Raw genomic sequence first — 144179 nt, 5'->3', positions numbered from 1 at the left:
GTGTGGTATGAAAATTACAGCATATGTCGTAAACTAACAAAGCAACTCCTCGCTAAAGACCAGTATCTGGACCGTAAGCAGGTGGATCTTAGCTTAAACAAGCGACCCGAAGAATTCTGGCACTTTGTGACGAAGCATACCAGGAGGGAGTCAAACTGTATAACGCTACATAATGAGTCTGGTATTCATACGTCACCTAAGTCTGTCTGTGAGCTGTTTTCAGAAAACTTGAAGTCGTGTTTTTCTAATCTCACCACTACTTCTTCTGTGACATCGGATTCTGATGACTATTTACCTTTAACGAGTATTAAGGTTGATGAGGTGGTTTCGCCTATCGGTAAACTAAATTCTAAGCTATCGACAGGTTCCGATTGTATTCCAAACTTTATTGTGAAGGGCTGTTGTGAAGTGTTTGCTCCCCTTCTCGAAAAGGTGTTTAACATGTCGCTCCAGAAGGGTGCCTTTCCAAACACCTGGAAATGCTCAATTGTTGTGCCAATTTTCAAATCTGGTAATTGTGGCGACATTACTAATTATCGTCCTGTATCTCTTTTAAATGCATTCTCAAAAGTGTTCGAGAAGGTGATGTACAGCCGTTTGTATAACTATTTAAAAAAAGATTGTTCCCGTTCAGCATGTTTTTTTAGCAGGAAGATCTGTGGAAACAAACTTATGCACATTTCTTGATTACTCTATGCCAATTGTCCAGAGTCGAGAACAGGTAGATGCAGTATATCTGGATATGTCGAAAGCCTTTGACAGGGTTAATCATGAATTGTTATTGCTGAAACTCAAGAACTACGAGCTTCGCCCTGAATACATTACCTGGTTCAGGAGTTATTTACATGAAAGACAAAACTGTGTTAGAGTTTCTGGCTACCTGTCGCGTCCTTTCATATCTAATTCGAGTGTGCCTCAGGGCTCCAATCTTGGTCCTTTGTTGTTTAACATTTTTGTAAATGATCTCATATCCTCCGTGAAGCACTCGCAGGTACTCATTTTTGCAGACGATGTTAAACTGTTTCGGCAAGTAGGCTGTATCGCCGACTGTACTTTGCTGCAAGAGGATGTCTCGTCAGTACAGAAATGGTGCATTTCAAACAATTTACTTTTGAACCCCCATAAAACCTAAGTAACGTCTTTGTCAGAAGGCGTAACACGTTATCATATGACTATACTATGGAAATTGAGCCTATAAGTAGGACCAAACTAGTAAGAGATCTAGGGGTTTTTGTGGATCACCACCTTTCTTTTAATTCACATATTAATTCCATCGTCGTCAGTCCATGCCGGCGTTGGGAATAATGGCTCGTTTAAACTAAAACATTCAGCAGTCATCACTGTCTGTTGCGACTCTACAGCACCCATGTACGCTCTAAACTTGAATTTGCATCTTTCGTTTGGAATAATATATCTAGCTCAGCAAGCGAAAGTATTGAACATATACAAAGGCGGTTTGTACGTATAATCTACGATAGATAATTTGGTCGCAAATTTTTTTTTTAATACAATCTGATTTTAACTAGACTAGGATTGTGCTCTTTATGTAACAGAAGGTCTATCCGGGATGTTAAGTTTTTGCATAAGTTGGTTCACGGATCAATAGACAGTTCTACTTTGCTTGCTTCTTTACATTTTCGCATTCCTGTTAACACAAGTTCTAGAAACCGTAGAGTGTTTTATCCAGACCACCTTAACTTGTTACCTGTATCACAAATTCAACATGTCCTTAACACGAAGTATTGCGGCATTGATATTTGTTTGTACAACTTTGCCCCATATGTTTTACACGTGTGTGTGATTTTAAAATCGGTTTGATTAAGGATGTATTTTTTGTAACGCAAATGTAAGTCTTACATTGTGCTTTACCGCAAAGGCCAACGGGCTGTTGGTAAGCACGCAAAATAAATATTGTATTGCATTGTATTGTTATGATAGTAAATATTATGAAAACATACAGGTATGATAATGTTCTTCTAGACGAAATCCTATCAAGGTTAAATTTTATTCGTAACGAAGTAATGCAAGAGTCTCGTGAGCAATCCGGAAATAGAAATCTCATTGCGCAATTCTGAAGGGAAGCTATACAGTATTGCGGAATGTGCACACCCATTCCATTCCAATTCCATTCCGGGAAATTAGAGATTTCGATAATTCAATTCGTTTCAACTCCTAGGAATGGGGACACTGGGCCCATTCCCACTCCTGGAATGGCTGAATTGTTCCATTCCATTCGCCTAATTCCTAAACGTAAAAATAGGCACTTGACAGCTACATTGTGTTGCCCGCATAAGCACCATAAAGCTGACATTATGAAACGCATAAACAATTGCAAATAACATGCGAAATACCTCAAACAAGCACTGACAGGGTGTCTAGAAAATTCTTATTTTGAAATTCCCTGACTTTTCCAGCTTTTCTCTGACAATTTCAGGTGAAATTCCGTGACCACTGTGTTGGCGGTTAAATATTACAATACAACTCATTGAGCATTGAGCACAGTGAGGATCATTTTACACAGGCTTAATCCAACTTGCATATTCTGAAGTATTCCAGTTCCAGTCCGGATTAAACGAGCACTTTCTTGCCGCCGGCATAGTCAGTGAAGAGGCCACTTCCGGAAACACAATGAAGGACGACGCTCAACCACAGACGTTCATAACCGAATGGCACCATGGCCGCCAGATGCATACTTTCGGATACGTTTGGCTTAAGGCTTGATCGGGGTCCTGCGGCTTTCCGATTTGTAACTAAATTTAGTAGCTCAAGATGGATCTAGCCTAGTGTCGTGCCCTCAATCCAATCCAATCCAAGGCTTGGACTGGATTTTTCGGCTGTCTCTTTTGCATCGGATAGTAGGCTCTACACCGGGTGAGCGAAGCCCGCGGTCCGCTCTAAGCAGAATTTATTGCCTTTTTTTCTGCCCCCAAGTCCTTAAGCCTTTGCTCAGGGCACTCGATGGCGTTTCCAGCTCATTTTCCCTGACTGGGCTCGCTTTTCGACAATATCCCTGACAATTCTCTGATTTTTCCCGGTAATTAATATTTCCCTTACCATTCCCGGCTTTCCCGGTCGCTAGAGACCCTGCACTGATTTTACTAAGGTGAGCGCTGGTGGCACAAAGTGTTTGTTTACATCGTACTGCAAACATTGAGAAAGCCCCTTGATATACCGATGCTTGTTTAAGACGTCGGTTTCACGACCACGTGGGTCGCAACATGCAGCAAAACTGAAATCCACTCATTTTCTTTTTCAAACATTTTGCATTTGACTTTTAGGACAGACGCGACCAGCGCGACCAGACCATAAAATTATCCAGTTCGTGCGTGGCGCAGAAATAAAGCTATATGTCAAACCCACTTAGAACGAACGCGATAGTTCCGCGAAAAGCGGTCGTTTTATCAGTAGTTCGTTATACCTGGACTTACTTTTAAAATACGCTATAAACAAGGGTAATGAAGCTGGTATTGGTAGTTTCACTCTGCCAGCTCTTTATTTAAAGAAACTGTTTGGACGATTCTAACCCGCCCCCAATTCTAACGTGCAGGCAGATTTAGCTTTCCGATAATCACAAAGTAAATTGCTGCCGATTCTACCTCGTAGGTAAAATAATGAAAATTGACCACATACCTCACGGAACAGATTTTATGAAACGCGCGCCAACAGAAAAATAAATGTTGTGCACTAGTCCGGCGATGGTTCTTTGCTGTCCACAGAGGTAATTAACACTTGCTTTGGTCTAAAGCGTTCTAAGTGCCGCGCTTTTTGCGCATGTATGAGTGCGCGGCCGTCGCCTCTGGCAGGGTCGTCTTTCAAACACTTTGCGAGCTCGTCAGGTGGTTGCGATTGCAAGGCCACGCAGTGCTGCTCCGTTGTTAAAATTTTCACCCAGCGTGATGCCCTTTCGTTTAAATAAAGGCTTCTAGAAGTATTTTTCCCCATCTTAAAACGACAGACACGAGTCCGTAGACACGAGAGAATTTGCACGATACGGATACAAATGGCGAACGTAAACAAACGGTCACGATGGCGATGAGGTTGAGTTTTGAGTATGCAAACATAGAACGAACGAACGCAGCACGGCGCGAGTTTCGACGTCGTCCTCCTTCTCCTCCTCTTCTCCTTTACGCACACCAACTGCGCGCACGCACAATCAGCGGACTACACGACTCGAGAGGGCGTTTTTACTTTTTTAGTTTTGTTTCCTCCCCGTGGAAGTATGCTGCGATGCCGTGGAAATGACCTAGAGCGTCTCCCGGAGCGCCACGCCCGAATAGTAGCGCTTTAAATATATATATATATTTTTTTTTTTTTTTTTTTTTGCACGCGGAAGTTTTTTTTTTTTAGGAGGATGGCGATTATGCCCTGCTCGGTCGCCGCCTCTCCGGACCTCACAACGGAACTGTCGCCGCGAATTATGGTTTGCGACTCATCTTAAGGCCCCTTCACACTCTTGCGACCGAGTTAGACCGAGAGAGACCAACCGGTTTTTAAGCCTCTTGCGATCTCTTAGGACCAGCTCCGCTGTAGAGCATCCGGTCCTAAGAGGTCGCAAGAAGCTTAAAAACCGGTCTGGTCTGTCTCGGTCGTACTCGGTTGCAAGAGTGTGAACGGGCCTTGAAGGCGGGCGCTCAAAATTTTATTCAGCGTGGCAGAAGATTCCCCCTCTATTCTTTTTTCCTCCTCCCCTTTCGTCCTCCATTTTCCTCCTCGCTTTTTCCGGCCTTCTCGCACGAGTGCTAATGGGCTTACCGGCCCCCCGACAAAATCTCTGTAACTCTTCAAGGTTCTCTGCTTCAATCCCAAACACCAGGGATTAGTTAGGCAGGCTGGATATGAGCTCGGAAGGGTTCGGGCTGGCTCGCTTTTCTTTTTTTTTTGCTCTTTTTCTGCAGCTCTAAAACGCACTCAGATAGTCAACACCAACGACCCAGCAACGAGTTCTTTTACATTCATACACTTCCGCATGCAGCCACATGCAGCCACATACGCTACAACACCGCATATTTATCTCGAGTGGACGGAGCTTGAACGTCATAGCAGAAGGAAAAAAGATGGGTATTTTTATCTGAACTTTGAGTTCTACACAGAGAGTTAAAAATTGGTCGTTCTAACAACGGCACACTGAAGAGTGATTGTGTCATTATTGTGTTTTTTTTTTTTTTTATACAAAGTAATAATTACGAGTAATTACAAGTCAAATATATTGCAGTCAGAGGGACGCAGTCTGATCATTTCTGGGGCATAATATATAGGTTCGTACTACAGATGTTTTCTAGAGTGACGGCCGCCTCGTTGAAGCTACTAATAAGAGAAAAACAAACTTCCATAAAAAGTGAAACGGTTTATGGTATATTTCATGTATCTTCAATTTTTGAAAAAAAAAAAATTCTTCGTTGCCGAACGTGCATTTAGTTTCTGTCAACAAATGTAACTGAAAACTCGACAGCCGACAAATGTCTTGAGTATCAACAAAGAGAACGGGAACACGGCGATTGAACCGAAAAATCACAATTTTCTTCGCGTAAAATAGTGCAACTAGCAATAGTAGCATATTATGCCATTTATTAAACGACAGCAGGTATTACGAAGTTTTTATTCTCTTCTGTTCCCATTTGTCTGGTGATTAAGAAATGGAATGCCCAGATAGCCTCTGCAGCCCTTGCATCATAATTGTTCGGGGCTCTGTCATGGTGGGCGAAGGCCAACGTTAATCTCCAAAAAAAACCCTGGAGTTCGGAAGGTGTACTACCGCAATTTTTGGCGCTGCTTGGCTAATTTAGGCGTCTGGCATTCCCCGCCAACTTAGAAAAGAAGCGGAACAGCGGCCAGCTCAACGTCGTCACCAAGTGGGAAATCATGCCGAAATGTGTCCTTGAACACGTACGAGATCTTTACCCGAACCCAGCCGGGATTCGCCACAATTCCTAATTAATCTATGAGAAAAAACTATAAAAAGGGGTAGGCTTAAACGATTTGCCAATTTTTGAATATAGTCATGCGGACTAACCGTCCACAAGTACAGAAAGAAATGCAGTAGAAATGCAGAGCTCTATTGTGTTCTTTATGTCCATACTTGTTTTCCGCGCTGTATGCCAATTAATATAAATTCTGCAATATATGTAGATTATGCTTGGTTATGTTGTCTCTAAAAGAAAAGTAATCAAGGAAGTTCGGTATCGTGCCACCAATTTGTGCAAATACAATTTTATGTGGAATTCAATGTCAAAACAGTACTTCCGCGCGAAATAAAGCATCCGTCGTTCTTCGTCTTCCTGAAGCTATGAACTACCGTTACGAGACGGCTCGCTTGGGCCCCTCGGTAACAAATTGCCACCGCGATTGACACTTCAATCGCGGCGCAAGACTAATGGGAACAAAATCCCTCCTGGCCACAATTTTTTATCATTCCGGCCCAACTTTATTTAATTACTTATTTATTTATTTACCATTCTGATTCGGTCCTAATTCGGCTTAACATTAGGTTTGTACAACAGGGCTCCTGGGTGGTGCTTGGCGCTGGTGTGTTTTGTGACGGCCCATTTAAGGAAGACCTCTGAAGACTATCTCAAGAATCAAGTGGGACTCTGCCCAACTTCAACTTAGAAGAAGCGCATTTCACCGGCCGCTCGGCTCGGCCGGGGGGGCTTCTTCGTGCGGCTTGCGTGGCACGGCGGCGCGCATTGGCGGCGCGACACTGACCCTTTTCTACCTTCATCTTTACTCCCCTTCCCCTACCCCAAAACAAAGGTGACATATTGAGCTTCCGGCTCAGCAACACTTCCTTTGATTTCCTCCTCCCAATACTCTAACTAACTAACCGATCTCGGCTACAGGACTTTTGGCTCCACAAAATATTACGCTCAGTAGAAAATTCGCTTTTTCTACCAAAAATACTGGAAATTATTTATTTTTCAAAGAGGTCGGGCGGTGATGCGTGTTTGAGTGTATAGGACCGTTGACTGGGCACTGGTTTGCGCCAAGAGTGCATGCAGTGCTCCCTTCCAAGCTGCCTGCGACGAGTGTTGAAATTTGAATATACTAGAAATAAAATCAACTGGCACACGTAGAATTATTTTAAACTTGCGCGTTCTTCAGGCATTAAGATTTTGATTGTACCTTTTATTCATTGTCGTCTTCGATGAGGGTAGAACTTGCCGGGGAGGCCGCGCTGTCCGCGTACGCGGCTTGGCAGATAAGGTCGCGAATGCTTTTCAGGATACTTTAAAGACCAAGCAAAAAATGAAAGACGCTTACAAATCTTTGTAACGCGAAATTAGAGCGCAGACACTTTACGCCAATGAAACCAACTTTATGTTTTGGGCAGACGTCTTGCGAGAGTTGCAGTATTTTTAATTATGCCTAATAAATTAAATGTTTAGGACTAAGTACCAAACTTTTTTAAATGTATTAAGAACCGAAATATCAATGGGAAAGTTCTAGAGCTTCTTGAGAATTGCCAGAATTAGCTGTTCGCAACGTGATACGGCTCGCGTGGCTTCCTTCTGACTAGTAATAAGGCTTATGAAACATGTCAAAATACCCCGTGATAAAGCGCCCGCCCCATCATAAACTCAATTTCGAATGTCCCGGGATTTGTTTTTATAGGCCGGAAAAAAAAAACAAAAAAACAAGAGATGCATGCAAGACGCGTGCCCCACGCTTTATTTAGGTCAGAAAAGAACTGACCTCTGTTTTATATACAACGTTGTTGTTTTTTTGTTTATCATTTTTCACCTACTAGATATTAGAAAAAACGTGCAAATTAACGTTTTGTGGATGTGAGCTATACGGCCAGGCGAAGATTTGGTTCAAGAAAGAACGCAACAAAAACCGACTGACTACCTAACATTTGTTAATTAACTTTTTGATTATAAAAGAAAACGGGATAGTAGATATATAAAGTTGTTGGGCATAATTGAAAGCCACCAAATTGTCCAGTGAAAATTAGCGCCATTGCGGTTTGTGTAGGTGAGCTATACGGCCAGGCGAGGATTAGATTCAAGAAAGAACGCAACTAAAAGCGACCGATTGCCTAAAATTCGCTAATTAACCATTTAATCGGAAAAGAAAATGGCATCGTGTATTTAGAAAGTTGTTGGCCATAATCGCAAGCCACTAAACCGTCCATTCTTAAAAATATGTAACGCGCGCACACTATTATACGGCGTCCTGATACGGCGTCCTCCTAATTTGGGCGCGAAAATATAGTTCTGATTTTATGTGGCCTCCATCTCCGCGTGGCACAGCCCAACGCCATGAAGCCAAAGCGACAAATCATGCGCATCGCTGTGACAACGCCACTGTAGAAGGGGCGAGGAGTGCGGCGGCCGAAAACATTGCGGTAACACGATTTGCGTCCAAATTAGGCTTTTTAGGACGCCGTGAACCACTTCACGTGCACTACATCTCTTTAAAAATGAAAGATTTGGTGTTTTTGATGACTACAAATAAGACACAAACCGCAATTGCGTAACTCTGACGTCTTTTTTGAAAAAAATGTCTAGTCGTTAAAAAACAAAATCGCCCTGTATAAGCACGATTGTAAGGCAGTTCTTTACGTCCGGCGACATCATCACGCCATGGAAGGAGACGTTGACCACAGATCATACGCTGTGTATGATCTGTGGTCACTTTTTTTTTTCATACGAGAATGAGCAAACATTTGATACCAAATCAAATAGATTTAGCATTCACTAAATTCGGCTTGTTTACTTGATTCAAATCTATATTTGATTTGATTACACTTATTTTGTACCTGCACATGCCAACTTTATTCCCTAATGAGTTACAAGTGATAATTACATTGTTTTTCTTATGTCGTGCGAGGTCATAACAATTTATTATTAACAATCGGAGCTATGCGATTACGCGGAGGAGGCGCATTTGAAGATATTCAAAATTGTTCTGAATACACAAACAACTTCAAACGTCTTGCTGTTGGGGTCCTTTCCTACAGGCATGACCAATAATGAAGCCAAAACCTTATAGAGGAGACTATCTCTATCAACTCAACGCGCAAACACGATGTGAAGCCCGTCTGCGTGCGTTGGAAAAGAGATACCGGCGAGGAAACCATGGCGTCGAATGTCCATGCATCAAAATGTCCGTGCACCAATATATCCGCGCACCGAAAACTCCCACACCGAAAAGTCTTTGCAGCAAAAAGTCCGTACACTGAAATGTCTGTGCACCAAAAGTCCGCACCGAAATGCCCTACAGCAGAACGCTCTACACGGAAAAGTGCTAGACCCACTACGGATGGGATCCCCCGTCACCTCTGCCGGTTTACGAACCATAATGATTCAGAACCACTGGTCTATGGAGCGCCATCCCTGATATACAGAAAACGCCGCTCGTACTTCCCGTTGTCGCCATGAATCCGCCTAAACAACGAAAGATGCCAAATCAGATATTTATATTAAAACTGATACTTCAATGACTACTTCTTTGAGCAGAACAAGGCATTTGTGCTCTCACAACAGCAAGAATCGTCCTCCAAACCAATGCTAAAAAAGAGCCTATGCAACTCGTTGGGATGAGCAAGTGCCAAGCTCGCTCAAAACAGCTACTCGGTTGGTTCAGCTCCTTGTCGCAGGTGTGCCGGCTGGCTTCTGGATAATCTTTTCAAATCCTTGAAGCTTTCATTTCCTTCACCCCAAACTTGTCAAAAAAAAACAGGCAGCCGGTAAAAAAAAAAAAAAAATATCGGAAAATGGCGAGGAGGAAACGAGAGGCGATTTCCCCCTTTCACAGTGGCGAGAAGGAAAGTGAGGGTCGGGTTCCTTCTCTCTGCTTGCGGGCCGGCCTTTAAGCGCCGCTCAGACCCTTGCCACCGAGTAAGACCAAGAGCGACCAGACCGTTTTTCAAGCCTTTGCGACTTAGGACCGGATTCGAAGCAGCTGAGCTGGTCCTAAGAAGTCGCAAGAGGCTTAAAAACCGGTCTGGTCTCTCTTGATCTAACTCGGTCGCAAAAGTGTGAACGGGCCTTAAGCCTCTTGCGATCTCTTAGGACCGGCTCCACTGCTGCGCATCCGGTCCTAAGAAGTCGCAAAAGGCTTAAAAACCTGTCTGATCTCTCTCGGTCTTACTCGGTCGCAAGAGTGTGAACGGCGCTTAACAGTATGATGCTTTGAAAAACGGTCGTTTTATCTGCACCAATTGTAATGGGTAGGGTCTTGAATTCCGATATTTTCTGAGGGGTGGTCGTGATGTGTAGGATCGCTTAAGTGGGTTTGATTCAGGCTTGTACAAGATACTCACTAAAAGTATTGAAGTTAAGTTACTGAGTACCACGAAAAATAGTAACTGAGTAGAGTACTAAATACTGAAATTTGTAAAGTAATTGAGTAAAGTACAAAATACTCCAATAAACTTACTCGTTACTTTCAAGATACTCTCAAGTTACATTTTTCTCTGCAATTCATTCTCAAGCACAACCGAAGTCAGAAAAAATTTCTTCCTCCCAGCTATATGGAATCTCCTGGAAATTTCTTAGCTAGACTTTGGCTGCCATTCAGGCTTCTAGGAGGTTCCGAGTAACTACGAATGAAACAAAAATAAAAATGTTTTTTTCTTTTATACCCTTGCTATGGCGAGGACGTAGGCGAGGGCAGCGCGGGGCCCGTTCGCCTGCGGAGGGAGTTTCTACACAGAGGCTCGCCTCCGACGCTCCCCTTGTGTCAGGTGTTCATTTCCGCTTCCCCCGTCAGTGCACTGGCGGTGCCGTGCAGTCGGGGATCGGGGAGTCCAGGCCAGGGGAGAGCGGGCGCCACCCTGGTGGGCGCCGGCGATCGTTCGTGCTACCGAAGAAAATAGCGAGTTTTAGTTGTGTGGTTGACGTAGGCGTAACCAATGCACGGTCTAGGTTTCTCTGCGGTTTGGTGGTGATCGGTAAAATGTAGCGAAATGCTGTGTATTATACATAATGTGGCGCAACGGCCTCCCCTCCCTCCCCTCCCCCTTCTGCTCTTTGCTTTGAGGCTTGTCTTTTGTATTGCATTTTTTTGCGTATAAGTCTGTTAGGACTCCACGCCGGCTACCAGTTTCCCGCTCAATTTATTTTTGAACAACTGACTCGCTGACTGGCTTAATTTAGTTAACCGTAGACCCCCCCAAAAAATAAAAAAAAGAACCGGGCCCATTTCATTCCCATTTCATTCTGGGCAAAAGGCATATAATTCCATTCCCATTCCATTCCCTCAACGTTGCCGCCATTCCATTCCATCCCATTATGGGGTCGCGAAAATGAGGAAGGATTCCGGAATCATTCCAACTCCGGATTGACAACTCCGCAACACTGCAGCTATGTGTGTTATCCCTGACGTTGCCATGGTACCAGATGGATGACGCGTACTCAAGTTGTGATCTTACAGGTTTAGTGTAGGCTAGTTGTCTTACTGGTGATGGTGTTAGTTTTGAATTCCATCTAAGATAGCCAAGAGAGCGGTTAGCGTTAGACAGGATGTGTGGTGCCTGTCTGTTCAATGAGAGGTGGCCAAATAAGTGAATGCCAAGGTACTTGTAAGATGAACACTCGCTAATTACCTGGACTGCACATCGTGTGAGTAAAATGTAAAGTACTAAGAGCACGCGTGGAGAAAACAAGCTGTGTTTTCGAAGAGTTTATCGTCATGTTGCCCTTTTTACACCAGTCGGCTATTAGGTTAAGGTCGGCTTGTAGGATCATGTCGTCATCCAGGTTACATACAGGCCGGTAAATTAGGAAATCGTCAGCAAATAGTCGAATACAGGATGTTATGTGATGAGGGAGGTCATTTACAAATATTGAAAAACAGAGGGCCAAGAACACTGCCCTGGAGGACTCCTGATGATACAGGATGATGTGATGACGAATAGTTAATTGCAGTATGCTATGATTGGTCAAAAATTGTCCGGCACATGATGTCACAAATGAATAAATGAAAAGATGACTTAGTTTGAACATGAGTAAACTATAGGATACCTTATCGAATGATTTAGAAAAATCAATGAATATGGCGTCAGTCTGTATGGTATAATTGATTTTGGTGCGTATTTCATGAACAAGCATGACTCGATGTGTTTAGCAAAGAAATGATTGTCTGAACCAGTGCTGGTTTGAAGAAAGGATGTGGTTATTTTCGAGATGCCTCATGACATTTGAATATATTATATGCTCAAGAAGCTTGCAGGGGACGGTAGTTAAATATACAGGACATGGTTTGGTGGTTAAGTTCGATAGCCCGATTTGTGCATAGGGACAACTCTGCCAATTTTTCAGTCTGTAGAGAGCTCGCCAAAAGAAAAGGTGCTGGGAGATAATTAACAGGAGACGGGTAGAATGTGACTTCATGTTTTCAGTGCGTAAGAGTTAAGTATGTGGTCCCCAGAGCTGAAATGAAGATGAAACATCTCTATTAGCTTATGACACCCGCGTAAGCTATTTTAATTGCAGGAAAGGGGAGGGTGATGGAAGATGTTAAGATGAGGTATGCTACTCTGGTCAAAACAACTCATAGGGTCCCTCATCAAAGTATTATAATAAAACTTTACAAATTTAAAATCGAGCCCGCTTTCTTCAAATGGATGTCCGAATTTTTTACTAACAGCATTTAGTACACCACAATTAATTATTCTATATCCTCCTCGTGCGCGGCAACGTCAGGTGTACCTAAGAGAAGTGCACTCGGGCCTTTATTTTATTTCATCTACATCAATGACAACCATGTGCACATCTCGTCATCAGTTCGCTTGTTTGCAGATGATCGCTACAGGCCCATTCCCTCGCCCGACGATCACCATATCTTGAAAACAGATATTAAACAAATCATTCAGTGGTGCCGTAAATGGTAGATGGCCCTCAATTTTGACTAATGCCAATTCCTTTCGGTATTACATTGTGCTCTTCTTAAGCCTTGCTCTCGCTATCTCGACGCCCTCCCCTGCCACCGTGTTCAGTTGATATAAATATTTCGGACTTCATTTAACATCTCACCTTCATGGACATCTCACATGAATATAGTAGCAAACGCAAACCGTTCCTTCGTTTTTTTGCGCCGAAACCTGAAACCCGCAACAACAGAGATAAAACAACTCGCATACTTAACCTTAGCTCGGTCTAAGCTTGAATTCGCTTTTTCTCTATGGTACCCTTGGCAATTTTACCTAGTTGTAAAAGTCGAATCCATTCAAAACAGAGGTCGGCTTTTTATTTTGTCTGATTACTCACCATTCCCAAGCATATCTGGATTGCGCGGAACTGCTAACCTTCCTACCTTTCATTACGGCGCCGAGTGTCCCGTGTCTCTCTCCTTCACCATGTATTTTACCATAACATGCCTCTTAGGGAATCCCTGCTATAGCCCCGTGGCAGATCCCCCCCCCCCCCCTTTGACTACTGTAATTTGTGGCCAATTTTTTTGCCAACTGCTTCATACAGCAATTCAGCTTTACCCTTGGCCATCAACGATTGGAACATACTACCAAACGACGTTGTTACCACATCTGACAAACATTAATTTCTTGCCTCTGTAACCACTTTTATTTCTGCTTCATCCGTTTAAACATTCCTTCTACTGCGTAAAAACTGCGTCCAAAAATGTTTGGTTAAAAAAACATGTACCGCTCTCTCGTGGAACGCTCGTTAGGGCCTTCAAGGATAATAAGTGATGACGGCGATGATGATCTGTCGCAAAGACTGAGGTAAAATGATGGATAAGACTAATGGCGCTTTGTTCGTCTGATATTGGCAACTTATAATCACTTATTATTGTACACATTTAGACGTTTTTGGATCAGTTACTTCCCAGAAAGTTTTAGGGTATTTCGAAGAATGCTTACTAAGTCGATGTTCAAAAATGTCGCCTTCTTCTTTCTAATGGACTTCTTATATATACTAATAATCGCATTGTGCTGTTCCCAGGCGAGATCGAAGGTCAGTTGTTAAGCCCGGCTAAACTGTATTTTCTTTTTTTATATTAAGTCGATGAGGCGCTTTGGTAAAGCGGGGATTCGATTTTTCACGTGTTATTTTAACTGCCGGGATGTAAGTGTGAGCAAGGTGTGTGAGTTTATTTCTGAAGACAATTCAGTTCTCATTGACTGTTCTGATTTTATAGCCACACTGAAAATTCTACAAAAATATATCAAGGCCATTGAGAATGGCGGAGTAATTCGCTTTATTACTGTCTTTAATTGTTTTAAAATATGGTGATTTCTGCCAAGCCTCTAATCCGACGTTCAACTGAATTACGTCATGATCACAAATAGGTTAGTAGTATGTTATGTTTTGTTTTACAAATGTCGTGTTAATGGTGATCAGGCAGAGATCTAGAGTATGACTTGTTCTATGGGTTGATCTTGTAGGTTGGATAATCACCTGTGATAAAAAGGATCTAAGGCAGCTAGGTGTCTACAAGTCCGCCTAATGTGGGATTCAAGCACGAGAGAGAATGCCAAATTATTTCACGACAATTTAAGTCGCCTAAGATAATGCACGATGCGTTTAGGGATTGGTCGAAAATGAAGAAAAGTGCATCGCGACGCCTTTTAGAGGTGCCATTAACGACGTTAGGTGTTCTATAGCACACTCCAAGAAAGATACACGCAGAGTGGAGACGCAGCCGTAACCGTACCATTTCAAGACAAGTAGAAATTTGAAAAGAAACAAAAAAACTACAATATGATTTCGCACAGCAGTTAGTACTCCACCACTACATCTAAACTCCGAATCACGGGTATAAATCTCGTAAATAAAAGAAGAGAGAAACACTTCAGAGACCTTTATGTCTTGTATTAGCCAGGTCATCGTTAGGAAGGTAAGTCGCCCACATAAGACTCAGTTAACAAACGAAGGTCTCTACGTTTTGGCAGTGCACTTCTTATCTTAGTAGGAAGTACGGAATAATACGAGCGTTTTTTTTTTCAGTTAGAGGACACAGAGATGAGTCTTTACTGCACAGATACTATGGTTGAGAATCTTCCACAAATTTCTCGCTCTCAGGATCATAAACTTTCCACAATTTTCTCGCTTTCAGGATCATAGCAGCGTGTCCACGAATAATCAGGTGCAGTCTATCATGCTAATTCCAACTACTTCAAATGAAGTTCAAAGGATAATTAGAAACTTAAAAAATGATGTTGCCGCTGGAGATCATGGAATAAAATCTTTACCTATAAAGCAGACCGCAAGCATTATAAGTCCCATTTTGTCCCATATAATAAATATGATGCTAGAGTCTGGTGATTTTCCTGAAGAATTAAAAATAGCCAAAGTAACCCCTGTGTATAAGGGAGGAGGAGATGCAAATATAAATAATTATAGGCCGATCTCGGTTCTTCCAGTATTTTCAAAGATTTTTCAGCGCATTATCAATGACTGGCTAACGAGTTTTTTTTCAGAAGCACCAAATAATAACGCAGGCTCAATACGGTTTTCAGAAAAATAGGTCTGCGGAACAATTTGTGTATAGCTAGAACGAGAGGGACAAACACAGCCAGGGAGAAACAGAGACATACACACCGCTGACTATCAACTAAGACTTTAGATTTCGTCTTCATCACTTCGACCCACAGATTCACACCTAAAGTAAATGAATGATCCTAAATCCTTACAGTACACTACATTGGGCAGACGGGACGCTGCGTTAACAACAGAGTCAGGGAGCACGCGGCGTCGGTGCAAGGCACGGGAGCTGGGCACCTTGCTGCCCATTGCCGCACGTGCGGGTGCAGGCCACGGTTTAGTAGCGTCTCCATTATTAACAGACACAGGAATGCTTTTGCGCGCGAGATCCTCGAGGCCCTGGCCATTGAGCAAACCGGCGAGGAGTGCGTGAGCATGCCCTCCATCACGGTCAGCAAGAAAAAAAGGCAGTTTTTGCAGTGTGGCACGGCGCCGTGAAAGGGACTAGGAGGGATATGTTTCGGCAGTGGTCTGTGGGTTGGACCAAACTTAATAATTAATAGTTTAATGTAATTATTTAGTTTCAATTTTAATTTCATATTATTTAATCAGTATTTTGATTTAGTAGTGTACTGTAAGGATTTAGGATCATTCATTTACTTTAGGTGTGAATCTGTGGGTCGAAGTGATGAAGAAGAAATCTAAAGTCTTAGTTGATAGTCAGCGGTGTGTATGTTTCTGTTTCTCCCTGTCTGTGTTTGTCCCTCTCGTTCTAGCTGACCGTTTACCTAAATTATGTACCAACTAGCTCAACTTCAGCCAGTTATTCTGCGGAACAAGCACTAATTGATATAAAGGATAAAATTGTTGAGAATATTGAAAACAAATTATTGACTTCTGGAGTTTTTCTGGACTTGCAAAAAGCGTTTGATACTGTGCAGCACAATATTCTATTGAAAAAAACTTGAAATCTACGGTGTACGAGGAGTTGCGCTAACGCTAATAAAAATGTATCTTTCAGATCGTTATCAATATGTATCTATAAACGCCCATTCATCTAATAAATTAAAAATACGACATGGTGTTCCTCAAGGCTCCATTTTATGCCCTCTATCATTCCTCGTGTATATTAATGACATTACGGCAATACCAGGTTCCCCTGAACTAATAATGTATGCAGACGACACAAATATATTTTTTGCTGGTGCGACGAAAAAGTGCGTCGATAAGTTGGCTAATGAATATCTTTCGAAATTATCAATATGGTTGCAAATAAATCGTCTACAATTAAATACAAAAAAACTAAGTATATCATTTTTAAACCAGCAAATAAGCAAGACTATGGTTCAATTAAAGTAAAATACGAGGGCAGAACGTTGGAGCAGGTAGCAGAACAAATATTTTTGGGCGTCTGGTTTGCTGAGGATCTATCATGGAATTGCCATGTAAACAAACTAAAGGCTGATTTATCCCGGGTAACAGGATGCATTTATAGAATACAAAATTTGATACCGACCTGTTTGAAACACACATTGTATTATTCTTCATTCTACTCTAAAATGCGTTATGGTATTCTGGTCTGGGGAACGACAACGGCGGCGAATTTTAATAAAATTTTCCTTTTGCAAAAACAAATCTTACGAATGTGTGAAAATTATAACGGGGATGCCCAGAAATTTAAGAACACAACTACTCTTCGTCAAATATAATATGCTTAAGGCAAATCAAATATATTACTTCGCACTTTTACTATCGATACATAAAAATAGACTTTACACCACATTAGTGAACAGCCTAAGTGCATATCCGATCAGAAATTCAAAGCGAAGGATGCCGGCCATAAGAACCAACTATGGTCAACAAACCTTAATTTTTCAAACAACTAAAACTCTATATAGAACGGAGTTCTACATTCACTTTAACAACACGTGTCCTGGTTTTAAAAGGGATTGTAGAAGTTTCCTGGTTGGCAGTGAAATCGCATTTTCATTTGATTAGTGTGTTTCACCAAGAATACAATCACTAGGTATAGCTAATTTCAAAGATTTATGTTTTCATTGTATTCCTTCATGTGAACTTGCTTGTGATGCTGATATGTCGGAGGAACACAAGATTGCATTCTAGATTATTCTTTTTGTTACTGTTTGTTGTTACTGTTTTCGGTTTCTCACGACCAACACTCGCTTATAGTGTTTTGTTTAGCAAATGAATAGTGTCTATTTTTCTTGTTTCTTCGACTTCTTTCTCTTGTTTTATTTTAACTGTAGAATGTTTTATAGAATGTGTTATTATGTAACTACTTTGAGCTGCTGGACTTTAGGGGGCAGAGGCTTTGTCAGGCACCACGCCTTTATCTGTCTCCCCTACCGGGCAACCCTACAAAAAAAAAAAAAGAAAAAAAATTGCGTTCCGATCAAAAATCTGTAAAATTTTAGTCTAGTTTTTTTTTTTTTTTGTGGTCTGGCCAATTTGAGGAGTTAACGGCGTGCTTTACTCACGGTAGGAGATACAAAAATCTCGTCTTACTGCAAAGGTGGTACTTTCTAACTTGAGAGCTTCCCCCAGCATTAGGTCCTTTTGCTTTTCTTAGCAAAATTTTACAATGAAAGGGCGTTTCTTACAAGGACTGAAACGACGGGTCCCGTGGGCGCGTTCAATGCTGCGTAGACTAAGTTTCACAGAGCAGATATCGAAAGCAAGTTTTCTTTAACTGAGCCCAGGTGTCTCCCTTTCTGTCTGATAAGCCATAAAAAAGCAAGTTGGAGCGCCGCCTGCCTGTTCTCATTATCCTTGCAACGCGTCGTCAGAGCGGCAACTCACGCCTGAAGTTTCACAGTGCTTGATTGGCTTCAGCGTTACAACTGTCGGGTGCGTCTCAAGGGCTGCTTCCCAAGCTGTCAATGAGGCAATGGCAGCATCACTTTTGTTTGGGTATTTCCGCAATTGTTTCATGCTGTCAGGCACGTCGGCTTGACCCTTCTCCAGCCTTTAAATACTGAACACTACAGATTCTAGCTCCTCCTCGTGCTTTTTGTCATTGGGCCAGAAGTTTCCTAGATGTCCCTGGAGAGTAGTAGTAGTAACGTTCTAATCATCTGACAAAGTAACGGACACAAACCATAAACATGTATGGTCGGGTCAGGCACGACACCGCAATCAATAGTCGGGTCATTCACAGACACCAGTTTCACTTACTACTACGGCAGCGTCCTTTGAGTGGCTATCGTCAAAATACAGAGATTACAAACGCGGAGCATTTCTTTCTGAGTAACCCTCGTATAATGTTGCTGTGCGTGCCGCTTAAAGGGGAACTTCGCCGATTTTTTTGGTAGATCTCGATTTAGCTGGAAACTTGCAGACCGCATCAATAACCCTTTCTCAATTGATAACCAAAATATTTTATAAAAATAAAATTTTTTCGTGAAGTTATTGAATTTTCAAGTTACACCGGCCGCGAGGGCTCCAGGAGGCGACTTTCTACTGGCAACAATGAAAAATCCCCACTTTTCCCTACCCGCGTACGTCACGGATGTGCAGGCGGACGAGCGACTCGGGCAGCCGCGAAGTGGCTTTCCGGACGCCTGCGATCGAGATAATTTTTTCGCAGCTTCAAGGTTGAAAGTTCCTTTGCAATGGGTAGCAATCTGTGCTCCGCGATAGATTGCGGAAACAGTGGCGGGAGAAAGCTTCTTTTTGGCCCTTCTTTTCGTGGGAGAAAAAAAAAAAAAGCGTTCCCTGGCAGCAATGGAGGCCAGCCACGTCAAGTTGCTTTTGCGCGAGCTGTGTGCCGAGAGAACTACAGGTTTTCCCGCTCATTTTAATCCAAGCGACCACCAATTTAATCCCGGAGTCACTCAATTTAATCCAAGCGCCATACAATTTAATTCAAGCGCCACACAATTTAATCCCGGGGTCAGTCAATTTAATCCACAATATATATCAGTGTGTCGAACCGAAAAAAATACGGGTTCGGTTACGGTTCAGGTTCAGGTAAATTTATTTTGTTCCGGTTCAGTTCCGGTTCGATTAATTCGATCCGCGAACCGGTTCGGGGCGCTGAACCGGTTCGCGAACCGGTTCGTAAATTATAAATGACAAGTTGCAACATCATAATAAGTTACAAATAAAACATCTGAAATCAGCAGATACGAAACGGGATACATCGTAGTGTAAGGCTCAGGGATTTCTACCAGGAATGGTTTCTTTATGTGCACTCGAAGGTTACTTCACCGACGTTTACGCATTCGGACTTCATCTAATTGGGTCCGACGCATTAGCCGTTAAATCCGCGACCTCGTTACAAACCCACTTACAAGTAGAACTCGCTAACTATCCCGCCACCTCGGCGTGTAAGCAATTGAAGGAACAGTGGGGAGAAAATACAGCTTTCTTTATTTGAACTAGCCTCTGGTAACTCAAATTAGACCCTTAAAGAAGTTTTCATTAAACAAGATACGGAATATGAAAAACACTTCACCGAACGCAACGCCAGAGGGACGTAATAGGATAAATATTAAAATAGAAGAGTTCGCTGTCTCACAAATATGTTAGCTTCTAAGTGCCTATACGAAACCGGATGCATTATTATCAAACTCCACAGCCTTTTCTTTTCTCATTCCGATGGAAGCAAGCTTCAAGAACTCGCGCCTTCTAGAAACGTGTTATGAAATGAGCACACAGCAGCATTTAGGATTTACGAGATTGTAGGCAAATGAAATCCCGTGACACGATTTTTTTTTTTTTGCACAGCCTTCCAATTCTTTTTCTTCCGTGCAAGCCGCGACCAGCGCAATACTGGTTCCTATGTCAAGATTCATGGATGCAGCGTTTGTCAAGGTTCATGGATGCAGCGTTTATATTCCTAAGACTGAGTGGAGAAGAAAATATGTAAGCGAGGTGTGTGTCAGTTGACGGCACTTAAAAAACAAATGGCATTGATAGCACATTCATTGTCAACAGCGCGTGGCCGAACCGTTTTCACATGAGCCGGTAACCGTTATTTTTTTTCCGGTTCAGTTCCGGTTCGGGTTTATCGCGATAACAGTATAACGGTTCGGGTTCGGGTTCAGTTCCAGAAAAAATACCGGTTCGGTTCCGGTTTTCGGTTCGGTCCGGTTCCGGTTCGACACCCTGGTATATATATATGCACTTATTGTGTTCAGTGGTCGTGTTTCGCTTACACATTTGGTAACTTAGAACAACTGTTTATACAAATTTGAAATTTTGGGGGGCAATTGAGAATTTGATCACTAATGTGATTACTTGGAGTTACTAGTCCCACTATTGACGAGGCTTAATTGATATGTTGGTTACTCTTTTTAGAGCGCAGCTCTTAGGCACCCGTTTCCGGCTGAAGCGGCGTCGGCGTCGCCGTCGCCATCGGCGTAACCACGCGGTGAATGATGGGTGAATTCCCCCGCTAAATCTAACGGAAAACAGCTAGATTTAGCGAAAAATTTGCCCCCGCAGAGTCTAGTGGACAATTTTCCCCGCTAAGTCTAGCGGGAAATTTTCCCCGCTAAATGTAGTGTAAAATTTTTCCCGCTAAATTTAGCAGAAATTTTTCCCGCTAGACCTAGCGGAAAGTTTTTCCCGCTAAATCTAGCGGAATATTTCCCAGCTAGATTTAGCAAAAGATTTGCCCCGCAAAGCCTAGCGGAAAAGTTTCCCCGCTAAATCTAGCGGAAAATTTTCCCCACTGAATATAGCTTAAAATTTTCCCCACTAAATCTAGAGGAATATTTTACCCGCTAAATTTATCGGAAAAATTGTGGGGTTCAGGAAAGACGTCCGTCGATGCAAATTAACAAGCTGATCTTTATAACCGCAATAAAATTTAAAAAGATTATCAAAAGGGGGCTCTGCTGAGACCGCCCTGCTGCACCGTCGAACGCTGCCAGTCTCGTGCTGTTCTGTTCGAGCCCGGAGCTCGGTCCCGTCGGTGCTGCTCGTGCCGCACACTTAAAACGTCAATAGAAGGTTTTCGTAAGCCGCGTTTTCCCCTCCGCTAAGCCCTCCACAACGGAAAAGCCGCTACTGCGCCGCCGCGCCGATGGCCTTGACTGTAGAGTTCCGGCTAGCGTAGCTGGTTGCGGAGGGCCATTGCGGGACTGCAGAAACGATCTACGAAAATACCCTATTAGCTCCAGACGTTGCGTGAGCCACCACAATAAGTGTCGCGCTTTGGCACTACAAATTTTCTCCGCTAAATCTAGCGTGAAATTTTTCCGCTAAATTTAGCGGGTAAAAGTTTATGCTAGATATAGCGGGGAAAATTTTCCGCTAAGCTTAGCGGGTCAAATTATCCGCTAAATCTAGCTGGGAAGATTTTCCGCTATATATAGCGGGGGAAATTTTCCGCTAAATTTAGCGCGACAAATGTTCTGCTAGATTTAGCAGGGAAAACATTCCGCTAGACTTAGCAGAAAAATTTTCCGCTAGATTTAGCGGGGAAGCTTTTCCGCTAGACTTTGCGGCGCAAATTTTCCGATAAATCTAGCTGGGAAAGCATTCCGCCAGATTTAGCAGGGGAAATTTTCCGCTAAATGTAGCGGGGAATATTTTCCGCTAGACAGAGCGGGAAAAATTTTTCCGCTAAATTTAGCGGGGAAAATGTTCCGCTAGATTTAGCAGGGAATATTTTCCGCTAAATTTAGCGGGAAAAATTTTCCGCTAGATTTAGCGGGGAAGCTTTTCCGCTAGACTTTGCGGGGCAAATTTTCCGATAAATCTAGCTGGGAAAATATTCCGATAGATTTAGCGGGGAAAATTTTCCGCTGAATATAGCGGTGAACATTTTCCACTATATTTAGGGGGGGAAATTTTCCGCTAGACTTAGCGGGACAAATTTTCCGCTAAATCCAGCTGGGAAGATTTTTCGCTAAATTTAGCGGGGGAAATTTTCCGCTAAATATAGCGGGGAAAATGTTCCGCTAGATTTAGCGGGAAACATTTTCTGTTAAATTTAGCGGGGAAATTGTTCCGCTATATTTAGCAGTCAAAACGTTCCGCTAGATTTAGCAGAGAAAATTTTCCGCTAGATTTAGCGGGGAAATTTTCTGCTAAATTTAGCGGGGGAATTCGCCCATCATGCATTGCATGGTTACGCCGGCGGCGTCGGCGACGCTGACGCCGCTTAAGCCGGAAATGGGTGCCTAAGAGCTGCGCTGTAAAAGGAGTAACCAACATATCAATTAAGAATCGTCAATAGCGGCACTAGTAACTCAAAGTAATCACATTAGTGAACAAATTGTCAATTGCTCCCCAAAAATTCAAATTGTATAAACAATTATTCTAAGTTACCAAATGTGTAAGCAAAACACGACCACTGAACACAATAAGTGCATATATCTATTGCGGATTAAATTGACTGACCCCGGGATTAAATTGTATGGCGCTTGGATTAAATTGAGTGACCCCGGGATTAAATTGGTCGTCGCTTGGATTAAAATGAGCAGGAAAACCTGTAGTTCACGTGAAACAATTTTAGTTTTGCTCGGAATACTTTTTAGCCGCCCGCTGCGGGTTGAGTATCCTTCAGCAGCTGGAACAGCTTCAAGAGCGGCAAGCGCAAACAAACTCAAGCCGGCTGTGACCATTACGACATCCGTCCAAAGAAGAGTGCTAATAATATCGAGAAATATAGTACAGAATCTAGCACTATAATCGACATTTTTCACAGTCATATTTTTTATTCACAATTAATTCAGTGATTTTTTTTTTTTTTTTTTTTATAAACACTTTTTTTGTTTTGGACGTCGAATATAGCTCGGACTACTCCCGGAGTTTCACTCACGCGACGGATATGTTGAAGACGAGATATAAAACGTCTAAACAAAGTTAAAGTCTGAATATAGACATGACTTTCGACATATTGGTATTTCTGTCTGCTATTACAGAGGTTTATGGATTAGGTGTTGTGCTCCATTAATATACGATAGAGCCTTGCCTGGTTTGTCAAATGGTAGGCGTGCAATAGTCTCTGCAGAAGAAGTGATGAAAACGTCTTTAATTTTTATATTGCGGAGAGAATTTATATAGGGCTGGAAAGCTTTTTTAAACCATGAAAATAATAATGTCGTTGAGGGATGGCATAAAAGCTTACTACTGATAGAAACTATCTTAAACCAACTTAATTAAAAAAATATCTTATATAGAATTACCCCCTTCCCATGTGCTCTCGTGGATGGGTGTTTGAACGCGTTGCATTCTACACCGAAAATAAAAAAAAAATAAAAAATGCGGGTACACATTTATTTAGTAACTTTTGTTAACTCATTTTAAATTAAAAGATTTATAATGTCTTTCTGTGCCTCACGGACTACTGTATCTTCAAGCAAATATTCTTTATTTGGAGATGAACAGTGTATTTGTGTATTTTATACGCATTCCATTGCACCTTGATGTTTGGCTTGGTGGTTGCGAAGTTCTTTTAATCGTCATTTTAACACGATCTCCATGACCAGTAACCTGCCATCTGATCTACATGAATGCAGCTTATTCCATTTTATACATTTCATTGTTCACGAGAATCACAGCCTACATGTCTTAGGTCCCAGCCCAGAACGCTCATGTTCATCGCTTTGGAAGGCGAGCAATGTACGCGCCACACGCACGAACGCTGAAAATGCCATCGACCAGAAGCGCTTTTCAGAAATGGTCTACAGATCTTTTGCTAAATTACTAAAGTCCCAAGGAGCACATTCAGGCCACAACAGTAGTTACACGTGCTGACGCCTGCAACAGTAGCGTTTCAAAAGAAAATCTAAAACAAATGGCACGTTCCTTCAGGTAATACGAGCGTGTGGGGCATTTCTACATACATTCCGAGCATTTTCTGCGGTGCTTTGGCAATTCATCAAAAAATGTATTGCGTGACTCTTCGACCTTTCTTCTCCAGCCATCTAATAAAAAGAGAACTATCGATATCAAGGAAATAGCGAGCGGCGGCTTGAGCGTAGCTAGTTGCAAAAACGGTTTTATAAAAATTCCAATTTCTCCCTTTTATTTTTACTTTTCTATAGTTTAGCACGTAGGCCAAGGTCATATTTTGTGCAAATATGGATAATTATCAACATCAAATAGCGCTGACGCTCAAGTTTTCTCGCTGTTAGACGCGAGAAAGGCGGGCGGCGAGCGTTCCCAATTCCCGGCCGCGCGCCTCGCTGCACACAGGTGACGTCACGCTTGGGTGGCGGGGAAAAGTGGGGAAAATCAAGGGAGAGCGATGTTTCGGTCTCGTCAGGAAACAAAATATCATTTTTTTTAATTAACTAGAGTGAATCTGAGAGAAGGAGATAGCATTTCGGAATCAGGAAGCCACCCCCATTCAGATTATGCTTTGGATTAGGTAGCTCGAAAAATCGGCGGAGTTCCCCTTTAAACGTCATTCGTCATATTGGCCGTCCTCTCCCATGCAGGGATGTCACTTCAAGCAACTTCGAGATTTTAGAATCGAAGAGCCTGCACAAACACTAATGGCTGGTATATTTATTTCTTCGATTGCGTTATGGGTGTCAACCAGCAGAACACCATGAGTTCCCCTTGACCGAATGGAAGCTCGTAGACACTCCAGGTTTTATACTCCCACACTCAACACCAACTATTTGGCGTCCATAGAGAGCAGTGACTTTTTCAACAACACCCGAATCTTTTATTTTCAACATACATCAATGGAACAAAACAAGGCCGTCGGTGCAGGCAGTCTTCCTGTATATGCTCTGCACCCGTCCCCACCTCTCCTCCAAAGCTGGTGAGTTCAAAACCACCTTAACTGATGAAAAAATGTTACATATTGATTTGTTTTAAAGATCCACTGTATGCATTGGAGAGTGGTAATTGGAAACTATAGATACAGGATAATGACATGATACCACACTCGCGTACATGAGCAGAGTTCTCAAGAACAGCCCCTGAAGAAGAAATATTGCACTCGTCTGCAGGAGCCACGCCGACCAAGCACCTCCTGAAGACCCGCACAATGAGTCCCTTTGAAACAAGCTAGCAGAACTCACCTTGTGAAAGTCATTCCCTCATACTCAAAAAAGCTTTGCAGCCTCCTTCCTCTCAAAATGGGTGCTGAAATCAAACACGCAAAATTCCGATGTGTCACGTCCTGAAACTATATAGGAAGTGACTATACTTAACTCAGAAGTCGCTGGTGGTATCGCATTATTTTGACAGATGAAGGAATACCGCTATTGCAACAATGAACGAGTAAATGAACTACTTGAATTGTACTCCTGGCTCTGCTCTTTCTGTGCGTGTGTGTGTGTGTGTCGGGAATACAGCATTTTTAAACGACAGTGATCTCATATTATGCAAAAACATTGCGGTGGCTTAGCTCGGCTATGCCAGGATATACGCAACGTAAGCTTATGCGCTCAAAATCTGAGTCGCTATTAAGCGGCTCCGGTGCAGCGCCAGACATGGCTACTACGCAACGGAGGCGCACAGCTGGTAACGCGGCGGTGCCAATGCGTCTGCCGCGGCTGTGATGTCGCTCCTCTGGAATGCGCAAACCGGCGAGGCGGGCGCGGCGGCGGCAAAGCGCGGCAGCTGTACGCCGTGTGACGTCCCTACTCCACGTCCGTGCCCAGCACGGAGCACGGCTCATTATGCGAGCCACGCGAAACTGCTCCACCTCGGCAAGCGTAGCTCACGGTACAAAACAGACTCCGATCAGCGTTTGAGCTGCTTGTCCACTCTATATTAAGACTTATCACATACGCTCAACGGCGCACTAGAGGTTCGTCTTTCATATTGCTTAAGTGGAGTATTTGATATTATTTCAGTTGAACGAGTTGAACGAACGAGTACCGCCAGTCCTGTCGTCTTTGTGCCTTTATTATCCTTGTTTTGTTTGCGCTTTTTAACCTTTTAAATGAACGAATTCGAATGCCTTAAACAACGCGGCTAAGTTGATGTGGTCGCCTGTTGTAATTGGAGATGTTCAATGTGATTCAACTTTCTGCTGGCGATCCACTGCCGAATACACTCGATGACCCAGACGATGCATGTTCCAAAGGACATCGCAGCCAGCAGAACATACAGGCTCTCGTACGACTGGCTGCGGTCTCGGTAGTGGCCTGAAACGACGGACGTTGTTTTAGCGTGGAATACATGACAGCATGGACTGTGTAAGAAGAACCCAAAGCAAAAAGCGGCATGTAAGTGGCGTCATTAGCGTCACGTAAACACGTTACGCGGTAAAGGTGATCACAACACCTGGTAACGTGACCATACTCCGCCAAACTTTGCGGACGATTTCTTTTCAACCAAATGCCTTGAGTTTCGTCGACTTGTCGTATATTTGACTTCAGTTACCACTTCAGCAGCATTACCGCCACATTAGGGCTGCCTGGCGGGTGGCGTCTCATTCCCATTTGCTGGCTTAAAGGCGGACGACCAGACACGAGATTCTGCAAGACAGAAGATCCTCCTCACCCTGGGGGAGGAGGAAACAGGCAACGGTGGACAGAGTAGAAAACGGGAGAGGAGGAAGCGGGGGAAAAGTGGAAAGCGCGAACTGGTTGTCGGTCTTTAAGCGAGCAAGTGATTGTAGCGTAAATCCAAGCCATTATTGCCGGAAGTTGCAGTACGAGTCTCACTACGCAAATTATTGCACCGGTATTTAGCTATCCAGAAACGTTATCACATGCATGACGATTTCGTGATGCATGAGCAAAGTAGCGTCGGAAATATTTTGTTCAATTTGATTAAACAAGCTTCCCGCTTGTGCTGACCTGTGCGCCAGAACGGCACTGCAGTGGCAGGGGGTCCGGAGAGGCTCAGAGTGAAAACGTTCAAAGGGATGCCCACTTACATGCGCACGGAGACTTGACAGTTAATATGGGATCTCAAAAATGCGTTTCGCAGTCGTGAATAAGCTTATAACCATATTCACACCCGCCCAAAGTTGAGCTGGCGGGTGAATTCAATACCTATACATCCAGTGCCCATGGTCACGCAATGTCTACAGATAGTTCACGAGCAGCATTTCCTGAGAGTGAAAACTCAACATGCGAGAGCATCACTTGACTCTCAAGGAAATTTAACTTTTCGGGCTGAGGAGTAGCATATTTTGTATGCGTTTATTACTTCTTGTTGACTAATGAAAGAGTAAGATGAAGAATAGACTTCAATCGTAATATTGTTCAATATGGCCCATCATTATTCAAGTGGCCACGTCATACGAATGGCCGAAATCTTCCTCAACTGCTGGCATGAATGACTTGCCGTCGGCCTGGTCTCCTACACGTGCATATCTGTCGCATCTAAGAAAGGAAAGCACAGCCCGAAGGATGAATGTTGTGGCGGTTTCTTCGTAGAATAATTCGTGCCTTTTAGTGCACAGATGGAATCTAACAGTGCAATCTCGATTTCAGGGGAGGATGAACTAGCGCTATTCAAAACTCCGTTTCACACTGAGTCTGAGTGCAGCCGACGATTCGATGCGGTGGAGCAAATCCCGCAGCGTCAATGATGCACTGTCATGTCGCTCGGTGACTTTGTTCGTTTGGAATCACCGGCTAAACAAATCAGGCAGAGACGAATTCGGCGAATCACGACGCATTCACTAGGCGTGATTGATTTAGGCAGTGATAGCGTGATAGCAACCGCACGTTGACGACGAGCGTCGTGAAGATGCAATTTAGACGCTGCCTGATTGGCTACATAGGATTATAGCGTCGGCTGGTTTTGGACATATAGCGCGACACTAAATATAGTTCCCGATGGTAACGGTTAAGGGAACCAGAGTATCACGATTATAAGAAGAGCGCGTCACCGTACGAAAGGCTGATTTTACAGCTAAATTAGTTAGTGATCCTTCGGGAGAACTTCGGTGAGATTCCTACGCAAAAGCACGTCATCGCGAGAAGAGTGATTTTAAGCGGCAGGCTTGCACTCTTGCCATCGCCATCGCCCGTCGAGTTTGCCTTGTTCGTTCGTTGGCGTTGAAAATATTTGGAAGTCAGCGGCGTTGCCCTCTCACAATCTCTCTCTCGTCTTCCCCCCCCCCCCACCCCCCCCCGTTTCTCACCGCCGCCACTTCGGGATTCTGGAACATGCTCGGTGCCTCTACGCAGCCCATGCTCACACATCTCCATTCCCCCCCCCCCCTTTCTACGCCCCCAGACTTACCAGGCCATGCAACTATTGTGGGAATTACTAATTATGAACCACTGAGCAGATTCAACTGAATGCCGCCATGGCAGGAGACAGCAAAGGGCGCAGGGCGCCTACCATTACACACAAGATGCACCGCGTAAGCGCCTTTCACATATCTTTCAAAGTACACCTACGACAATTGTTATACGACTATCAAAGCTATTACAGCAAATATTCTGAGGCACAGCACCACAAGAGCTTCCTCTGTCAATCGAATCACACTTTGTGTGGTCGTTTGCAACTTTTTTTTCTCATAAAACATCGTGCTCACAGAACGTGTTTCTGGCACGAGTGCCGCAGTGCCATGCGTACATGTGAATCGTGGTATTCCAGTAAATAATCATAATGTTCGTGGCAAACGAATATGGGTGAACTTTCCTTTAGTCAATGATCAAGAATAACCCAAAATATTTTTTTTTTTTATCAAAAAGCTTCGGCTACAGGGCGTCAGATCTTTGAGGATGACAGTAGTTCCTGTCAGTTTAAGAAACACAAGTCGTGGCAAAGTTCGTAGTATTTTATTATCACTACGCATTCGATAAGGTTGCGGTATTAGCCAATAAGAGTGACAAAGAACAAATCCTGAAGCGAATCCCGAAGCACGCCCTGCGTTTCACGGGCTGTCAGTACCTATTCCGCGAGCAAGTGTACCAAAATCCGTCTTTCATGCATCGGAACGCCAGTAGGAGCATGCCAATCAGACCGAGGACAACGTAGAGAACCCTTAGGAACCGCGCGGTGACGAGGCAGCCACGTGCACGCCGTCATTGGTTAAGGTCGCGAGAAAACAAAATTCGGCAGATGCACTTAAGACTGCTTACCTGCAGGAATGCAAAAGTATTCCTACATGATGTGCATTCCTACAAGGCGCGCGCCACGTCTTCCTTTTTCACATGGCGCTCCGGCGGTGACATCACGCTCCCTCAATGCTCAGGCGCGCCGACCCCGTGACGAAGCATCGCGGTCCTGTGCTTTTCTTTGTGTTTTATTTCTGAGGCGCGTCCGCTTTGACTTTGAGCGCTACGAAGGCTTCCAAGACGAAGCTTCTGCGTTTCTGCGCTTTTGGCCAACTCGAATTCAGGTGCCGTTTCGCCCAGCCAATGGGAATTTAGATGTCGTTTTTTGCTGCTACAGACAACGGCGGCAGTCAACGCCGGCTTCGCTCCCAGGAACCAGTTAATGCTTTCGCATTAAAAGCACATGGATCGTTTGGGGGGTAAGCAAACGCACGAGGTGTGCAAAGAGCAGACGAATTGCAGCCGCATAGAGGATAAGAACGTCTGCGTATCGTACCTATGAGTAGCGGCCTGGGAAGGGTAGCCAGTCCAATGACCAAAGAGATGAAGCCGATGGTCATAGGCAGTTTCTCTAGGCCAAAGTACTCGACGAGCAGAACCGTGAACAGGATAATGATGCTGCCACTGGCCATGCCGAATACGAGGCTTGTCGTACCAAGCATCACCAGAGACCGCGAGTACACCAGGGCAACGAAGGACGCAGACAGGACTAAGAAAGAGGCTGCCATCACGTCTCTCCTGCATGGGTGGGGTAAAAATAAGGCGTCATGTCAAACTGCGAGAAAATCTCATCAAAAAAATATCCTTTTTTTTAATTTTATCATGGGTAGGAAGGAGTCTTAAGAACTACTTATCCGGTAAAAACGTAGTAAATGTTTTCCCTTTATATCCTTCTACACCGAACAGAGTAGGAAAAACGCTTAGAGTTGAATGCATCCGGACTGTGTGCCTATGTTCAGAGGCCACGTCGTGACAGCCCATGTTTCGAGCTCGCAAATAAACGCTTGAAGCTTGGCAGAAAAACGGGACCATCTTTAAGGCGCTTTAGAACCGCGAGTAACTATGTGAGCATTCGTATTCTAATTCTGCGCATTTTCTAGCGAACTTCAGAAAACTGTAAGTTTTATAAAGTGAACAACCTGGACAATCTTCCTTGACCCACGCCCGTACAGCACTAAAGGACATTTTGTGCGCTTCCCAAAGCTTGCCAAGAATGATGTACCATAGGATATGTTATTGAGTTCGGAAAAGAGCAACTCGGTTATTTTCAGCCTAAGCTCGTTGACCAACAACTGGCAAGGGGTAATGATAAACTACCTGACGATGCCCTGAAGTAAAGCCCTCAACACAAATAATTGTCTTCGCTCTATCCATCCAAACATTTAAGATGGATAACTATATCAGACCATGTATTAATGCAGAAGTGCATTAATACCCTTAAGCTTAAGCTTAAATCAACGAGGCCCGTAGGCCTCGTTAACTTAAGCTTAATCAGATTTCTCGAGCGCCCGTTCCGCGCCGTAACCTTTAACATAGCCCAGTAGGAGCTAGGAATTTTGGCAGAGCTGGCCAGCTGCCAAACTCTTGCGTCGCGAACGAACTGCGTGTATTAGCGCGCGTCGCGTGTAGACGAAATGTACTGCCCCCCCACACGATGCTCTCTTGTCTCAGTGTGTGCTTTCCCCGTGTCATCGCAAGAAAGTAGTGGAAACAAAGAACGACGAGGCGACGTTTGAAAAAGATCATGTTCAAGGTAAACGGGCATTGAACATGAGCTTATGCTGCGTATCTCATGAGATGCAAGTCGGCATATTGCCGTTTGATCGATAGATCAAAACCAGCCAAAAATGTTTTTAAAGATATATCTTTACTTGCAGATTGATCCTAGCGAGCGCTGCACACTGTCTTAGCAATCATATGTTGCCGCGTTTTTTTTTTTTTTAACAAATGGAGTAAATCAACTGCAGTGGATGCAGTATTTAGTTGCGGTATCAGGGTCTGATTAATAAATGGCTCGAAATTGTCTACGCTATACTTTCAACTTTGTGTGTTTATGCGTAACTCCGTCAACTCTAGGCCGTTTTAGTATGAAAATCTTGACAGCAAATCAGTATGAGCGCCCCATACTACCGAGCAGCGATTTCGGCATCACTGTTAATGAGACAACTGACCTAGCAATATGCGGCCGATAGTTTAGGCTATTTGAGGGACTGGTAAATCTGCCCGCGCTGGTATATATTCGAAAATCTAATATCGATGCAAGTACAGACAACAATATTGATCCATATGTACGAAGTAAAAAAGGTGAAAGCCGTTTACAACTCCCTGTAACGCCAAATTGGAGCGCAGCTCTTGAGGAGGAGGAGGGAAGGGTACTGAGGGGAGGGTAGACCCCTCCTTGTCCTCCTCCTCCTCATTCTCCTCTTCCTCCCCTCATTCTTTATATGCTCCGGGGGTCACCTGACCTCGGGGGAAGGGGTCAAGTGACCTCGGGGGAGGGGGTCAAGTGACCTCGGGGGGGTGTCACGTGATTTGGGGGAGGGAGGTCACGTGACCTCGAGGGGGGGCCACATGACCTTGGGGGGTCACGTGGGGTCACGTGACCTTGAGGCGACCCGTGACCTTGGAGTGACCTTAGGAGGGGTCACGCGACCTCGGGGGTCACGTGACCTCGGGGCTTACGTGTCCTTGGGGGGTCACTTGACCTGGGGGTCACCTGACCTTGGGGTGACCTTGGGGGTCACGTGACCTTGGGGTGACCTTGGCGGGTCACGTGACCTCGGGGGCTCCTGACCTGGGGGTCACGTGACCTTGGGATGACCTCGGGAGGGGTCACGTGACCTCGGGGGTTTCTGACCTGGGGGTCACGTGACCTTGGGGTGACATTGGGAGGGGTCACGTGACCTTGGGACTCACATGACCTTGGGGTGACCTTGGGGGTCACGTGACCTTGGTTAACGCCGCTCAAGCCGGAAACGGGCGCCTAAGAGCTGCGCTCTAAAATTTGATTGATATTGGTCACACGACAATTTGTTCTGTTGTGGTAAATATAAGTGAACGTGCCTCTACGCATGAAAAAAAATTAATAAGCCAACACCCGTACCTCTGAAGTATCTTGCGGTCCGACAGTTGACCCGACAAGATGCGGCCCAGTAGGTCCCCGGTGCCATATGAGGGTAAGAGCAGCGCAGCTTCCCATTTGCTGAAACCTCTTCCGATGGCAAAGTCCACAATGGTGACATTAAAGACATTTAAATTGTACGTGTACACAATGCTCGTTGCTACTACAACGAAATACATGGCATTCCTGAGAAAGGACAGCTCCTCCCGCATGGGTATTAATGCTCCCTTTGACTTCGCAGCTCTATCGTGACCACCAGAACCTTGGTTTGTGTTCAGGGGTTCCTCTACCGGGCTCTTGGGGCGTGGTCGATCATTTGGTTTTTTGGCAAGGAGGCAGCCGGCGGTGACATGAAGGCTGCAGGCCGAAAGGATCAGGAGAGTTCCTCGCAACCCGTAGGCCTCGTGCAAGTGCAGGAGAAGCGGAGGAAACATTAATGACACCAGGGTGCCTCCGGCGTAGCAGATGCCCATGCCCGAAGCACGAAACCTATCGAAATATAAAAGTAATCATTAAATTCTTGTAGAACAAACTTTTTCTTTCTTTTTTTACGCAGGGGCAGAGATAAAGGCATAATGCCTGGTAGTGCCCCTGCCTCTATAAAACAAAGCAGGATACAATATATAACAGGGACAATATATATTACACAGGGTGCTTCAGCTAGCTTGCGTCAAGACCTTAAAAAACGCGGCAGCACGCAATGCGTGTCAAATCAACGCAGTATTGTCCAAAGTCCTTTTGAGCAAGTCAGAATAAGTTTTGAGATGTGCCAAGCTGGCTAATTGAACAGAACGTAATTAGCTAACGTTTAAAAAAAATAATGTCTCCGCAAAACAGACCAAAACACGAGATTTGTAGTATGAGAGACATTTCATCTTGTCAATTGCAGCGAAATATCCTTCATGCTTCTTTGCATAAAGGTGCATGCGAGTTTTTATTTTTTTTAAGTTCATTTTGACTAAAGGCCCGTTCACACTCTTGCGACCGAGTACGACTGAGAGAGACGAGATCTCTTAAAACTTCTTAAATGTTTTTAGAATGAGGGAACATACTGGCATTGTGGCGCCATCTATGCGGTGACCCTGGAACTGCATTTCACAAGAGCGAAGGTTTTGCGGGATTTCCGAGGTCAAATGTGCGTAATACCCCTAGAAAGGCTCGTTTATAACATTGACAAAAGCTTTTTCGAGCCAAGAAAGAAAAGATAATGCGCGAGAAATAAAAAAATATGCCAGACCACCGAGTTTACACTGCTTCCCAATAGATGGCACCAGTGTGTTCTCTGGTTTAAGAAGTTTTAAGGAACCCAGGTTTAAGAGGTCGCAAGAGTGTGAACGGGCCTTAAGGGCACGAGCTTTGCAAGTTCACGAGTTTTAAGTCACATGGAACTTTCTAAAATCCCACGCCCTTTCTTTAAAGCTAATAAAAATTAGACACAGATGCTACGTTCATAAAAACGATACAGTGGGATACTCCTGAACAAACTCTAGTTCAGTGTAAACAAAGTTTTCGCACATAATAATATTTTAAAAATTATCAACTTAATCGGTGTTAGTCAGCCGGTTTGGCACATTGCAAGAAATATATTGAACGCTCCGAAGGATTGTGAACAGTTTCATACGATAAGCGTTCATCATCTCTTAATAATTGGCACAAGTCGGCTGAATAACCATGTATTCTATAAACGCCAAAGCAAAAGAAGGGAAATCAATGACGAAACATAAGCGAAGAGCTGGAATAAGGGCCGTGCAATAACGTCAGCAAATATAAATCGCGTAAGGTTGTGCAAATATATGGAAAAAATACAAATCTCACATTTCGCAAAAAAAAAAATTAAAACCAGAAAAGATATAATCAATTTAACTTTGCATTGTAAATCAAAAGGACTGGGCGTTATGTTACTAACACCGCATGGCGGTGCTACTTAGGTTTCAAATTACTTAACAAACATATTAATTATATTTTGTTCATACGTATTATACCTGGATCGAATGAACTACGGGTCACCTCTCAAGGTTACCAACGAATCGCAAATCAAAATTCTTTACACTTGGGTACAATGGGGCTGCAATCCCTCTATCTACAATTACCTAACGGCTCAAATAATAGGGAAAGGTACATCTCATACGCTCAATGGCGTCAGATCTGGAAATATAAACAACTGCTATACCTCAAACGGTCATCATAAAGCGCAGTAACAAAATTCTCTCTTCATTAAGATTTTCTACGCTTTTTCGTGAATGCAGTGAGATAAAATGAGTCAGGGTGACTTCAACTATTTCCGTCAAAAGCCACTCTGTCACTTTCTATGGTCATCAACAGCTTCAAGGGATACCAAAACCCCGAAAATTTTTCTTTTTTTCATAGGTAATTTAGTACGGTGTCAGGGGAATACCCCATCAATATCTTTCAGCAAAGTCACGTCTACTTCTAATAAACCCAAAAACTCAACTGCTCGAAACCAAAACCGAAACACGAGCACGAAAGCTCATGGCCGAAAGTCACGAAGCTACACCTGACCGCGTTTTGTTTTTCTTGTTTGTTTTTCTCCGTTTTTTTTTTTTTTTTTTTTTTTTTTTTGGTGCGTGAAGCAGACGACGAAGTTGCGTGCATCGTTTGTCGTGCGATAGTTTCGCACTTATATCCCTTCCGCTCAACGTTCTGCACTTGAAGATCGATTGACAAGTAGCACGAACGACAGTTTTGAAGTAACGGCCCCACGTTCATCGCAACGTTGGTTTTTCATGCGCCGATATCACGTCATCCAGCCCGCGGTATGCCTGCGCTACGTCGCCATATTGAGAATGATGTGGACATGTACTTCCTGTGACCTATGCAACAATACTGTTTGTTTAGATCAACGTACGTATTTGCAGTTTCTTGGAGGGCACAAAAATAGGGGTCGTATTCTTTTCTATTTTTAATATCGAATGTGTGCCTTATATGACCCACGTCTTTGAATATGTTACGCACACATAGTCTGAACGCCGCGTGACCATGGAAACAAGAGTGAGCGCGACTGAAACCGGCCAATTCCCGACCGGCAGTTTTCATGCGGAAAGATAACAATTTTGAGCCCCAAACTGTGTTCTGGGTAGTTAAGCCCTCATTTATCATCTACAAATAAAAACCTTGGCTAGAATAAATAACCCGTCAATGCTCCTTTAAGGAACGAGGGGCGTGGCTTGACCCGCGCATCTTAATATGACTGTTTTCGATCATTAAGAAGGCGGCATCAACCGATACGCGTCTCGAAGAACGATTTACGAAGAAAGAAGCGTGAACCTAATAACGATTCACGAGAAAGACGCTTGAACCTAACAAACCGTAATCTACGTTCTTATTTTTGGTATTGTTTTTGTTTTTTTAGCTATGATTGAATATAATTGATGATAAACATTTACGCTTTATGGGAGTAATTTGAGCTTCATCAGCAAAACGAGACACTTACCGTTTGAAATACGTGTTGAGAACAACCAAAAGAGAAGGAAACATCAGGCCATGTCCGAGAGCTGCCAAGCAGAAAATGTGCATTATTTATTATAAACAATTTATTTTTGTATTTTGAAATAAAAATATATCAATTACGATATTGCCTCAAGTGCACCGTGCTCCATCGTCTAAACGTATGCATCGCCCTACATGCATGTTTTTCATTTGGTTATAACGTTGCTCAGGGTCGACATGATTATAGTCAACGTCAACTTAAAGGGACCATGAAATTACCTTTTTACTTTTGCCAAATAACTTTTACATTAAACGTTCAATGTTCGCTGAATGCCGAACAGGCATCCAATTTCTTTTCGGTTTATTATCTTCTACGCAAAAAGTTAATGAAATATCGACTTTTTCTTTCCCTTTAACTGACCGCAAAACAAGCTGCGGCGTAATTTTGACGGCCGTGACGTACTCTGGCACAGGAACCGGAAGTTCTCTCGGCAGTAGGAGAATGGGAGGTGTTAGCGGCGGCGAGTTGTGGGTGTGCCGGTAGGTTTTACTGCGCCGATGACGCCGACGTATTTTCTGAATCGGCGCCTCTCATCGCCGCGATAGCCACAGATACATCGCAGCTGAGCGAAATTCAATTAGATATGTTGCGGTTGTGCGTGCCCACAACCGCAACCCACAACCGCAAATATCGGGACGGCTTTCAAGGAAGCCGTCCGCATATTGTGCAGAAAGCCGGCGCTTCTTTAACTTATTCATTGACTTCGGAGACACTCGAGTGAAGGCGACTTCCACAGTTGGCGTTTCGGGCATAGACGCCGGGGTGGTCGTCGTACACTGGTAAAGCACAAGAAGCCAATGGTCTCCTTTCCCCCTTTGTTCCGAAATTGTTTGACCTGCTATGTTTAGGCGAGCTTCCGAGTATATCCCATAAGGTAATTATGTGACCATCTCTCCCCTCATTCGTTTCGGAGTGAAAAATAAACCAAAACGTTCACTGACGCGGGCCGATGACAATTTTGAAAAAACGGCATTGCAAATAAATTATGCGTCTCAAATAGAGAAACGGCAAATGACGCAAAAAACACCTTTAAATTTTTGTAATTTCTCAGTTTACCTTTCTTCTCACTATAGTGTAACAAATAAAATAATATTGTTTTGGTTTGTGATTCCTTGAGTCCAATTTTTGTACTGTAACGAGAAAGTAACGGCGTTATTGTTTATTCAGTAACAGTAGCTGTAACACGTTACTTTTTGAAACCGGTAACTGTAACTGCAAAGGAGTTACTTTTCCCCTCCAGGTAACTGTAACTGTAACACTGCTACTTTTTACTGGTAACCGGCCCATGACTAGTTATGAACCATGGTTAAACGCGCTAAAAAGACGAACACAACAGAGAAGACAAACGTGGGCGCTTAGCATTGCGAAGAACGGGAAGAATACAAAAACAATGAGCCCATTGCGCCCGCACTTGTCTTCTCTCTTGTGTTCGTCTTTTTAGCGCTTTTAACCATGGTTCAAAATCTCCCTCCTCCTCGGTACACACCGTCCACGTGTCGCGGCCATGAGCTTCCGTGCTCAGGTTTCAATTTCGGTTTCAAGCAGTCGACTTCTTTTTTTTACTTTATTCAAAATATACGTGACAGTAGCAAGATATTGACTAGGTAGCCTACTGACACCATAATAAATCGCCTGTCAAATAATGAAAAATAAAGTTTGGGGGATGTCAGTGCCCCTTTAAGACCAGACGCAGTCGACACTACGAGCTCATGGAACTAATCAGAAAGCGTCAAAAGCGCACTATCATGGTGTTCGTTATGTTTCGGTACTTGTTCTATTATCGTTGAACCAATCATAAATCAAAGAGACCGAGTGACTTGCGCGTTTCACTCTGCTTGACTGCTCCCATTACCCAGTGTTGGAAAGTACTTCAAGTACATTGTACTTAAAGTATTATTTCAAGTAGGTTTAGGAAACTAGTACTTTACTTCAAGTACATTCACCGAATATGTGCTTGTACTTCAAGTCTTTTCTTTGGTACTTTCCGAGGAAAGTACAATTCCCGACTTCAAAGTACATTCCCCAAGTTCGGTTTCGTTAAATTTGTATCACGAAATGATGCTTTGTCAACTCCGAAGAAATACTGGGAGAGATATTCTACTCTGATCAGAAACGTGAGCAGACGACGCACCGCTCCCTTTTTGTTCTGGGGGCGGCTTTCCCGTAGCTTTTCGAACTCTTGCTACCTCTCATTCGGTCAGCGCGAGGGAGGAGGTTTAAAATATGAGGAGAGAAAAATTAATCATAATGTATCACCTGAGACTGAGGTGCGGAAAAACTAAATTTTTAAGTTGAAGTAAAAGACAACAGAGGAGAACGTTACAATGTTTTAAGATATTCTCTTTTGTTTTTTCCTTCTATTTGAAAGTTCTTTAATTTTTTTCGCATCCCGATCTCGGGTGTCACATTATGATTAATTATCACCAGCTCGCGTGCACACTCACTGTTTTTTTTTTGTTTTTTTTTTTTCATTAAGGAGAGAACATTCCTCTATGAGAGGATTGCTTGCGGAAGCTACCGGGCTGAGGGCGCATGCTCTCTCAGTACATTTAACCCCCTTGGGTGCAACAATCCAGTGCAAGGGGCGCCGAATTCAGAAGAGGGACTTCTGAATTTGGTTGCATTCCTGAAAATAACTACTCTGTGGTTACTTAACTTTATCCAATATTCGCCACTGTTTTTGAAAATAGATTATGCACCCTAGTACCCCTGACCAATGCATACCAGTTAAAGATGAAAGGGCATCATTAAAGATTGTGTTAAAACACTTCTACTTTACTTTGAAAGTACATTGTATTTATAGTACTTTACTTTAAGTACATTGCATCCAGCGTACTTAATACTTCACTTAAAGTTCATCACGTCTCATTTACTTTGTACTTTACTTGAAGTACCTTTTAGATGAACTTTACCCAACACTGCCATTACCTCGCAGCGTCGGCGGTTCAGAGTTGAGGCTCTAACGAAGTATAAGCGTCTACGCGTGCACCCGTTTTTCACAGAGAACGCACTGGGCCAGTGTGCGAGATTGACGCATTCACCGAATGAAGACGTAAAGAAACAAATTGCTGAGGGAAATGGTGTGTCACGGGACGTATATTTTCTGGCTAAATTTAGCGGAGAAACTGAATGGTTGTATAGGTCCCGTGACGTCAGGCCATGTGGCGTCAATTTCCCCGCTAAAATCGGGGAAACTGGATTGGCGTCTACGTCACAAGACGCCAATTTTCCCGTTAAATTTAGCGGGTAACGGAATTCATGTATAGGCCACGTCCCGTCAATTTCCCCAATGTGTATAAGTCAGACGTCACGTAACGCCACTTTGTCGCCAAATTTAGCGGAGAAACTGAATTGGTGCCTAAGTCATACGACGTCAATTCGTTTTTAGATAAATTTAGCGGAAAAACTTAAATGGTTTCTTTATGCCCCGTGACGTCGTGTCACGTGACATCAGCTCTCCAGCTATTTTTAGCTGAGAAATGAACGGACGGACGGACAAGATTTTGGAAATGGGGGGTGGCGTTGAAAAGCATTCCATGCTTTAAAACGACTTGAGTAGAAAACACGATAGGCTCAGGAACAATTAAACTTTTCTCGCAAGATTTAGCAAAACGTTTTGCCGTCAACTGTAGCCGAACGTTTCCCGACAAATTTAGCATAAATAATTCCCGACAAGTTTAGTGGAACATTTTCTGGTAAATTCAGCGGGTCGAAAGGGTCACAGCCACATGTGACGTCACGTGACACGGGACGTCAGATTACCTGACAGTACAAACTAGACCACGCACACACTCTTGCACGCCTTGGGAACGAGCGCGGGTTTATATGAGAAGGTTTTGCGAACGGGGCCCAATAACGCTGTCGCATTCCACCCTTAAAGATGAAGCTTAAGCGTCTCCCAATTTTTTTTTTATCCTCGACATTTATGTTATTCGCTATAAATTAGTAGTTACACAGTACTACCAAAACAGCACGATAAGAAAACATATTTCATATTCAAAGAAAAAAAAACTTGTTTGGTGTTTACATAATGCACCGAAAAAACGGGTTCGAAATAAAAACAAACCGTGGAGAATTAAAAAAAGTAATAAAGACGTAAAACGAAGCACTCTAGCTATAGCCACTGAGAGCTCAATAAGCATGGGGCGTGGCGAGTGTCAACCATCTCATTATCATTCCGCACCTAATTAGATTATGACTTGGGCCAATACCAACGTTGAAGAACAAATTTCGAAGCAAGAAACGTGAGCGTAATAAACCACGCCATGTGCTCTTAAGCTCTCATTTACTACGCTTGAACTTTCACTCTTTTGTATGCCGGGTGTTTCTTGTAAACTTAACATATTCGTTAAAAAAAAAAAGTCCCGTGAAACCTAGACTAATGCGATCTATGCAGGCGAGTTATTCGACCATGGGGACATAGTATTGGGGGCTAATCGTCGCGAGAAGCCAAATAATTAACTAAAGTAGACGTATGATCCCAATCAGAAACTTGCTGAACGTCGTCCAAAACCATTATGTTAGTTATTTTCACAAAGATTTTAAGCGCCTGGGAAGAGCGATGTAAAACTAACCACTGGTGCAACGGGCTTAAGGTTCAGGGTGAGAAAACGCGGATGATAAGATAGGGAAAACCGCGAGGCCGCGCGTTATAGCAGCGGTAGTCTCGCTCCTGCTGCGCGTGATAACTTTAGTGCCCCACCGTGCTTACCATGTGCTCCAAGTCTTTCTAATATCGACGTGTTCTTTCAATGACGCTCAGCAAGTTTCTAAATAGTCTTGTTTATTTCCAATTTTTAAAACTCTAATTAACATATTGCAGTTAATTAGCCGACTTGTCGTTACGATTAGACCCCTATGCTATGTCTTCCTGGCCGTATAATGGCTCGTCTACATAGCTGCGCCGACCGCGTTGCTATGCGTTGCGTCGTGAAGCACAGCGCGTTCCCTGGCTGTGACTCGTCATAAGTGTCGCCATAGCAAAAGCTCGTTGCAAGCCATCTTCACAAGGTGCAAGTGGCTGCAGCCGCACTCAAATGCAACTGTGTGAACGAGCCTTAACTTAACTTATATATATATATATATCGATGGCTTCTGCAGCAAATCTGCTAGGAATGCTCCAGTTTGTTGATTACATCATCAGAGCCGGCTCGTTACGATTATTACAGCGCACAGTAAAGATTAATGAAGCAAAAAAAAAAAACATCACGGTACCTGTGATGACGCCCAGTCCAATAATCATGGCCGTTACATTGTAGAACACGACACAGAACAGAATTCCCGAAGCCGCCAGCACGCTTCCTGCGACGGCAACGGTCCGCACCGGGAAACACTTGACCAGAGCGCCCCAGACGAGCCCTGTGGAAGAAGGCGACTCACAAGTGTGATTTGGGTGTTCTTCTGATAGCTTTGCGATCAAGCAACCTATACAGGGTGTGCGGAGGTAAACAAAAACAGATAATGGCCGAACTTCCGTGTGGAGTATGTTAGTTCCGTCTGGTTACTGTTTATGCTAGTGTTTGAGGACACTCATTGAGTAGCGCGTACTTTAAAAGTCTCACCGCCAATGACTAACTAGGTACCAAACTTGTGCAAGTTACTCGAAAAATGTGATGGGTTACAATTACAAATTACCGAGCCTCAAATGTAATGGATAATCCTTACGAATTACTTTCGCTGAAAAGTAGCCGATTATTTTACTCGTTACGTTACATATTACATTCACGTTACTTTTCCCGTACAGGCTTCAAGAAAACATTTGAAACAATTTTCATGTTTCAGAAATGTTCCGCAAAAGTACTTTTAATTTTTTATACTCCCGCATTTTAGTAGTTCTTTTAACAATAAAAAAAAAAGTTGTATTGAAGAGAAAGAAGCTGCCAAGGCAGAGAAAGCTGCAATCTCACCCGCCATCCCGTTAGCTTACGTTGACAAAATGATCCCTGGCATTCTGCAGACAAAGCTAGCGGTGCGCATGCTCAGTAGCAGCGACTACCTCCCGCTACGAGATCAAGAAGACAACGCCAAGTAGGCGTTGTCTTCTTGATCTTTGTTTTTCGCTTATTTGTATATGCCTTGCCCGTTTTTCAAGTGGTTCTAGTGACCGGTCATATAAAGAATCGTGTTTTGTGTTTCGGTCATTTTCCTTCTCACGATGTTTTCTATTTTGTTGCACTTGTTATTTTGATGCTGCTGAATTGCCTGCTCATATCGCTCCAGTGTTTGTATTATGTCCGTCTTTTTAGAAAGTAACGAGTACTTAAAGTAATCCGTTAACAATATTTCGTAACGAAATGGTGTTTTTGTTACAAAGTTATCTCGCCAGGACTGAAACTTTTTTCAGAATACAGTAAGTGTTCCATGAGCAGCCGAGGGTAAGGGATATGGGAGAAAGAAGTAATTTTTGGAATGTAAATAGCCCTTCCTTCAAATGCAATGAAGGCGCGATGGCACTTGGCGGGGTTTGTAACGAGCATTACTTGCTATCAGAATACTAGGCAGGTGCCTAAAAATTGTGAATGCATAAAGGACTGCGTTTCTTCCTTGTTCATGTACCTCTTCTTTCGGGGTATAGCATCATATTATCTAAAATTAGTGGCGTAAATCGCGGGGAGATCAGGAGAGTCCCCTCCCCTGTGTTTAGAGGGGGGTGGGCTTCTTGCAAGTGTTCCCCCCTGAGACTTTGCATTAGAACAGCCTTTATTTTGACCTGCTTCATATTTGATGTCAACAGGCGCCATTCAGAAATCAACTCGAAATTCCAACTCCTCAAAGAACTAACGAACAAAAAATAATAGCAATTAGACATGAGGAAGAAACATAGAAAGGGGGGACGGACAACGAAGACGGACAACGAAGGAAGTCTTCGTTGTCCGTCCCCCCTTTCTATGTTTCTTCCTCATGTCTAATTACCGTTACCAACACGTTCGTTTTGTACTTAAAAAGAATAGCATCTATTCGATCGGTTCGAACAGATCACTACAGCCTCGAGGTTATCAAGAATAAGCGATAAGGCACGCGATTCATAATGCCTCGTCACCTTCACTGTGTTTTCAAAAGGGGAGGCGACGTATCTTTCTGGCCTTGACGAGAGCCCCGTGACCTTTGGGTGCCACTTGAGTTCTTACCGGGCGGCCTCACTTTTTTCTCGGCTTTTCTCTCCAGTGTCTTGTCTTTGTCGCCTTTGGACTCTCTCGTACGCCCGTACCCCCCCCCCCCCCCCCCCCCCCGCTCCCCTCCCTCTCTTGTTCCTGCCTTCTCGCTCTCCCACTTTTCTTTTCTGAATCTTATTAGCTAAAGGCCCGTTTATACTCTTGCAACCGAGTACGACCGAGAGAGACCAGACCGGTTTTTAAGCCTTTCGCGACTTCTTAGGACAGGATGCGCAGCAGCAGAGCTGGTCCTAAGAGATCGCAAGAGGCTTAAAAACCGGTCTGGTCTCTCTCGGTCGTACTCGGTCGCAAGAGTGTGAACGGGCCTTTACTCTTTTAGAGCCGCCGTCTTTCTGGAGACTAAGATGAGTCGCAAACCATCTTTGCGGCGACAGCTCCGCCGTGAGGTCCGGAGAGGCGGCGACCAGGTTGGGCATAATCGCCATCATCCTAATACCGGCACTTGAACTGAGCCCAGCGTGTATGGATTATGGAATGAATGATCAAGGCCATGGTAGGTAGTAAAAACTTCGTTCCTCGTTTGCTGAGCCTTTCCGGCTCTGGGGACACCGATGAAACCGAGCATGGTACGCGGCGGAGTCGAAGGCACTCACGACAAAAAACGAAGGCGCCACAGGGTCTGTCGGGTTTCGACTTAAACCGCTAAAAGAGAATTCACCTATCCGCGGTATCTGTATGGCGGTGAATGTTTGGCTACAGACAGGCTTTCCCAATGACATGCAGCCTGTCCCACCCTCGCTCCTTTTAAATGCTCATAGGCGTCCACGTTTTTTTCTGCTTCTTTTTTGTGCCTTATCTTAGCAGTGCACACGACCAACAGTATGGTACTCAATAGTTCACCCTTCCGTCTGTTTCCACTGCAAGGAGAGGCGCACGTAATGATCGTCTTTCCCTGCCTTTGGATTCATCCGTGCTGTTTCAAGTTTCGGTTTCCGGCACCGTTTTAGTCAGGTCATACCAAACAAGTTGGCCCTACAGTTTGTTTACCTACACGTTTGTGACGAAATTCTGAGCACGAACGTTCATACGAAGACGCCTATCCTCCTGCTTGAGCAATTTCGTCCACCCTCATCGATCATTTCGCACCTGCACGCATCTATGGAAATGCCGCCAACACTGCATAGTAACCAGCCGAGCAACCTTTTTGTTTTATTGTGCCTGTGACTTTTAAATGGATTCGGAAGATGCCGCGAAAGCGACAAAGTTCGCTGAGGTCCTTTCTGCCAAGCTCCAAGCGACCTACTTTGGAAGATTCCGCAAAAGACATTGTTAAGTTTAACTTTGAATGTAACTTCTCAGTGATTAAGGTTTGTTTTTCGGGTGACAGCGGTGCAACAGACAGGGGCCTTTACCTTAATAAGAAAAGGGAGTGACTATATGTTTCTTAATATCCGCAAGCCAAATCGGCTTGCACTTATAAAGGTTTTAGATAGGTGAATAACCGCCACAAAATTATGAAAAGCTAACAAAAATCTACAAACTGACTTTTACATCAATGGTTTTGTGGGCTACGTGGTAATTTCAGGTTCAAAGGGAGCCATTATTAAGTGCTAACCCACTTTACAGGCGCTATGCAGATCACGTCACATCGCAAGGGGCGCTAGCATCGGCCGCCGCGGGAGCCATGTTTGCGGTCTCGTTTCCACCTGCGTAGCGTGCTGCCTGCCGTCTGCCCGCCTTTCTAAGCTGGGTTTGTCAAGAGTTTTTCGCATTTATCGGGTTTCTTCAGCAGTATTCAGTGCTATGTTTCTACTTTGGCACAGAGGGGTCATCTTCTGTTATGTGTTTTGTGGTTAGCCCGCGTATTTCGTTACGGTTGTTCGGCTAGCTTTGCGCTCCGTATCGCGCAGCTTGCCCTGCTTCAAAATGCGACTGCAGTGTCATGTGGCTAAGTAAATATGCGGCTCAACTTTTTGGGCGAGTGAGTGATCGCTATTTAAGTAAAGCGGTGCCGTGGAAAGACACAGCACGTCCACAACGTGCTTGGTGAAAAGTGAGGGATTGTTCTCCAGCGCCGGCCAAGGGTTATGTCGAACGCACAAGGACGCCGTATACCAGCACAGCAGCCGCCAATCGACTTTGTTCTGTCACCAAATCAGCACACAGACTGGAAAGCAGCAGGAAGTGGCGAGCCGCTGTATGAAGATAATTTTTCAGGTGTCGTAAGTACCTCCTGCGCCGGGGTTTGTCATTTCTAGGTCATTCAGACAAAGAAGGAAACTTATACCAGTATCTCATGTCACGCGAAGAAGACAATCAAGAGTCGACCCCCTCGGTGAAGCGAAACCCAAAGTACACGTCTCCACTGCTTCAAAGCGAAATAATTAGTCGCTTTGGGAAGGCTGTCAAAAAAAAAAAAAAAAAAAAAACATAGCCAGCGCCATTCCAACAACAAACTACGCCATCATCGTAAATGGCACGCGGGATATGGCTGGTGTTGAGCAGGGTAGCATATGCGTGCACTATGTGAACGACAACCTCAGACCAGTTGAAGGTTTTTCTAGGGCTCTGTGTCCCGCCGAAAACAAAGGGAGCCACGATTGCAGAAGCCGTGGTGGATTTCTTGACTAGAGTTGGGCTTCCACTCTCTGGTTGCCGGGCGCAGACTTATGACAGGGCTGCCAACATGAGCCGGGAATTTAATGGATGCCAAGCGATTTTAAAATCTCAAAACCCACTTGCTATTCACTTTCACTGCGGGGCCCACAGCTTCGACCTTGTAGTTGCTGGCGTCTCAAAACTGCTGTCCAGAACTTCGAGATGCGCTCATGGCCGTTAGGGAAGGGGGGCACTCTCAGCACGTTCTGAGAAGTTCAAGCAGCTTTTTTTGCGAAAAAAAGCAGGGTAAAACCATCAAACCCCTATGCCCAAAGCGATATCTTCCGCGCTGGAGGAGCAAGAGGCCATAATTGCTAAGCAATTATGGTCTCTTGCTTTTGAGATAGGAGATATTCGACGCGCCATGGAATCGGGAAACACGCGCCTTTTGTTGGAAATTGATTTGAGGGTGTTTTGAGTGCTTGAGGAGCTATAAACATATACCTACACTGATGTTCATCCACAGTTAAGGGAATGCTGCAGGCGGTGCAGTCTGCCAAGCGCCAGTTACGTCATTTTCGGTCTGAAGAAGTGTTCGCTGAACTTTTCGAACAGGTTGCCAAAGCTTCTGAGGATGGCAGTGTACATGCAGTGGAACCGCCGAGATCCAGATGGTGCCCCGCCAAGTACGAGAAAGGGAGCACCAGTGACTTTCGAGTTGAAGCAAGATCCTATTTTCGGCGTGTATTTTTTTTTCAATAGTTGATGCAGCACTGTCGGGTATAGAGAGACGCTTTAACTCCGATTCGGAAGAAATCTTGGCATATAAGGCGCTGGAAAATTTTCTTTGGAACGCGCAATCGGAAGCAGATGTGAACGCAATTCGACGATACAAAGACATTGATTCAGGATATCATGTCTCCCGTGCACCTGTTGCACGAAAAGCACTCCAATCTAAGATCTATCGAAGATGTGGCAGCTACAAATTTGGAATATGCATTAGTCGACAGTCCAGTACTTCAAAGATGTAGAGAGTGTCCTCAGGGTTATCATGGTGATGCCAGTCTCCTTCTGTAAGGCGGAACGATTGTTCAGTGCCCTGAGAAGGTTAAAAACATGGCTGCGGAGTACATGGGGGAGACACGCCTAAGCTGCGTGGCACTGGCACATGTTCATAAAGACGTTGAAGACCGCATGGGGTTGTCGCAGCTGATGGGCAGTTTTGTTAGCGCATGCAAGAACCGCGCTCTCGATTTTCGTCATTCCCTAAGGTTCTAAACCGGGAAACTTAGGGACCTATTACGAATCCAGATTTTAGAGTCCTCAGTTGCCATATTACGCGAGTGACTCGCAAGCAATAGTAACTAGAAACTTTCAGTTAACGCACTGCTGTTTTGTGATGATTCTGTACTGGTTTTGTATACATTTTTATTTTGGAGCGAAATCGTGTTACTCCTCTTGTGTTTTATGTTTTGCTACTGTTGCTGCCAAAAGGATGGCATGGCCCTGTCAGGCATTTCTGCCGTTATCCAAGTCACCTGAGACATTTCTGTAGAGTTGTCTCAAATAAAGATATAAACAAACAAATTTAACAAACAAGTTTCTTTTCTCTTTCTTACATCGCTTTTCTACGTTCGTCTTGTGACTGATGTGTAGACTTCATTGGTTCTTTTTTTATATATAATTTGAGTTTGGAACGTTGTTCGAGCAGATTAATTCGTTGTGCACTGTAAACCGTTAAAAATATTATAATAACGCTAGATATGAACATGTGTGCACGTTGTTTTTTTTGTTTGTTGTTGTTTTAGTGTACAGTTTTGATATGTGTGTAAATTAAAATTCATATTTTGAATAATCAAGATGGCTGCCATGGCAAAGTTCGTGACTCCCCCTGACATTTTCCTGGATTTACTCCACTGCCTAAAATGCCAACTCAAATAGAATTTGTTAGCGAAATGCCTCTGCACCTGTTACATTATTCTACAAACACGCAGTCTCTACCCAACTTCCTACGAAGCCAAGGGGGAACAGGAAAGGATGGGGGTGTTAGCACACCGCCTATCTTCCTTCCTTCCGAGCGGCGCTCCAACATTGGTCTCGCTCGTCATAACATCCAGCCGATTCGGCCTCGTTCTGTTGCTTACACTCGCTCTCACGGCCTTTCTTTGGTGCGATCAAAACTAGCACGAGCAAGCAAGATTCGTGTACGCTTAACACATAAAGCTATCGCTTTCAAAGACGTCCTGGGGACGCGCTCGTATGGACGTCGGGCGGACGTCTTTGAGGCGTTAGCCCCACACCTTCACCGGGATGTTCAGGGATATGAATATACAGTAACCCTGCCCGTAGCTAAAATGGGAGAATAGGCGAAATGACATAAGAAGGAGGTTCGTGTACCTACGAGCTGTGACACAGTTCCCAGAAGACTGAAGGGCCACGACGCCAGCTCCCGCGAAGCACCCATCTCGGAGATCATGGTTATGAAGACGATTCCTCCGCAGCGGTTGATGATGAGTGTCCAGAAAAAGCACCAGCTACAGACCAGGGCCATGATCCAGCTCCATCGCGAGTCTTGGTAAGGGAGCGACTGTTCATTCCTTTTGTCGGCACCCATCACTGCTCAGCACTCAGCGCCGTACGTGCACTTTGGGCTCATCGCAACGAGCCTTTGATAGCCTGTTAAAAGCATTCAGCATATTTTGCATTTTAGACATTATTTTTGCTAATTTTATGTTTAGTTCTATTTGTTTGTTTAAATTATTTTCTTTATTCAGTGATGCTCATTAAGAGCAACATGCCTTCCGGTGGTACATCATAACACAGACGAAAAAAGAAAACAAATTAACATACACATAAATCACTGACGTTATGCAAAAAAGAAGCCAAGCCAAAAATAAATATAGTAAGTAAACAAGAAGATATCGTGGTAACTGCAGGTCATACAATGTCTCTCAGTTTAATTTTAGTGATGAAAACACTGCACCCTTGGATTGGGGAAGGGGAGGGGAGTGTATTAAAACATATTGATCGTTCGATGCCTTACACATTTGTCTGTCTCCGTTAATCCTGATCCGACTTTGAAGCGGGTTCCTTCTAAAACAACAGATCATATGCACCGTTTTTATCGGTATTATTGATAACAATTTACTATATCTAACATTTGGTTGCAGGCCTGTTCACACAGCAGCTTTTCATTGTACATACATTTCGCTGCATCTGAGCTTCTTAAGGTCGAGGTACGACTGTGTTTTACTCGTAGCTTTGCGACCAAGTGCGCGTCGTGATTAAACACAAGGAATAAAAGATGTAAGGTACGTTGTTGGGCTAGTTGGTTCATCTTAGTAAAACATATAAAATAGCGCAACAGAAAGACAAGGACAAGATGTATACTAGATGTAGGCGCTATACATATAGCGCCAGGACAGGCGCTATATGTATAGCGCCCGCCCTGTATACATCTTGTCCTTGTCTTTCTGCTGCGCGATTTTATATGTTTTAATAAAAGATGCGTTTGGCTTTACTTTACGTACTGACTTCTAGAACACCGGGCGTAAAAACGCAAAATGCCCTTTATACGAAAACTATATGCATCGCGGCCGCTGCACTAGGGTGGAACTTTCCAAGAAGGCAACATGGTCTGGTGTTTCCACTACGACTAAGCTAGCGTCGCATAAAAAATGTCCCGCTCTTCAAGGTAGAACAAGAGTTATGGCTGTGTAATAACCAGAGGAATTATTACAAGAAAAAAAAAAAAAGAACTACTGAAAGGCCATCAAAGCTACGTTAAGTAATACAAGGACTCCCGACAGAAATTGTTTCGCCGAAATTGCCGCAGCATTACAGCAGAAGCTTCTCCTATGAGCACCTGTCCAGGTCGCTGCCAATTTAGGCCAATTAAATTATCAACATACTACACAAAAGGTACAGTCGGGAGCAAAAGCTTGCGGGGCACGGCAGCGCGTGCCGAAATGCATCGCCGCGCCGTGCAACGGCGCGCCGCCGGATTAAAAAGCCGCGCTTGGCGCATGCGCGCCCTTCGTGCTGGCAGTCATGTCTCTTTCGCTCATTTCTGACCGACTCACTCCTGATAACCGGAGTCGGCGCCAGGAGCGCAAGTTGCCGTTTCGCTGGCTGTCATGCCTCGCGTCCTCTTCAGCTGCCTCAGCAGCCGCGCTGGGTGACTGAGCGCCTGGCTACTCCCCCCTCCCCCCGCGAGTTACGTGACAAAGCGCGGCGGCTTGAGGCGGCTGCAGCAGACGCGCAGCATCACAGCGAAGCGCTAACTCGAGCCCCTGGCGCCAACTCCTGTTATCAGGAGCGCGTCGGAAAGACACGAGCGAAAGAGACATGGTTGTGAGCACCAAAGGCGCGCACGCGCAAAGCGCGTCTTCTTAATGCGACGGTGCGCCGTCGGACCGCGCGGCGAGTCATTTCGGCACGCGCTCCCGTGCCCCGCAAACTTTTGCTCCCGACTGTACTTGCAATATATCAGAATTGTCACAAAAGATGTACTGGAATCAAAACAGCTCCATCGCTGGCACTACGGCCTTTGTCTCTGCAGCAGCGATGAACTGTCCAAAATGTCTATCAGGGTTATCAGACTAGCCCACATAACGCTAAATAGCAGCAACCGCAACGAAAGCTTCTTTATTGCTTACTGTCTGCATTCGACAGAGCTTCAATCGGAAATCGTGAACACATAATACGCAACCAAAAATGCAGCTTTAGCAACATAACACACCATACATGGCAGCAACGGAACCAAACCCGAATGTCTGAAGTATTTCATTTGGCAAGCTTAAAGAAACCTACTGTTGTGTTGAAGAAACAAAATGACCACTACATCTTACGTTTTTATTTTTATTTTTGTGGCTTTATTAAGCCCTAAACATTAAATAACTTCATTATGGTATCAGAGATGCGAAGATATCTAACAATTAGGCAAAGTTACGAACGGTAATGTTGCTCACCTTAGCTTGCGGTAGCCAACGTCTGAGATCTCCCGCGTATTGCGCCTGAAAGTACACAAAACTACGCATTTCAAGCGCCCTGCGATTTTCTGGAAAACCGTTTTCTACCAGGCCCCCTTCCATGCAACCAATTTCGGACTCATTGATAGGCAGGTAACCTACCAAATGGTACGCTGCGTACTTCGTAGCTTACTTTTCTTAGCGGACGGAGGGCCTTATCCGTGTCTGTGTACGGCTCGTGTATTCCAATCTAACCTTGAGCTGGCGAACTTCTTATGATAACGAGCGTTCTTTGATGCAGATTAGCAATCTGCCGAGCGGGAGAGAAAAGAAAACAACCGGCATTTGTGCAACTGGGAGAACACGGTAAACGCGGGATGATTCTCTTCTACTCCAGTCCCAGGTTAATTCAACGTAGAGAAAACTAGTTTTGTGAAAGTTGTAAACACTGAAAGCTTAAGAAAAGCAGGGCCAACTTAATATTTAAGACATGAAGAATAAAAAACCCGGTTACGTTTACAGAAACCACAGTCTTTCAGCTAGCAACGACGGATGTTTATTTTCGAGCACGACAAATTTCCGCGTCGGCCAGGGTCCAGATAAAGGGTGGGGAAGGACACAACGGAAGGCTTATAATCGGGAAGGCAGATAAAGAATGAGCCTCCGTATCGTGACCGTTCATGTTTATAATTATTTGTACTAATGGCCTGATAAAATCCATTTCACGTCTTGTCAGAGTTAATAATGCAGATAAGACGTTCTTTTTTTCTTCTTTTTTATGAATAAGCTTTTGATAATTTCAAGTCGAAATCGATGACCATGTCTTCCTAGAGACACGAAACGACGAATGTTTATTGTCGTGCCCGAAAATAAACGTTCCTCGTTTTAAATAAACTTTCTGAACGTTTTAAGGTTTTAAAAATAAATATTTGTCACATCGTACCATGATTGTCTATGTTCATAATTTTTTGAGTTCCCCCTAGCCTGATCAAATCCATTTCACGTCTTATCAGAGTTAAGGATGCAGACTAGTCGTTATTTCTTTGCTTTTTCGGTGAAGAACGTTTCGATGACTTCAAGTGCAAATCGCTGACGATCTCTTCCTAGGAAGACGGAACGAGGAATGTTTATCTTCGTGCCCGGTAGTTTATTGTGGTCTGTCGACGTCCTCCGTGTTTTTACTCGTTCTTTTTTAAGTATTCAATATTGTAACACTCTCGCTTTAACCCGCATTACGTCAGAGATTTTTTTTTACTTCGGGATTTGTTTTAGGTTTGTCTTATTGGTTAATACCGCATTCTTATTGGCTGTGAACCGATAGTATTACATGCCCTGTACCTAGCCACGCCCTTCATATTTTAAGCTTCCATTGACTATACATCATTAGGGGAGAGAATAAAGCTGCACTATATTTTATCTTAGGCCCGCGGCGATGCATTAGTTTGTAAAGCGCGTAGCGTTCACTCCGGTAAACCTTAAAGCGGGACGTGCTGAAATATTCTTCCACCTAGCGGAAAGTCCTCCTCGCCCTCGTTTTCGCCCTTTCCCTCTTGTCTAGCAGCATGGCGAGGTGGGAGGGGGGGGGGGGGGGAAGGTCCCCTTTTGTACAGGCTTCTTCTGAGACGATAAGCCTAGAAAAGCCCAGATTGACCAGCAGGCTTTTTAGCCCCACGCGAACCCTAGCCCTCCCAGTGAAAGTTCACGGAGCTGAAAGGCTGCATCCTGGCAGTCATCCACTTTAGGTGTCGAAGTTGTTGAGCTGCAGTCTGCGGAAAAGTAAACGCTTAAGGCCCTGTCACACTGAGGCAACACGACGGAAACGGCAAGACAACACGCTGTCCAATAGTCGGGCAACTTGTTGCTCGCTCCCCATGTTGTCCGAAAAACCTGTCACATCGCGGCAACAGCAGCACAGCATGGACGACAACTAAACTGTTGCCTCGGTATGACAGCTTTAGGCAAAAAAAACAGCAGCAACTTGTGCTGGACAACGTGTGTCGCCCTGACCGCTGGCTGAGCGAATTTCGGGCCGGCAACACGACAACTCAGATGACTTCGACGGCAGAGCCAGTTCCCCATCAATAACATATTACTCAAACAAAGGCTTGGAAAACGTTATTTAACAATAATTAAGGCTGGCATGCAGCTAAAATATTTTATGAATTTTTTTAAAGCGTAATTAAGGAAAGCGATTGTCGAAATGGCCACAGCCAGGAATTCGTGAACGTTGAGACTGGTGTTGAAATTAAAACCGCCGAGAGACCAGCTCACATAACTGCTAGTAAAATAAAATGGCATGCCTACTCACCCGCTGATAAACTATAATAAAAATAATCCAAGAAATAAAATATTAGAAATCGAAGCATTAAAACGACCACTCTGATCATGATTGTTTGTGCTTGAAAATTAGAAACAGCCGCCACCAGACACCTGATTTGTTTAAAAAATACCCAGAACGTTTGGGGGAATGAAGCGATCGCATAGGCTGGCGGCAGGCAAATAGACAGCATTGAAAAGTGTTATTCCACCGATTGGTACGAAGGCCGATCGTGTCGGCGTCGCAGTTTTGAAACACTGTCAGTTCATCTCAACACCACAAAAGTCACTTCGGAGCATTGCCAGTGCCTACTCAATTTTACAGTAGAAATAGAATTGCATGAGGGTAAGAACCGAACAGAAAGGCTTCACACGGTGGCGTAAATCCCGAACATACAGGGTGATTCAAGGAGACGCCAGGCTCTTTAAATCGACCGCAAAATTCGGTTTCTTAACGTATCGCGCTACGACTTTGTGCAGCGTTGCCCACAGATGGTGCATTTTTTTTTTTTTTTGTAAAGTTTGCAACGCGTGAACTTACCTGAGGAAAAAGTAAAGAAAGAAAAAGTCTGAGCTTCTATGGAAACGCAGCGACGCCGCCGGTCTTCAAGCAACACGGCGCCGTTTCGCACGGGAGACACGAGATGGCGCAACGAACGCCGCCAACGAACGAGCATACGGCGCCGAGAGCCGGCGTCTTAAAGGGGTACGGAAACAAAAATTGAAATATTCAGATTTCGTTCGTAAATGAGTCAAGCATGACGGATAATAACCGTAAATGGTAATCGCACGTTTGTATTTTGAACGATTGGCTATATTTTTCGTTCCAAACGGTGCACTCGAGCAAGCGCTCGAAGAGAAGCGAACGGAGAGCGCCATGCGTTATGGGATATCCGGCGCAAACAAAAACAGAAAGAAAAGATACCCCGCGTTCGTGACGTAGCAAGGCTGGCGTGATTATGAGCTTAGCCCTTGGTGGCGTTGTCAGCGTTGCGGTGGTGTCAACAGCGTCAGCGCGTTACAACCTAGACGTTCGAAGTACCCGTGGGGTGACGAGCGTGTGGCTGGCCCCAGGAGCACGTAGCTTCCACAACACTGTCAGCTTAGTGCTGAACGAGGTGGAGAAAGCAACTTTTGTTCGAGTTTTGAGCGACGGGCTAATCTTCTAGGGGGAGAATGGCTGTTTTCGGTTGCACGAACGAGGGTGCGAGAAAGAGGGGAGTCCTTCCGTTCCGTCTTCTTGGACCGCTTGGTACAATGCGCGATTTGTGAGTTCAGGAGGAAAGCTAAGAAGGAAAACGTTGAAATGCCAAAGAGCGGCGCTGCTCCGAAGGAATCTGCTACGTCACGACTACGTAGCAGATTCCACAACGTTGCTAGACTACCTCCCAAATATGCTCCGCATGCATCCACCAGGTGCACATTGAAGATCGTTTATTTAGCTTTAAAATTAGTTTTCTTGTGCTTTTCAACGAAAGACTGGTGTTTTTGAGGTTAGGGTGCAACAGGCAACACATTAAAGCTAGAAAATGATCGCTGAAATTTCGTTTCCCTACCCCTTTAAGCAGACGATCTTTTCGACTCGAAAGCGGCGCGCGTTCCGCAGGCGGCGACAGTCGCAGAAACAAAAACAGGCGCGGTAAAAACAAGGAACTGCAGTTCCTTGTCTCCTAAAGACGCCGGCTCTCGGCGTCGTATGCTCGTTTGTTAGAGGCAGTTGGCGTCGCGACCGCTTGCGCCATCTCTTGTCTCCCGTGCGAAGCGGTTCCGTGTTGTTTGAAGACCGGTGGCGTCGCTGCGTTTCCATATGAGCTAAGCCTTTTTTCTTTATTTACTTTTTCCTCAGGTAAGTTCGCTCCTTGCAAATTTCACAAAAAAAAATGCACCATCTGTGGGCAACGCTGCACAAAGTCATAGCGCGATAGGTTAAGAAATCGAATTTTGCTGTCGATTTAAAGAGCCTGGCGTCTCCTTGAATCACCCTGTATATCAGCGATCTCACTTTCCTCGGTTAGGGCTCTCTGCTTTGTCAGCGAATGAAGAACATTTTGATAAAATAAAGGGTCGAAAACACTCGCCGTGTCAAGTTTTCTAATCCCAGTCACTGGTTGATGTTCTTCCGGGGTAATTTACGGCCCTTCGAACGCACTAGCACTTTGTAGTCACATTTCCAGCGTACCCCGCGCCGCGCAAGAACGAAGGCAAAAATTAAAGATGGCGGATTGTTCCCATGTTGTCCCCGCCATCAGCGCGGTGTGACAGGGTAGTCGGACAACAATTCGGACAACACTGTTGCCGGGCGGCAGCAACATGTTGCCCAACTGTTGTTGTTGGCGCGATGTGACAGGGTTGCCGGCAACACGATGTCCTCGTGTTGCCGGATAGAGTTGTCAAAATGTGGCCTCAGTGTGAGGGGGTCTTTACTGGAAAGCTGCGATGCATCCCCACACCCATTGAACGTACTTTTCATACTTATTCTCGATTTCTCGAATAAAGAGGGCAGAACGCGTGCGCGAGATGTGGGGGTTCCAAGAGATATGACTTACATGTTCACAAAACATTCAGCATCCTCAAGAAGCCAGCCTATCACGCTGAAACCAGCCTCAAATGAGGAGCGATCGAAAAGATAAATGTGTACCAGGCGCGGGAATCTTAGCAGATCTCTATTTTCGTACAGAGCGCACAAATTATTGTGTGCCTAACTCGCAGGATATGATGCCCTACGAAATGTGTATGAAATTTACATTTACACATCCCAACAGCCGCATGAATTGGAAGGGCAGCAAGGGTGAGTGTCGATATTAGGAAGTTTTTGTAAATCGTTTCTAGCTCTCCGATAACCCTACCTCCCAACGATATATAAGCTAGCCTTCCTATGATCATTCTTTATCGAGCACGGCTATGGAAGCGTAAAACGCAATATTAATCCAGTATTTGGGGAGTTTAGCTTGTCATGTTACCGTTTAACGTTGCCTGTGTGGGTGCAATAGCACGGGCTGACACTTCAAACCGTTATTTAGAGTCTTCAAAATTTTAGAGAAAAAGCTGCGAATTTTTTTTTTAATATGACAGGATTGTAATTTGTCATTTTAAAAACGTAGGTACACTGCGCTATGAAGTTAGCACGAACTATCTATCGGCGATTTTTCTCATTCTTTTTTATTGTTAGAAGTGAATGCCATTTAGAAAACTGTTAATGCGAGAATCCAACCTAAGCGGTAGACCTTAGAGATAGACAGTATATAGAGGGGGGGGGGGGGGGGGGCGCCTCTGTCGTGTTCGCGCTAACAGTGTCACGCAATGTTCGAATACCGCTACACGATCAGTGCAAGCAGAGTAAGTCAATAAATATAATTACCGAACAATCTTTTTTTATAAATGAATATTTTTAATTCCTATACAAGCGAGTCGGGAAAGACAGCTTCTATTGGGCACCAATTTAGGGCATCAATTTGTTTTTGTACATTAAAATCTGCATGACCCTTGCGTTAGAATGTTAATTTTGCGCTTGTGATAACTGTGTCACGCAAAGTAAGAGACAAGTTCATTTCTCGAACAATTTAACAAAACCTCCATTGCGCCTGATAGACATTTTGCGAGTGTGCTCTAGTACTGCTGGTTTGGAGTATTATCTACGTCAAGCAATTTGATATTCTTGGCCGAATTGCTTGTATAAAAATAACTTTCCACCTATCAAGCAATCAACAATTTCCTTTGTAGAATAAACACATTGATTTACTCTTATCGCGTAGAGCCATGCGTACATTACGCGACACAGTTAGCGCGAACACCACATCGGCGCTTTTCGCTACTGTTTCCCAGCAATATGTATTGTCTAGCACGAAGATCTACCACCTAGGTTGGATACTTTGAATAAAACAGTTTTCTAAACATTATTAACTTCTAAGGAGAAAACAAAATCGGGAAAACCGGCGCTAGTTTGTTCGTGCTAAGTGCGTGGTGGAGTGTACCTATAATGCTTTTATAATGGCAAATTACAGTCCCGTGACATGTTAAAAAAGGGGATGCTTGCTTTAGTTTCTTGAAGACTCCAAATAATACTTTGAAGTAGCAGCCCGTGCTATAGCGCCGATACAAGCAAGGTTGACCGATAGCACGACGCGCTAAACTCCCCAATAGGGGTTTTAATAAAGAGTCTTCGTGGACCATTATTCAACCTCCGAAACGCTCTCCGAAATGAAGACGCCACTACTGCGCATGCGCGGTGCTATCCTTGCCTGCAGAGTCGCGGATATCGAAGCCGGTTGCGGAAAACGTTGCGGCACAGCGGAGACGATCTACGAAACCTCCCTAATATTGTGTTTTCCGCTCCGATATCCGTGCCCAATAGAGAATGCTCACAGCAAGGCTAGCTTATATATCGTTGTGAAGTATACGGTTATCGAAGAGCTAAAAAGGATTCACTAAGACTTCCTAATGTAGAAACCCACTCTTACTGCCCTTCCAACTTAATTAAGTGGCTGTAAGGGTCTGCAAATATAAATTTCATTCACATTTCGTTGGCCATCATATCCTGCGAGTTAGGCACACAATACTTTGTGCGCGCTGTACGAAAACAGAGGTCTGCTAAGATTCCCGCGCCTGGGGTACACATTTATCTTTTCGATCGTTCCTTATTTAAAGCAGGTTTCAGCGTTATAGGCTGACTTTCTGAGGATTGTGACTGTTTTGGGAACATGTAAATCATGCTTACATATTGAAACCACCATATCTCGCGCATGCATTCCGCACTCCTAATTTGAGAAACCCGCAAAGCCAATAGCCCTCCGGGTGGATGTTTTACGAAGCTGGAAGGCTGCGTGGCCCACACAGTCACCCGGTTATTTATTAATTTTGTAGGGACCACGATTAGGTCCTACCTACTTATTTACACTATTTACATGGATTAAATCTACCCAGTGAACGGATTTTCCAGGAGCCTTCCGGGATCGTCGGCCCTGCTTGCCTTTCGTTCGATCCTCGCGCGAGCCCGCGCCTCCTGCTCATCTTCGCATAATGCAGTTTTTGAGTGATCCGCGCCTACGATGTATTTATCTATACATTATCCAGGCATGTAGCCAACATTTTGATCCTGGGAGAGAGGGGGGGGGGGGGGGGGGGACGAATCAAAACGCCCCCCTCCCGAGTGAGCCAGTCAGCCCACGGCGCAGAGCGAGAGGCATCAGCGCATGCGCGTGAACACCCGGCTGCTCCCGGCTGAGCGAGGAGGGCCGCCATTTTCATTCATTTGCCCGGCGGAATTCATACCGGAATGCATGGGATCGACATCAAAATTTTGGTTTTCTCTTTTTATTTCGCAGGCTCTATCAAGAAAATTATATAAGTAAGTTTCTTCATGTCTGAACATAAAGTTATTGCAATAAACGCTAGAGGTTCAGGTGGCGCTAGTGTGCTGTTACATTTTGAAGCAGACAGTAAGCAGTCAGACATTGACTTCCGGTAATGTATTTCTATGGGAAAAAGCGAGTGCATTGTCTCTGTGCGCTCGATTATAAGAGCAAAAATTTCGAATAATTTGTACGTACTAGGCACATTGGAACATTTCTCAGTCACGCAGACGAAATAATTGGTCAGTTACAGCATTTTATTTGAAATTTGTGGCATCAAAAACGGTGCTAAAACCGCTTCGTACTTGTATTTATGTGCACTGTCGGACACTGTTAGCGCGAACACGGCGTCGACGAAAACCAAGAGAGACGGCAAGAACTACGCAGTAACACAGGATAAGTAACTCCTTGTGCATGCAGACGATCAAAATAAATTGAAAGCCACGTAATATAGTCAGATTTGCAATAAATAAGTACTGCTTTATTCTTTCTGCTCATGAATATGTCCGAAGATTCTAGTTCTGGGTTCAAATCATCACCCGCACGCTCAAATCGTTGCAAATAGTGCAGGTACTGTAACAGCTCCGGGGTCGTCCTTGCTGTCGGGCTCCGCTGGAGCCAGGCACCGACCAGGACATCAGGCAGAAGGAGCTCGGAAGCAGGGCCGCTTTTGACAACGGGTTTACTTTACATTTGTACAGGGTCGAAAAACAGCATCAGAAGACAGGAGTCCCGAAGAAGTCCGCTTCTTTTAACGGGACGCTCTTCCCTACATTCCCACGTAGGGATTTCAGCTAGCTATGTCAGCTCCTCCCTCACACACGGCGACACACCCCCGTCTCCGCCCACACACGCCATCAACACCATGCAGATTAGCTGTCCCAAAGACGTGTCCGCTTGTTCCCCGAGGGGTCGGCGGGGTCGGCGCGGCGCGCATCCATGATTGCTGCTGCAGCGGCTTCCTCTTCCGAAGGGAAGGTAATTGGGTGCGGGGCGCCCGACGGGTGGGGTCCACCTGGGAAGTTCGGGAAAGGATGCATTGAACTCGTGGGCCACTGTGGGATTCCTGGAAGGTCGAGTGGCTGGTCTTCTTCCCACGTCAGCCGGCCTCTTGAAAGGTCGCTGACCAGCACTCTCGTCTCGCCGCCGCCGCTTGTCCTTGAGCTTTCGGGAGCCCAATAGGTTCTTGGAACGTAGAAATGCCTGGAAGTTTTCCCACGTTTGCTGGCTTCTTGGAAGGTCGCTTGGACGCCTGTCGGTCTCCAAGACGGCGTTCGTTACAGCTCCTCCACGGACGGGAAGATCTCTGAAGGGGAGGAGTTTCCGCTGCTCTCCTGAAGAGATCAGCTTTGAGGTCGTCTAGAGTGGCCAACACTCCAAAGAAACACAGACCGCAACACACAAATCCAGCAAGCGACGCCACCCTCTCCGCAATCACCAGGCCCGCAATCACAAAAATTAACTTGTCAAAGTACAGTACGTCCTCGCGGACAGGAATGGTGACGTTTTTTCGCGCCACGCCATCCTTGCAAGTTTCCCAAAGCTTGGTCAGACTGGGATCGGCCCTCTGCTCTTCGATGAGCACTACCTTTGTTTCGGAGACGAGCTGTTCGAAGCCTTTTGAGGTAGGGGCTAATAGCACCCCATCTGTCTGCGTCAGGTGCTCGTAGGGGGTGTCCCCGTCTAACGGGGGTGTTTTCTCGCTTTCTACCCCTTTCCTCGTCTCTTTAGGGCTACTCTGTTCTAAAACCATTACTGGAGAGTCTTTTAGATTTCCCGGACTGGCATCGTAATAAGCAAACCGCGTGGACAGCTCGCGAACTTTAGCTCTTATGAGTGCCTGAACGAGACCCTCCCCGAGGCTTTTGCCCTGCTCTCTTAGAATCTTTTCTGTTCGGTTAGAAAACAAGTAACGGTACTGCGGCGGCAGTTTGTCCGAAACCGCCGCCTCAGTGCGAACCTCTCCGAACGGACCAGAAACGAGGACATCCGCCACGGGAAGACACACGCTCCCTCTCGTCTAACACCGACTTGATCCAACTACACTTTCCATTGTAGTTGGCTTCGGTGACATAAGTAGGGTGAACAAGGTCAATGGTGGCTCCACTGTCGCGCAACACGCGGCATGCCTTCCCGTTTACCGTCATGTCGAACAGGTACGGGCTCAGGAGCTCATCATACTCCGCGCACTGACTAGCGTAGGCGAAAACCACCCTTGGTTTAGTGCATCTTGCGGCAATGTGCCCCGTCTCATGGCAATTGAAGCACGTTATAGGCTTCCTTGCCTCGAATGCTTTCTTCTTTTGCCTATCGTCCGCGTCACTGCCCTGGGATGCTTTCGTTTCCTCATCCCCCTGATTTTCCTCAGTGTTCCTTCCCGCAGGCTCTCGCCCTTTCCATCCCTTTCCGCGTCGCTCGTCCCAGTTTGTTTTTTCGAAGCTTTTCCCCGTTCCTTCTTTGTTTTTTCTGCGCGAGCTATACTCGTCCGCGAAATCCGCGGCCTTGTAGACGGAGTCTACATCTGTTTTGTCTTGGATCCAAGTCCGCATGGGTTCACTTAGTGTCTTATAAAACTGTTCCAGCACGACCACCTCCAGAATCCTTTCTTTGTCGTCATACGACTTGGCTCCCTTCATCCATTCGATAAGATACGACCTCAGTTCGTACGCGAACTCCGCGTAGCTAGCCTCTGGCTTTTTGCTCACGCTTCGGAACTTCTGTCGGAACGCTTCCGCCGACAGGCGGTACTTTTTGAGCAAACAGCCCTTCACACACTCGTAATCGTCCGCCTCTTCCGCAGTTAGCCTGGCGATTACCCCAGCTGCCTCGCAGGGCAGTACACCCAGCAACCTTTTGGGCCACGAGTCCCGGTTAAAACGGGCCCCTTCACATGCCCTCTCGAAGTTTACAAGGTAGAGACCCATGTCCTGTCATACCTTAAATGGCTGTATCAGCTTCGACATGTCATAGAGATTTCGGCTGCCTGCTACCTCCATCTCTGGTCCTCCGTTCGTCTTCCTCAGTTCCACCTCTAAACGAAGTTTTTCAAGTTCCAATTTTTTTAAATTTTGCTTCGTCTTCGTTTCGGTTTCTGATTCGTTTCCACATTACCTCAATTTCATCGTTGTAAAGACCCTCTTCCTGAATAGCCTTAACGAGCTCCATTTTTTTCATTGATGTGCCCGCCTCAACCCCAAGCTCTTCACACAAGTCGAGCAACTCCGATTTCAGCAAGCGCTGCAGCTCCATGTCCGCGACCTATCTGGGCGGCAAACTCTGCTCCACTACCAAGAAGTACCAACTTCAAAACTTCCAAACTTTAAGGTAGTCCCCACGCCCCTGCAAAATCTCAACTCTATTTTACAGGCCAGCGAAAGGGAAAGGATGCCGTCACTCACCAGACTTGGATCACGGTCCATGAAATCTTTCGGCGCCGCCGCTCACTGGTCGTGGAACTCGATCCCACCGGCTGCCATCCAGTTGTAACAGCTCCGGGTCGTCCTTGCTGTCGGGCTCCGCTGGAGCCAGGCACCGACCAGGACATCAGGCAGAAGGAGCTCGAAAGCAGGGCCGCTTCTGACAACGGGTTTACTTTACATTTGTACAGGGTCGAAAAACAGCATCAGAAAACAGGAGTCCCGAAGAAGTCCGCTTCGTTTAACGGGACGCTCTTCCCTACATTCCCCACGTAGGGATTTCAGCTAGCTATGTCAGCTCCTCCCTCACACACAGCGACACACCCCCGTCTCCGCCCACACACGCCATCAACACCATGCAGATTAGCTGTCCCAAAGACGTGTCCGCTTGTCCCCCGAGGGGTCGGCGGGGTCGGCGCGGCGCGCATCCATGATTGCTGCTGCAGCGGCTTCCTCTTCCGAAGGGAAGGTAATTGGGTGCGGGGCGCCCGACGGGTGGGGTCCACCTGGGAAGTTCGGGAAAGGATGCATTGAACTCGTGGGCCACTGTGGGATTCCTGGAAGGTCGAGTGGCTGGTCTTCTTCCCACGTCAGCGGGCCTCTTGAAAGGTCGCTGACCAGCACTCTCGTCTCGCCGCCGCCGCTTGTCCTTGAGCTTTCGGGAGCCCAATAGGTTCTTGGAACGTAGAAATGCCTGGACGTTTTCCCACGTCTGCTGGCTTCTTGGAAGGTCGCTTGGACGCCTGTCGGTCTCCAAGACGGCGTTCGTTACAGTACCCGATAAAAACTGCCCGACATAGGAAATAATAAAAAGACACACCTTTCGTAGCTCACGTACTTTATTTTTTGCAATCGAATTTTTTTTGTTTTTTTAACCGATCGTAAAGATGCACGACGGAGTCGTTTTCATCCAATGACAGGACGGACACATTAGCAATATATAAGCACCACCGAAATGCTGGCGAGCCTTGAACAAAGTCTACATTCCTTTTGATCGCTAGTTTGCTTATAATCGTCACTCGTTTTTACATACCTTCCATGCAACAGAGGTTTGGGCCTGAAATTGAGCGAAGTTTAACATCGTTCTGTGGTAAAAACAAAATGCTGTAACTAAAGCAATTTCACTTTCACAATACCAATAAAGGTACATACTATACGGCACAACCGAAATAACAAAAATTATTTATGTTATTTTCCGGCGAAGAAACAAAATTCACGCGCATTTTCCCATAGAAATACACAGGGAGGCTGGATATGTAGACTACATGCTGTCTGCTTCAATTTGCAACCGGAAGCCCCGTAGACTAACGCCAGCTGAGCCTCTAGCGTTTATTGTAATAACTCTGTGTTTGAACGCAAACCTTTATCCAGGCGAAAAATAAGCCCGTAACAGACGACGCGTTGCCTAAACAGCGATTGGCGCGCCGACAGCGGTGCGTCAAAATCAAAGGTGACATATTGAGCTTCCGGCTAAGCAACATTTCCTTTGATTTCCTTGCTCTCAAGACTCTGACTGACTGGTGCGTCAAAATGGCGGTAGTCTCCTCTTTGCACCTTTCTTTCTCTTTCGCTCCTTCAGTGCTCTCTTCCCCTTCCTTCACTTTTCTCCTCTCCAGCGCCTTCGACGCGACATTCACTGGCCAGACTCTCTCCATCCGCGGCTCTGGCCACTGAAAAGCGCGTCTGCACGTACGCCGTAATGAGATCTTACAGGGCGTGAATGGGCGTGTGAAGGCGAGGTTGGTTTCAGACGTATGTGTTCTTATTAAATAAACAAACAATGTTATTAAAACCTATCTTGCAGGTAACATTACGTTGAACTAAATCATTTTGCAATAGTTTTCTTCAGAAAAATACTTTGTATCCTGAAATAAGCTCCTGGAGGCTGCACTCCCGGCCGCGGCTCATGTGAATTCGATTCTCCGTAATACTTTTCCGCGCTTTCTTCTTCTGCACGTTTCAACTGCTCTCAAAACGATTACGTGAACTATTGGCATAGTTAACGTATTCGTGCGTCGATAAAAATGCTGCCTGATGCCGATTTGAGACTAAAATCCTTGCTTCTGCACACTCTTTCGCAAAGTAACAAGAGCACGTGTTTTTCTTCTTAAGGTTGATTAAGACGAAGGGCTAGACCATTCCCCGAGGAAAGTGCCACCTTGGAATGCTCTACTCAATATTAAACATTTTAAGGTTAACTATTTTGTAAAAGAAGACACGTAGGGCAAGCGTTTCACAAACATGTGTGTTTTAACTTTTATTGAATGCTAAAATCATTAACACACTCGTTTAACTGAATAGTCTCAATTCACACACATTTGTGTTATTGAACAACTGGTTCCGCACTTCAGATAAGGTGCCCCTGGCCCCGCACTTTAAACACGAAAAACTCCTGGAAAGCGACTCCGCTTCAGTGATTTCTCTAAACACCCCCTTGTTTTGCTAAAAGCACACCCATAATTCGTAACGACTCCTCTATTCTCAATGCCCCCCTAAACCCCCTCCCCTAAATATCTAACCCCCCCCCCCTCCCTAAGTTCAATTTCTGGGAAAACCCCTGCTCCGCTTGTTGTCCTCCCCCTCGCCTTGTAGAGCGGAACGCAGCAGCACACCATCGCGAGCTGCTATGCGTGGGCAAAAGCGAGGAAACTATTTACATGACAGCACACCTAGACGCGATCGCGGTGGGAACCTGGAGCAATTAAAACAAACGCCAGAAGTGCTCAAGGCACCCACCGCAGGTCGTGCTGCCGTCACATTCACACGGTCGGCTGTCGCCGCGTCTGTGTATATATGTCTCTGCGTGTGGTCGAGTTACAGCGCCAGAAGGCACGGTGGCGGTTGAGCGAACTAAAAAGTACAAAAGAAGCAAAAGCAAATGCTGCGCGCTAAGACAGCAGCGGGTGACCGGGTCTCTCCTATAAATCCGGTCGTGTTCTACCCTAGCTCTGAATGAGGCAACGGCAGCGTCACTATAGTTTACGACTTTACGCAATTGTTTCAGGGTGGCAAGCACGTCGGCGTGACACTTCTCGAGCCTTTAAGTAGTGGACACAACAGATAGATTCTAACTCCTCCTCTTGTCCGCTTGTCATTGGGCCAGAATACCCCTCAATGTCGCCGAAGAGAAGTAGTTGTAACGTTCTAATCTCCTGACAAACAAAGTAACAGACACAAACCATAAACGTGTACACTAGGGTCGGGCACGATACCGCAATCAATAAACGAGTAATTCACAGACACCGGTTTCCCTTACTACTACGGCAGCGTCCTTTGTGTGGCTATCATCAAAATACAGAGATTACAAAAGCTGAGCATTTCTTTCTGAGTAACCCTCGTATAATGTTGCTGTGCGGGCAGCTTACACCATCATTCGTCATATTGGCCGTCCTCTCCCATGCAGGGATGTCACTTCAAGCAACCTCGCGCTTTTGGGATAGAAGAGCCTGCACAAACACTAATGGCTGGTGTCTATATTTTTCTGTGGCATTATGGGGGGGGGCACCAGTATTACATCATGAGTGACCCTCGACCGAAGGGAAGCTCGTGCACACTGCAGGTTTTACTCCCACAGTCAACACCATTAATTTGGCGACCATTGGGAGCGGGGATGCTTTTGAGAACACCCGAATCTTTCCATTTTCAACATACATTACTAGGACAAACCAGGCCTGTCGGTGTATGCAGTCTTCCTGCATGTGCTCTGCATCACTCCCCCCCCCCCCCCCCCCCCCCTTCGCCTGTACACCTGGTGAGCTCAAAACCAACTTAACTTATCAAAAATGTTACTTCTTGATTTTTATATAAGATACACTGTAAGCATTAGAGAGTGGTAATTGGAAACTATGCACACGTGATAAGGACATGATAACACACTCGCGTACATGAGCAGAGTACACAAGAACAGCCTCTGAAAAAGAAATATTCCACTCGTCTGCAGGAGCCCCGCCGACCGAGCGGCTCCTGAAGACCCGCACAATGGGTCCCTTTGAAGCAAGCTAGCAGAACTGCACTTTTGAAAGTCATTCCCTCATACCCAAAAAAGCTTTGCAGCCTCCTTCCTCACAGAAAGGGTGCTGAAATCAAACACGCAAAATTGCGATGTGTCACGTCCTGAAACTATATAGGAAGTGACTATCCTTAACTCAGAAGTCGCTGGTGGTATCGCATTATTTTGACAGATAAAGAAATACTGCCATTGTAACAAGAAACGAGTCAATGAATTAGTTGAATTGTACTCCTGGGTGCATTCTTTCTGTGAGTGTGTGTGTGCGTCGGGGATACATAAGTTTTACATGACAGTGATTTCATATAATGCAAAAACAAACCCCAGTCGGCGTCTGAGCTGCTTGTCCACTCTATATTAAGACTAATCACAGACACTCGACGGCGCACCAGAGGTTCTCTGTTCACATACCTTAAGTGGAGTATTTGATATTATTTGAGTTGAACGAATGAGTAGCGCTCGTCCTGTCGTCTTTGTGCCTTTATCGTCTTCGTTTTGTTTACGGTTTTTAGCCTTTTAAATGAACGAATTCGAATGCCTCAGACAACGCAGCTAAGTTGATGTGGTCGCCTGTTGTACTTGTAGATTTTCAATGTGATTCGATTTTCTGCTGGCGATCCACTGCCGAATACACTCGATGACCCAGACGATGCATGTTCCAAAGGACATCGCAGCCAGCAGAACATACAGGCTCTCGTACGACTTGCCGCGGTCTCGGTAGTGGCCTGAAACGACGGACGTTATTTTAGCGTGAAATCATATGACAACATGGGCTGTGTAGGAAGGACCCAACGCAAAAAGCAACATGGAAGTGGCGTCATTAGCGTCACGTAAACACGTTACGTGGTAAAGGTGATCACGTCACCTGGTAACGTGAAAAGTCTCCGCTGAACTCTGCGTACAACGTCATTTCAACCAAATGCCTCGGACTTCGTCGACTTGTCACATCTTGAACTTTGGCTAACATTTCAGCAACGTTACCGCAGAATTAGGGCTGCCAGGTGGGTAGCGTGTCATTCCCACTTCCTGGCTTAAGCGAGCAAGTGATTGTAGCGAAAATTCATGCCATTTTGCCGCAAGTGACAGTATGAGTATTGCTACACAAATGATATCACCGGGATTTTAACTATTCAGAAACGTTATCACAAGCATGACAATTTCGAGATGTTTGAGCAAAGTACCGTCGGAAATATTTTGTTTCAGTCTGATCAAACAAACTTTTCGCTTGTGCTGAACTGTGCATCAGAACGGCACTGCAGTGGCAGGGGGGTCCGGAGAGGCTCAGAATGAAAAGGCTGAGAGGGATGCACACTCACTGGCGCACGGCTCTATGTCAGATGATATGGGATCTCAAAAGTGCATTTTACAATCGTGAATGAGCCTATAACCATAATCACACCCGCCCAAAGTTAAGCTGGCTGGTGAATGCAATATCCTTACACCTAAACATCCGGTGACTATGGTCAGGCAACGTCTACAGATAGTTGACAAGCAGCATTTTCAGAAAGTGAACGGACAACACGCGAGAGCATCACTTGACTGTCAAGGAAACTTGACTTTTCGGGTTGAGGAATTCCGTGGTTTGTACACTTCTCATAGTGGTTGTCTGGTAATGAATAAGTAAGATTAAGTATATACTTTAATCGTAATATTACTCAATATGACCCATCATTACTGAAGTGGCCACGTCATACGAATAGCCGAGATGCTCACCAAATGGTGTCACCGGCATACTCTTCTACATGTGTGTATCTGCCGCATCCAAGAAAAGAAGCAAAGCCCTAGAGTTGAATGTTGTGCTGGGCCTCTAAACTCGTCAAACGCAAAGTTGGGGCCAAAGTTGAAGGAGCCCACCAATTGGCCTATCACGACGATGACTCCAACTTTTTGCTTCACAAGTTAAGGGTCCCTGGTTTCTTTGTAGAATACTTCGTCCCATTCAGTGCACAGAGGTAATCTACCAGTGCAGATCTAGATCTCAGTGGAGCATGAGCTAGCACAGCTCTAAACTCTGTTTCACGCTGAGTCCGAGTACAGGCGACGCTGCGACATGATAGAGCAAATCGCGCAGTGTGAAGAATGCACTATCACGTCGCTCGTCGTCTCTACGTGTTTCCAATCACGCGATAAACCAATCAGGCAGAGAGCAACGCCTAAGATAACGGTGCATTCACTAGGCATGATTGATTTAGGCAGTGATAGCAAACGCACGCTGACGACGACTGCCGTGACGATACAATTTCGACGCTGCTTTACTGACTGCTTGGGATTATCTCGTCGGCTGGTTTTAGACGTATAATGCGGCGCGAAATATAGTTCCCCAAGGTAGCAGTTAAGGAAACAAGAGTATCACGATCATGAGAAGAGCGCGTCACCCTACCAAAGGCTGGTTTTACAGCTGCAGCTGTTAGTGCCCCTTTCAGGGAAATCCGGTGAGACCGTATGCTAAAGTCGTCATCTCGAGATGAGAGGGATTTTACCGCCAGGCTTTTTATCTGTTCATCACCATCCCCCTCGCGTTACCTTCGTTCGTTCCTTTGGCGTTGTAAAGATTTGGAGGACAACGGCGTTGCCCTCGCACAATCTCTCTCTCGTCGCCGCTACCCCCCCCCCCCCCCCCAACTCAGACATGAACCAGACTATGCGAGTATAGTGTAATTACCTATTATGAACTACTGAGCAGAGTAGACCGAGGGCCGAAATGGGAGGAGAACAGCAAAGGGCGCATGCAGGACGCCTACCATCGCACACAAGATGCATCGCGTTAGCGACTTTCACATATCTTTTAAAGTACATCTACCGCAATTTTTATACGACTATCAAAGTTACTACAGCATTTATTCTGAGGCACACCAACGCAAGAGCTGCCGCTGTCAATCAAATCACACTTCGTGTGGTCGTTTGCAACTTTTGTTTCTCATTAAACATCGTGCTCACCGAACGTATTTCTGGCACGAGTGCCGCGGTGTCATGGGCACATGTGAATCATCGTATTCCAGTAAATAATTATATAGTTCGTGGCAAATGAATCTGGTTCCACGGTCCTTTAGTCAATAATTAAAAATAACCCAAATTTTAACATTTTTTCATCGAAAAGCTTCGGCTGCAGGGAGCTTTGTGGATGACAGTCGTCCCTGTCAGTTTAAGAAACGCAAGTCGTGGCAAGTATTGAGAAATTTATTATCACTACGCAGCCGATAAGCTTGCGGTGTTAGCCGATAAGAGTGACAAAGAACAAATCCTGAAGCAAATCCCGAAGCACGCACTGTGTTTCACAAGCTGTGAGTGGCTATACGGCGAGCAAGTGTTCCAACATGCGTCTCCAGTAGGAGCATGCCAATAAGACCGAAGACAACGTAGAGAACGCGTAGAAAACGCGCGGTGACGAGGCAGCCACACGCACGCTGTCATTGGTTTAGGTCGGGGGAAAACAAAATTCGGCCAAGACACTTGGCCGAATTTTGTTTGAAGCTTCTGAAGCTTCTGCGTTTCTGCGCGTTTGGCCAATGGGAGTTCAGGTACCGTTTAGCACAGCCAATGGGAATTTAGATGCCGTTTTTCGCTGCTACAGACAACGGCTACAGACAATGCGGCTTCGCTTCATGGGACCAGTTATTGCTTTCACATTAAAAACCACATAAGGCGCTTGGGGGGAAAACAAGGGCACGAGGTGCGCAATGAGCAGAGGAATCGCAGGCCGTATAGAGGATAAGAACGCCTGTGTATCGTACCTATGAGCAGCGGCCTGGGAAAAGTAGCCAGTCCAATGACGAGAGAGATAACGCCGATGGTCATGGGCAGTTTCTCCAGGCCAAAGTACTCGACGAGCAGAACGGTGAACAGGATAATGATGCTGCCACTGGCCAAGCCGAATACGAGGCTTGTGGTACCAAGCATCACCAAAGACCGCGAGTGCACCAGAGAAACGAAGGACGCAGACAGGACCAAGAAAGAGGCTGCCAAGACGTGTCTCCTGGATGGGTGGGGTGAACATTAGGCCTCACGCCAAACTGCCATGAAATTGCAACAAAAAATTACACTTCTTAAAATTTTATTGTGGGTAGGAGCCTTTACAACTACTTATCTGGCAAAACAGTAATAAATGTTTTACTGTTATGTACTTCTACATAGAACGCTGCACGAAACATGCTTACAGTTAAAAGTGTCCGGACTCTTTGCGTATGTTCAAAGGTCAAGCGGCGCCAGCCCATCGTTAAAACTCAAAAGTAAACGTTTGAAGCTTGGCAGAAATGCATGAATACCTTTCAAGCTCTCCAGAACCGCGAGTGAGTATGGGAGCATTTCTGCTCAAATACTGCACGTTTTCTGACGTACTTCAGAGAACTGAAATTTTTCTTAAGAGAAAACCCTGGACAACCTTCCCTACCACGAGCTCATACAGCACTACAGGACATTTTGAACGCTGCCAGAGCTTGCCAAAAATGATGCATCATAAAATATATTACTGAGTTCGCAAAAGAGCAACTGGATTACTCTTAGCCTAAGCCTCGCTGACCAACAGCTGGCAAGAGATTGTATCTCTAATTATAAACAACCTGGCGATGTCCTCACGTAGACCTCAAGAAAAATAATTGCGTTCGCTTTATCCATACCAACTCTTTTGTTTAGATAATTGTATTAGATCATGTTTTAATTCAGAATTTCATTCTTACTGAAGCTTACTCAGGACTTCTCGAGCGCCCGTTCTGCGCCGTAACCCCCAGCTCAGCGGAAGCTAGTACTGTTAACAGAGCTGGCCAGCTGCCAAACTTTTGCGCCGCGAAACAACTGCATGTGTTCGCGCGTCTCGCGTTTAAACGAAATGCACATGTCACCCCACACAATGCTGCCTTGTCTCAGTCTGTGCTTTCACCGTGTCATCGCAAGAAAGTAGTGGAAACAAAGAACGACAAGGCGACGTTTGACAAAGATCATGTGCAAGGTAAACGGGCATTGAACACGAGATTCTGCAGCGTATCTCATAAGATGCAAGTCGGCATATTTCCCTTTGGTCGACAGATCAAAACCAGCCGAAAATGTTTTTAAAGATCTCACTTTACTTGCAGATTGATCCTAGCGAGCGCTGCGTACTGGCTTAGCAGTCATATGTTGCCGTGTTTCTTTTAACAAATGGAGTAAATCAACTGCAGTGGATGCAGTATTTAGTTGCGGTATCAGGGTCGGACTAATTACTGGGTCGAAATTGTCTACGCTATACTTCCAACTTCGTGTGTTTATGCGTAACTCCGTCAACTCTAGGCCGTTTTAGTATCAAAATCTTGACAACAAATCAGTATGAGCGACCCATACTACCGAGCAGCGATCACGGTATCACTGTTAATGAGACAACTGACCTACCAATATGCGGCCGACAGTTTAGACAATTTGAGGAACTGGTAAATCTGGCCGCGCTGGTATATATTCGCGAATCGAATATCGATGTAAGTACAGACCACAATATTAATCCATACATACAAAGTGAAAACTTTGATTGATATTGGTCACACGGCATTTTGTTATATTACGGTTAATATAAGTGAACGTGCCTCTACGCATGAAAAAAAATTAATAAGCCAACACCCGTACCTCTGAAGTATCTTGCGGTCCGACAGTTGACCCGACAAGATGCGGCCCAGTAGGTCCCCGGTGCCATATGAGGGTAAGAGCAGCGCAGCTTCCCATTTGCTGAAACCTCTTCCGATGGCAAAGTCCACAATGGTGACATTAAAGACATTTAAATTGTACGTGTACACAATGCGCGTTGCCACTACAACGAAATACATGGCATTCTTGAGAAAAGACAGCTCTTCCCGCATGGGTATTAATGCTCCCTTTGACTTCGAAGCTTTATCGTGTTCACCGGAGCCTTCGTTTGTATTCAGGGGTTCCTCTACCGGGCTCTTGGGGCGTGGTCGATCATTGGGTTTTTTGGCCAGGAGGCAGCCGGCGGTGACATGAAGGCTGCAGGCCGAAAGGATCAGGAGAGTTCCTCGCAGCCCGTAGGCCTCGTGCAAGTACAGAAGGAGTGGAGGGAAAATTAATGACACCAGGGTACCTCCGGCGTAGCAGATGCCCATGCCCGAAGCACGATACCTATCGAAAATGAAAATAATCAGTAAATTTTTGTAGACCAACTATTTTCTTTTCTTTTTATTTTATGCAGACAGAGATAAAAGGGTGATTTCAGATAAGATCGACCAAAGGATGGCTGGTCGACATTTTCAAATCAACTGATGTTTTTATATGTTATTGTCTAGTGTCTGGTATGAACGAATCCAAACTTAGTTTTGACTAGAAAAAATACTTGGGGACAGGAAAAATCGTAAGGCATGAGGTGGTGGACAGTTGCATTAACGCGCACTGATGGAGGGGGCCCGTTTGAGAGTGAATAACTAAAGCGATAACATTAGGAGAACTCTAATACGTTTTAGGCGCACACTATGGGTACAGCTTGCTTGTAATATAAAGTAATCATATTCATTTAAAATTTATTTATTTTTCTAAAAATTGACAAACATGCCCGCTCGAACGACAAATGGCAAACTTTGGAGGTCTGTATCTCATGAAATAATTTAATCATTATGATATAATTTGCAGATATTATTCTACTAATATATAGCTAATATTTAAAAAAATAACTAAGGTATCTGTGTGATACAATAGTTAGGATATATTTAGTCAAACATGGAAAAAAAAATCAAACAAACAAAAATTCCGATGCGAATAAAAAAAAAACACCACCCTCGATTTTTTTAAATTTAGGTAACCTATTATACTCTATTTCGGCATTCATTTCCATTAAAAACATGTTGCATCATTTTATTGAGAAAGAAGATACAACTCCCCAAAGTAGGGTCCTTTTTCAAAGCCTACACTTAGCAGTGTTTTATACAAGAACTGACTCTGAGTTCCAGTTTCATGAAACCAACACACATCTTTTATATATTTTTATTCAGATGAGGCCAATGATAGCTAAAGAAATCGTTCACACACTTAAATTAAGGAGAAACTACTGTGTACAAAGAGGTATCATATTACGGACTAGTGATCCGAGAAAAGATCATGCAGCCATCGGCCACTAGGAACTTTGTTTACTTTATTCTCCTGCGACACTATATGCTATTCCCTCTTCCGCTCTACCTTCATCTCTCTCTCTCTCTCTCTCATATATATCCCTGATATATATCCAGAACAAAAACATGTTCAAGCATTCCCTTTCTGCGTGGTAGTGGTCTGTGGCTAGCAAAAATCATTTCCTCGCTAAGCTCACGATTATGGCAAAATAGTTGCCGGAAACCGCAGACGACACTCGTCGCTAGTTCTGGCAAAACGGCCGATACAATCTTTCTTTCGCATTTCCCCGCTCGCTGTCAAGGACAAGGGGGTTCACTTCAACCAGCAAAACATGGCCGCCGACGCCTGTTTACTGAGCAGTCATGCCTGTCGCCATCTCACTCGCTGGCGTCACGGGCGATAATATCAGGCACAAAGGGGCACACCAACCGGCAGCATTATCCCCAAATACTCGAGCCTCGCGTAAATACATAGAGTGTAAACGCTGTCGCCATGTTATCGTAGTAAGACCGCCCCCCCCCCCCCCCTCCCCCAACGGGGGACTGCAGTACGCGACGGCGTACTAACACAACGGCGACGATATCGACATCGCGGGCTCCGAATTTTCCCATAGTTCTACTTCACGGGCATTTCTCGAAACGCTTGATATTGTGTACGCCCGCCTGGAAGGATTTCAGGCGCGTAGTTAAGATAAGGCGGTTCTCCGCGGAAAAAGAAAGCAATTTCACAAAAGCTTAAAAGCGGCGGCGACGCGTGTGCGGTGAACGCTTGTAGTTTTGGTGTAGACAGGGTGTGTGTGTTCTCGTTGTTGACACTAGCCGGCTATAAGGCACTGCAGGCGGTAGCTCAGTACAGCAAGGGCTAATCCGAGTGACCATCAACGTAACCCCACCGCCAACCCCTCGCGAACCGGTCGCCGACATGGCTCAGGCTGTGTCATGAACCACGTGGTAGAAGCTCGGGTGCTTTCATATCAGCGCGTGGAGGGACGACAGTGCGATTCCGGAAAGTCTTTTTCGAAGGCCGCTGACCACAATTTTTTGTCTGGAGACTTTCCCTCTTTCTTCCTTTGACGTGGATCAAGCTTTGCCGACAGCCTCAGTTGTGACCTCTCTTTTCAAATGTACGTTTGCAGTGAGTGAGCTCCTCAGCCTCGGACTTGTCACTTGTGCACCCAGTAGTTCTTTCACTTGGCAATTATATGCCATCAGTTGGGGTTTAATTTCTATTATTTATGTATACATTATGAAGACGTCCTGGAGCTCCGAACGAGTGTTTTGTGCAGATTACTTTTGCAAACACAAAAAGACTATACCAAAGCAGCGGAATTTTCGAAGTGTTGGCGAGTTGGACCTAAACTCGTTGAAGCAAATTCTTCCGCCTGACTGTTCCACCAAAGTGAGTGCGACGGACTACCTGTGCTACCATTGCTTCATGCACATCACTAAGGAGATCTCGATGCGAAGCTCAGAGCAGTGCCCTGACATATTTGTGCCAGCTGAAGAAGCAATTGAAGATCTAAATCGCAGCATACTACCTACAGATGTGTCGCCGCTGAGACAACGAAGCGTCGTAAGAAGTCGGGACAGGCCTGCCTATGTCAAGAGAAAGCAGACAGAACTGGAGCAGGTTGCTGTCAAGAATATACGCTCAAGGCTACGTATTGCGTACGACAGGGACGCACCATCGGGGTCGTCCGAACCAACATGCTCCACATGCACTGAGTGGGTGGACAACTTTCGGCAGGCCTTTGAAACCGCCACCTCTCTCCGGGAACGTTGTCAACTGCTTACACTCCTGCCGTCAACACTGACGAAGAATGAGGTTCAAAAGATGATTCCACAGGCCTCAATGTACCTCATCAGTAAATCCCGAAAACTCAAGGAAAAGCATGGCGTGTGGTATGAGCCGGATCCTTACACGAGGTGCAAGGTAAGCCCTGAGAACCTGCCTGCTGCCCTAGAGTACTTCACGAAAGACGAGCTACAATGTTCGCGCCAAAGTCCCAACCAGAAGGACGTCATCTCTGTCATGCTCAACGGAGAGAAAACGTTCGTGCCAAAGCGCTTCATGACACGCTCAATACGAGAGGCCTTCCGTATATACAAACACAAGCATCCCGATTCCGGCGTTGGGCTAACGAAATCTTATTCGTTGCGCCCTAGATGGGTCCAATGTATTCCACACCAGGAAGTGTGCGTTTGTGTGCGCTGCGCCAATTATTATCTTTGTATTGTCGCTCTAGAGAACGTTACAGGCTCAACATTCAACACTGGTGAAATGAACTCGGCATTTCTGTGCGACCCAGCAACAGAACTGTGCCTTCAAGGAGACTGTGATCACTGCCCAAAAGGCTAGTTTCTTACACTCCAGGAACTTGATATCCCGGAGGATGAAGAGATTGTGCTTGCAACATGGGAGTCCGGCGACCTTGTGAAAAAAACTTTGGAACCTGAGACTTTCCTAAAAGTCATCCAAGTGACGGTTGGAAGTTGGGTACTTCACAACCATATCCGGCAAACGCAAGGTAAAGCGATCTACGATGAAAAACAGTGCATGCAACGCGGGAGCATTGTCTTTCATTTTGACTTTGCTGAAAACTGGACCATCGTGCTTTCTGACGAAGTGCAAGCATATCACTGGAAAAAAAAAGAAGTTTCGATATTTATATGTGTAGTGACGACAAGAAAATCTACAAACAGCTTTGCCATCATCAGTGAGGACCTGTGTCACGACGCCGCTCACGCTTGCTTGGCTCTAGAAAAAGTGAAGGAGTGGGTTGAAGACAACGTTGCGGTATACTCGTACGTGACGTACGTAAGTGACGGCGCCGCCAGTCATTTCAAGAATCGCTACCAGCTTCACCAATTTGCAAAGGACGATTGCCCACAAGCCCAGTGGTTATTTTCTGCATCTGGACATGGGAAAAATGCATGTGACGGAGTTGGCAGACTCGTGAAGCACCAGGCCACGCTGAACAACCTGAGAGAACGTTCAGTAAGCGCAATTCAGACGGCCAGGACAATGGTGAGCGTTCTATCAAAGAAACTGAAAGGCGTGCATCTTGTATATCTGGACGAAAATGAGGTTGTTCGGTATCGTGAACAAAAAAAAAGAAGAGTGGCTGACGGTGCGCGCCTTCCCTGGCATTCAGTCTTGGCACGCGTGGCGGCTCAGCAAGTCATCAACAGAAGGGACCTGTGACGTATATGTAGCACGGACAGTCGGATCTGCTTGGAAGCAACTTTATTAAATGGGTACAGCGAGGAAAACCTTAGCGTAAAGTGCCGAATTTGATTTCCCAAGGACTGCTCATTTTGAATGCAGGGACATCTTATTTATCACATTTTTCTTCACGGGGTATTTAACCTACTGTTTTTGTTGGTGGTTACTAATAATTTTTATCTGATCACTATAAAAAAAATCCCAAAATGTTATCCTCGAGCAGAATAAAATATATCGGCTTGCCACGATTCATTCATACACCGAGAGCATCGAAGCTGCTCCAGTTAGGCACTATGGCATCCGTCACCTGAAATTGTTTGTAATCGTAAATACACAGCCAACCTAAATATCTTACTATTATATCTTTGTTTTTGTGTGTGGAAGTAAAGTTATTTATTTTACTCTAGATGTAAAATATACCGGAAGATACAACTTCACACTGCATCATATTTTCTCAAATCATTAGTCTCTAATATGATACCACTTTGTACGCTTATGTAAAATGCTGTATATAGTTTCTCCTCCCTTTTACTGTGTGACCGATCGCTCTTTTTATCAATGACCTCATCTGAATAAATGTATATCAAAGATTTGTGCAAGTTTCATAAAACTGGAACTCAGAGTCACTTCTTGTATAGGACACTGCTAAGTGTAGGCTTTGAAAAAGGACCCTACTTTGGGGAGTTGTTTCTTCTTTCACAGTGCAATGATGCAACATGTTTTTAATAGAAATTAATGCCGAAATAGAGTATAACAGGGTACCCAAATTTAAAAAAAATCGAAGGTGGTGTTTTTTTTTTATTCGCAGTGGAATTGTTCTTTGATTTTTTTCCCACGTTTGCCTAAATATATTGTAACTATTGTGTCACTCAGATACCTTAGTTACTTTTTCAATAATAGCCATATATTAGTAAAATAATGTCTGCAAGTTATGTAATAATGATTAAATTATTTCATGAGATACAGGTTTCCAAAGTTTGTCATTTGTCGTTCGAGCAGGCATGTTTGGCAATTTTTAGAAAACTAAATAAATTTTTAATAAATATTATTACTTTATATTACAAGCAAGTTGTACCCATAGTTTGTTTGTAAAAAGTTTGAAAATTCTCCTAATTTTATTGTTTTAATTATTCACTTTCAAACTTGCCCCCTCCATCAGTGCGCGTTATTGCAACTGTTTACCTCTCCCTGCCTTACGATTTTTCATGTCTCCAAATTTTTTTTCTGGTCAAAACTAAGTGTGGATTCGTTTATACCAGACACTAGACAATGTCATATAAAAACATCAGTTGATTTAAAAATGTCGACCAGCCACCCTTTGGTCGATCTTATCTGAAATCACCCAAAAGCATAATGCCTTGTGGAGATTTTGCATCTACAAAATAGAGCAGTCTACAATGGATAGCAAAGGAAATATAAATTACATAGGTTGCATCAGCTAACTTGTGTCAATACCTAAACAAACGCGGCTGCACACTCTGCGTGTGAACGCAGTATTGTCCAACGTCTTATTGAGCAAGAGAATAAAAGTTTTTAAATGTTCCAAACTGCCTAATTATCACACGTTTATTAGCTAACTTTTTATGCAATAATATGCACGCAAAACCATCCAAAACAAGAACCTCAGAGCATGAGAGACATCTCATCTCGCCATTCCACCAAAATATCCTTCATGCGTATCATTCTTTTTTTTTTTTTTTTTTTAAATTGCATGCGAGCTCTTTTTTTAAGTCTCTTGTGACCAGGGCCTAGCACTGCAAGTTCACCAGTAATGTAGTCACGTGAAACGTTTTCACGTGATAGACTCTTGATAAAAACGTCACAATGGGATGTTCCTGAACAAACTGTACAACATCAGTCAGTATATTAAAAGTTTGCGCACATGTTATTTTTCTTAAAAATTAGCAAATCGATCAGTGTTAATCGGCCGGTTTGCCGCATCGCAAGAAATATATTGAATGTTTGGAGGATTGTGAACAGTACTGCATTGGTTTCACACGATAAGCATTCACAATCTCTTTTTAAGTCTCGGCACAAGTTAGCTGAATCATCCTGTATGTTTCAAACACGAAAGAAAAACAAAGGAAATCAATAACGAAACATAAACAAACAGCTTGAATAAGGGCCGTGCTATGACGTCAGCAATTATTAATCGCGTAACGTTGTGTAAATATACGGCAAAAATACAAACCTCACAATTCTCAAAAAATATTTTTAAACAAAAAATAGGTCAATTTAAGCTTGCATTGTAAATCAAATGGACACGGCGTTATGTTACTAACACCGCATGGCTGAGCTAACAGGGGGTTTCAATTACAAAAGAAAAATATTAACTATATTTTGTTCAAATATATGAAGCCTAGATCGAATTAACTTAGGATCACCTCTCAAGGTTACCACCGGACCACACATCACAATGTTTTATACTTGGGTACAATGGGGCTGCGATCCCTCTATCTACAATTAATTAACGCCTCAAATATTAGGGAAATGTGTATCTCATAAGCTCAGTGGCGTTAGATCTTAAAATATCAAGAACATACAACATCTATAACGGTGATCATAAAATGCAGTAACGAAAATCTTCCTACACTAAGATTTTCTGCTTTTCCGCGAATGCAAATAATATTAAGTAAGTCAGTTAGGGTGATTTCATATATTTTCGACGAAGGCCACTCAGTCATTTTTGTGGTCATCAATAGCTTAAAGAGACACTACTACCGCCAACATGTTTTTTTTTTCTAGGCAATTTGATATGGTGTCAGTAGACTACCCAATCTATATTTTGCTACAGAGTCACGCATATGTCTAATAAACCCACAAAACTGAACTGCCCAAAACCAACACCGAAGCCGTATTTTTTCTCTTGTCAAAGTTTAGCCCTTAGTGCTGTTGCTGTTAGACTTTGCCCCCCCCCCCCCCCCCGCTCCCCCCCCCCCCCCTCCCGTTGGACCTTTTGATGCCCAGTCAGGCGACACGATCGCCTTTTGCGCCAAGGTACCATTTCACGAAGTATGTACCCCTTAAAAGAAAAAATAAACTGATTGAGTGAACCACGAGCACAGAAGCTCATGGCCGGAAGTGACGTGCCTACACCCGACAGCGTTTGTTTGTTTGTTTGTTTGTTTGTTTGTTTGTTTCTCCGGTGTGTGAAGCAGACAGCGAAGTTGGTGCACCATTTGTCGTGCGATTGTTCCGCACTTATATCCCTTCCGCTCGATGTTCTGCGCTTGACGACCGATTGGCAGGTAGCACGAACGACAGTGACGAGGTATCGGCCCACGTCCATCGCAGCGCTGGTTCGCGATGCACCGCGCTACGTCGCCATATTGAGAAAGACGTGCACATGCACTTCCTGTGATCCGTACAACGTTGTTGCTGATTTTTTCTTTTCGATCAATGCGTTTGTAGCTTCTTGGAGGCCACAAAAATGGGGCTTGTATTCGTTTCTATTTTTGATATCGAATGTGTGTCTTACATCACCCACGGCTTTGAATATATTTGGCACACATAGTTTGAACTCCACCTGACCATGGAAACGAGAGTGAGCACGACTGAAACCGGCCAGTTATCGATCACCGTTTTTTTCGGGCAAAAAGAAAATAAACTTCGAGCCGCAATTTCTGTTCTGGCTAGTTGCGCTCTTATTTAGCATCTACAAATAAAAACCTCGGCGAGCATAGATACCCCGTCAATGTCTTTTTAAGGAAGGCAGGGAATGCCGAGACCCGCTTCTTCCCACTATTGCTTCTCGACCATTGAGAAGACGGCCTCAACCGACACGCACGTCGAAGAACGATTCACGAAGAAGCGTGAACCTAATAACGCTTCAGGAAGAAAGAAGCTTGAACCTAATAAACCACGGTCTACGTTGTTGTTTTTTTTTGTTTTTTTTTTAATATGATTGAATATAATTAAGGCTAAACATTTACGCTTTGTGAGGGTAATTTCAACTCGCATTAGCAAGACGAAACACTTACCGTTTGAAATATGTGCTCATAACAACCAAAAGGGAAGGAAGCATCAGGCCTTGTCCGAGAGCTGCGAAACAGAAAATGTGCATTATTTAATATAAACAAATATTTTTTTTTGTATTCTAAAAAAAAATATTAATTACGAAATTGCATCAAGTGCGTCGTACTGCATCATCAAAATGTATGCCTCAGCATATATGCTTGTTTTTCATTTGGCTATATATTTTCTAAGGGTCGCCATGATAGTAGTGAACGACAACTTAAGAAACGTAATCCGTGGCGAGACTCGAGAATCTTATTGATGCGAAAGCATTAACGGTCGCATAGAGGGAGTCGACTCATCAGCTTTGAAACCGCGCCAAAAGCCGCGCCAAACGGTAGCTAAATTCCCCTTTCCCAATGGAGCGAAGTGAAGTCGCGATCTGAAGCCTCGCAAAGCGCCACGCAAAACGGCAGTTAAATGAGGCCGAAATCTGATGGATAGGCTTCCATTGGCCGCCGCGTGTAAGTTTCAAGGAGCGCCACCCCATGGCGCTTCGGGTCCGCGCCGCCAGCGTGCCGGTAAACGGAATCGGCTGGCGGCGGGACCTCACAGAGCCCGCTCGGGCAGACTCCAGAGCGGCAGGACGGCCGATGTCAGCGCGACACGGCCACTTCACGAGTGCGCGCGCAAGAACGACATTCATGCTTTCGCAACTTATAAAAAGTGCATTTATGTACCCCGAGCCTTTTATCAATCCGCGATAAATTGGTTTTTGGAATTAGCCGAAGAGAACTACTAAACACGAATCACATAGCAAGGAACGAGAACACAATGAGCCACGCCATGAGTTACTTAACCTGTACATGACTAGACCTGGAGAAATCAGAATTGTGATAAACACTGCTTCGGGGTGCATATTTTATATATTTTGGGAAGAAACTTCTCAAACTTCAGATACGTCTACCTAGCACTCTGTACTTCATTTCACCTTAAATGGACACTGACAGGGTATTATGCTCGCCAAATATTTTATCTTAACATGATATATGAGAGTTTAACTACCCAGAACACAATTTGCGACTAAATATTCGCTTTCTTTCCCCGAGAAAGGCCAGTCGAGAATTGCCCGGTTTCTGTCGTGCTACTCTCTTTTCCATGGACACGTGGCGTTCAAACTATGTCTACACAATAGATTCAAATTACAGAAAGTACATGTACTACGTGATTCTCAATATGGCGACGTACCGCGGGCTGGACGACGCGATGGCCGCGCGCGACAGAACAACGTTGCGAAGGAAGGGGGCCGCTACTTTGGAATGTAGTTCGTGGTACCGGCCAATCGATATTCATGCGAAGGATATTGAGCGGAAGAGATATAACCATATATGTGCAAAACAATCGAATCACAAAGGTGCACGCAACTTCGTCGTCGTCTGCTTTACACGCCAGAGAAGCGGAGAAACAAACAGACGCGGTCGGGTGTAAACCCACGTAATTTCCGGCAGCTCTCTCCTCTGTAAAGGTACTTGTCGTTGGGATAGTTGGTGATGAACGTTTTGAACCACGCTTAAACGCACTAAATATACAAACACAAGAGAAAAGACAAACGTAGGCGCTTAACATTGGGAAGACCGGGAGGAACACAAAAAGCTGGGCCCATTGCGCCCGTGCTTGTGTTCGTCTTTTTAGCGCTTTTAACCATGGTTCAAAATCTCCCTCCTTCTGTGTACACACCGTCCACGTGACGCGGCCATGAGAGCAGTTCTCATGTTCGGTTTCGAGCAGTTAAGTCTTTTTTTTTTTTTTACTTTATTAAAAATATTCGTGGATGTGACACCACCAAGATATTGATTGGGTGGTCTCCTGACGCGAAATTAAATCGCCTGGCACCATAATGAAAAAAAGAATTTGGGGTTGTCTGTGCCCCTCGAAGTCCAGACGCAGCCGACACTACGGGTAATGGGACCAATCAAGCAACTTCAAAAGCGCAAGCCACTATACACGAACTCAACTCTGTGACGTTACGGCGCGGTGGTGGCGCGTCGGTCGCACTTCCGGTCTGGGGCTGTGGGCAGAAGTCCCCATGCCAGACGTGTATTCCTGCGTTGTTTAGAAAGGAACCGGACAAAAACCTGCCTTCTCGTCAAAACGCCGCGACTGGGGCCGTACCAGAAGTGTCGAGAAAGGTTTGAAGGTCAGTTTTCACGCGCTCGGTTCGTCCGAGAATCTGGATATGTGCCGTGAAAAGGGAAAAGCAGCAAAAACAACAATTGCTCGGCCGGTAGCACTTTGGGTTCAATTCACGGTTACTTGTGGTCATCAGATTTATTCGTTTTGTTCCAATATGAACGCCAAAAAACTGTCAAGTGGTGCGGACCACTTGCGGACTACTTTCAGTGCGTGTTCAAGTTCAAACGGCCGCCTGATCGGTCGAACTGTCCTCTGCTCTTTTAAACGTTTCTGCTTGTCGTCTCCTCTCTTAGACGACGCCGGCCCGTTGACCAAATGTTGGCCCGGTACTTGCAATAAGAAGTAAGTGCAGGCCTCAAAAGACTTAAATTTGAAGGTTGGTAAGCAGGCTGGATGTAAAAAGTAGATACAAGGCGATGTTGATCATTGTTACCAGTGGCCATCGCCCAGTTGCTATCCCTAATTTACTTGGTCCGATTCTGCTTGCAATTTTCAGTATCGACGTCGACCATCTCAGTTACGGTTCGCGCTTTTGCAGCCCGAGCGGCGTCGCGACTGAAAATTGCGAGCAAAACCGCATCCTGCGAATCAGGCTTTAGCGTACATACGCGCGGAATGAATCGCCACATGTCACATTATTCCCGCGAAGTTTTATGGTGTAACGAGCCTCGGTAATTTCGCTGACGCCGCTCAAGTAGTCAGCCATCGCCAGGTAAGACGTAGAATTAACAATTCGAACGCGAAAAAGGGTAGGGGGACTCACACCGACGAGGACAACATCGCATTCCAATGGCTTCTTGATGGGCGACGGCGAGCTTCTTGCGAACACCCCCATCGCGCATGCGCGGCGCCGGTGTGTCCGCTAGGGGCACTCCGGCTTGTTTGTAAACATGAGTTGGTGTATAGTAAATAGCAACGGAAGAAGGTAGGGCGAGGGAAGGGAAGGCCGCGGAGGAGGAAGCTGATGGAATGCTAGAAAAGAAAGGGGAAAAACTCCTCCTCTCTACAGTGTCCCATGTGCTTCCTCCTCCCCGGCCTTCCTTTCCCTCGCCCGAGCTTCTTGAGTAGCTACTTACTATAGTGGCTTGCGCTTTTCAAGTTGCTTAATTGGTCCCATGACCCGCAGCGTCGGCTGCCTCTGAACTTCAGCTCAAACGAAGTATAGGAGTATACGCGTGCATTCGTTTCTCACAGACAACACATTGGGCCAGTGTGTGAGATTCATGAATTCACCGAATGAAGACGTAAATAAACAAGTTGGTGAGGGATTGGTGTTTCACGGGCGTATATTTTCTCGCTAAATTTAGCGGAGAAACTGAATGGTTCTTTAGGTCCCGTGACGTCAGGCCATATGGCGTCAATTCACCCTGCTGAAATCGGGGAAGCTGGATTGCTGTCTAGGTCACAAGACGTGAATTTTCCTGTTAAATTTAGCGAATAACAAAATTTATGTATAGGTCACGTGACTTAAAGTACCGGCTAAATTTAGCGGGAAACCTTATTCAAGTTTTGGCCACAAGACGCAAATTTTCCCACTAAATTGAGTGAGGGAACTAAGTTCTTGTATAGGTAATATGACGTAAGCTTTTTTCAGCTAAATTTAGCGGGAAATCTGAAATGGTCTCTATTTTCCGCCACGTAGCGTCACCTGACATCAGTTTTCCTGCTATATTTAGCTGAGAAATGCACGGACGGGCGGACGGACGGAGAGACAAGATTTTGGGAATGGGGGTAGCGTTAAGAAGCAGTTAGCAGTTCATGCTTTAGAACGACTTCAGTAGAAAACATAATCTGCTCAGGAACAATGAGCACGTGAAACGCCATGCACGAAGTCGTGCGACTCACAATTTATTAACTTCAACGCCAGGGGACCAAAAGCGGGCACGGCCTTTCACTAGAACCTACAAAAGGAGCCTCCGGTCACTGCCTGGACGGGACTCGGTGCCGACATGAAGTGCTTCAATTGCTTACGCTTCCTTGTACTTCGGGTTGGTCTCTCTTGTAATGACGTTAACATACCGTTCAAAACAAAGTAACTGGTCGGTGCCGTGCCCCAGCACCATCGCATTTGTGCGTATTCATGCCATCTGTAAAATTTTGCTATTTCAATGTTCAGTTGAAGCGTATGTATTTAAACTGTTACTATTGGTGTCCGGAGATGTCGAATCCAAACCTGGGCCATTCACAGAGCGACAAGCAGAACAGCTGCTCAAGGCTATTGCGATCCTGTCAAAACTAGAACAAGGGAAAGATTCTCTTTTACACGAACTAACAGTTATAAAAAAACAGCTTATTGTTAACACAAAGCTGGATACCCTTGCGGGCAAAATGACTGCACCAGAAACAGAAATGGCGTCCTTAAGTACTGTGAAAGTAGAAATGCAAGAAATAAAGGATGTCGCCTCAGAGCTTACTTAACAGCTCAATCGCCTGTCAGCACAACAGGATGACTTGGAAAATAAATCTAGGCGTTACATTCTTATCTTTTACGGAATTGAGGACGACCAAAAAGAAACGTGGTCCCAAGCACAAACCAAAGTTATGAAAATATGTGAAACTAAATTCGGAACAAAACTTTCTGAATCGGACATAGAGCGCTCCCATAGGCTGGGACGCTTTAGGTGCGACGAGCCAAGGCCCGTTATTGTAAGTTTTCTTGTCTTTTAAAAGAAAACAACACCTTCTATCATTGGGATTTAATTAAGCACAAGGATTCTGGAATTGCGATTAGCGAAGATTTTTCCGAAAATGTGCGTTGCGAACGAAGGCAGCTTTTGTACTTTGGGAAATCGCAAGGAGATAGCTTTAAACTACGTTTTAACAGGCTTGCTATCGGTGACTCTACCTTTTTTTATGACCACAATAAACAGTCTGTTAGAGCTCAATCATCACAATTCCGTAATCGGCATCGTCAACCCGTATCTCTAGCGAGTTATCTTGTTCTGCTTTTGAACTGTCACAGCATAAAAAATAAGGTCGACGACTTATCCTCTCTTCTTGCATCAAAAAGACCTAGCCTAGTCATTGGCATTGAGTCCTGGTTGGATGCTTCTATTCCTAACGCCGAGGTTTTTCCATCTGATTTTTGTGTCTATGGCAAAGAGAGAAACACGCATGGCGGTGGGGTCTTTATCTTGGTTCATCACAGCTTGCAGAGCACTGGAATCAATACTAATAACAGTGCTGAGTCAGTATGATGTAAGGTAGCACTTCAAAACGGTGAATTTTTGACGGTTGGTACTTTTTACAGACCTCAGGGTTCTAGTAGTCAGCCGCTGCTAGAAATATCAGACACGCCGCAGTCTGTTTTCCCTGTATATTTGATACTAGGAGGTGATTTCAACTTTCCCTATGTGCAATCGAAGTCTGGTCTTCCTCTAACGACTAACACGTCTTCCCTTTATCCTTCATTCATCAATTTTATTTCAAGTTGCAATCTTTATCAAAACGTATTATCGCCAACAAGAACTGGTGTCCAACGGGCCAGTGTGCTAGATCTTCTTTTTGCGTATCAAAAAGCTCTTATGTCTCCTGTATCGGTTCTGCCAGGAATCAGCGACCACGACGTCGTTATTGGTAATTTGAAATGCCCTCAAGCTATAACATCTAAATGTGTTCCCAGAAGGGTTTCCTTCTACGACCAGGTGCTTACTCTAGCCTGACGGATGAACTATTTTCCTTCCTTTTGAAATTTGAGGAACTTAGTTTATGTTTAAATATGGACGATCTCTGGAATACGTTCTCATCTAAATTAAAACGTTTAATCGATATTTATGTACCATCAAAAATACTACGATCGAGGCAGCGCAAAGATAAGCCCTGGATAAATGGAGAGCTGCGGTTCATCATAAAGAAAAAAAGGCGTGCTTATTTACGGTATCGTAAAGATTAAATCACTGAGAGTCTTAGGCAACTAGGACAAGTAAATAGTATTTACAAACAGCAGCTAAAAATGGCAAAACAAAGCTTCCATAATTCTCTGGAACAACGTTTAAAAACAAGTCCCGACTGTATGGAAATATATTGGGAGTAACAGAGAAGAGAATGCCGAAATACCGCCAATTGAAAGTAATGGTACACTGGTATCTGATGGGTGCAAGAAAGCATTATGCTTCAATAATTACTTCCAATCAATTTCTTCCGAAACGGTGACTGACGTGACCCATCATTTTCTGACTGAGTCACTCTCTCCAATGTCGAACTTAGAAATAAATGCTGACAGAATTCGGAGCCACCTTCTAAACTTGAACATAGATAAGGCCACTGGCCTTGACGAAATCCCAAATCGCGTTTTAAATGAATGTGCTGACGTGGTTTCATCTTATCTCTTTATTTTCTTCACAAAATCCTTGTCATTCTCAAAGCTGCCAGCAAAGTGGAAGGTAGAAAGCGTTGGGGGTACCTGCGCATAAAGGTGGATGTAAGAGTAAAGTAGATAACTACCGGCCTATATCCCTTCTACCCGCATGCTCGAAACAGCTTGAACACATACTATTTAGCATTTTAGTCAATCATCTAAACACGAACAGCAATGTTTCTCCTTTCCAGCATGGGTCTAGAAGCGGCTTTTCGTGCGAAACTCAGTTACTTGAATTTTTTCATGATGTGGCGTCCTCGTCTGATAGAGGTTCTCAGGTGGATTGTGCTTGTCTTGATTTTAAAAAAGCGTTCGACTCCCTTTCGCACAAACTAATCTTACTTAAATTATCTTCACTAGATATTCCAGTTAATGTGTTATTGTGGCTAAAATATTACTTTCCTGAGCGAAAGCAGTGCGTTGTAGTATACAGTAAAAAATCCACATATGTGGACGTCACTTCGGGGGTCCCGCAGAGATCCGTACTAGGTCCCCTTTTATTTCTCATTTTCATTAATGACATTACCATGGGCATAGAGTCAAGTATTCGTCTTCATGCCGACGACTGCGTGATATATCGATCTGTTCAGAACTCTGTTGATAGCACTGCTGTGCAACGGGATATAGACTGCATTTTAGACTGGTGTGAAATTTGGCATATGAATCTAAACATTGATAAATGTCATTATGTGCGCTTCACAAAAAAAAAAAAAAAAACTAAACCGCTGCTTTTTTCATACAGCCTAAATGGCACTACGGTGCCCGTAACCCCAGAGGTAAAGTATTTTAGAATAACCTTTAGGAGAACGGTTATCTTGGCAGTCCCATATTAACAAAATAAGCGCTAAAGCGACTGGTACGTTGTATTTTTTTACGCAAATTTAGAAACTGCCCTCCCAAAGTTAAGAAACCTTGTATTTGACAAATATAAGGCCCATTCTTGAGTATGTCTGTGTACTCTGGGGACCCCCAGATACAGTATCTTTGTGACGACCTTGAAAGGGTTCAAAACAGAGCAGCGAGATTCGCGATCGGAAATTATGATTATACAGTAAGATCGAGTCTCCTAAAAGACTGTCCTGGTTGGCAGCCGCTAAAATGCCGAAGATTCGCTTTACATTTAAAACTCTTTCATAACATTTATAATAACAAAACGGGCATCAGCAGGGGATTGTTTCTTCGTCTACCTCACTTCATATCACGCAGGGCAGATCCTCAGAATAAGGTTCGCGAATATTCCATCCGCAATAATATCTTTAAACACTATTCTTTTTCCTTAACACACATCAATAGAACTGTCTACCCCAGTCGCTTGTCATGATATCATACAACAATGTGTTTTTTCCAGACTTATTGACGACTGCTTGTACCTTATCTCCTGATATGTAAAATGTGTTAATAATTGTATAAAGCTGACTGTTCTTGTTGTTCTTGCCCCTAGCAAATTTTATATCACAAACCTAGAGTCCGTTTATTTTGCTTCTCTCGCTGTATGCCCCCCCCCCCTTTTTTTTCTGTAATGCCTTTGGGCGTTGAAGGGTATATTGAATAAATAAATAAATAAATAAATATTGGCATGACGCGACGATCGCGCCATCTGGAACAAGCTTCAGCAACCATCACTTCCATTCGTTCCAGGTGGCTGTTGCATTAGGTGTCAACATGTGCGTACGTGAAGCTTGATGAAACTCAGCATGTTCGCTGACTTCGACAAAGCTTTTTGGGAGTTCCAAGTTTATAACAATATACTTTTTGTATCAATAGCGACAGAAACTTTCGCGGCTGGTGCTCGCGTCCCGGCGCAACGATTCCACTCATGCGGACGGCTTGCGCACGAAGGGGCAATACGGTGTGCGCTTCCTGGCCGGCTTTGGCTATGGTCCGTAGTAGGTTGAAACAAAATACCCTGCTTTAATTCTAATCTAGTTTTTTTTTTCTTTTTTTTTCTGTGAGGCTGACAATAGATTTACTCGCTTACGGACTTTCGCCTTTCTGCTTCACCATACACGGATTTCGCGAGATGCTTGTGCAACTAAGAATGCAAGCGGAAAATGAACAACAAGAGACGGAAGCTTATACAACTGAGTGATGCCCTCGGCACAGCTGGATCGCCCCTTGATGAGCCCTCGCTTTCGCTGCCGAAATCATTTTGACCCGTTTAGTTCCGGCTTTAAACAACAGAGCGAGTTGCAAATTACTTTTTTCGTCATAGACACGAGCCTAGCCGAGAATACAAGAGCGATGAAACCAGACACTTTAGTGCGTACCACGGAGGTGCGTTTATCCAGTGAAAGCATTATACATAGATGTATTATAATGTACAGACTCCTGCAATATGAAACACCCAGTGAGAGCGCGTGGCCGAAACGGCGGCGGGTGGAGCGCTGCGGGCGCTCCGGACGATTCTATTCTGACTTGAGGGTAGGACACTCATTCGTGACCCAACCGAGCATGGCGGGCATGAACGAGCTTAAGAGTTTTTGGTTTTGGTTTAACGGAAGAGCCCGCTTTATCGGTCTCAAATCAAAAGATATGGTCAAGAAGGCTCTAAATATGTATAAACGTCACTGCTTTCTTATCGGTTGTTTTAAGTGTAAAATGACAGAACGGGCACTGCCAAATAAACGAATGTTACAGTTATACTTGAGTCCAATATTTAATAGATAAAGTGCGTCAAAAGGAGCATTCGTTTGGGAGAAGGATCGCACGGATCTCGCACTTTAACAGACAGAAGAGTCACAGGGTCTCTTATGATATCTCTAAGACGACTTGAAGGCGAAAGCCCAAGCGCCGATGTGAACGTGATAGCGAATCTCCGAAGACAGCGCGCTCTCTGACGACGCACTTTTGGCGCTGTTTCATTGGCTCACTCGGATTGTGACGTCGGCTATGGTCCCGGTGGTAGCGGACCTCTGAACACCACGCCCTCTCTCACGACGCACTTTTGGCGCCGTCTATTGGTACCTTTCGTTTTGGTACCTTTCGTGTCGCCAACAAATTTCTGCACGTTTCGTGTCGTCGACATGCTTTCGCTGAAGGACTTTGAAGGTCAACGGAACGATGAGGCATATAGGGCTTTCGATTTACTAATCGCCTAGGCTCAGGCAGGTCTCTCTGGCAGCAACTTTGGCGTTAGAAGGACATAGCCGTGCATGACTGACGAAACTGCTCTTTATCGCGAAACTGAGACTAGAAAATGATCCGCGCGCGTTACGCTCTGAGACCATCTTGAAGAAGCAAGCTCCTTATCGTTTGAGATAGTCTCTGTGTACAATCTACGCTCTCTACGTGCCAAAAGCCACTTGCGTACGAGTCGCACGACGTCGTGCGAATTGCGTTAATCTTCAGGGTAGAGTTTAATAAACAAACAGGCTGTTTTTTAACGCGATATCGTTTAGGAGCTCGTGTCGCAGAAAATCCGGCGTCGGCATCGGTACGACCAAAAAATCCCATACTGCAACGCGTGCATCCGCTTGTGACGTCACACGTGGCTCTGACGTCATGTTTTCCCACCAAATATAGCGAAATATGTTTCCGACAAATATAGCGGGAAATGTTCCCGCCAATTTAGCAAAGATTTTCCCGCCAAATTTAGCAAAAAGATATCCCGTAAAGTTTAGACAATTTTCACGCAAAATTTAGCGGAAAATGTTTCGACCAATTTAGCGGCAATATTTCCCGCCAAGTTTAGCGGGAAATGTTCGGCTAAATTTAGTGGGTCGATAGGGTCATGAAGTCAAAGCCACGTGTGACGTCATGGGTCACGTGACTTATGACGCTACCAACTAGGCCAGGCACACAAGCTTGCACGGCTTGGGAACCAGCTCGGGTTTATATGAGAAGGCTTTGCGAACGGGGCCCGATAACGCTATCGCGTTCCAGCCTTAAAGGCAAAACCGAGGTTGAGCAGTTTCGCGTGGCTCCTGGAGGGCCGTGCTGGGCATGCGCGAGGAGCAGTGACGCCACACGGCGCACAGCTGGCGCGCCGGAGCGGCGCCGCCGCGCGCGTCTCCCCGGTCTGCGCATTCCAGAGAAGTGATGTCATAGCCGCGGCAGACGCGGCTGTGCGCCTCCGTTGCGCAGTATCAAGTCTGACGCTGCACCGGAGCCGCTTGATAGCGCCTCTCATTTTGTGCGCATGCGCAGAAGCATCAGTGGGTGTATACATATAGCGGGGCGTTTGCCAGTGTGGTATAGCCATGGAGAAGAAGCGGCAAGTGAACTGTGAGTGGTGGCTGGTGACTTCAATCGTGCTCCAGACTCTCTTGGTGTTCCTTTGAAGGGCACGTTTAACCTGGGCTTAGCCGGTGTTCCAACTGTACAGACGACCCAATGGGGTATCATTTGCGACTTGGGCCGATAAGAACTTGGAAGAAAAAATTACGAAGCAAGGAGTGTGAGCGTAATAAATCACGCCATGTGCTCTTAAGCTCTTAATGCATACGCTTGAACTTTCACTCCTTTGTATACGGGGTGTTTCTTTTTAATCCTAACAGATTCGTTTAAAAAAGGGTGCTGTGAAAGCTAGGCTAATGCGGTTTATGAGGGTGAGTTATTCGACCAGTGGGACATCGTACAGCGGCTAATCGCCACGAGAAGTCGAATAATTAACTAAAGTAGACGTATGGTCCCAATTAGAAACTAGAAAAATTAGAAACGTCGTCCAAAAAAATTAGGTTAGTCATATTTAGAAAGATTCTGAGCCCCTGGGAAGAGCGCTCAAAAACTAAGGCTTCAATGTGAGAAAATGCGGATGATAAGATACGGCAAAACCGCCAGGGCGCACTTTATCGCAGCGGTAGTCTCGCTCCTGCTGCGCGAGCGATAACTTTGGCGCCCCACCGTGCTTCCCACGTGCTCCAAGTCTTTCTAATATCAACTGATTTAGTGGTTTTTCTATGACGCTCAGCAAGTTTTTCATTGCAATCGTACGTTTATTTTCAATATTTTAAACGCTAATTAACATATTGTAGTTCAAGGGAAAATGAAGCTGTTCTGTATTTGAGGAAAAGTACCTAAATCGTCTTCATTTGTCCTGCAGAATCACAAGTATCAAGAGTATGTTTTTCAATTTTCTGCGCGGAGGCTGCAGAAAATAATTTTCAAAGTACCATTGAAGCCCCTCCTTCCCGGGGCGTGACGTCACACTAGGAGTTTTCGGAATCGCTGCTCTGGCACATCTTCAGCGCCTGTCAAAGCTGTGCGCGCTCACTCTTGCTATTTCCAGAGAGATCAGAAAGAGACGTCACGACAGGTGTCAGTGCAGGGGAATATAGCAGGCAAGCTTAAAATCGCACGCGCTGCCCACACGAGCGACACGCGCCTGGCGCCAAGGATCCCAGTATGACGTCACGCCTAATCGGAATTTTTTTTTGCGTTTTCTCGCGTTTAGTTTAATGTTCGAGGAAAGCGAACGCGATATTTAAATTCACGGGATAAAAATACGCCAGAATTCACCTCGAAGTCGTTCTTCTCTAAAAGTGTTTTAGCCTCTTTTTAATTAGCCGACTTATCGTTACGATTAGCCCCAGTTGCGTCGACTATGTTGCGCTGCGATGCGCCGTCCAGCATAACGCCTCCCCATCGGCTCGTCGTAAGTGTCGCCGTTGCAACAGCTCGACGCAAGCAGCTCTAACGAGGTGCAAGTGGCTGCAGTCGCACTCGAACAAAATTGTGTGAAATACTCCTTAAAAAAATTAGGGTGTTGGTATTTTTATACGGCCTCGACTTAGTCTGCCTCAACGGGCGGCTTGTCTCTCAGCTGCAGATGACCAATTCCGCCAGTGCGGGGTCATTAACGTGTACCACGCAGTAGCGATACACGACCGCACGCCGCGAAACGGGCAGGGGTGGGGATTGAACCCAGGATCCCTGGGTTCCGTAGCGCGAGCTTTCGCTCCGCGTGCTCTGAGCTGGTGTGCGCTAGCCCACTCGGCCACCGATCCCCCAACGATTTTTACCTCACCTGCAAAAACCGCAATCGTGCAGCTTTAACATTTTTTTTTTATCTGTCAAGCTTTAAAAACAAAAAAAAAAAACACATTATATCGACGGCTTCTGCCGCAAACCTGCTAGAAACGCTCCAGTTTGTCGATTACATCATCAAAGCCGGCTCGTTACGATTATCAGCGCACAGTAGAGATTAGTAAAAATAAATATGACTGTACCTGTGATCACGCCCAGTCCAATGATCATGGCCGTTACATTGTAGAACACGACACAGAACAGAATGCCGGAAGCCGCCAGCACGCTTCCTGCGATGGCGACAGTCCGCACCGGGAAACACTTGACCAGGGCGCCCCAGACGAGCCCTGTGGAGGAAGGCGATTCATACGTGTAATTTGGGTGCCCATGTTAACCTTGCGATCGAGCAACCTATACAGGGTGTGCGGAGGTAAAGAAAAACAAATAACGACCGAACTTCCGTGTGGAGTATGTTAGTTCCGTTTGAATACTGTTTATGCTAGCGTTTGAGGACACTCAGTGAGTAGCGCGTACTATAAAAGTCTCACCTCCGATGCTAAGTATGTGCCAGACTTGTGCCCGTCACTTGAAAACCGTAATGGGTTATAATTACAAACTACCAAGCCTCAAATGTAATGAATTACCATTATGAATTACTTTAGTTGAAAAGTATCTGATTACTTTACTCGTTACGTTACGTATTGCATTCACGTCACTTTTCCCTTATAGTTGTCAAAAAAATAATTGAAACAATTTTCATTTTTGAGAAATATATTACAACACTTTTAATTTCTCATACGCCCGCATTCTCGTAGTAACCGTAAAAATAAAATATTCTATTTCAGAGAAAGAGTGTAGGTTCATTCCTTTCATTTGTAAGCTAAGAAGGCAGCGAAAGCTGCAACCATGCCCGCCATCCCGTTAGCTTACGGTGACGAAATGATCCCTGGCATTCTGCAGACAAAGCTAGCGGTGCGCATGCTCAGTAGCAGCGACTATCTCCACTATCTCCGAAAAACAGAAATCACGAACACAAAACCAAGCAGGCGTTGTCTTCTTGATCCTGTTTGTCGCTTATTTGTATAAGCCTTGCACGTTTTTCTAGTGGTTTTAGTGACCAGTCATATAAAAATAATCCTGCTATTTTTTTTCGTTATTTTCCTTTTCACAATGTTTTATAATTTGTCGAACTTGCTATCCTGATGTTGCTGAATTGGCTGCAAATATTGCTCAAGTTCTGTATTATGTTCGTATTTTTAAAAAGTAACGAGTACTTAAAGTAATCCGTTAACAATATTTGGTAACGAAATGGTGTTTTCGTTAAAAAGTTATCTCACGAGGATCGCAACTTTTTGCAGAATGCAGTAAATGTTACCTGATTAGCATGAACAGCCGAGGGAAAGGGATATGGGGGAAGAAAGTAGTTTCTGAAATCTAAGTAGCTATTCGCCTCGAGATCGAACCGTGTCGCCACCATGCGGCCGAAATTGGAAACGCGCGAAAGCGGGGATACCGCCGTGCGTCGTCCGCTACGGGCGCACGTTCAGAAGCATGGATCTCGACGACACAAGCCCGTTTCATGCTGAGCTTGACATTCCTTATTAAATGTTTTGTTTTTATTGCCGTTTCTTCTTACTAAAGGTTGTGTTGTATCGTTCCCCGTGCGTAGAAATTCAGCAAAGCGATTATTATTAAGTCGGAAGCTTTCATAATCTTAGTGTGTTGGTTTGTATACAATCGCTGGTTCCACGTATTTTTGTTATCTCGCACAAACCGCGGCATTCATAAAGCATTGAATGTTGAGTGGGTCTGTGGTTTGATTAGAAAATTAACCCGACTGATCGCTATCCTTTAATAGACTAATCAATCAATAAATCTGTATGTTGATTTTTCTCCGGTCATATTGCGTGAAAGACGTTAAAAATAGACATTTTTTTTACTGCTTTTACTATGTCATAAATGGCATATTGCATTCCCATTCTAAACTCCACGTTGTGAGTCCTACATAAATATGAACACGGGAAGCCTTTTAAAATGAAGTAGTTTTTAAAGTTTTTATTTAAACGGTATAATCACCTTATACAATCTTGTGCGCAACAAAGGCGAGGACAAAAGCAGAGAAGAGGACACAACAAGGCCTTGTTGTGTCCTCTTTTCTGCTTTTGCCCTCGTCTTTGTTGCGCACAAGATTGTATAAGATGTCAAACCAACTCGCCCAAACAACCACTCTTCTAGTATAATCACCCTCGGTGAAATGACAAGCACGCTGAAGTGGTTTACCGTGCAAGCCAGTGTCGCAAAAGAAATAAAGACGTCAAAACTATTAAAGCAGGCATTTTTTACTCCTTGTTGACTTTCTCCAGCACAAGCCTCCAATTAACCGGCAAAAAAATGCAATTAAAGCATTACTTGAATAATCTGAAAGTTAATCTATGAACTGCCACGTTAGGTGAGGGCGGAGGGTGATCGGAAGGTCTCTTGAAGGTCGCTAGCCCTCATCAGTAAAAGAGTATCACTGCAGCCGATGCTGTCTGCGTCGTGGTGCGCGTCGTTTGTTGGGGCTGCAGAGTCTACTGTGTTTGAATAGAAGATTATTTAGCCAGAAGTTTATAGTATTAGTCTCTTGACATCCGCGGCCCTCACCAAGAAAATTGAAGCGGGTGAACCCACACTACCGAGAAAAGCATTTAATAACAGCAAAATTGCTGCGTTGCTCGGTTATACCTGTTTATGACAGTCACGGAAGATGTATCAGAACAGTTTGTTTCACTTGTTTCAGATGTCCTGCCAACCGTGCAGTTTGCAGATCTTAACTAGAAGAGACACTCTCTCCTCATCGCAACGCAGTAGATTTGTTCAGACTCCAAAAAACGTACCCACCCTATGGCACAGTAAAAGGGCAGAGGAACTCAATAGCATGGTAATTTCCAATACAGCGCTAACTTATCTTCGTTTTAAATATTTATATTACTGCAAAGGCTAGGAGTTAAAAAAAGCATAGAAGCTGCGATTTCACAGCCCACAGTACCAGTATTATGTTATCTGGGTTGGAATTTATTGTTTTATTTATTGCCACGTTGATGAACCGATACATCAATTTTAAAAGAAACAAATATTTAACATAAATACTCCAGTTCAGCCGGAGACAGGCATCATTCCTGGTGATCCATGCTTTCCAACGTCTGCCTAGAGCAGACGACGCACCCACAGAAGCGATTATATAAATTTAGGCCGCACGCTGGCAGCACGATTCGATCTTCACTGAAGCACCGAAGAGTACCGCATCCTTTTCCACTAGAATTGTTTTCCCACCGATAGTATGCGACAAAATAAACGCAAGAATCTACGCCGTCTCGCGCGCGAACATGGAGAGCCCATGGGGCGGCCGTTCTCCTATCCCCGCTTTGATGATGATGATAGCGCGACCGTAGCGCCACCTCTAGGTCGATCTCGAGGCCAATTCCGTCAAATTCAATTAAAACGCGATGGCACTTGACGGCGTTTGTAACGAGAATTATTACTTGCTATCAGAATATTGGGCAATGCGACAGGTGGCTAAAAAATAATGAATGCATGAAGGACTTGGTTTCTTCTATGTTCATGTACCTCTTCCTTGAAGGTATAGCATCATATTACTGAAATGCCACCCCACATTCAATTTGATTGCGAAATGTCTCTGCACCAGTTAGATTATTCTACAAACACGCAGTTTCTACCCAACTTCCTACGAAGCCAAGGAGGCGCAGGATAGGATAGGGGTGTTAACACACCGCCTATCTTTCCTCCTTCGGCACGGCGCTCCAACATTGCTCTCGCTCGTCGTAACATCCCACCGATTTGGCCTCGTTCTGTCGCTTACACTCGCTCCCACGGCCTTGTTCTGGTGCGACCAAAACTAGCACGAGCAAGCAAAATTCGTATGGGCTTACCACATAAAGCTATCGCTTTCGAAGACGTCCTGTTGACGCGCTCGTACGGACGTCGGGCTGACGTATTTGAGGCGTTAGCCCGACACCTCACCGGGATGTTCAGGGATATGAATATACAGAAACCGTGCCCATAGCTAAAATGGGAGAATAGGCGAAATGACATAAGAAGAAGGTCCATGTACCTACGAGCTGTGATACAGTTCCCAGAAGACTGAAGGGCCACGACGCCAGCTCCCGCGAAGCACCCATCTCGGAGATCATGGTTATGAAGACGATTCCTCCGCAGCAGTTGATGATGAGTGTCCAGAAAAAGCACCAGCTACACACCAGGGCCATGATCCAGCTCCATCGCGAGTCTTGGTAAGGAAGCGACTGTTCTTCCCTTTTGTCGGCACCCATCACTGCTCAGCACTCAGCGTCGTACGTGCGCTTTGGGCTCATCGCAACGAGCCTTGGATAGCCTGTTAAAAGCAATCGAAATATTTTGTATTTTAGGCATTATTTTTGCTTATTTAATGTTTATTTATATTTGTTTAATTAAATCATTTTATTTATTCAGTTATGCTCATTAAGAGCAACATGCCTTCCGGCTGGTACATCACAACATAGACGAAAAAAGAAAACAAATTAGCACACACATAAAACACTGACGTTATGCAAAAAAAAAAAGTAGAGCCAAAAATAAATATAGCAAGTGAACAAGAAGGTATCGTAACAACTGCAAGTCATACAATGTCTCTCAGTTTAATTTTCATGATGAAAACACTGCACTCTTGGATTGGGGAAAGGGGGGGGGGGAGTGTATTAAAACATATTGGATCGTTCGATGCCTTGCACATTTGTCTGTCTGTGCTAATACTGGTCCGACTTCGAAGCGGGTTTCTTTTAAAACAACGCATCATACGCAGTGTTTCTATCGGTATTATTGATAACAACTTACTACATCTAACATTTGGTTGCAGGCCTGTTCACACACCAGCTTTTCATTTTATGTGCGTTTGGCTGCGTCTGAGCTTCTTAGGTCGAGGTACGACTGCGTTTTACTGGTAGCTTTGCGACCAAGTGCGCGTCGAATAAAATATAAAATTTTGGTTTTACTTCACGTACTGACCTCTAGAACACCGGGCGTAAGAATGCAAAAGGCCCTTGTATACACACACTATGCATCGCGGCCGCTGCATTAGGGTGGAACTTTCCAAGAAGGCAACATGGTCTGGAGTCTCCACTACGACTAAGCTAGCGACGCATGAAAAATGTCCCGTTTTTCAGAGCATAGCAGCACTACTGGCGGTGTTATGAACAGAGGAATTATTACAAGAAAAAAAAAAGAACGACTGAAGGGCTATCAAAGCTACGTTAAGTAATACAAGGACTCTCGACAGAAAATGTTTCGCCGAAATTGCAGCAGCATTACAACAGAAGCTTCTCCTATGAGCATCTGTCCAGGTCGCGGCCAATTTAGGCAATAAAATTATCAACATACTACACAAAAGGTACCTGCAATAGATCAGAGTTGTCACAAAACATGTACTGGAATGAAAACAGCACCATCGCTCGCACTGCGGCCTTTTTCTCTGCAACAGCCAAAAACTGTCCGAAATATATATCAGGGTTATCAGATTAGCCCACATAACGCTAGATAGCAGCAACCGTTACGAAAGCTTCTTGATCGCTCACTGTCTGCATTCTTCAGAGCTTAATAATAATTTTCCAACAAGAACAATGTTGAAAAGGTGACACGGGAAAAAAGCTGTAAAAACAGCTTGCCCAGCCCTGAGCCACCTAAACGAGCAGTCGCGATGCAGGCACCAAAATAATTATACAAAAATAAAACATGACATGTGCACTAAATTCATGAAAAACCAGATACAAGATAGAACTAACGCTATACAAAAGTTGCATATTGATGCAATTTACGCAATAGTGAAAATATACACATAAAGTTAAAGCACCACTGATATAAACGCGAAACAAAACATCAACTGAACAGATTTTAGCGCGTATTGCGGACAATTTGGCTCGAAATAAACATTTGAAATAAATATTAAAAATATGCCTACTAAGCTGGTTAAGGGTATTCGGCAAAGTATATTTTAAACTTTGGTGGCCGTAATTTGTCCTAAGAAAAGGGTACTTACCAAGGTTCTTTAACTTATGTTGGGCATCTATACATTTTATCTGTTAACTTCGCTATGTTTTTAGGGTGATATTGGCATCAATTTGTTTCTATTTTATACTTTGCATATAAACGATATTTACATAAATAAAAAATTTTCATCGCACCGATTGGACTAAAAAGATCATCAATCAAATGTTCTAGTGGCACATGATTGATTGATTGATTGATTGGGGTTTCATGGCGCAAGGACTACTAAGGCCAAAATGCGCCAAGAGTGAAACTATTGCATAAGTTAGGGGTTTGGAAGAACAAAGAGCTGTAGTAGCTGATGATGTAATAAAACTATGTATTTGAGATTGTATAACTATTTACAGGATGAAGATGAGCTCGGATTACTAATTAAAATCATAGTCGGTGTATAAGGCCGGTGTCCTTAAGAAAATTAAATAAGCAAGCATGCGGAATCAGCGACTGATCGCCAAGTAAAATAATTATAGGTGCAGTGGAGTATGTTCTTGATATATTTGCGAAAACTTTTAAAACGATCTTGGTCATACTTCGGGCACTCAAGTAGGATGTGTGTTATTGATAGAGGAAAGTTACAGCGTTCACACTCTGGAGCATTGTCTCCACGCAAAAGATGCCCATGGATGAGACTCGTAGGACCAATCTGTAGCCGGCACGATACCGCCTCATAAAAGCGTTCCCGATGGCGGGCGCTCTCCCACTCACTTAAAATGCAGCATTCAGTTTGTTATGTGTTTTTTTATTACATTCACGTTGCCACTCAGTTCGAATGCAACACTTCAAAGCGATGCGGTAGTCTTTGTATGGTATATTATGTAGGTCTATTTGGTCTCTCATTTGCAGAAGTTGCAGTACTATCGGCCTTTTCATTACCTGGGATGCCGACGTGGCTTGTGACCCAGCAGAAAATGATCTCAATCTGCTTGCACGAGGCAGCGATAACTTTATTCAGTAATTCTCGAACAAGTGGATTTCTAATACGCTTCTGTGATGTAAGTGCTCTTAATGAGCTCAAGGAATCTGTGTAAACAATTGTTTGGCGAAGCCTTTTGTTCGTCGCATAATCAACAGCTAACAGCAGTCCATACAGCTCAGCTGCCAGTATGGTGGCTGCATTGTGGATTCTCTTGACCTGTTTCACAGATGGCCCTATCATAGCGCAGCCGACCACCCAGTTTGTTTTTGTCCCATCTGTATAGAGACCTACGTACTGTTCATATTGATTTTGTAACTGAAAGAATTCCTGCCTCATGACTTCATTTGGTGTATGTTTTTTGGAATGTTTAGCCAGTGTAACATCACAATTAATGATATGATAATCCCATGGGGCTATAGTGGTTAAGCATTGAACTACTGTAGGCCTAGGATCTAGTTCTACAGACCCAGCATAATTCATATTCCTGATTGCAAAAGGAGGAACAACGGCTGGTTTATTTTCAAACGTTCTCTGGAACCTGATGTTTTCGAGGTTATCACGAGTAGGGTGCTGAGGGACAGAGCGAACTCGAATAGAATACATAAACCTAAGAGCAAACCTCCAAGTTTCAAGGCATAGCTCATGAGCTTCTGCACACAGACTAAGTACCGGGGAGGTGCGAAATGCTCCAGTAGCCAATCGCAGTTCCTGGTGGTGAATGGAGTCCAACATCTTTAGGACTGATGCTCAGGCAGAGCCATACACTATGCTCCCATAATCAAGCCTGGAGCGAACAACCGCCAGGTATATTCGTAACAGACATAGTCTATCGGAGCCCCATGATACATGTGATAGAACCTTAAGTGTATTCAGCGATTTGAGACATTCAAGTTTTAAGTTCGTAATATGTGGAACAAAAGTCAATTTCGAATCAAATACGAGTCCCAGAAACTTGTGTTCACTTTTTGTGGCTATTGGTATTCCATACATTTTTAAAGAAGGCTCTTGGAGAACTCTACGCCGGCGAGAAAAGCACACACAGGCAGATTTTTTCTGGCGAAAATTTAAAATCGTTTGTGTCAGCCCATTTTTGTAACTTGTTAATTGCCAGTTGGACCCGACGTTCACATATTGAAGGATTACAGGACGAGACAGAAATTTGAATATCATCTACATATATAGAATATTGCACGGAAGGAGGCATAGCACGGGCAATAGAATGCATCAACAATAAAAGGGTTACGCCAAGGACACCTTCCTGTGGAACTCCATTTTCTTGAAAAAAAACTCCCTGGAAAGGGTTGTTTCCAATCTTACATAAAAAGTGCGACATAGCAAGTAACTTCGAATAGCACCTAGCATTCTACCTCGGACACCAAGACCAAACAAATCCTGCAAAATTCCAAAACGCCAGGCCGTATCATATGCCTTCTCTAAATCAAAAAAGACAGAAAAACAGTGTTGCTCATTTACATATGCCTCCCGCACGGCGGTCCCAAATCGAACCAGGTGATCGAGCGTGGATCGAAACGAACGGAAGCCGCACTGATATTTGTCTGGAAGGTTGCTGTTTTCTAGGTAATACATAAGTCTTTTGTTTATCATTCTCTCCAGTGTTTTTCAGAGACAACTTGTTAGCGCTATCAGTCTGTAACTGAAGCACATGAAGCATCTTTGAGTGGCTTAAGCAAAGGAATGACAGTGGCCACCTTCCAAGACGACGGGAAATGACCGTCCAACGAAACACGGTTGAATAAGTCTAAAATGAGTTCAAGCGTTGAGGGATGTAGGTGGCATAGCATAATATAGTGAATACCATCGGGGCCAAGGACAGTCTGCTTAAGATTACGCAGTATTGCCTCAAGTTTCGTGTAGTGTAAATGGTACATTATAAGGTTCTTGATTGCCTCCTGAGGTACTTACTCATATTTTCTCGGAATGGAGTTTATGCAGAATAAAAGCTGGCGTATGCGGAGGGCAAGTTCGTCTGCTTCTTGCGCAGGGGGTAGCGGTGACGTCAGAACGCCGAGCCCTGATTGGCTGATGGCGACCCCCTATCTGAGCGTCGTCTGCTCGCAACGTCGTCTGCTCGCAATGTCGTCTGCGTCTGTCTCACCTTTCCTGCGACTTTCGGAAGTGCAGAGGCCAGATTCACGAAACGATCTTACGCCAAAAATGTGTGTAAGACAAAACATAAGAACAAATTCGTATTCACGAAACGAAATTTTCGTAAGTTTTGCGCAGGTTACGGCGAAATCCTACGACAGCTCCGAAGCTGTCTTACGCACTTCTTACGATCAAATCAGCATGGCCGACAGCGTCCGTGGGTCGCGACGACCCGCGGACGTTTATTTTTCTACGTGCGCTTCTCACGCGTCCCGACTTCAAGCAGCAAGAAAAAAGTAAAAAGCACTTGAAACAGACCACGACGATAACAAGAACGCTGGATCCACAAACACCCGGGAAAAGCTCCAACGGCCAAGATTCCACCGACGCGACCAAGTGAGCTTGGCAGTTAGGCCTAGCGGGAACTCCGCGGCTCGGCGACCGTCTGCCCACGACCGGCTGACGTGCTGAATGGAATATGCCCGCGCGACCCTTGTGAACCCTTCCCGTATTATCCTTTGATCGCTGACCTCAATTTTAGATTAAGAGGACGATTTCTTCCTCTTTTTATTTCCTTGCTTCCCGAGGCAACGGTGACACTCGCCGGTGAAAAAGCGGTGAATCTCCGACAGACGCAGGAAAGATAAAGCAGTCACCGCTTTGACTAGCAGACGTAAAGCAGACGACGTTAACTGCGCCAACTCGCCGCACACGAAAGGATGGAAAAAGTATTTGCGAGGGAACTTGCGGACACTAACACGCTTACTCTCGGTTCTTAGCAAACAAACCTCGGCGCCTCGGGACACCTCGCCAGTGAGTCCTTTGACTTTCCTCCTTGATGCGCGTCTGCTAGTTATTAGACAAAAACAATGTACCGCTCGAGTTATTTCGTCTGCCCTCTCTGAAAGGCGAAGTCGAGGTCGCTCGTAAAGACCTGCACTTCCGAAAGTCGCAGGAAAGGTAAGACAAACGCAGACGATGTTGCGAGCAGACGACGTTGCAAAGGAGCAGACGACGCTGAGATAGGGGGTCGCGATCAGCCAATCAGGGCTCGGCGTTCTGACATCACCGCTACTTCCTTTCTCATGCGCAGAAGACGGAAATAAGCCTACTTGCGAGGCGTATAATAATCAGAGCTTGAGACAGACTCGAAATGCTCTCCTAGTAGATTAGCTTGCTCCTCAATATTTTCGGGGCAGATTCCACGTCTAGTAAAAAGAGGGATAGAATATGCACGCTAGCAATCATTGATATTATCCACTCGGTCCCATACGTCTTGGCACAAAACACTGCAGTTTATCAAAGATGTGTATCCCTTGAAGCTATCTCGCTTAGACCTCCTGCGAATAAACTGAGCGCGAGATTTCGTTATGTTAAAGGTGATGAGATTAGTTTGTGTAGGGTATCGGCGGAAAATTCCCCAAGCTTTGTTCTGTTTCTTTTTTGTTATGCGGCAGTCCTTATTCCACTATGGTTTCGATTTCTTGGGAAGATGTGTTGATGTCATGGGTATGGACATGATTGATGCTTCTAAAATATGCTTGGTGATATGCTCAGTTACGCGATCAATGGAGTTCTCATGGAGAGATGTACACGCTAAAGGGGATGCTTGTTTGAAAACTCACCAGTTTGCTTCGTCAAATTTCCAACCTGGAGTTCGCATTGGAAGTGCAACCGGTCGTCCAACGCGATTTAAAATTATGGGAAAATGGTCACTTCCAAATGCGTCAGGATTGACACCCCATGAGAAGAGAACAACAATGTTGAGTCACTAAGCGACAAGTCAATGGAGGTGAATAAGCGGGTTGGAGCACTAAAATATGTAACCTGCGAGTTGTTGAGCAATCATAATCCCGTAAAAGAAATAAATCGTTCAAGCATTGATCCTCGCGTATCAAATCTTCCACTACCCCATATGGGGTTATGAGCGTTAAAATCTCCAAGGATTAAAACTGGTCGTGGGAGTTGGTCATACAGACAGTCAAGTTCGTCCCGAGGTAAAGGATAATTAGGAGCTATGTAAAGGGAGCAAACTGTCATCAGCCGGTTAGACAAAACACGAACTTCCACAGCCTCCAACGTAGTATTAAGGGGTACCTCAATACAACGGAGTAGATCGCTGAACTATTATTGCTTCACCACCCGAGGTCTGGGAAGAATGGAGACGGTCTTTTCGGAAAACATGAAAGTGCCTTAAAAATCCAAAATGGTTGTGATTCAAATGGGTTTCTTGAAGGCAAAAGATTAATGGGTGGTGATGGTAAAAAGAAATAGCACACATCATCATAATTATGTAGCAGTCCTCGACAGTTCCATTGGGCGAGGACTTCTTCCATCATACGCAAGCTGGCATTTTTCAGAAACTGTCTAGCTAAACTTTGAAGTCAATTTTAACTCGAGGTGCATTCTTTTTTTTTTTTTTTTGACGTATTATTCGGCTTATATCTGGTATCACAGGTGGCCGAGGGTAAGGACTCCGAACTAGAGTGGGGCCTGTCCTCCTCCGACGTATACGCCCACTCTCGTCCATCGGTTCGTCTGGAGCCGCTGCTGGAGGACCCGTGGGGGTCTCTGGTGCAGGCGGCTTGCCAGGTATACGGGGTCCACCGGAGGCACGAGAGAGACCACGGCCTTTAGGTGGCTTGGCTGCAGGGGGTGCACAAGGCACCCCTGCTTGGTTTTTAGTGAATCCCGACGGACCGGCATGCACCTTTCGGACCGAGAGCGGAGCCGCTAGCACCGCTCCTGCTGAGGTTGAGGGGAACAAGGAAAGGTCATACAAACCGTCCAGGACGTCTGTGTTCCCGTTGTAGCTGTTAGCCGTGCAAGTCCCCGGCGCACGGCCTCAACATAGGAGTTCAATAATTGAAACGAGTAGCGTTTCTTGGCCTCTGGGTAGCTGATGTTTTGTTTTGATAGTCAGGATCTGTTTCTCCTGCTTCCACAGAGGGCATGCACGTGAGTATGCTGGATGGGGTCCTTTACAGTTTGCACAAAACAGTGAGCTTTCGCACATATCAGCTTCATGCTCTGTGCTCTCACATTTTGCGCATGTATCTCTTCTACGGCAGCTGCGTGAGCCGCGCCCAAACCGCTGGCACCTAAAGCACCTTTGGGGGTTTGAGATATACGGTCGGACGCGACAGTTTGTGTAGCCAGCCTTTACAGAAACAGGCAGAAAATGGCGCTCAAAGGGGACTATCAGATGTTTAGTAGGAGTTTCTGATCCATCTTTCCGGAACATGATCCTTTTTACGGCAACTGCTGCAGAGGAGCGGAGGCCCTCAAGGATATCTTCTTCGCTGGTGGGCAGGAGGTCGTTCTCAGAGATGACTCCACGAATGGTGTTTAGCGTGCGGTGAGGAGACACTGTCAGTTTTGCATCTCCAATGGTGTTCAAGGTGAGCAAAGCAATGCTTTGTTTCTTCGAGTTTACCTCCACAAGCAGGTCTCCAGAACACAGTTTGTTTCGCATTATAATCGCCTCCAAGGCACAAGTCAAGAACGTTTGCACCAGCAAAAGGTGAGAGCTTGGACATTCGACGCTGATCATTTTCTGAATGAAGTACAAAGAACTTCGTAAACATGTCAGACTTAGACTCTTTAGCTATGACAAGAGGCTCGGGGCGCAGGCGCTTGCCTAGTCGCCACGAACCGGATTTTGGTTCAAGAGGGGCAGCCATAAAGCGGCAAAAAAACTTCGGCACCTGTGGCGAACCATTCACCCCGTAGTCCAACAAGGGGACAGGCAACACCTCATAACAGTACGGGCTTGGCTGAGTATGGTGCTCTGCCAGTGCTACCACGACGCTATAACCAAGCGTGGTTTCGTCGAGAGTACCTATTACCACCCAAGGTTAGCCCTTGCCGCCAAAGAGGGGAGAAAAAGGAGCAAGAGAAATGAGAAAGAAGTGGAAGAAACAGGAAAGGTAAAAGTGAAAGATCGGAGGGGATAGTAGAAGAAAAGGCGACTAGACTGAATCATCCTGGCCGGGCCTTGCCAGGACTCCCGTCTATGAGAAGCGGGGGTCGAAGTGGTGTTTTGCCTCACCCGGGAAGCCCCGAAGAGCCCAAACCTACTCCGGACTCGGCTCAACCACAAGGATGCCCTTTTCCCAGACACGGGAAAGCCACGCACAGCCAGACGTGGGCGGGCGAACCCGCATGGCTCGGGGTCCGTGGTGACACCACTCACCAAACACCTGCTTTCACAGGTGCCCCCTGCGGGGTCTAGTTGCACATTAGAGATACTTCTAATTATCTTTTCTTGTAACATACAGATTTTTAGAGGTTGGTATAGGTAGTAGCGCCCCATATGAGTGGACCATAATTCAAATGTAAAAAATAATGAATTATATAATATTAATCTTGTTTTAAGTGGTAAAACGTTTTTATGACGATATAGAATACCGACGATGCTATATAATTTAGATATGATATGATTATTATGATCGTCCCATGGCAATTTTTCTTGAAAAATAACGCCCAAGGCTTTAAACGTGGGAACAATTTCTATTTGAGAAGAATTTATAAAAAATATCCTTGGTAATGCTGTTATGTTTATCCTTTGGTCGGAATATCACTGCTTTTGTCATAACGACGTTTATTTTTAATGCATTATGTTCAGTCCATCTATCAAGCTTTTCTAATATTTCGTTTGCGTCATCAATAAGGTCCGACGCGTCATCACCATCAAACAATATGCTCACATCGTCTGCATAAATAAAAAATTGAGTTGAGTGACTAATATTTACGATATCATGTATATACACATTGAGTAAGGAAGGCCCGAGAATGCTTCCCTGGGGAACCCCTGATTCAATTGGTTTTATTTCAGATAAGTGGCCGTTTATATGAACATACTGTCTGCGGGAAGATAAATATGAACGCAGAAGTCTTGATACATCACCACGAAATCCATACATATCTAACATTTTAGAAGCAAATTATGATCTAAATAGTCGAACGCTTTTGTAAAGTCTACGAATAAACCGAGAGTGAGTTTCATTTTTTCAAAATTTCTTAGTAAATGTTGTTTGTTTGTTTTTTTGCGCAAGGAGAGCCAGTTTTGTGGATCGTTGTTTGCGAAAACCACAATGTGACCCGCTGATTAAGTCGTGATTATCAGCAAATGTTTTGATTCGAAGTAGTATAACTTTTTCTAAACCATTAGAGAAAACAGAAATAATTGAAACGGGTCGAGAATTGCCCAGTTCGTTTTTATTTCTTTTCTTATATAAAACTGTTACCTTCGCTAGTTGCATTTGATAAGAAAACACGCCGTTTACGAAACAGAGATTGGATATGTGTGCTAAGGCAAGAGAGATAAGATCAATTACATATTTAACTGGTTTGATCTGTAATCCATCAGAGTCGCAGCTTTTGCTATTTTTAGTAGATTAAAGACAGATGTTACCTCCGAAGCAGTAACAGGCATAAGAAATATGAATTGATAATTTCGAGCATTGATATATTTCCAAGCATCTGACTATGGATGTTCCTTAACTAGACTTACAAAATAGTGATTAAACGCATTTGAGAATGCTTGTCCTGACAGCTCTTGACCGTTGTGGAGGATCTTTAAAACTTGCTTCGTGGCGCACGAACGACCCAAGACGGAGTTTCGTTTTTTCCACACAACGTCGACTCTGTTATTACAAGAAAGAAAAAAGTCACAAAATTAGATTTTCTTAGCATTTTGAAGTTTTTTGTTTAATTGGTTTCGATAACGTTTAAGAACTGTTAGTTGTTCAATTGATTTTGTTTTTACAAATTTTTGATATAACACATTTTTAGTACAAATTTTTGTGAGTAATTCCTTTGCAATCCGTAGTTTACGACTTCTTCTATGAGTGCTTAATTTTTTATACGGAAAGCAGCTTTGATATAGTTTTTTTTTTTTTTAATTTGTTAAAGAACAAATTATACGCTTTATCTACGTTCGTTTCATGAAGGACATCGTCCCAATCCAGACAAGATAGGTCCTGTACGAATTCGGTCATGTTATCAGGCGTTATGTTTTGAAACTCTACAGCTAACTGATCATTATATTTCATGTTTATAGTTTGCTTTTTCTTTATACACAAGAATATACCCAAGTGATCGCTTATGTCAGCTATCGCTACGCCCGATTTGATATATGATGTTCGTAGCTTGTAATAAATAAATTCAATACTGTCGATAATTCAGTTGTAATTCTTGTAGCAGCATTTATCATATTTTTACATCCGTTCGATTTAATTAACACATCAAATCAAAATTTACATGTCGTCTCAAGTAGCACGTTAACATTAAAATCGCCTCCCAGTATTACGCTGTATTTATTTCCATTCGCGAACTCGAGAAAACACTAAGTAAGCAAAAAAGGAAGAGAGGTTCCCACTTGGCAGGTGATAACAGACAGCTGGTCTCCCCTATCAGTAAGGACAGCATCTCGTAGTCTTTGTAAACGAGGCAATAATCAGATCGCATCTCACCGGAAATCTCAGCTTTACTATTAGGGCGACGCCCCCGCCACGACATTTCGTGCGGCTTTAAAGGTAACTGTTGCACATTGGCAAATTTAAAACGTTATTATTATCCCTAAACACGTCTCTAAAAGCAAAATTATAGCAAACGAACATTCGAACTGATCAAAAAATAATTCAAGCTCGTCTGATTTATTTCGGACTAATCGAGCGTTCAGAAGAAAGCATTTAAGAGAATCGATATACTCGTTCCCTAAAAAAGATTTCACATTCGAAGGAAGAAGATAATCATTGGACATTAAGTTCCGTTTACTCAATAAATTATCCGTGCCATCCAGTTAAAAAAAAAATTTAACACTCAGTGCGTATCGCGTGAGGCGTCACACCAGATTCTCTAAGTCGTCCACAGACCTAATCACGTCCACTTGCTGGCGAACCTTCTTGCGCACAAGGACGTGGCCGTTTTCGTACCAGACGTACCGATAATTCTTTGGTTTCGCCCATTCTTTTTGTCTCCCAACGAAGGGATCGGTCTTGTTGGGTGAGATTTTCTTGAATGCAAGCATCGTCTTTTGACTTCTTTAGAATCTACCATTTACTGAGCCATTCATCTCTGATTGTCTGATGAGCGAAGCGAACAATCATGCCAGGTATTTTATCTGCTCGGGACGATAAGCGATTAATAGCGGCCACTTCGTTCAGATCCAACTCTGAACACAACCTCATTCACTTTGGCACGCAAATCCTCGTTGTCACTCTTACGAATTCCGTGAATTTCTAGATTTTGTTTTCGGCTTCGCCATTCCATTTCGCTGACTTCCCGCCTAACTTCTAAGCCTTCTTATTTCTCCGCCGGAGTCGGTTTGTTCCAGAGTTTCTATTCGTTTCTTTAGATGTTTGTTTCCCTTCTCTGCTCAGCGAGGTGATTCAGCACTTCGTCGTACTTGTCCAGCATTTCCTGCATAGATTTTCTATGCCACTCACGGTTTCCTTTAGGCTCATTAAGCTATCTAGTTTTGCGTTGATGGAGGCGAACATGACAGCTAAGTTGAATTCGTTTTCCTCCTTGGCACCCTGACTTTCAGCCCGGGATTTTACAACTTACACGTTTGGCACCGCCATATCTTACGTAAGGCACTGCCTTTCGCCCTAAAAGTCGCTTCGGAGATTCCGGAACAGAGACTTAGCTGATAAGCGTATCCACACTCCAAGCATGCCAATCCTGGATCAATATCTGACACTTCTCTATTACACTTTGGACAAACATAAACCATACTTCAGCTTTTGAAACTAGACGGCGTCAGCGGCGGCAGCAGCGGCATGCGCCAACAATGTATGAACGTAGTAAAAGTTCAACCGACCTGCGACGATAGCAGTCACGATAAGTCTTGCACTTCGGTGTGCTGCCGCCACTGTTGTGAGCCGCACAAGGGGAAAGCTGTTCTTTTTCACTTCGGCGGCTGGTGACGCAGTCTTGCGACGTGGACCAAACCGCAGCCTGTCGACGAGAGCACTTCCCGTGGCGATCGCTGCATGAGAGGCCTTAACGAATGGCCCGTGCTCCCCGTATGATGAGGCCTGCAACGAGAGCAGTCGTGATAAGTCTTGCAGTTCGGTGCGCTGCCGCCACTGCTGTGAGAGCTTCGATCGGAAATCGTGAACACATAGTACGCAACCCAAAATGCAGCTTTAGCAACATAACACACCATACTTGACAGCAACGGAACCAAGCCCGAATGTCTGAAGTCTTTTATTTCACAAGCTTAAGGAAATCTACTGTTGTGTTGAAGAAACAATATGACCACTACCCCTCACGTCATTATTTCTCAATTTTTACGACATTATTTAGCCCTAAACGTTAAATAACTTCACGGTGGTATCAGAGATGCAAATATATATAACAAGTAGGCAAAGTTACGAACGGTGATGTTGCTCACCTTGGCTTGTGATAGCCAACGTCTGAGGTCTCCCGCGTACTCCATCTGAAAGTCCGCAAAACTACGCATTTCAAGCGCCCAACGGCTTTATGGAAAACCGTTTTCTATCAAGCCCCGTTCCGCGCAACAAATTTCGGACTCAATGATAGGCAGGTAACCTACCAAATGGTGCGATGCGTACTTTGTAGCCTACTTTTCTTAACGGTCGGAGGGCTCTATCGGAGTCTGTGTACGCCTCGTGTATTCCAATCTAATCTTGAGCTGGCAAACTTCTTATGATAACGAGCGTTCTTTGATGCAGATTAGCAATCTGCCGAGCGGGAGAGAAAAGAAAACAACCGGCATTTGTGCAACTGGGAGAACACGGTAAACGCGGGATGATTCTCTTCTAAGCCCGTCTCTGGTTAAGTGAACGTAGAGAAACACTAGTTTTGTAGAAGTTGTAAACACTGACAGTTTAAGAAAAGCAAGGTTTAACTTAATACTTAAAACATTAAGATTAAAAACACCGATGACGTTTACAGAAACCACAGTCTTTCAGTTAGCAACGACGAATGTTTATTTTCGGGCACGGCAAATTTGCGCGTCGGCTAGGGTCCAGATAAAGAGTGGGGAAGAACACAAGGGAAGGCTTATAATCGGGAAGGCAGATAAGGATCGAGCCACCGTATCGTGACCGTCCATGCTTATAATTGTTTCTATTAATGGCCTAATAAAATACATTTCTCGTCTTGCCAATGCAGATCAGACGCTCTTTCTTTCTTCTTCTTTTTTTTTTTGAAGGAGCTTTGGTGGGTTTTAAGTCAAATCGATGACCATCTGTTCCTAGGGAGACGAAACGACAAATGTTTACTTTTGTGTTTGAAAATAAATGTTCGTCGTTTTAAATAAACCTGAACGTTTTGAGGTTTCGAAAATAAACATCCGTCACACCGTACCGTGACTGTCTATGTTCATGATTTTTCGAGTTCTGGCCTGATCAAATTCATTTCACGTCATGGCAAAGCAAAGGATGCACGCTAGACGTTATTTCTTTGCTTTTTCGGTGAAGGTTTCGATGACTTCAAGTCCGAATCGCCGACTATGTCTTCCTAGAAAGGCGGTACGACTAATGTTTATCTTCGTGCCCGGTAGTTTATTGTAGTCTGTCAACGTCCTCCGTACTTTCACTATTTATTTTTTTACTATTCCCTATTATAACACGCTCGCTTTAACGCGTATTACGCCCGAGTTTTTTTGTTTTTTTTTACTTCGGGATTTCTTTTTTTTGACTGTCTTATTGGCTAATATTGCACTTTCATTGGCTGTGGGCCGATTATAATAGATGCCCTGTACCTAAACACGCCCTTCGGTTTTTAATCTTCAGTTGACTATATAGTATGCACCGAAGACTATTTTTGTTGAGGTTAATGTTGCGAACCTCTTAAAGGAGCTGCACCATATTTTATCTTAGGCCCGCGGCGATGCATTGGTATCTAGAAAGCGTAACGTTCACTCCGGTCCATCTTAAGCTGCCAAAACTTATGTATTCGATAAAAAAAAGCTACAAATGCAATGAAAGTGGCCTCGGCAAATATTTAGTTAAGCTGCTCTTTATGAAGACGGGGTGTCCGTTGACAGCGCCGGAGTGCAGGAACTAGCGTTTAGTTTTATGCTAATGCATGTACTGTACAAATTCTGTTTCTCTGTGTTCAAAGTAAAAAAAAAAAGACAATGTGTGAGACATGGTCAATGTTTCTTTTATTGCCATAAACTGATATCAGGTACCTTCAAAAGACCGAGGAAACTATTTTTGGAAACATACTTGTGGAAAAACACGCACACAAAAAGGAGTTGTTTCTCGGCGATGGGAGCTTTGTTTTATATTGACAACAAAAGAAAACTAAACATAGAGAATGCATCGGTCCTCAGTTGTAAACTGTGCTTACAGATTGAGTCGTGACCATACATGTCGGTGATCTCAAACATGAAGCCGCTTCTGCCAAGCAGATTCTGCAGACCCTCACACTGGGTTGATTTAAAACGAACTAGCGGAGCTCCGACTGTGTGAGTTAGTTTCTCATACACAAACAAACACTGCATTTGCCTTGCTCATAAACAAAAAGCTCAGAACTTAAGCGCGCAAAACGCTGGTACGTTACGTGCTGAAATCACATAGGAACTCACTGTGTTCACAAGTCGCACGCCACTGGAGCCATCGCGTCTCCTTCTCGAGTAGGTAAATACTGCTGTAGTGGCACAGTCCTTGGCACTTTCTTTGTCCTCGAGTCTGTTCATTGTTTTCATTCTAGGGCGGTACAGCCTTTTTCACATGGCAGCCATTACATAGTTTTTTAAATAAAATCTTACTCGGAGTTTGTACTGGAGATTTGCTCTATATTTAACCTCACCGTAGTTTATGACAGGTAAAGAGTTAGCGGAAACTCCTACCAACTCTCTCCACTTTAGCAGAGCGAACGCTGGAAAGGAGGCGAGCTTATTTCCGGCGTTCGCTCTGCTAAAGTGGACAGAGGTGGGAGGAGTTATCTCTGAACTCTTAACCTTTCACCAACTTTATACTTTTTTCCACAATGGCGCAGCCATCTTGAATGACGTCACTTCTGGTATGCGTTAAAACATCGTTTTGATCTCTCCACGCCGCTGGAAGGTGTTCGAGAGAAATGCGCGATTTACACAGATTTCACACACCACGGCAGAAAAGAGGATCGCCGAACGATCATTGCTTATGGCATATAATATACATTCTTAAATTCGAACAAATTTGGATGTCCTCGACGATAGAATTAAGCTGAGCAGCTCGTTGCTTGTATTTTGGGATTCTCGGCTCGTTTTGCTTTTCTGCCGGCCAGCCACTGCAGAAAACACTCGATGCTCCAGACGACTCCTGTCCCAAAGGACACTGCTGCCAGCAGAGCGTACAGGCTCTCGTAGGACTTGCCCCGATCTCGGTAGTGACCTGAAACGATGAACATTACTTTTATTGCATTCTAGTCCTAACATTTATGACCAGTGCTAAGATGTTCATCAGACCTGGTCCGCATTGGCAGGGAATTCCAGGGATGCGACGGAAAAACCTGTTCACGCGGGTGCTCACAGGCGCGTCGAGTCCTTAGGGACATCATTATTGTGTTCAACTTATTGTGTCTTGAACGAGATACACAACCTTAATAAACACGCTGCTACAATAATGGTAAATTTGTTACAGTTGTAAATTTGTTTCCTTCGCTCTGTCACATGAAGTAATTTGAAGAGTGAGCATGACAGTCACCAATAGGATTTGCAACATTCATAACAATCGTGTACAAACAAAATTACCGAATAACCAGAATAACCTCAGGTGAGACCGAGAGACGTAAGCCGACTTTACAGTTGGGCTTATGGCACCTGCGTTTACCCTATATTGAATAGTGACGCTCAATCTCACGCAGTATAAAGTAGAATTTCAGTGAAGTAAACAGACCGCACGTGACGGTGCTGCTTGACAGTTAAGAGAAGTTAATGCTCGGTATATGCGTTTTTACATTTTATGCCGTTGATGATTCTCTACGAATTCCGTGAATATAAAATTAAGATGAAAATGAAATCACACTTTTTGCGATTTTTTAAAATCTGAGAATGAGAAGGAAACCTTCAGGACAAGTTTTCTTCTTGTTTTCTTATTTATATTTTGATCTCGTTGATGTATTAAAGAAAATTCACCAAACATACAACACTGCATTGGAATCATATTTTTTGCGACTAAATACCAATAGTAATCGTGATGTTTAAACTCTGAGACAAGGAAAACAAACTTGAGAACAAGTTGTCTTCAAGTTTTCCTTCCCAGTCTCGCGCGGCTTACAATTATAACATCATAATTAATATGCATCAGCTCCTCCGCACTTTAACCGCTTGTTCCACCAATACAAAGCCGCCGAGCGTCATGCGAATGATCGGCCTGTTGACCACCTGGTGTCTATAGTCACGCACAGCTTGAAAAATTCAGCGCATGGTCAAATAAGCTGCCGCTTCTTTCTTCGTGATCTGTGCTTCGGCATTCTTTTCGGTCAATGCCGTAATCTCGTTGGCCGCGGAGGGATAATGCTTGCTGCGCCATGCGTCTCTTGTAAGCAGTCAGTGATCACTGCAGAACTCGTCGCTGACTTCTCTCAAACGTGCGTGTTTGTAGTGCCGTTTCTAAAACGTTTACATCATGGTAACGTCCCTAGTTCAATCCCTGATCACAGGGGGCACGCACGAGCACGGCTCCTACTTCCCGGTAGGAACAGTAAAGAAAGTATATTATTAGACTCCCTCTAGCGGAAAGGTATGTTTATATTACCAGTGCAATTAAATATGCGAGTGAAGCGTGTCATTCCGGTAAATAGCCCTAGCGTTCGAGTCTAACCATAGCCTCTTATATACTGAAAAAGCCTGGCAGATCGCCACGGGAAGCGGCCGCCGAAATGAAAAAGGTGGAGCGGCAGACAACGGATGAGAGGAGAGCCACGTGACTGGCGCGCCGCTGCGGCGACGCGCCGAAACATACTTCTCCCGGGCGAACAAGTGTGTTTCGGGTCGTCGCCGCTGCAAAAGCTGTGCACTGACGTCCAGGTTCCCCAAGAAATGGCACTTTGATGCTCTGTGCTACCAGATCCTCGCACTCCAAATATGCGACCGGGCGCTGTATGGCTCCGTCGTCGAACTGCTAGGCTTTGTGAGTATAGAGGAGGCTATGGTCTAACACTATCTCTAGTGAAAGTACCAATAAGAATAAGAAACTTATTGGTCCAATAAACGGATACGATAAAATTTTAACATGTATTAACCTTATAGGAACATATAGGAACAATGTAAGATTATATAAGAATTCATAAAAAAACTGACAATAAGTTTTTTTGTTTTTTTTATATACCGTTAGCAAGTGTTTCGAAATGCATCTTTGGTGCATCGAAACGCATGGAGGGGGGCACGATAAACAAAGGGCAACAGAAAACGCGTGGGAACGCACGATAACGAGGCAATGGATTTGGGGTTACACAAACACACGACGTCCGCAAGGAGCAGACGAACTTGCGCGCCGTTCAACTTCTCATGTAATCCTATATAGTTCTTATATTTTCTTCTAAATTTATCGTATGCTCTGATGTGATCTTATTTGATTATATGCGTTTATTGGACCACCAAATTTTGATACGTATATGATTTTTCACTAGGGATAGGCCATCTCGGCTAGCAAGAACGCGTTAAAAAAAAAAAAATCCGTAGGTTTCGTTTTTTTTTTTTTTCACTTTCATTCGGCTGAAGAGCCTCAGAGTTATCAAAAAGACGATATATTCCTTTAGAGCCTAAGAAAAGGCGGGCGTGACACAAGGAACCTCATCATCGTTTCGCTGTGAATGAGATCACTGCATTCACCGATAAGGGAACCAAAGAACAAAGCAGGAAGCGTATAGTTTGAACGTGACAAGCCACGTCGTTCATTTCTTAAGGCTGACATTTTTCTATAGAGGGGGAGACTGCATCCGTATCATACCTATGAGTAGAGGCCTGGGAAAGGTCGCCAGTCCGTTGACTAGACAGTGGAAGCCGATGGTCATGGGCAGTTTCTCCAGGCCAAAGTACTCGACGAGGAGGACGGAGAACAGGATAATGATGCTGCCACTGGCCACACCGAAGACGAAGCTAGTCGTGCCAAGCAGCGCCATCGAGTGCGAGTGGACCAGAGACACAAAGGACCCGGACAGGACCAGAAAGGAGGCTGCCATAACGTGTCTCCTGCGTGGGTGAGGCAAGAACGAGGTGTCGTGTAGGTCTTCGACGACATACTTTTTTTTTTTTTTTTTCAAATTAAGGCTCCGCATTGATTTGAAAAGGATTTGAGCCCTTTTTTTAATATTAGACAATCATGGGTCAGAAAGTCTTAGAAACACTAACTGGACGAGAACGGCAGAAATGTTTCACCGTTCTCCCGCTACGCCAAATGCAGCGCAAAACCCGCTTACAGATTTCCAAGCAATCGGACTGTGCATGTCTTCTCAAAGCTCAGCTGATGCCAGAACATTGTTGGAGGGCAAGAGCAAATGCTCAAAGCTCGGCATGAAAACTGAAAGACCTGTAGGTGGTTCTTGCGAATGACTTTGGGCGTATTTGTTTTCCAATACAATGCATTCCCTGCTAAACTTTCAGAAATTTGCAAAACACTCCGGAGAAATTCGATATGAAAAGCGCTCGGGCAGAGCCCTAAAGGACACTGAGCGCATACGAGAGCCTGTCAAAAATGTTTTATCTAGAGCCCGCCTCATGCCTCGCCGATCAACAAGTGGCAAAACCCGTAATGACAATCCAAAGACGGGAATGCGAAAACGATGCACACACACGGTGGTTATTAATCGGGTTATATTAACCGCTGTTCCCCATTTGCGCACATTTATTTTAAAACAAAACGAGTTGGGCCATCGGTTTTGAATGAAATGCAAACAGTGACGGAACTTCCAGAGCACTACCGGCGCAGAATCGAAGCTTGAGCGAGGTTCGAATATATCGGAGTACGACGCACATCCTCGCAACGCCCCGAAAAATCCGGCAGGTTCTGGTATAGAACCAGGAACCTCTCCATTTCTAGTGGAGCGCAGTACAAACTGAGCTAACCAGGAGTTAGACGTCACTAGAGCAAACGGATTTTATCAGGTTTAGCACGATCACCACAATTGGTGCCATTATTTTGGGTACTCTTAACGTCAATGTGTGAACTGTGGTCAAAAGATACACGGTAGACCTCATGTGAAACATATCTCCAGGAATACTACAGCCGGTGATAGGTTCGAAGTTTAGTTGAAGCTCCTCCCATCTCTTTCTAATTTAGCAGAGCGAACGCTGGATAGGAGGCGACCTCCTCTCCAGCGTTCACTCTGCTAAAGTGAAAAAAGCTGGGAGGAGCTTCACCTGAACACTTTACCTGTCACTGACTATAGTTTCCACGGAAGCATACGAGGTTCTTTTTTTTTTTTTTTTCGGGAGGTTTTTAAGACTGCGCTTAAACAGAAGCGCTCCCTCCCCCCTAACCCCACTCTGCCGCCTCCCCGTCCCTTTCGAAATAATTCAACCGTAATGTTCAATAGTCATGAGCTTACCAGATAATTTCGATACTGAAGCTATCTTTGTTTTTGTTCTTTTATAATTCTGTCAGCCTACTGGCAAAACTGATATGGAATACTAATGTTTACCTTCGGCATATCTTCCGATCGGAAAGCTGGCCAGAGAAGATGCGTCCGATGAGATCCCCGCAGCCGTAGCAGGAAAGGAGCAGGGCCGCCTCCCACTTGCTGTGCCCGTGTCCGATGCCATAGTCCACAATGGTGACGTTGAACATGACCAGGTCGTACGCGTACACCACACCCGTGACAACGATGACGTAGTACATGGGCCTCTTGAAGAAGGATAGTTCTTTCCGGAACGTAGAAAGCGGCTTCGTTTGCTTCTCCGTAGGGGGTTCATCGACTTTCTGGAGAGGAGTCAGCGGTTCCTCTACTGTCCTGGCTTTGGGCCGGCGCTCTTGAGGTCTGCTGATCAAGAGCGAGCCGGCAACGGCGTTGAGAGTGAAGCCACCGACGATGAGCAGTGTCCCTCGCAGTCCGTACGTCTCATTCAGGTACAGCAGGATTGGCGGAAAGACGAAGGACACGAGCGTTCCGCCGACGTAACTGATGCCACTGCCAGAGGCACGGTACCTTGAGAAACGAAAGTAAACCTGCGATAAGTCTTAACAGGCATTCGCTTAAAACCAAGTCTTCATAGTATGGGAAGACAATTCTAGTAGATATGAGCCCACCTAATTACATATATATTATGCTTTAACGGGAACACTTTATTGCAAGTATCACAAGTCGGTTCAAATTAAATTGTAAAAAAAAATTCAGCCAATGTGTAATTAGAAACAGAAAGAAACTGACGAAACTTGCACCAATAATACAGAAAAGAAATCGTTATGCTGTGCGTTTTTCTTTTTATTTTTCTCTGCCCTTTCTTATTGATAAGGGGAAGATAAATTTCTGGTTTTAATTTTTTGTGTGTTACTCTATTGTCAGATTTAACCCACTACCACTGCATTTTTTTTTAATTAATCTTCTGAGTCACATTAATAAGCCCCTTTTCGTTCTATGTCAGCTGGTCTTGCCGATTTCTGATAGTAGGACAATTAAACAACTATTAGAAGAGACCAAAGAAACCATGAAATCTTTCAAAATGTCGAATAGCATAGGTTTAATGACCCGCCGTATTCTGCAAGGCAGGGCGAAGCAGAGCCTTACTTCCTTGTAATGTTTGTATCTGCTGGCTAACCGGCTGATTTCAAACCGATTTACCTGTATAATTTTTCCTTCTTCATTCATATCATTTTGTAACATTTTGGCCCGTAGCCTCGAGAATAGGTCTTTTTGAAGGCAGCGCGCTCGCGAACAGGCAGCGTTTTATTAAAATAAAGGAAATCGCACTGATCCTCACTATTCCACGAGCACTGCAGCACGAGTCAGAAAAGCTGCATTTTAATTAATTAACTTAAACGCCACTGGCTCTGGCTTCCAAATTTGGAATCTGAACTAAAATATCACGATAGCTTTAATTTAAACAAACACGCACGAAAGTAAATCATCATACACTATTGTCGAAGCTTCCGTCTCCCGCGATTTCAAAATCTTAAAACACTATAGTCCGTTGCAACTCAAAAAGGTATTGGCCTCGAGATCGACCTAGAGGTGGCGCTACGGTCGCGCTATCATCATCATCAAAGTGGGGATAGGAGAACGGCCGCCCCATAGGCTCTCCACGTTCGCGCGCAAGACGGCGTATATTCTTGCGTTTATTTTGATGCATACTATCGATGGCAAAAACAATTCTAGCGGAAAAGGATGCGGTACTGTTCGGTGCTTCAGTGAAGATCGAATCGTGTTGCAGGCGTGCGGCCTAAATTTATATAATCGCTTCTGTGGGTGCGTCGTCTGCTCCAGGCAGACGTTGGAAAGCATGGATCCCCACGACTGATTCCTGTCTCCGGCTGAACTGGAATATTTATGTCAAACTATTTCTTGTTATTCTTTTAATGGATGTATTGACTCATCAAGGTGGCAATTAAAAAAATTTTCAACCCAGATAACATAATACTGGTACTGTGGGCTGTGAAATCGCAGCTTCTATGCTTGTTTTTAACTTCTAGCTTTTGCAGTAATATTAATATTTATAATGAAGTTAGCGCTGTATTGGAAGTTACCATGCTGTTGAGTTCCTCTGCCCTTTTACTGTGCCTAAGTGGGTAAGTTTTGTGGAATCGACTGCGTTACGATGAGGAGAGAGTGTCTCTTCTAGTTAAGATCTGCAAATTGTACGGTTGGCAGGACAACTGAATCAAGTGAAACAAACTGTTCTGATATATCTGCCGTGACTGTAATAAACGAGTGTAACCGAGCAACGCAGCAATGTTCCTGTTATTACATGCTTTTCTCGGTAGTGTGGGTTCACCCGCTTCAATTTTCTTGGTGAGGGCCGCGGATGTCAAGAGGGTAATATACTATAAATTTCTGGCTAAATAATCTTGTATTGAAACACAGTAGACTCTGCAAACCCAGCAAACGGCGGCACCACGACACAGACAGCATCGGCCGTAGTGATACTCTTTTACTGCTAAGGGCTTACGAGGCTTCACGAGACTTTCCGATCACCCTCCGCCCTCAGCTAACGTAAGACTGAGCAGCTCATCGATTTACTTGCAGATTATTCAAGTAATGCTTTAATTGCAATTTTTTTTTCTGCCGGTTAATTGGAGTCTTGTGGTGGAGAAAGTCAACAAGGAGTAAAATATGACTGCTTTAATATTTTTGACGTCTTTATTTCTTTTGTGACACTGGCTTGCACGGTAAAGCACTTCAGCGTGCTTGTCATTTCACCGCGGGTGATTATAGTGTTCAAATAATAACTTAAAAAATACTTCATTTTAAAAGGCTTCCCGTGTTCACATTTATATGTAGAACTCACAACGTGAAGTTTATAATGGGAATGCAATATGCCACCTATGAGTTATAGGTGGCATATTGCATTCCCATTTTATTGGTTTTACTATGTCATAGGCTATGATATAATGAAACCAGTAAAAAAATGTGCAGTTTTAACGTCTTTCACGCAATATGAGCAATATGCTTTATGAAAGCCACGGTTTGTGCGAGATAACAAAAATACGTGGGACCAGCGATTGTATACAAGCCAACACACTAAGATTATGGAAGCTTCCGACTTAATAATAATCGCTTTGCTGAATTTCTACGCATGGGAAACGATTCAACAGAACCTTTACTAAGAAGAAACAGCAACGAAAACATAAACCATTTAATAAGGAATGTCAAGCTCAGCCTAAAACGGGCTTGCGTCGTCGAGATCCATACTTCTGAGCGTGCGCCCGTAGCAGACGACGCACGGCGGTATCCCCGCTTTCGCGCGTTTCCAATTTCGGCCGCACGGTGGCGACACGGTTTGATCTCGAGGCGAATAGCGAGGGTAAAGCGGGCCGGGGAGGAAGAAGCAGACGGAACGGTGGAGAAGAGAGGGGGAAACCTCGTTCTCTCTTTAGCGTTCCGTCTGCTTCCTCCTCCCCGTCCCATCTTTTCCTCGCCCTACCTTCCTGAGTTGCAACGGACTATGGTGATAAAAAAAAAAAAATTTCTAATCCAATTTATGTATTTGTTCCACTTGCATTCTTATGGCTTCACTAAAATCAATTCCTTCATTCTACCGTTATAATTACGTTACATTAGTATGGAACCTATATGTTTAAAAGCTCATGCAGCAGCACGCCTCCCGGTTAGTACAATTAAATATGTACCGCAATCTGAGCATTATGATAAATTTTATTTCTTTTCTAGTACTCATATTTGGAAAACTTGTTCCCATCACCGCTTACAAAAAAAATTTCAGGGACTCACTTTTGAAAATAGCTGTTGATGGCGACCATGTTTGAAGGAAAAATCAGGCCTTGCCCAATGGCTATCGAACAAAGCCAAAAACAAATTGTGTCTTAAACAAACAATATATTACGCCATAGAGAACAAAGAAAAAGTGCAATTGTATATCATACTTACACGTAATAACGCCCAAAGAAATAATAATGGCAGTTATGTTGTAGACCGCAGCACAAAGAAGCACTCCGGTTGCCACTAGAAGACTTCCCAGAATGGACACTGTTTTTAGGGGAAGTCGTCTTATTAATACACCGGACACGACAGCTGGAAAGAAAAGATCAGAGCAAGCATATATTACGATAACATTGAAAGTAATATAATATTAGCTTAAGCGTTCATTTACAAACGATATGCATCAAGATTTACTTTAAACTCACTCCGTTGTTACAAAGGATAGAGATATACAAAAGACATAAATATGCGTTATTGGGAAGGTCAGTGGCGTAGCCGGGGGGAGGGGGGGGGGGGTCATGTGTGTTAAGCCTCCCCCCTCCCTAAAGTACAGTCGACTTCATAATATACTTCGGCCTTACGCCCCCTGACACCCCCTTTACAAGTCATTGAGATCCCACTCATCTCAGCATGACCCTAAATAAATTCCTATTCGGAGTCACCTAAAGAACGCTAAAGCAGATTAGATACAACAGATCCGTCAGCGTCGTGTTAGTATTCTCGTTCAACTTCCGCTAAGCCATATTTCGCTATTTATTGCGGAAATGGCATCGGTGGCATTGGTGAAAAATTAGCAAATTGTTGGCATAAAAAACAACAATGGTAAGGAAAAACAATGCAATGAACCGGCAGCTTGAAAAGTATGCTATAGGCTCCTCGAAAGTATACTACGGGCTCCTTCCCTCACTTCGTAGACCCATATATTTGTTGCTTCACGTTAATACAGTAACTTTTTTCAGTTCTCTATAGGGAGTTTTCGTAGACCGCGTTGCCCCCTCCGCTAAGCGTTCCGCTACGAAGAAGTTGCTACTGCGCCTGCGCGCCGATAGCCTTGACTGTGGAGTTCCCGCTATCGTAGCGGGTTGCGGAGGGCCTTGCGGGACGGCGAAAACGATCTACGAAAACTCCCTTATTTTGAGCGAGACTTCGACGAACCCCATTTTATGTATAGGTGGGGCAAAAAAGTTTAAAGACACGAGTTTAGTGGGGCGTGTTGGAACACAGCAAAGCAGTCAGAGACCTTGCTAAGAACACCAGGCTCGAACAAATGTAACAGAAATATTTCCACAAACATGGCAGATGAAAGGTCCGCCAGGCACGAGCTCGCCCCTATTTTGTCCAGAAAGTTTGGAGCATGCCAGTTCTTGTGAAACCCACCGTTTTCCGAATGTGCGGTTTAAGAGCGCTTTTTTTTTTTTTTCAATATGAACTTGAGTGGGTGTGGTACAAGCGATAGCGAACATTCTCTTGTGCAGCAAAGCTATAATTCGTTTCATCATTGATAAGAGCGCAATCAAAAGCAACAAGGCAATGGAGAAAGGGACAGACAGACTAAAAGTTCAAGATCATAACGCGTGTGCTGCCCTTGATTAATTTAGGCGACGATAGTACACAGGTCAGATAAATCACAAACACCGCGACGTTGTGTTTATTAGACTGTCTAACGGCCCACATGCTGCCAGCCTTGTCAGAAGTGTGTTCCGCATCCCTTAGAGGGTTACGGTGAGCCCGTTGCGGGACGGCGGAAACTATCTACCCAAACTTCGTAATTACCACACATGCAGGTCGCGTTATTGTAGTCTGCATGCCTTTCAAACCCTTCCCATGAAAAAAAAGGTTTTGACGACTTCTGTAGTTGTTCAATGTGATAACATTTAAAGCGAACCCTCCACACTTTTGTGTCCGTGAATCGGTTAACCAACGAAGCATGCGGCCCGCACCTTTTGGGTGCATACTTATATAGTACATTTAACGGCTAATGTGCCCAACGATTGTGGTAGCATATATAGTACTTTCTGAACGGCAAATACAATCACCAAGGGTCTCATTATGTTAATATACATATTTTGCTTATATGAATATACTTACGCATTTCAATTACAGTAATGCTACAACACAAGTCATTGGTTGGTCTGGTCCCGGGAGGCACTTACACAAGAAGTGGACAGTTACACCAAAGAAATCACGTGAATCTATTTCAAATTTGGTAGAATACTTCATGGGCGTGGCGAAAAATGATGCTAGAATTTATACAGCAGTTCCTATGCAGTTTAATGAAACAAATATTTACGCGGTACAAGACGGTGCAATACAGTGTAGTATTTGAACGACAATCTGCGCGGGGATTCCGGCAACTTCTTTCTCCCTGCCCAAATGAACTCGGTGTCTGCAACGTGTCCAGACCAGGTGACCTACCGAAGATGTTGGACACAGCTCCGAGGAGGCTGAAGGGCCAGGACGCCGTCTCTCGGGACGCACCCATCTCGGAGATCATGGTGACAAAGACGATGCCTCCGCACCGGTTCACAATCATCGTCCAGAAGAAGCACCAGCCACAGGCAGCGGCCACCACCCAGCTCCAGCCCGTGTCGTGATAGGGCAAGCGCCGACGTCCGGCCTTGTCATCCGCCGCCATGACTCAGTGCTGAATTGTCGTGCGTGAACTCCGAGCAGCCACCGGTACTTCTCTGTGAGGTCTGGTGCTTTCCACTAACTCGGATTTGCACTACAGCGTCCCAACGAACCGCTGATGGTTGTCTGTAAAAGCTACATCAAATGCAATTTGTGACATCGGTAGTTGAAATCGACTAGCGCCCTTGATTAGCACCTGATGCGGCAATTGATCAAGCCGTATTAAAAAAAAATAATAATAAAGCGTTTCTTTTTTGTTTTTTTTAGAAATCGATTTCTTTTTTTTTTTTAGTAGGGTACGCTGGTTGGGGTAGTTGGTTCATCTTAGTAAAACATATAAAATAGCGCAAAAAAACACAAGGAAAAGAAGTAGTCAGGACAGGCGCTAATTTTTTAACAAGTTTTATTCAGGAAAAGTACATTTTAATTCGTGCATTTTGCACTAGGGCTGTTTCTACAGGTGAGCTATACGGCCAGCGGGACATAATCAAGGGGGCTGATCGTTGCAATAAATGTAATAATTAACTTCATTTATTGACTAACTTTTTAATTGGTAAAAATAAACTTATGATTCCGATTATAAGCCCTCTGATCGTCATCGAAAACCACTAAAACAGTTAACGTTACAAGATTTGGAGCGCGTGAGAGTCACGGTAGTTTCCTAAAGTCACCAGTCTAGCAACAGGTGCGAAGCTGGTTGACCGAAAAGGCGGATGATAAGAGACGAAAAAACTGCACGGGCGCATTTTCGCCCCAGCAGCCTTGCGCCTGTTGCACCAGTGTTAACCTTAGAGCACTAGCGCGCTTCCCACGTGCTCCAATCCAAATCTTTCTGAAATTGACTAATTTGGTAGTTTTAGATGACGATAAACAAGTTTGTATTTTTAACCATATGTTTATTCTCATAAATAAGAGTTAATTATTGAACTTTAGCCCAATATTTTGTGTCTCCCTGACCATATAACTCAGCTGCACAGAACACATATGTGAACCTTTGATGTTTTTTTTTTTGTTTTTTTTTTAACAACTTGTTAAACCTAAAAAAAGCACCCTGCTTAGTACTCTTGGTATATGTTCGCTCTTGCAGTCAAAGTCCACCTCATCATGTTGCGACTAGGAGCTTCCTACCCCCGATCTGCAATTTAAACAAAGCTATTATTCACTTGCGGGTGTACTGATATTTCGATTACCTTGCAATACCGCAGACCCTACGAACGCGAAGGAGAAGCAGAGTGCTCCCTTGTATAATATACGGTCGAATAGCTCTCCGTCAGTTCAGATTAAAATAGTTGCCCTGGTCGCTTTTAGGCGGGAAATGGGAACCCAGAGGCGGGAGCAAAACAAATCTTATTATTTAGGCAAGCAATAAGACACTCCAAGAAGTCGTCTCGATCCCAAGTCTGAGTTATCTAGCGGTTTGCTACAAAGACATCTATACACAAACTCATCTCTGTTACGTCACGGCGCGGTGGTGGCGCGTCGGACGCACTTCCGGTCCGGGGCTGTGGGCGGAAGTGCCCATCTGAGACGTATATTCCTGCATTGTTTTGAAAGGAACCAGACAAAAACCTGCCTTCTTGTCAAAATGCTGCGACTGGGGCTGTACCAAAAGGGTCGAGAAAGGTTTGAAGGTCAGTTTTCATGCGCTCGGTTCGTCCGAGAACGTGGATAGGTGCCGTGAAAAGGGAAAACCAGACGCCGTTGGACCTCGATTGCTTGGGCGGGAAGCATTTTGGGTTGAATTCACAGATACTTCTGGCCATCAGATTTATTTGTTTGGTTCCCAAATGAACGCCGGAAAACCGTCAAGTTGTACGAACCACCTGCGGACTACGTTCAGTGCGTCTTCAAGTTCAAACGGTTGCCTGATCGTTCGAACTGTCGTCTGCTCTTTCAAACGCTTCTGCTTGTCGTCTGCTCTTTTAGAGGACACCGGCCCGCAGACCAAACATGGGCCCGGTACTTGCGATGTGGGCCCGGTACTTGCGATAAGAAGTGAGTGCAGGCCTCAAAAGACTTAAGTTTGAAGGTTGGCAAGCAGGCTCGGCGTAAGCAGTAGATACAAGGAGATGTTGATCATTGTTACCAGTGGCCACCACCGACTTGTTATGCCTGATTCACTTGGTTAGGTTCTGCTTGCGATTTTCAGTATCGACGTCGACCATCTCAGCTACGGTTCACACTTTTGCAATCCGAGCGACGTCGCTACTGAAAATTTCGAGCGAAATCTCATCATGTGAATCAGGCTTTAGCGTACATTCTGCGGCGTCCACGCGGAATGAATCGCCGCATGTCAGATTATTCACGCGAAGTTTTGCGGTGTAACAAGCCTCGTTAATTTTGCTGACGCCGCTCAAGTAGTCAGAGATCGTTAGGAGGACGTAGAATCAAATATTTCAACGCGAAAAAGAGCGCGGGGACTCACACCGAGGCCGACAACATCGCATTTCAATGGTTTGTTTATGGGCGACGGCGAGCTTCTTGCCCACACCCCCGTCGCGCATGCGCGGCGCCGGTGGCGTCCGCTAGGGGCGCTCCGGGCGCTCCGGTTTGTTTGTAAACATGAGTTGGTGTATAGGCTCCTCGCAATGACGTCACATCGCATACTTTTGAACACCATGTAAAAGGGGGAGACAGAAGCTGCTTTTGTAAGAGTTTTGAGTGACAGGTTAATCTTCTATATTCTTCTGGGAGGAGAATAGCGACGCCTGTGCAGATCCGAGAGGTACAAGAGAGGGTCCTGAAAAGAGGAGCTCCCTCTTCCCCTTTTCTTTGGAGGGCATCGGAAGTGACGTCATGTGCAAGCCACGTATGGACCTTTTCCGCTTAATCTCGCCCCCGACCGCCAAGTGGGCATACCCCGTATGGGCGAAAAAAAAATTTTAAAACGCTTCAACCTGCAAATTTTGAAAAAATAGAGGGGAGACAAAACGAGAATGGGTGACGGTTACGCTTATCTCCTAAATGCATTCTATTGGCGTTGCGACGACAAAACAATGTTTTCGCCCATACTTGGAAGTGACGGTACTTCAAGATGGCGGCGCCCTTGTGAAAGAGATCTATAGAAAAACCAGACTCGCACGTTCATCCTGAAGAAAATAATAAAAAGGTTTGACTCGAGTTTAGAAATAATATTAAGAATGTTTTCTTGCGATAAGCCAAGAGTCAAAACGGGAAAGAGCCGCATTTTCTTACATAAATACTACATATTTGTATAATCTCATATCTTCACAACTACTAATATCTATAGATACTTTTGTCGTGTGTTTGTAACAATTCAGGCTCAAGTTAAAACGTATTGCGTAAGGTGCCCACTGGGACTACGCCACAATTTTTAACAGTTTGTATTGTGTCAGCGGAATTGTTTTTTTCAACTCTAGGGGATCAATTTATATGAAACGTATTTAACTACGTACACACAGCGCGGTCATGGCCACTAGGTGTTAACCCAAAAACGCACGTTTTCGCCCTCTAAGCAAGTTTGCACCCTTAGGAGTGTAAAACGGATGTTTCAGAGACTTTGTCCTATCTCTACCATACCTCGGCGAAGTCACTCACGAACTCGCTCACTCACACTCACTCACGCTCACCGCGTCATGGTGAAGGGCTGTGAATGGATTCGTGAACTCGGACCAAGTCGTGATGTGAAGGGGATGTGACTTCGTGAACGCGGAAGGAGTCGTGATGTGAATGGGCGTGACTCCGTGAACGCGAAAGAACCCGTGATGTGAAGCCGATGTGACTTCGTAAACGCGGAAGGACTCGTGATATGAACAGGCGTGACTCCGTGAACTCGGAAAAAGCCGTGATGTGAAGGGGATGTGACTTCGTGAACGCGGAACGAGTCGTGATGCGAATGGGAGTGACATCATGAACTCGGAAGGAGCCGTGATGTGACGGGGAGTGACCTCGTGAACTCTGACGCACCCGTGATGCATTGGTGAAGGACTTCGTGACTCTGGTGTAAACGTGATGTGATGGTGAATGAATTCGTGAACTGAATTGGTGATGTGATGGGGACTGAGTTCGTGAACTAGGAGTCAGGACTCAGGATTCTCTACACCCCTTCAGCACAATTATATCGAGTGAGCTTTTGCGAATGTGGTTCTCTTCAATATTTTCTGCCTCAAGAACAGAAGGTCGACCACTAATTTACGCAGCCCACTGCGCAAGTGACAAATGATGCGGTGCATTCTGGATAACATGATTTTCATTTGACCTTTCCATTGATGCAACGAGGTAGTTGAAACATTGACCGACAACTGACAATTACGATCAGTGTGCACAGCCCACTGCCGTCAAACGCGGCAGAGTCACGAGAGCTTGCCAGAATGTATGGGATGCAGCTGGCATCCTCGTCATAATGCGATACATGTTTTCTTCCTTCTTTCCTTTCCTTTTTACGTACTTTCTATAGTGTGTATATTCTGTACATTTAATTCTCTGTTTTGTTTTTTCATATATGGTGGCGTGCTGGCAGCAGACATGTACAAGCTACTCAAAAAAAGTAATTAAGTTGAGTTACTGACTATTAGCTTGAAATTAATTTGAGTAGAGTAGAAATTACTCAAATAGAAAGTAATTGAGTAATTAACTAATCACCGTAAAAAGTAGCAAATTACTTTTGAAGTTACTTTTATTTAGCGAAATTCTGCTGGCCGAATATAAAGCGGCTTGTGTTTTCACATAAATGCTTTAATAGCTTGTTCTGCTTCTGCATGCCTAATTGTTGTGTAGTTCCTTCTAGTCAAGGATGTACTGCGGATGTATAATTTCACCTTTGAGGTTAAGCACTACCTGAGCTTGATTTTGCAGACAGTGTTTGATTGCTTACACTGTTGCGTAAAGTACGTCTAAGAACTACCTGGAAGTACAAAGTAAATGAGAGGTTATGTACTTCGAGTAAAATAGTAAGTACACCGAATGCAATGTACTTGAAGTAAAGTACTATAAATACAATGTACTTCCAAAGTAAAGTTGAAGTACTTTTTAATACACTCTTTCAGAATGCCCTTTCATTCCCTATACAACGTTTTTTTGTTTTTTTGTTTTTTTTTTCTTCTTTTTTTATTAGCCGGTGTGCATCGTTTTAGGGGAAATCGGAGGTGCATCAGTTTTTGTCGGAAAGAACCGCAAATTCAGAAATGCATCAGTTCTTTTGTATTGTTTTTTTGGAAATGGCACCAACTAATACGCCATATAGTAATTGCTTTATTCTCACTGTCAAACCATTTAACACAATCAACTCATAAAGCACTTATTTGTATCGGTTTTATGGCGCCATTACTTCACTCAGAGAGATGACCAGATGATGTCTCGAAAGACAGCACAAGCTATACAGGAGGAGCACCAGATGAACTTCGGAGCGGGTGCAGCACTTTGTTACCCCTTTTGAGTGGGGACCTGTAGAGGACAAGATTTCCTACATTGGGGAGAAGCGGGGATCAGCCCTTTCTTCAAATGCGTCAAGTCTCCTTGAGCTTCGGGACACAGAAACGCCAGTCTTCGGCGCTAATCCCGCAGTTCCTCGGCCTCTCTTGCGTCATGTCTGTTCGTTCCCCACGCCTCGTAGCAGTGTTGTTGCAGTGGGGGGCTCGTTAAAATTTTTGGGGGTTTTGAACTATCCAAATTACTTTCTTCCTCCCCCTTCCTTTTCTACGGCACATGCTTCCCCCTCTGCAAATGTCAACTGACCTTCCAACATCTTATCTCTGTTGATAGGCAAACAACAATTAAAATTCGAACGTAATTAGTAATTTGAGTAGAAGTCACTCGGAAAAGTAGTTAAACTACTAATAACCAAAACAGAAATGTAATTGAAAGTTACTAAACTACACAGAAAAGTAGTTAAACTACAGTAACTTGAGTAAAGTAGCTGAACTACGTACAAGTTTCACTGGCAGGAGCTCTGCGTAGTGGTTTCCACCTATCTGTCTAGCCCCACACACCACCACATCGGCCCCTTCCAGTATGTGCAAATAAAATTATTGTTATAATTATTATTATTATTATTATTATTATTATAACAATCTTGTTTTCAGCTTACAAGTAGTTTGTGCCAAAACAGAATAATATTGCTTTTTAGTTCGCGTTATTTCACGATTTCCATATATCTGCATAAAACTAAACACAGAACTATCATGCTCGACGTTGCACATCCGACCATTCCTAACTCTCCCCAACTTCCTAAACGTCCGTGTGTGTCCTAACACCAGAAACTGGAATTTAAATATTAAAAACGTAACGTTGCGAATATGGAACGCATAATTTCATGCTAAGCTGACGTCAAGTGACTCAAATCGAAAAACATGCATATTTACAATATTGTTATCTCTTCTGGTGAAGGCAAAGCACCCATTGCATTCCTTTTTTCGCACGAAACGGTGACTCCCAGAGAAAGTAAGAACGCAGGGATTGCCTTCATTTTAACAATCTAATCAAACTTGCAGGCGTGCGCTGATGAAGCCTCAAAATCAAAACTCTCGTAGCGTGATTCGCGACTGCGCCGGCTGCTACCCAACCTCGTTCTCACTCTATTTTCTGCAAGTAAACACTAAAATTGCCAGTAACCACACAAGAGGTGCATCGATACTATCTTGTAGAATATCACCTTATTTATTCATAACTCTGTCAATAGGCACTACATGTTGTATTAAAGTTAAGAGAAAAAAACATTAACCTTTTTTCGACAAAAAAAAACTAAATATCAATGTTAAGTCTGGTAACAGTGCATTTTCGCCGAATCATTGCCGAATCTTTAGAAACGTTCGGCGAACGTTGCGCCGAATTTTCGATTCGGCAAAAGTTTGGCCCATCACCAGTAAAAATATGCGACCCGGGGGGGGGGTCTGGTTTGCCCCTCCACTCAAACACAAGTTTGTACGCTACTGATCATAGGTTGTGTCGGCCCGGCTTGTCCGCTGATTGCAACGATTCCAAAACATAGCCGCACAACGAAGTATAAAGACGGCTTTGATTAATACTATTATATAATTTATTAAACTCATTACTACATCGCCAATGAAGCTGAGGACGAATTTCGCGTCCGCCCCGTCCCCTGTCGCCTTTCTCCTGTGTATGTACCCTGCTGCACTTCAGTGGGGCCGCGTCAGGGAAAGTTGGGCAGTGAAATCTTATTTTATACATGCAGCCGGGGATCGCGGATGGTGTCGGGAATCGCGGGTGCATGGCGGATACTCCTCGGTTCACGAGTCCGACTAGCATGTGGCGTCGCAGCAAGCCGCGACAAACTCATCATCCTCGCCATCGTCATCAACAACATCATCGTCATCTAGATGATAACTTATTCGTAATCACTCAGTGCATAGAGATAGCAATGGCAAGTCAAAGGCCATTATGGTAGCATTTTTAGACATCAAAGGGGCATATGACAATGTGAATTAGGAAAAACTCTCGAACCAACTGAAGGGATATGGGCTAGGGGGAACCATGGTTATGTTTCTAGAACGGGTTCATACGGAGAATAGGGTGGTTATAACATGGGAAGCCGAGAATGCAACACCAGCAGCAATAAAACGAGGACGTAGAAAGGGTTGCCCATTGTCTTCCCTGCTCTTTATGATATTCCTCAGTGAGATGAAAAAAAGGTTAGAGCAGTCCATCCTAGGTTTTGACCTGACTCACATGGAGGGAGGACATAAAGTAAATCAAGCATTGCCAGGGTTAATGTGTGCAGACGACATTGTACTCGTATCAGAAAGTCGTGAGACAATACAGGAGCTGACTAGGATTTACATTAGGGAATGTGGCAGTTTAGGCCTAAAATTTAGTACGGACAAGTTGGGTATAAGAGCTTTCAACGACGAGAAGGGGAGACCCCTGGGGATACAGGACACATTGATAGAACCCGTAGGAAAGTACAAATATCTGGGAGTATGGTTAAGTGAAGGAAGACGGTGTCTAAAAGACCATGAAGATATTGTAATAAAGAAGGGGAAACAAGATTCAGTTATCATGAAACACAGGGCACTATGAAACTATAATAGACATGAAGTCTTTAGGGGCGCATGGAAGGGATTCATGGTGCCAGGACTGTCATTTGGGAATGCGGTATTGTGTATGAGGTCAGAAATCCATGCAGGACTAGGGATACAGCAAAGGAGTGTGGGTAGGTTGGCGCTGCGGGCACATGGGAATACACCAAATGAGAAAGTACAGGGAGATATGGGTTGGGCATCTTTCGATAGTAGAGAAGCGATCAGTAAAGTAAAATTTGAACAAAGACTTGCTGAAATCGAGGATACACGGTGGGCAGCGAAAGTGTACAAGTATTTATATATGAAAAGTCTAAACACTAAGTGGACAAACCGAACCCGAAAGCTGAGATCTAAATACATTCAACGAGATGGGGTCGATCAGAGTATACCAGCAAAAAAAGGCAGTAAAGGAAACGGAGAGAAAGTTGTGGAAAGAGAGAATACAGTGGAAATCATCTTTAACAGTATACAGGGCACAAAAGCAAGAAATAAAGAAGGAACCGTTGTATGATAATTCATTGGGGAGCTCATTACTGCTTGAAGCTAGAGCGGGGGAGCTAAGAACAAAAACATATAGGGCTAAATTCCAGAAAATTGACACTATGTAACATATGCAACCACGAAAGGAAAACTATAGAACATGTAATCTTAAGCTGCACGGGGCTTCGTCCCACCCTCTTGGGGGCGATGACTACGGATTTGGAGGGGGCACTGGGATTTGCAGACATGGATGAACGAATGGATAGGGAAGGAATTGCGGTGACAAAGAGGAGATTTTAAGATCGGTAGAAAAATTCTAGAGAGGGGTAAAAAAATAATGAAATAAGTTGAAAAGAGGGAGGGGGGTTGCGTTATAACAAAATGTTTACGAATTTGAAAAAAAAAAAAGGATGACGAAATGTTAGGCTAGGTGGCGCAAGCTGCCGCCCGTCACAAAGGGTATAGCCATTACCATCCATCCGTCTGTCAATACCACCACAATCATCACTGCTATCATAATTTTAATGCTTCTAAATCTGGGGTAGTGCTATAACTCCAAACGCACACGGCGGCAGGCTAGCAGGCGCACGTGCATAGGGGTTTTTACCTATCTGCTTTGCCTGGCACGCCGCCGTGTGCGCACCAATTTAAGTCCAAATAAATCACTCACTTACTCACTCGCCCTTGATTTTGACCCAACGACTTTAAGTGTAACAGCGTTTCTCAAAACGCACTGTTTTGAAGATAGCAGGCAGTCGATACGCGTTGAAATGCTCAGCCTTCAGGGTGTAAATCAGAATGTTCCAGGGCTAGCGCCTTAAAACTAGAGTGCTGGCAATATTAGCATTATTTATAGAAAAATATATGTCTTAAAAGACAACAAATTTACAAGAAAAGCGTGCACATACAGGCGTTAAACGCACGCGCGAGAACAGAATTACGGCCCTGCTGACTTCTCCACTGCCTTAGACACTCTACAAGATACGGAATCGGACGTGTTTTGAAATTATGAAGGGAACAAGTTTGTTAATTTGGTTCTTGTCAACTTTAGACTCAAACTCAAACAATGCGTATAAAAATATCTCCCCCCCCCCTCCCACCCCCAACGTAGTATTTATTCTGTTCGCCAAAGTTTAGGTGGTTACTGAAGAGCGTTCAGTGCAAAACGACATCAGTGAAATATCGCAGTTAAAATCGCCTTTTTTTAAGTCCCCACCACTGAACGGAGCTTCCGGGATGATATCCCTAGTTGTAATGCCTACTCCTGCATCGGTCATAACCGGTCTACCGGTATTGCGAAATAAATATATAAATATCACAACAAAGAGAACGGCACGTAGGCCACGTCGCCGCTCTAAACGACGCACACCCGGACGTTACGTTAAAAAAAAAAAAAAAAAAAGAATCTAACCGATTTATTTGAAACCCACGTGCGAGCGCTCGTTATCAATTTTACGCTCGAGCACTGACATTTATTTTATGGATATATTACACGACAACCACGGTAACTGTGATAATTCCGTTTCCTTTTAATACAAAACGTGAACGCATACGCCTAAAGAGCCACAACTATATTATCAATAATCCTTACCTTGAAAAAGAAGGGCCGTCATTTTCGATCGCGATACCGCTCCGGTCGATTTCACACGCACATTTTTGGCACACGCACACGCGGGAACCACTCGAACGGAGGAGAACCGATTATCGAATCCATCGCCCACCGGCTGCCACCAGACCACACTGCGTCGGCGCAATGATAACGCCTTGTCAGATGTAGCGACCGCCGCCTAGTCAGATGGACCGAAAGTCCGCATAGCGGTATCCAGGCTGCTGATTGCAAGTCGCAACACTTCCAAGTCGACTGTAAAACTAGCTGCAGCGATGGCTCGACAAGAACGCCCTTGAAATTCTCGAACGAGGCGCAGCCTCGCAGCGGGCGAGAGCGTTTCACGGGACCCGGCGACTTGGTCAAGGCAGCCTGGCGAGACGACAGCGAAAGCAGTTCCTGTACTTTCGACCGCTTCTCTGCGAACTAATGAGCACGCGGCCGGTTGTTGAGATCTCCGCTTCCCGGTCTCGCGACTCCTCCAGCTCGTTGAACAGACGACGACGACGGCGACAAGTCGTGGGACCGGTGGCTGGCTGGGGGGTCGCTGTCGCCCGAGGGCGAGGAGTGGGGTGTTCCTTTGCGTAGATAGGGGGAGCGCTGACGTTGAGAGAGTGAAAGCCAGACGGCGTGGTGTGTCTGCGTTTTCTCGGATGAGAGAAGGGGAGAGGGCGAAACTTGCAGCGTTCGCGGCTGCTCTTGTGTGACGGGGGAGTTCTGAGCGAACCCCAGCTGGCCAAAATCTAGCTGAAACACAACAAACGCACGCACTAAAACGCTATGTTGCGGCGTGTTCTTCGCCCTTGAATAGATAAGCTGGCGGTAACGCGAAACTTTTTTTGTGATCTTGCGCTTGCCGAGAAGTTTGATCGACTCCATTGGCTCGTGGCGTTTCTAGCGTAACTTGAGATGGAGCGGCTTTTAAAAACGCACATTTCGTTAGCCCCCGTGTCACTTTTTCTTGTTTTTCGGCCTTACATTGAATAATGGCCACTCTTATCGCGGCATACCTCTCTTCCCAGGTAGCACCAAACATTGTAGTAACGTTATTTTATTGTTGCGTATGTTTAAATAACGTTATGTGTTATACCTGAACATTAATGTAACGTTCAAGTTAAACATATTATGTTTTAGTTGTATTTGAAACATTAGTATAACGTTCCAGTAAAACATATAATGTTATATGTTGTGTTATTAACGTTAATATAACATCACATATGTAACTGCGAAATAACGTTAAAAATAGAACGTTCAAATAATGATTTTGGAACATTTATTACTAACGTTATTTCTGTGTTAATATTGAAACGTTAATGTAACATCACATATGTAACTGTGAAATAACGTTAAAAATAGAACGTTCAAATAATGATTTTGGAACATTTATTACTAAGGTTATTTCTGTGTTAATATTAAAACGTTAATGTAACATCACATATGTAACTGTGAAATAACGTTAAAGATAGAACGTTCAAATAATGATTTTGGAACATTTATTACTAACGTTATTTCTGTGTTAATATTGAAACGTTAATGTAACATCACATATGTAACTGTGAAATAACGTTAAAAATAGAACGTTCAAATAATGATTTTGGAACATTTATTACTAATGTTATTTCTGTGTTAATATTGAAACATTAATGTAACATCACATATGTAATTGTCAAATAATGTTAAAAATAGAACTTTAAAATAATGATTTTGGAAGATTCATTACTAACATTATTTCAGTGTTAATAATAAAACGCTAATGTAACTTTATTTGTAGAACAATAAAATAATGTTGAAAATAAAACATTCAAATAACTTTATTTGTAAAACAATAAAATAATGTAAAAACTATATGTTCGCCGGTTCCTTTTTTTTTTTTTTGCCCGATTTTTTAAAGGTCTTTTTGAAAAGTACTCTACCTGCCCTGTGATAGTTGCAAGGAAGTGAAGGAAGAGGATTAAGTACGGGAGAAAACGGAAAGAAGAAAAAAGGAAATTTTTCTCAATTAATTAATTCGAAGCTAGGTGGCGCAAGCTACCGCCCCTTATAAAGGGAACAGCCAATATCAGAGCCGGCCGAGCCGGCCAATATTCATCCATCCGCGTTCCCGCCACTGCAACAGTCTGCAACTGTGGCCCCTGCCACCGCTGGTTTCGTCGGTTCGATTTCTTCGAGCGAACTTCTGGGACAGTTTGAATAGCTTGAACTAGTTTGAACTTTGAGTTACTTTGATTTCCAATTAAGCTACGTCCAGCCGCGTCCACAACGGTGACTGCTGACTGATAAAGCGGACAACGGAACAGCTTCTTGACGGCGGGACTCGAGAACCGTAAGTAACCACCTTTTTGATAACCACTGTGCACGTGCTTATTTTCTTGAAAACAATCTGACGTAAACTGGTATCCTGTCGTTCTCTTTGTTTCAAAAGTAACAAGAGGGGGGAAAATGAAATGACATAGAAAACCGTTACATCGTCTGTGCAACCGGCAAAAAAGAATTATTGCCGAGAGCGTCCGCGACCATCTTGCAGACATTTTTCCGAACTCAGTTTTTGTGGCGGCGGATAGGGATTTGATGGTCGACAGAGCAGAGGACAGCGACAACGGAGCGAAAGAGGTTTTAAGCAGTGCTACCGAACAGTTTCAGTGATCTTTGCGTGGACACAGATTCAGAGTCGGATGGTACTGAAATCCGGTCGTAAAATCTTTTGAGCTTGGCAAGCGATGGGCTAGGTCATCAGTGCGACGGTGTGCCCAGCAGTTTCTTTGCGATTTTGGAAATTCTTCGTGAAATTTGGGCAAATGCTAGTGAGAGGTCTGGTCCCACATGGAGACACGACTGTTTGTTTTGCCTGTTGCAAAAGCTGAAAATGTCAGTCCCCACAGGTATGCACAATGGCAAGGAGGGCAGGAGAACTTTTCGAGAAGCTTGTTTGAAAACAGGTGCAACTCGCACCACTTTTTCAACAAAAATGTTTGCTATTAGTCGACAACTGCCCACATTACCTCTCAGTCATCCCTGTAAATCTTTGACAAAGGGCTGAATATTGAACTAAGCGAAGTAAGTTCAGGAAAGCATGCTATGCTTCCTTTATAGCACCTTGTTATCAAGTTTAGGTGTTTTGCATTTAGTATTGTGTTGTTTTGTTTGCAGGCAAAGAAGTCCTAAGCATCGTGTCCAAAGCAGGAAGTGCTGGTGCGAATCTCAGCTCTAGAAGGACGACATTCTGTGTTTACTTTTATTTTATCCTTTAAAAACAATTTATTCATGAGTATTTGCCACCTGCTCAATATGGCAATGTTTTTTTTTGTCTTGCTTTCATCTAGTCATCAGTTGTGGACATTTCTCTTAAAACCTTTTCCTAATCATGTGTTCAAAAGAGGTTTTTAAGCTTTTTATAGCTCTATTTTTACTTTTGCAACTTGAACATTTATAGCTGCTCGGTATGAGAATGCGGAGAGCTCAAACTCCTCTGAAACGCCCTCGTGGTTGGAGTAGGATGTGAACGTTTGAGAACATTTATTAAATTATAACAAAGAGAAACAATTTTGGTATGAAGCAAAGTCCACTGTAAAACCGTAAGATGACATTTTAGTTCTTGTAGCATTCATTTTAATGAGAAAGTTTGTGAGCAGGAAAGATAATTATGCTTTCTTTCATGATGGCAAGCTTTTTCCACCAAAATTAGTGCTAGCATTCTCGGTGCTATTTTTTATGTACCGCAAATTGGGCTTAAGATTGACGTCAGCTCATAGAGAATTTTTTTATTTTTTTATTTTTATTATCTTTTGATCTATGTAATGTCGTGTTTTCAAACTTTTGCACCCTACTCCAATCGCCAGGGCTACATTCTACCAGAGTTTGAGGTCGTTGTGATGTCTAGTTTATTTTTGCGGTAGAGAAACACTGTTGAGTTTTCTCGCTCCTTTCTTTAATTATGTGAGCTTCATGAACCCAATTTACAGGCCTTCAAGCTTCTTCGGAAGTGTGATTTTTTTTCATAATTGTTCACTTTATTTTTTTTTTTTTAGAGGGAAAATAATTTTAACTGCATAGCCTAGCAATATTGTCGCTGCTCATGTACACTTCAATGTTCCAAATTTGGAGAGTCAATAAATGTGCTCATAAACTTGTACCAAACTGTTTTCTTTTCACAGCAGGGGTAGACTGCAATTAATCACCTGGGAATCATGGTGTTCTGCACAAAAAAACAATGGACATAAGAAAGAAAACAGACATACAGGTGCCACTCACAAGTATATATATTTGAAAAGTTCAGAAAAACAGGAATACATCTATCGTCATCTTCATCACGTCCACGCATGCGCTTAGCCATGTGATATACGCCTCATCAAACACATGGCTAAGCGCATGCGTGGACGTGATGAAGATGAGAATGTATGCATTCCTTTCTTTCTGCCCTTTTCAAGTACAGTTGTGAGTGGCACCTGTATATCTGTTTTCTCTCTTGTGTCCATTGATTTTTTGCGCCTTACACTATGATTTCCAACGTTCACCAACTAGCCCAACTACAAGTTCTAAAATTAATCACCTGTATGGTAGCTTGTTTGTGCTGTGCTAAATCTGGTGATGGTTGTATCCCACACTTTCTACCAAGGAAACACTTTTTTCTTCAATTAGTGGTGTGTCGAGTGGCATTATGGCCAAGCTGAATAAATGAATTTCTGATTATTCCTCCCCGGGAAAGTGTGAGGCGCACACAGCTGTTTATGTTCCGAACAAGTGTCTTTCTATATTTATGCTTACATCTGTTGTCACAAAGAAGCTTTGTGATGGTTTAGTGTTCAATATTTTAAATTATTATGCCTCTCACAAACACACTCTGTTCAATTACTGGGACAACCAGTATATGGCCAAACAGATTTGACAAGTTTGGGAGAACGATAAACATAGATCAACTTTTGTTTGCTTGTTTATCATTCTCTGCTTAAATCTCACTTGAAACTTTGGGTGAAGAGTGCAAAGATATTACAATAATCATAAATAAAAAGGCCATTTGGAGTAGACTCCTTTTCTGACATATATGTACAGACGTGGAAAGATTCAACGAAGCCACAGGAGCGTGCGGCCTCGAGATACTCGCGCACTTCATGACGGCAGCGAAAAGAACTAGTATCGATGGCTGCTGCAGCTAGCTGTGAAATTAGCTGCTGTCAGCATCCGTTTAGATGACCTGCTCTGCCGCCCTGCTACCATACTAACGACCATACGCCTAGAGTGGCACTCTCTACACTGCATCTCGATAAGGCTGGCTACCAGTATCGAATAAGCTCATCGTGTGTACTTGGAATTCCGGAACGCAACAGAATGTCTTTCCTTTTTGTTTTCGCTACAGTTCCAGTGAAGCACAATAAGCTTTGATTCACATCACGACGACCATATTGAACCGAAAGCATGCATCGTTGCAAATAAAGTTCTTGAAAAGCGCATTGTCTGTTCAGCTGACAAAACATTTCAATGTCAGTGTACAGTGCGCCACTTTAGGCAAATGACTGTCAGTACGGCAGCAGTGCAGGTCATATAACTGGGTGTTGATAGTCGCTAATCTCACAATCTGCCAGTATTAGAGGGGATAGTTCCCCACGCCACCGGCAGGACGCGCACACATAGTTCGAGGTTGCACGCTACTGTGGCTTTGTTTTTTTTTTTTTTTTTTTTTTTTTTTTTTTTACGTATGTATTAGCAAAAAGAGCACCTAGCTTGGTTAGTGTTCACGAAAAAAAAAAATGCAATTGCTTTTATGAAAAAATGTTTGGAGGGACTGTTAAGAGTCACGAAGACGAACCATACATGTCTGTTTTATTTAGTCTTTTCACTGGTGTGGAATATTGAAATGTGTTAATCTGCTGTTTTGAAAAGGTCTAATAATGATTGTGCCTCACATTTTTATGCTCATTGCAAAGCCCCCATCTTCTGAGTAAACAATACTCAATAATAGCTAGGGTGTCATTGCTGTGTAGAATTGTTTTGGCCCACCATATATTTCACCAGTGCAGTAACAGAAGAGAATGTTACTGCACTGGTGAAATGTCTGCAAAGTTTGGAGGAACACTTCTGAACCATAAAGGCATATATATACTGTGTGTAGGGCACATCTGAACTAAGGCTGCTTCAAACACTAATTTGACTGTGTTGCAGGGCTTGCACCTTGGTAAGACGACTGAGTTACCGTACGTGACAGGTGTTGCCATGGCAATTCACCGTCTCTCGGCAACAGCCCTGGCAATGCAGTCGAACACAACTGTCTGAACCAGACTTTTACAGTATATATTTATCTTCATGGTTCAGAACACTCCTCCGAACATTTTGCATACATTTTGCTGTAGTCGGTGACAGGTCAAGAACCAAGTGGAAGCTCCTCCCACCTCTTTCCTCTTTAGTAGAGCGAACGCTGGAGAGGAGGCGACCTCCTCTCCAGCGTTTGCTCTGCTCAAGTGGAAAGAGGTGGGAGGAGCTTCTACTTGGTTCTTGACCTGTCACCGACTATAATGTGGTAATAACATGTTTTACGAATGTTACTATAACGTTTGCCAGAACATTATTTTAATGTTTTGTAAACATTATATTTATGTTGTAATAACGCTGCGTAAAAAAATTATTTATGTTGTACAAATGTTACTACAATGTTTACAGTAATGTTATGCTAATGTTTTCCGGACATTGTATTTACGTTGCAAAATTGTTTTCCAAGTGTTCAAATAACGTTTATCAAAACGTTATAAGAATGTTCTGCCAAACGTTCAAATAGCTTTATACAGGCGGACATTAAGAACATTCCTCGAACGTTTGGGACGAACATAAAAATAACATTATTCTAATGTTTTCGTGTTACCTGGGTTTCTTGTAGACTTACAATTAAACCTGGTAATGTGACCGAGTCATGAAAGAGTATTCAAACGCGCCAGTTCGCGTTCTTCCAATGAAAATTTTTTTTGGAGGGTTAACGTAAGATGGTTTTAATCTGTGTTATGTAAATATGCGTTGTTGTTTCCTACTTAATGCAAAGGAAGCAATGACAATAACCTTTTTTTTTCTTTTCGTGGAACAGAGTTTTATATCTAAAAACAACCTTTTAATTATTTTAAAAAAACAGAATTAATTCTCTTTACATCCTCTCTAACTTCGTAAGTTTTGTATTGACCCTCATGCCTTCCTTCAATGTTCATCTCCGGTAGATTGCATATTCTTGTATATAGACATTTGGTCTCACGTAAGCTCCTTCTGTACAAACTCAGTTTTCTCAACATCAACACCCACCTGGACTATTTAGCCCCCTCCATCTAACCGCCACCAAATAGTTCATGTTAACGGCCGTAACTCATGCCCTTCTTCCCTGACTTCTGGTGTCCTCCAAGGTTCACTACTGGATTCTCTGTTCCCAACTATTATTATGACCTGCTTTTGTAAGCATCATCTTCATTTGGTTTGTTCGCTGTTGATTGGGTTATTTACTCTGAAATCAAGAACGATTCTTACATTCAATCACATCATTGTCACTAATCGCTGAGGTTTTAATTTTTTATGTTGTTTTGTCGTTCCTGCTATATTTCTTCTGTATGGGTGGTATGCCGAGGCATGCCGGGTATCCGAAGAGAAGCGACCGGGGACTGGCTCGTTCATCCCCAGTCCACCTTCTTTATGCGTCATTCCGAGTACCGAAGGCTTTTTGTGTGTGTGTTCCGTTGGGCCATGCCGAAGGGAAAATGGCCGCGGTCTGGTTTTGTTTACGCTAAAGCCACTTTGTGTACGCGTGGCACCCTGAACCGAAGGTTTGTTTTGTTTGTGTTTGGCATGTGTTCGGTCGCGCCATCCGGGTATGCCGAAGGGAAACGGTCGGGGTCCGGTTCGTTATCGTAAAGTCCACTTTCTATACGCGTTCAACAGGGTGTGTCAGGTGACCTCGTCCCCCACCTACCAGCGACGCTGTTCAAGCTGGACGAAGTATACAAGTAATGTTCAGTTTGTTTCCTTCTTTTCTCCTTTTGATTTGAGTTTTGATTTTAGCCGAGAAGAAGCTTGGTTCTTGTCCGTGAAAGTGAGGGGCTTCAGAATGTGGCTAGTTCTTATATATAGAGGGGAACTGGCGGGAAAACGGGACACGCAATCCCGAGAGCAGTCGGAGACGCTGCTCTCCAGTCCTGCGGTCGTGAAGAGGCCCGGGTTCGAGCTCGCCAGTGGAATGTCATTGTTCTTCCTCGAGTTCTGTTGGTTTCCCGTGTAGTACCACGAGAAGCTAGTGTTGCAGTGCGAGTGCGTGAGGAGCTGCGCCCGATAAAATCGTCCGACGAAGTGGATCAAGACCCCGGAGGAGGCATCCACCCTCCCTCTGGACCAGCGACGACGGCAGGTAAGACTCTTATTATCACTTGTTCTTTGTTGCAGCCGTGCGCTTTGAGTCTCCGGCTATGTATTGAGCGGCTTTTTGGTTTTCTGTTTGTCTGCTCGCGAACGCACGTCGTCTACGGTTTTTGCTAGAGCTCAGTTTTTTTTTTTGCTAGGAAAAAGTAGTAAATATCTTGTGATTTGTATCCTGTACGCTGTGGTTGCCTCCCCTGCTCACGTTTACACCAGGCGTGGCCCTAGCGCCTGTCAACCGGTCGGACAATTTTTTTTCTTCTTTTGTGTGCACATGAGCTGGGGCCTTTTCTCTTTTCACGTTATTTAATCTAATTGAAATATTGGCCCACGAATATCGTGACATAATCTGGCGTCCGCGACAGGAGCGGTTGGCGTTGGTGAAGCAGCTGGGAGCCGACTTAACGGTAGAAGGATCTTAGTGCGTGCGTATGTGGTAGAGTGACTTTTTTTGGAGGGAGCGAAGTCTTTCGATAAGTAGCTGAGATGGAAGCTTTGGGTATCCTTCCCTTGGGAAAGAGCTGCGATATGAGAAAGGCGAGTAGCGAGAGTTCGTTAAACAGGAGTGAGACCGCGAAAGAGAAGATCGTATTCGGGAACGACAGGTGAAAGATAAAGAAGTGGAGAGAGATGCCCAGGAGAAAGAAGTGAAGAGGTAAGCTCAGAAGCGGGAGGCTCGGAGACGAGGGGGAAAAGAAATCCTAGAGTTACAGAGGCGTCTCGCGGAAGTACAAAGCTCAAGCCACAGTTCAGTGAGCGAAGGCAGCGCAGACCCATCCTCCGCCGGCGGAATGATGACCAGTTCTCAACGCTCGATGGCATCTTTCGACCAGAAAAGGCGACCTCGGAGCGTGCCTTCGCCGATTCGAACGCTTGGCAGCTGAGCAACGCTGGCCGGCACATCAATGGGGCACGTTTCTCAGCCTGAGAGAGGCGCTGGCGGTCGTCGCCGGGCTTTCAGCGACGGAGTCGGGGGAATACGATACCGTGCAAAAGGCGTTAATAGGGAGTTTTCGTACACCGTTTTTTCCGTCGCCCAACGCTCTCCATAAGCTGTATGATATCCGGAACTCTGCAGTCAAGGCCAGCGACGCGCATGCGCACTAGCGGCGTCTTCGTTGCGGAGAGCGTAGCGACGTAGGGAAAACGGTCTACGAAAACTTCCTAATGAAACGATTCCGACAAACAGCGGAGGGATTTCGAGATAAATTCCGAAAGGGGGGAGGAGCGGGGACGCTATGCGTCGAGAGTCTCGAGTCTCTTCGACCGCTGGGTGGAGCTCTCATAGACAACGCACGACTACGAGTCCGTGCGCAATCTGCTATTGACGGAAATGTTCGTTAAGAGCTGCCCACCAAAGCTCTCTTTGTTTATCTAGGAGAGAGCGGCGAAAGACTTGGCAAGCATTGCTGTACTTTGTGAGTTGTTTCTCCCATTCCCGGCCGCCTGCCTCCGAATGGACCACGCTACGCAACTCTCGGTGCCACTGTCTATTTGCGTCTCACGTCCGTGCGGGGGTGCTGTCAACCGCTGAGCTGCGGCCGGCGTTCGCTTGCACCGATATCGTCGCTGCCGGGCGGGTTCCTAGGGCCGCTGGTGGTGGTCCGCGCCGCCGACGCCCACGCGGCCGGCCATGCTCCACCATGGCTCCGGACAGGGATTTCCCTAGACCCCACCTAGGGGGGGTTGAGACCCCTGCTAGTTTTCCTGGACACCACCCCTTCAATCTAAAAAAAAAGAAAAAGAAAAAAAGGAAAAATAAAATAAAATTCTATTTTTCAGATTAAGTAGAAAACACCACCTCTCAGGTGTATATATAGAGAAAGGGAAACATACATTACGGGTATGAGCATTTGGTTAATAGACGTCTGTAATTTAGCAAGTGGACTAAAAAAGAAACAGTTTTATATTTTATTTAGCCTCGCCTCGCCTCGCATCGCCTCCCCCCCCCCCCCCCCCCCTTCCCGAGCCATTGGGACACCCCCCCTTGATTAGAATAAACCCCTGGCTCCGGAGATCCGACCGTCCAGGAGACGCGTCGTTCGGTCGTCCCTGTGGTCTCCCATCAGATCTGGGACGTCGGGAGCCGAGCATCAGAGCAGCGCCGGTGTCAGCGGGGCCGCCCGTCAGCCAGACCTTCAAGAT

The 144179-nt window shown here is 44.4% G+C and overlaps 4 protein-coding genes across 5 annotated transcripts; all 4 read right to left on the bottom strand.

Moving 5' to 3' along the window:
* Positions 1–26231: 26231 nt before the first annotated feature.
* On the bottom strand, positions 26232–50694 carry LOC115314826 (monocarboxylate transporter 13-like). Its single transcript, XM_040213448.3, has 7 exons — positions 50663–50694; positions 48090–48368; positions 41197–41340; positions 35926–35986; positions 32457–32963; positions 29850–30091; positions 26232–26473 (listed from the first exon to the last, which is right to left on the bottom strand). Exons 2-7 carry the CDS (start codon positions 48304–48306, stop codon positions 26301–26303), a joined length of 1344 nt encoding a protein of 447 aa, XP_040069382.1. The 5' UTR covers positions 48307–48368; positions 50663–50694; the 3' UTR covers positions 26232–26300.
* A 9581-nt stretch (positions 50695–60275) lies between these two features.
* Positions 60276–61250, bottom strand: LOC120842573 (zinc finger and SCAN domain-containing protein 12-like). Its single transcript, XM_040213708.1, has one exon. It carries the CDS (start codon positions 61248–61250, stop codon positions 60276–60278), a length of 975 nt encoding a protein of 324 aa, XP_040069642.1.
* A 4234-nt stretch (positions 61251–65484) lies between these two features.
* On the bottom strand, positions 65485–110280 carry LOC115314827 (monocarboxylate transporter 12). 2 transcript variants are annotated; one of them, XM_029973926.4, is made up of 8 exons: positions 110017–110280; positions 109441–109657; positions 96627–96905; positions 92719–92862; positions 80028–80088; positions 71335–71841; positions 69480–69721; positions 65485–66473 (listed from the first exon to the last, which is right to left on the bottom strand). In XM_029973926.4, the coding sequence occupies exons 3-8, from the start codon at positions 96841–96843 to the stop codon at positions 66301–66303; spliced, it is 1344 nt and encodes a 447-aa protein (XP_029829786.2). In that variant the 5' UTR covers positions 96844–96905; positions 109441–109657; positions 110017–110280; the 3' UTR covers positions 65485–66300. The 2 variants fall into 2 exon arrangements, with proteins under 2 accessions (XP_029829786.2, XP_029829787.1); XM_029973927.4 differs by lacking the exons at positions 109441–109657; positions 110017–110280 and having other exon boundaries at positions 96631–96712.
* Positions 110281–111734: 1454 nt separating this feature from the next.
* On the bottom strand, positions 111735–134281 carry LOC8036349 (monocarboxylate transporter 12). The gene is made up of 7 exons (XM_029973925.3): positions 133650–134281; positions 123366–123716; positions 121119–121262; positions 120963–121023; positions 117222–117725; positions 115532–115773; positions 111735–112972 (listed from the first exon to the last, which is right to left on the bottom strand). The coding sequence occupies exons 2-7, from the start codon at positions 123583–123585 to the stop codon at positions 112800–112802; spliced, it is 1344 nt and encodes a 447-aa protein (XP_029829785.2). The 5' UTR covers positions 123586–123716; positions 133650–134281; the 3' UTR covers positions 111735–112799.
* Between the last annotated feature and the right edge of the window lie 9898 nt (positions 134282–144179).

The sequence above is a fragment of the Ixodes scapularis genome, unplaced genomic scaffold, assembly GCF_016920785.2.
Source record: "Ixodes scapularis isolate PalLabHiFi unplaced genomic scaffold, ASM1692078v2 PGA_scaffold1__304_contigs__length_218370807, whole genome shotgun sequence".
Classification (NCBI taxonomy): Eukaryota; Metazoa; Arthropoda; class Arachnida; order Ixodida; family Ixodidae; genus Ixodes; species Ixodes scapularis.
The sequence above is the reverse complement of the archived record's forward strand: the minus strand, read 5'-3'. Positions and strand labels throughout refer to the sequence as shown.

What these genes read in the sequence shown, in the direction of transcription:
- LOC115314826 (XM_040213448.3), bottom strand. Translation starts at nt 48,306, where the DNA reads ATGGGTGCCGACAAAAGGAATGAACAGTCGCTCCCTTACCAAGACTCG. An exon ending in GACCGCAAGATACTTCAGAG is followed by an intron (nt 30,092 to 32,456) that starts GTACGGGTGTTG and finishes CCACCCATGCAG; the next exon opens with GAGAGACGTGATGGCAGCCT. An exon ending in TCCCAGGCCGCTACTCATAG is followed by an intron (nt 26,474 to 29,849) that starts GTACGATACGCA and finishes CCGTCGTTTCAG; the next exon opens with GCCACTACCGAGACCGCAGC.
- LOC120842573 (XM_040213708.1), bottom strand. Translation starts at nt 61,250, where the DNA reads ATGGGTCTCTACCTTGTAAACTTCGAGAGGGCATGTGAAGGGGCCCGT.
- LOC115314827 (XM_029973926.4), bottom strand. Translation starts at nt 96,843, where the DNA reads ATGGGTGCCGACAAAAGGGAAGAACAGTCGCTTCCTTACCAAGACTCG. An exon ending in ATGAGCACATATTTCAAACG is followed by an intron (nt 71,842 to 80,027) that starts GTAAGTGTTTCG and finishes CATTTTCGATAG; the next exon opens with GTATCGTGCTTCGGGCATGG. An exon ending in TCCCAGGCCGCTGCTCATAG is followed by an intron (nt 66,474 to 69,479) that starts GTACGATACACA and finishes CCGTCGTTTCAG; the next exon opens with GCCACTACCGAGACCGCGGC.
- LOC8036349 (XM_029973925.3), bottom strand. Translation starts at nt 123,585, where the DNA reads ATGGCGGCGGATGACAAGGCCGGACGTCGGCGCTTGCCCTATCACGAC. An exon ending in AGCTGTGTCCAACATCTTCG is followed by an intron (nt 121,263 to 123,365) that starts GTAGGTCACCTG and finishes TTTTCTTTCCAG; the next exon opens with CTGTCGTGTCCGGTGTATTA. An exon ending in TTCTTTGGGCGTTATTACGT is followed by an intron (nt 121,024 to 121,118) that starts GTAAGTATGATA and finishes TTTGTTCGATAG; the next exon opens with CCATTGGGCAAGGCCTGATT.